Genomic DNA, 138,402 nt, shown 5'->3' on the forward strand with positions numbered 1-138,402 from the left:
TCGGGGCCTCCTGCCCAATGTAAAATTCCTGCCCTGGTCATGGAAGACACTTTAGTCTTGTCATGGGAGATGGTGAGGTGGGGGGCAAGTTCGTGGCTGCACATCCGTACAACCCTGTGAAGTAGCACGCTGCTAGAACCTTCTACCCTCTCTTTGTCTCCTTAATCCCAAGGATGTAATGCTCACACCTTCTTAGCTTGTATCCTTCTTTCCTGCAGATGCATCACAGCAGTAGGGAACAACTGGGAAGCAAGAGTGATGGAAAGTCTTCCTTGTCAAATTATGAGGATGATGAAGGTGAGGATGATGAGGGGAAGTTGAGGTCAAACCCACCCATGAATTCCTGCAACAAAATTCTGCTCTGTGTCCCTTTGTCACAACTCCTTCAAGTTCACCTCCTGCGTCACTTTTTCAGCCCCTCAGGGAATTCGATGGTGTTAGTGAGGATGTTGCACCGGCACAAGGGAATTAGAGTTGGCGGTGGATTTGCCACGTTTCCAGTGGAGGCAGAGGAGAAGGCTGCTCATGGCTTTGGCATTGTGGGACTCAGATCTCATGGATACTGATCTGAAGAATAGGATGCCTGAGCCACTTCACACCTACGCACAGGCTCTGAGGTCAGTTTCTATGGATATGCGGTAACGGACAAGTTTTCCTTTCGAGTCTACAGCTTTCATTTGCAGCAACATCAGGGAAGGCATCTCTTCATTGCAGACATGAACATAGTTTGTGTGGCATCTTTATTGGAATCCAACGTAGATCCTTGCCACAGAAGCAACTCAGAACCATTTGCTACCTCCACCTCTTCCATGAAAAGAGAGGTGGCAGTTGAGGGCAGAGTATACATATGCTTCTTACAGATTTCCTGACCCTGGTGGTTGGGATGCAGGCTGCTGTCTCTCAGAGCTTTCAGGATTTGGCAGATATCATTCGACCATCCATCCCATTAATCAGTGTAAACACAGATCCAGAGTACAATAGAATAGTGACAGCTCAAATAGGAGGACAGCAGCACATATGAAGTATCTGGCCATTGCCCGGATCGTGCCATGCTAGTGGCACATAGGAGGCAACACCGCGCTGCCTGAGTACAAGAATTGGAGATGTAGCCAGCTCATTCCCAACAATAAGCTGCCATAAGAGGAAGGCCACATCAGTTCTATAAGCTTTTTGAAGCAGAGGAGTAGCAAAGCAGCTGTCGTAATAATGGCTCCCAGATGTCATCAAGGAGACACACTAGAATTGGGAGAAAGAAAAGCACGTTTATTCACTCAGAGAAGCACTGTGTCAGGAAAATCTAGGTTGTCTTATGTTCAGTTTGTTTTATTAAAAGAGAGTGTGCTCTTGCTTTGCATTGTTATTCATGGATATTGGAGTTATATCGGAAATGGTGCAGTAATTTTGTGCTGATTTATTCAGGCATAGTAATGTGGAGTCTAAGAGGTCTGGTGTGTTGTTATCATCCTGAGATTGAAGAATGTGCCCTTTATTGGAAAGCAGGAAGGAGTGAAGGCAATAATGACAAAGGTACATTGTACAAGACAGAAGATTAGACTTCAGTAATCAATTGTGTTCTGATGCACTTGTAGCAGTCACTGAGGAGTTTTCTCAGTGACAACTTGTTGTTCTATTGCACGTACTTCCAAGGCAACCAGGGTCACCTCCTCTGGGATGTTCATGTGCAGGCTTTTTTGGATGGCAGAGCTGTTCAGGGAAAAGCAGGTTACAGCAATACAGGACACAAGAGCTGGAACGTACTGCAGAACACCTCCCGAGACTTTAGTGAAGCTAATGCCCATCTCCCCACTAACCTCCTCATAGGACCTATATTCTGCGATGAGGGCTGTGAGGGCGGGGTGCTGGAGAATAATATCAGGTGGGGTGCATCTTTTCTAAGTTCTGTCTCACTCTCCTTTCCTTTATACCATCTTGCTCCTTTTCCTCCATGATAATGTCATACAAAGATATGTTGACAGGAAATGGCTAGCCTGCTCCTAAGAAGCCCTCACTTAGGTAGGAGAGAGGGACGGTAGGTTCAGAATCTCTGTGCTCTTGCACTTTGATAGGTAGTCAGAAGAAAGCCCAAGGCTGAATGTAAAATAAATTTTAAAAATTGCTCAAAAGAGTTATGCCAGCTGAGAACATAAATGTAAGGAATTCAGGACTCCAGTGTTTCTGGCCTCATTATAATATATAATACTTAGGTGACTGAAGTCTCAGAAGACAAATCATGGGTATGGCAGAGAAGTTTAGAGATGGAATTCCAAAACTTAAGTCCTTGGTATCTGAAGACACGGATGCCAATGGTCGAGTGATTAAAATCAGGGATGTGCAAGTGACCAGAATTGGAGCAGCGTAGATATCTCGGAGGGTTGTTGGACTGGAGGAGTTTACAGAGATGGGTGGGAGGGGGCGTGAGGCCCTGGAGGAATTTGAAAATAAGGATCAATTTTAAAACTGAGGCGTTGTTTAACTGGGAACCAATGTAGGTCAGTGAGCACAGCAGTGATGGGTGAATGGAACCTGGTGCAAGTTAAGATATGGGCAGAAGAGTTTTAGACAAGCTTAAGTTTATGAAGGTTGGAAGGAGTGTGTCGGAATAGTCAAATCTAAAGGTAACAAAGGCATGAATGAGTGTATCAGCAGCAGATGAGCTCATGCAAGGGTGGAGTTGGGCAATGTTACAAAATTGGAAATAGGCGGTCTTAGTAATGGCATGGATATGTGTTCTGAAGCTCATCCAGGGGTCAAATGCAACACCAAGGCTATGAACAGTCTAGTTCAGTCTCTGCCAGGGAGAGGAATGGATTCAGTGGCTAGGGAATGGAGTTTATAGTGGAGACCGAAGACCGAAGGATCCAGGGTGAGCTAGCAAATTGGATACAAAATTGGCTTGGTGATAGGAGGCAAAGGGTGGTAGTGGAGGGTTGTTTTTCAGATTGGAGGCCGGTGACCAGTGGTGTGCCGCAGGGATTGGTGCTGGGCCCTCTGTTGTTTGTCATATATATTAATGACTTGGATGTGAATGTCGGGGGCATGATTAGTAAGTTTGCATATGACACCAAAATTGGTGGTATAGTTGACAGTGAAGAAAATTGTCTAAAGTTACAACAGGATATAGATCAACTGGGAAAGTGGGCAAGGAATTGGCAAATGGAATTTAACGCAAACAAGTGTGAAGTGATGCATTTTGGGAAGTTAAACCAGGGCAGGACATATACAGTGAATGGCAGGGCCCTGGGGAATGTTGTTGAGCAGAGAGACCTCGGAGTGTAAGTACATAATTCCCTGAAAGTGGCAACACAGGTACACAGGGTGGTGAAGAAGACGTATGGCATGCTTGCCTTCATCGGCCGAGGCATTGAGTACAAGAGTTGGGTCGTCATGTTACAGTTGTACATAACGTTGGTTTGGCCGCATTTGGAGTACTGTGTGCAGTTCTGGTCGCCACACTACAGGAAAGATGTGATTAAGGTAGAGAGGGTGCAGAAAAGATTCACAAGGATGTTGCCTGGTTTGGAGGGCTTGAGTTATAAAGAGAGATTGGATAGGCTGGATCTGTTTTCCCTGGAGCGAAGGAGGCTGAGAGGGGACATGATAGAGGTATATAAAATTATGAGAGGCATAGATAGGGTCGATAGCCAGAGTCTGTTTCCCACGGTAGGGGTGACTAAAACTAGAGGGCATAGGTTTAAGGTGAGAGGGAGGAGGTTTAAAGGGGATCAAAGGGGTAAATGTTTCACACAAAGAATAGTGGGTATCTGGAATGAGCTGCCTGAGGAGGTGGTGGAGGCAGGAACAGTAGCGACATTTAAGAGGCATCTGGACAGGTACTTGAATGAGCAAGGCATAGAGGGATATGGAATTAATGCAGGCAGGTGGGATTAGTATAGATAGGTGTTATGGTCGGCATGGACGCAGTGGGCCGAAGGGCCTGTTTCTATGCTGTACGACTCTATGACTCTATGACAATGAAAACACATGGAGGGGAATTTTATTCAAGCAGCAGAGGTCTCAACGTCCAGAAAAGGCAATGCTGAGATCCCCTCATCGCCTCTTCTCCGATCCAATCTCCAAATCTAGTGCCAATCAGGCACTTAAGTGGACAATGGTCTTCCACAGGATCAAGGACACCACCACTGGAAGCCCCACCCTTGGAGAGCTGCCAGCCAATCAGAGGCCGGCAGCTGCATCGCCACCTTGGAGGCCGTGGCTGCTGCTGGAGCAGCACTTTCTGGAGGCCGAGAAATGTCAGTGGACCCAGGCCACAAGTAGGTCAGATCGGAAGGAGTCATGCGGGGTGGGGGTCGCAGTGGAGAGGAGGAGGCAGCAAGGGCAGGGGGGGTGGCTCTCAGCAGCACCCACCCCCCCCCCCACCCCCACCCCCCGCCCCTTCCAAAGGCCGGTTCCTTCGTTCAGGCACTAAGTGCCTTTAAATGAGGGATCCCTCACTGGAGCCAACAAGCAGCCTGCATGGTTTTCCATGCCGTGCTTCCCATGTGGTGACAGGGCCGCCTGCCACATGGCTAATTGTGGCTGCAGTGGGAAGAGGCCCTTAATTGGCTGTTAATTGCCCAGTTAAGGGTCTCAATTGTGAACGGGGTACAAAGGCCATTCACAGGCCTTTCCGCCAGGACTAAATTTTGGCAGAGGCTGGAACGTCACCCCGCCACCATCTCACCCGATTTTATGCTCTCCCCCCCTCCAAACCCGCTGCAGGGAAGAACATAAAAGTCCCCACATGGTTTGAAGTAAATGACACAAACTCAGCATTTTCACAAAGGCAAAGTACAGACTGAAATAAGCTGAACATATTTGCACCACACAGGTAAGCTGGTACTTTAAAGTATTGTGTTACTTCATTTTGGATGAGGCAGAAATCTAGCAGGCAAATCCCATGTGGCCAATTACTGTCCCATCAGTCTACTCTCAATCTTCAACGAAGTGATGGAACGTGTCATTGACATTACTACTAAGCAATACTTACTCACCAATAACCTGCTCGTCAATGTTCGGTTTGGCTTCTTCCAGACTACTTGACTGACTATCTCATGACAACCTTGGTCCAAACAAAGACAAAATAGCTAAATTTCAGAGATGAGGTGAGACTGACTGCCCTTGACATCAGTGCAGCATTTGACCGGGTGTAGTACCAAGGGGCCCTAGTAAAATTTAAGTCAATGGAAATTAGGGGAAAACATTCCACTGGCTGGAGTCAAAACAAACACAGAGGAAGATGATGTTATGGTTATTGGAGGCCAATCATCTCAGTCTTCGGACATCAATGTAGGAATTCCTCAGGGTAGTATCCTAGGCCCAACTATCTTTCAGCTGGTTCATTAATGATCTTCACTCCATCATAAGGTCAGAAAAGGAGGTCTTCGCTGATGATTGCACAGTGTTCAATTCTATTCACAAACCCCCAAATAAAGATGCAGTCTGTGCATAGATGCAGCAAAACCTGGAATACATTCAGGCTTCAGCTGATAGGTGGCAAGTAACATTTGTGTCATACAAAGGTCAGGTAATGACTATCTCCAACAAGAGTCTAATCACCTTCCCTTAACCCTCAACAAGACTACCAGCGCTGAATCACCCACTATCTGCATCCTGGAGGTCACCATTAACCAGAACCTAACTGGACCATCCACCTGAATACTGTGGCTACAAGAGCAGGTCAGAGGCTGGGAAGTCTGCAGCAAATGATTCATCTCCTGACTCCTTAAATCCTTTTCACCATCTGCAAGGCACGAGTCAGGAGTGTGATGGAATACTTTCCACTTGCTTGGATGAGTGCAGCTCCAACACCATCCAGGACAAAGCAGCCCACTTGACTGGTACCCCATCCAGGCCTTAAACATTCACTCCCTCCACCACCAGTTGCCACAGCTGCAATATGTAGCAATTACATGATGCACTGCAGCAAATTGCCAAGGCTCCTTGGACAGCAATTTCCAAACCCACAACCTCTACTGCCCAGAAGGACAAGGGCAGCATGTGCATGGAAACACCATCACCTGCAAGTTTCCCTTCAAAACACACAACATCCTGACTTGAAAATATATTGCTGTTCATCATTGCTGGATCAAAATCCTGGAACTCCCTCACTAACAGCACTATCGGAGTACCCACGCCACATGGAATGCAGCAGTTCAACATGGCGGCTCATCGTCACCTTCTCGAGGGCAATTAGGGATGGGCAATAAATGCCAGCGACGGCCACATCCCATGAACGAATAATAATAAAGTCTTCAAGGGTCTTTCATAAGAACTAGGAGCAGGAGTAGGCAATTCAGCCCCTCGGAATAGAGGTTTTTAAAATGATGGTGTTTTAATCGAATGAACAGGGAGAAAGTATTTCTTCCGGTTGAGGAATTAATGAGGAGAGGGCATCAATTTAAGATTGTCATTAAAGATTGAGGGGAGAGGTTAGGAGAAATTTCTTTACAGAGGGCATTGTTGGAGCATGGACTGCTTTGCTAGAGGGATGTCAGAGCTGAGATCCTCTCACAACATCCCTGCAGAATCACTTTTCCAGGTGTCACTAGGTAGCAGTGATCAACAGCAAAGACTTGTTGGTTTATTTCCCACACCCTAGCCTAGGATGCTGAGGTCAATCATTGTGCCCTGATACCATAGAATCATAGAATTGTTACAGCACAGAAGGAGGCCACTCGGCCCATTGAGTCTGTGCCAGCTCTGTGCAAGAGCAACCCAGCAAGTCCCAGTCCCCCGCCCTTTCCCCGTAGCCTGGCAATTTTCTCTTCAGGTGCTTATCCAATTCCCTGTTGAAAGCCACAATTGAATCTGCCTCCACCACACTCTCAGGCAGTGCATTCCAGATCCTAACCACTCGCTGTGTAAAAAGTTTTTTCCTCATGTTACTGTTGGTCCTTTTGCCAATCACATTAAATTAGGTGTCCTTTCATCTCAACCCTTCTGTGACCGGGAACAATTTCTCTCTATCTGCTCTGTCTAAACCCTTCATGATTTTGAACACCTCTATCAAATCTATTTCCAATCTTCTCTAAGGAGAAAAAACCCAGCTTCTCCAGTCTATCCACGTAACTAAAGTCCTTCATCCCTGGAACCATTCTCGTCAATCTTTTCTGCACCCACTCTAAAGCTTTCACATCCTTCCTAAAGTGCGGTGCCCAGAATTGGACACAATACTCCAGTGAGGCCAGACCAGTGTTTTATAAAGGTTGGCCATAACTTCCATCCTTTTGTGCTCTCTGCCTCTATTTATAAAGCCCAGAACTGGAGAAGCTGTGGTCATTCTCCTTAGAGAAGATTGAGCGGAGAATTGATAGAGGTGCTCAAAATCATGAGGTCTCTAGACAGAGAGAAATTGTTCCCGTTGGTGCAAAAGTCAAGAACTAGAGGACACCAATATAAGGTGAATGGCAAAAGAACAACGGTGATTTGAGGAAAAGCTTTTTTACACAGCAAGTGGCTATGATCTGGATTACACTGCCTGAGAGTTTGTTGAGGCATATTCAATTGTGGCTTTCAAAAGAAAATTGGTTAAACAACTGAAGAGAAGAAAATTGCCGGGCTACAGGGAAAGGGTGGGGGAGTTGGACTCGCTGAGTTGCCCTTGCGGAAGCCAGCGCAGACAGGATGGGCTGAATGGCCTCCTTCTGTGCTGTAACCATTCTATGATTCCATGGTCGATGAGGTATGGAATATATCTGAAATAAAGACCTTTCAATAATGTATGTAAGAATAATCAAGCCCACTGATTTACAGTTTATGCAGAAAAATGAGCAGTTGCAGAATTCAATTCCTAAAATATTGTCCATGTAATAAAAAGTTCATTTACCTATTCTGTCAGTGAATCAGTGGCTCTGAAAGTATATTGTGCATTACATGGCCTGACACCGCTACTGTTAGGAAACAGTGGGCTGGATTATATAAACTCACTGCGGAGCCGCCACGATATGCAGTGTGGCGGTTCATTTAAATGGCCGGGGCCGATGACGTGGAGGGGGCCGGGCGGTCCATCCCCAGCAACGGCGTCAGGCGCCACTGTGCAGGCCCCAATGCCATTTTCAAAGGGCTTCGAGCCCTACAGTAGAATTTAAATTTTAAAGGAACGTTTTTTGAAAAAAGTCCTCCAACAACCATACATTTAATTCCTTGCCCTCCCCCACTTGTGTAGCTGAACTTCCCCCCCACCACAGGTTAATAAACTTTTACCTTCAACCCCTTCCCACCATCCCCTCCACCAATCAGATTAGTTTAAACCCCCCCCCCTCCCCCACTCACGCACTGAAATACTTATCTGCTGTCCCCTCCCCACCAGTGTCCTGCGAAGGCACGGGAGTGCCGGCCGCCATCAACAAGATAGCACCGGAATGGATGGCGGGAGCAATTAAATTTATATATTTAAATTTTGGTCCCGTTGCTGAGTGGTGGGTTGGGGCTGCCATAAGGCCTCGTCATCGCCGGCAATATGGGATTAGGCCTTCCCGGCATCGAGGCCCATGCGCTCCTCTGCCAGAGGCATTTTCCGTGGGGGGTGGGCTGTAAAATCCAGCCCAGTGTGTCTGCTGACTCACAGGAAGCAAAATCACAAAACTGCTTGTTTAATTTATGTATATTATATTTATGTACTTTGAACGAAACAAAGCAACTATTGAAAATGTAGCCAATATGCTTGTCCTTGAACACACTGCGCTAATGTGCAGTCCCAGTAGGCAAATTTTAAATTCATTAAAAAAAGTATATTTTAATTAGTGGAGTGTTAGAGGTGGATCCACAATATTAGTGTTTCTAGCAGTTGGAATACCAATTAAAGAATGCAGTTCTTCTAACTGAGTGTGTGCAATTACCAGAACACAGGTTCTGACTGTGATTGATATTTGAGATGCCTTCTCATCTGTCGGGTTCGCTCTTGACAGATGTACACGCTGAGCAGACCTTTTTTATGATAACTTATTTCTTTGTCCAGGAGCCAAACAGATTGATGTTTTTCTGTTCTCTAATGGCAGTATAAATGGTTGGGAGATTTTCTGACAAAATCAGTCTTTTTCACAACGCAGTTACAGTCCTTCCATGGAATCCTTTGTTCCGACGGATTGCTCTGGAAAAGGTCAATCAGAACAATAACTGTTGGTTTAAGAACATGAGATGAGACTGAGGCAAATTCTGTGTCATTCTTCCCACTCCCACCCCCAAAACCTTAACATATTATTTCACTTGTCGTGAAGGCAGTGATTCAATCTGGATTAAGGATTCCCAAGCAGTTACATCTCTCCAATAGTCTATCCAAGTAGTTTTCTTCTCTTATTTCCCCAGTTTTCTCTATGTTTAATTCCTCTTCTCTTGAAGGAGCTAACTCACAATGGGGTAAAGTTCCAGGACTGCCAGTAACTGTCTGGCACCTCATGTGTGAGGTTTACAGGGAGTGTTTGTAGGTCATTTAAAGTAACTCTTGGTAAGTGAAGCACTTTAGGACATTTCTGAGAGACATGATAAAGCACTGCACAAATGCAACTTTTAAATGTATTTAACTGTGGGGTTTTATGCATAATAATTGTTTATATCTGTTGTCTGTTGTGCTGGATGCATTTCCTTTGGTCCAGAATTTGTGGGATTTTTGATGGCGAACTGTCAGCGTTTGACAGCATTACTCCTCTGAAGCTGACTGCAGCTTCAGGAATTGATGTAAGTGCAGATTAACATGGGAATTCTGAAGTTGCGGTCTGTCATTCACAGCTGTGCCACAGGCTGCACTGCAGACTCCCCACCCCACCTGTCAGAGCCAGCAATCAGTGAAATCAATTGATCTGGCGAGAACTTGCCCTTTTCTACTCTAATAGCACTGTTAGAAACCCCATAAAAAGTTACGCCTTGTTCAATGAGGTGTACCAGGGTTTTTAATGGTGATCTGAGTAATAACTACTGATGAACAACCAATCTGGCCCTGAAAAAATAACTTTATATATGTGGAATGTCATTAAAAATCTCCACTATGATTAATTACTAGATTTTTTAAAGTATATTTAAAAAAACTAATTTTTTGAATGTTTGTGATATTTCAACCTCTACCTTAACCCCCTTTGTATGTCCCAATCTTTATTTTGCTCGCTGTAAAATTTTGAAAGAGTGATTTAATTATTAGTGTTTTTCATCTCCTGGATTGCTGTCTGTGGAAATCCTTTAATCTGACTGGCTGCTTGGACAACTTGATGACATCACTGCACCCAACCCTGGAAATCACCATTAAACTATGCTGCAGTCAGTTTCACGTCATGAAAGGTAAAGTTCTCGCGGCCGAGATTGCTAGATCTCTCTGCGAGGCTTTCTTCAAAGTCAGCGGTGAGTGCCCTTGCTTCACCACTGAAAGCAAAATCTGGCCCATTGGTTTTTTTTTGACGTCTCTGGTATTTTTACCTGTTCGGTTTTGTTTATGCTAATCAATGGGATTTTATAATATTGTTCACCATTGTTCCTGTGTTCTGTAGTATGTCTAATTTTACTTGGCACTGGTATTCATTGACACACATCAATGTAGCATGGGTCTGAGCTCATGCTATCCTAATTTGGCATTCCGACATGCATACTTTCTGGTAAATCAGCATGTGCTGTTGAACTTCTGGGGAATTCAAGTGGCATTCTTCATATATGAACATATACAATGTGTATTGGAAGGCTGTTCAACTATGGAGAGCACCACAGTCAAGATGAGACCAATCCTCAACTATAGATGTGCACTTTCTAATCTTGGGATTGGGGTGGGGGGGGCGGTGGTGGGGGTGGTGCGTTGGAGATGGTATTAATGGGTAATGATCAGGAGTGGTAATCTGCCCCTGGATAATAATTGTCCTTACTTAGCTTGGATACTTATAGAGGATTGACTACTGTCCCAACAGAAATCTGCGAACTCACTAAGACAGAAAATCAAATATTGCTGATGAACTGTCACAAGATATTATTGATCAATTCTATCAGCACAAACAACTTGCCCTTTCTTTGCCCAATGTATCAGTATCAGTGGTCTCTTCAGGTCCATGCTACACTTTGAGGTAAGAAGTGATATCAAATCTCAAGGTCAAATGAAATGGGAGACGTCTGTGACATACTAACTAAAGCGAAGAATATTTACAAAATCCCACTGACTGGCATAAAAAAACATTAACAGCGATGTCAAAAAAGATGAAGGAAATACATACAGCCCAACAGACCACAGATATGCATAACAGGCATGTTAAGATTAATACAGAGGAAGCACCATTATACTTGACTATAAATGTGAAAAATAAAAGATCGACAAAAGAAAATCACTGATGCAGATCAAAATAAATAAGAACAGTCAAATTAGTTCATTCTTTCATGCAAACATTGCAAGAGAGAAGAGATTAACTACTGTGCATGGAAACACTTAATATAAAGCTCCACCAACATAAATTATGGATGGTTATCAGCATACAACCATATTCAAAGAATCAGACACAATGAACCCCATTTACTGACAGCCAGCAGAAAGAGGTAACAGTGATACTAATATAAATCAAATCTATGCTACAATATTTCATCCTCAAAAAAGTTACAGTAATTTTTCATTGATTCTGAATCCATGCTGACAGCTGCTTATGGTTTACCTACTCTTGACCATTTTACCAAAACTGTTAAATATACTGGTCTATAATTGCCAAAATTATCACTTTAAAAAAAAATCTCTCCTTTAGCCTCGGGTAAAGTACCTACATTTATGTTCTTATGGAGCTCCACAATGATTAACTGCAATTTCAACTATTTCCTCTCTCATTAACTGAAGGATTCTAGGATGTGTGTCATCTGGTTCCGGAGTGCTGTTTGCATTTATCGTTTCTTCATTGTTGCGGGGTCAAAATCCTGGAGCTCCCTACCTAACACTGTGCGAGTACCTTCACCACATGGACTGCAGCGGTTCAAGAAGATGCTCACCATTATATTCTCAAAGGCAACTAAATATGGAAACACATTGGAGAATTTTTAAAAAAAATTAGTTTCCTAGCTTCAACAAAATATGCTTTACTGATATCTGCGTATGTTAGAGGTTCCTGAACAGGAACTTCTCTACATTTATGAAAGCTGATTGTGTTAAAAATATTTAACCCCTCTTCCAACCCTTGTGAAGGTGCTGTCCAATGACGAAAAACAATTCCATGGGCGCTGACTGACGTCTGGTGCCCTAGTGTCCAATTTTTCATAAGTGAACATAAACAATGAGTGCTGACAAATAATTCGATTGTGAAAGGCATCACAGCAGAGTCCAAGTCCATCCTGACCCAAAGTTCACACACAAGCACTTTACAGCTGATGCCACTAAATAGTAACCAGGAGTGGGCATGCTGCTGACCATTTCGCTCCCGAGGCAAGGCACACTGAGGCCAATTGATGAATGAGTCCTTATTCATTGTTTATCTCCTGTCCAGTGGATCAGTCAGCTTAACCAGAATCCAATTTTCAAAAATCATGTACTAATTGATCTCCCATGACATCACTCAGGGATTGTCTGGAGCACAGTTGTGACATTTAGCTGCTCAGGTGCAGCCATGTTTTAAAGGCCACTGCTGAGGTCGTCTCTGTAAGGAAGTGGTCTAAATGAGCGTATTTTAAAATTATGTATCTGCTGCTTGCTGATGCAAATCTTCAGCTCCAACGTTTGGGGAGAAGCAAGTTATCAACAACAACTTGCATTTATATAGCACCTTTAACATTGTAAAGCATCTCAAGATCATAAAAACCAACAGGTTTTTGTTCTCTGTCTTATACTTTTGACATTTTGGCGTGTGAAGGATGTGCACTAGGTGTAAGACTGCTACATATACAGATCAATTTCTTTCTTTTGGGCCTCCTTATCTCGAGAGACAATGGATACGCGCCTGGAGGTGGTCAGTGGTTTGTGAAGCAGCGCCTGGAGTGGCTATAAAGGCCAATTCTGGAGTGACAGGCTCTTCCACAGGTGCTGCAGAGAAATTTGTTTGTCGGGGCTGTTGCACAGTTGGCTCTCCCCTTGCGCCTCTGTCTTTTTTCCTGCCAACTACTAAGTCTCTTCGACTCACCACAATTTAGCCCTGTCTTTATGGCTGCCCGCCAGCTCTGGTGAATGCTGGCAACTGACTCCCACGACTTGTGATCAATGTCACACGATTTCATGTCGCGTTTGCAGACGTCTTTATAGCGGAGACATGGACGGCCGGTGGGTCTGATACCAGTGGCGAGCTCGCTGAACAATGTGTCTTTGGGGATCCTGCCATCTTCCATGCGGCTCACATGGCCAAGCCATCTCAAGCGCCGCTGACTCAGTAGTGTGTATAAGCTGGGGGTGTTGGCCGCTTCAAGGACTTCTGTGTTGGAGATATAGTCCTGCCACCTGATGCCAAGTATTCTCCGGAGGCAGCGAAGATGGAATGAATTGAGACGTCGCTCTTGGCTGGCATACGTTGTCCAGGCCTCGCTGCCGTAGAGCAAGGTACTGAGGACACAGGCCTGATACACTCGGACTTTTGTGTTCCGTGTCAGTGCGCCATTTTCCCACACTCTCTTGGCCAGTCTGGACATAGCAGTGGAAGCCTTACCCATGCGCTTGTTGATTTCTGCATCTAGAGACAGGTTACTGGTGATAGTTGAGCCTAGGTAGGTGAACTCTTGAACCACTTCCAGAGCGTGGTCGCCAATATTGATGGATGGAGCATTTCTGACATCCTGCCCCATGATGTTTGTTTTCTTGAGGCTGATGGTTAGGCCAAATTCATTGCAGGCAGCTGCAAACCTGTCGATGAGACTCTGCAGGCACTCTTCAGTGTGAGATGTTAAAGCAGCATCGTCAGCAAAGAGGAGTTCTCTGATGAGGACTTTCCGTACTTTGGACTTCGCTCTTAATTATAATCAATTATAACCCTGTATTTTATAGGTACTTTAGTATATTGTAAACTTCAGAAAAGCAAAGACTATTTTCTGGTCTTATTGTATTCTTTATTTGGATATATCTTCCTGTTGAAAGTGCTGAAGCGTAACAATGCATTAGCTGTTTCCTAAATCGACAGTGTTCAGGATTTAACCCATGGGCTAAATTCGGCCCACTGACTCCTTTCAGCTGTTCTGCAATTCCATTCTTCTTTGTGTATGCAATGCCGATTTTGAACCTAAGATGTTTGAACTTTTGGAGAGAAGTGACAAGTTAAGGTTTCAGCATAACGTTTCATCAGGAACTCCTGATGAAGTGTTATGACTGAAATATTAACTTGGCACTTTACTTCACAGATGTTGTGCCTGACTTGCTGAGTGTTTGCAGCATTTTCAGATTTCCAACATCCGCAGTTTTTTTCCCTGATTGGTAACATTTAGACTCATTACGAACAGCCTTTTACTACCAATCAGTCTTGCAGGCCTAGAGGGAAATAGGGAGCAGGGGTAAACTGGCTGGAGGACATGTAATGGTGGTGGTGGCAGTAGCAGACAGTAGTGAAAAAGCAGAAGTGGGGATCAAGTGGGGATCAAGTTACAGCCAAGACAGGGTGAGGTGGTGAACCAATCCTGGAAAGGAAGAGCAAAAAGTTGTGAGGTACAGATTATTTTCGGGTTTTAAAAGTGGGGTGGGGGTTGATTTTTAGAGTGTAAAGGGCTCATGTTTTTAGAGTCTGGGACACATTTTTTATATAATACACTCAGTAGTTGTGTTATGTAAATTCACGTCCCTGGTCCTGAAGGCTGAATATCTTGTCCTATATGATACATGTAGAGTTGTTTGTAACTGACATTACAAACACATTGCCAAGATATCCCACGTCAGTTGTGATATGTTTAAATAATGAAAATAACAGGAACCCAAAAACAGTACTTATATTAGCATCAGAAAACAAGTACAGTAGTTACAAAGTTTAATCATCTGAGAAAGGCAATAACACTGGCTTTCAGGAGTATGATTTTTCCGATATTCCTTTACAAATACCTTGGACGAAATTTTACTGGTCCCTAGGTGGCAGGAATGAAGGTGGGGTGGGGGAGGGGCGGGCAGTAAAATGCCGGGGGCCACATTGGGATGGCTCCCCAATGCAATCTTGCCGCCAGGGAAATTTCCCAGCGTTAGGATCGGCCGCAGCTCAGCTGCCTGCTGAATGCAGGTGAGCAGCCAATTTGAATAATTAATGGCACAAATAAGGCAGTTTTCCTGGGCCACTGACATTTTGCCAGTGGTGGAGTCGCCCCCTACACAGCCAGTTACATGAAGGCAGCCTCCCGGCAGCTTCCCAGGGGTACCATTGGAGCCGGTTGTTCCATGACACAGGGAAGGGGCCACCGGGAAAAAATTGTCCCCTTGGCCCCAACGCTGCTGCTGGAATGGTTGCCCTCCATTGTCCGGGCACTGCCTGCTTGGCCCACGTAAAAATTTATTTAATGCTCACCTTTCCGAGGGCACCTCAATATTATTGGGCAGTCTGCCTGCCGCCCTTAATTGGCCGGCTCCACCACCTGCCAGCTCTTAATTGCCTCCTCCTGACAATGTCGCAGGGCGTCCCACCTCCCACATGAGTGCGCCAGCAACCCGGAAACCACCCCAACAACAGGAACTCGAACACTTTGGCATAATATCGCTCCTTATATGTCTTACCCCAATAAACGATAAACACAGTGCTGCTTTTTATGAAGATTTTCAAATTTAGTTTGTGATGTAAAAACTTCCACATGTGAAACATTATTTAGTGGTTGCAGCATATGGCAGCATAGTGATTATGTTACTGGACTAGTAATCTAGAGGCCTAAACTAATGATCCCAAATGAATAAATCCAAATCAGAACAAATCCCACCACGGCAGCTGGGGAATTTTAATGCAGTTAATTAAATAAATTGAATTAAATTAAATTAAATAAATCTGGAATAAAAAGCTCACATCAGTAATCATGACCATGAAACTATTAGATTGTTGTAAAAACCCATCTGGTTCACTAATGTCCTTTGACGAAGGAAACCCATCATCCGTACTGGTCTGGCTTTGCAATGTGGTTGATACTTAATTGTTCTCTGAAATGACTGAGCAAGTCACTTAATTGTGTAGATGTGGGCAATAAATGCTGGCCTTGCCAGTGCAGCCCCCACCCCTGCCCCCGCACCCCCCCCCCCCCCCCACCACCGCCCTTCCCCCATATCCTGGGAATTAATTTAAAAAACGATTAAATACACGAGCTCTTTCTTTTGCATCAGGACAGAACATAATAAATTAGATTTCAAAATCGCTGAGCTGACAGGGTGATTCCTGTAGTACTGCTCCTTCTAGTGGCCATTGTCAATTCTACAGTCCAATATTTTGAGAAGGACCAAATTACAAGTTCACTGCTGAGTGAACAAGATTTAACAGATTTATGCTAATAATACATAGTGATTTCAAAAAGAAACTCTCTTGCAAATAGAATAACTAGGGAAATTATAATTGCATTTTCTAATGCCAAGACATGGCCACCACTCTAGAGTGAAACATTTCTTCTTTTGTGTTCTACCTTTCAGTTGTAGTGCTTTCTTTAGGATGCTGAGATGGAAACACTCTGGTTCAGCCTGACACTGTGGCCACAGAAGGAGGTGGAATCGATGGCGAGAAAACAAAGTTTAGAGTCACTTACAGCACAGGAGGAGGCCATTCAGCCTATCGAGTCTATGCAGGCTCTTCACAGGGCTATCCACTTGATCCCTGTAGCCCTGAAAGTTTATTTCCGTCAAGTGGCCATCCAGTTTCCTTTTGAAGTCATTGATTGTTTCTGCTTCCAGGACCCTTGTGGGCAGCGAGTTCCGGGTCATTATTACCCACTGTGTAAAAAAGTTCTTCCTCATATTCCCCCTGCATCTCTTGCCCAAATCCTTCAATCTGTGTCCACTGGTCCTTGTACCATCAGTTAAAGGGAACGTATTTCCTTGTCTAGCATCACCAGTTAGGCCAGCAGTTATTGCCCATCCCTAATTGCCCTTGAAAAGGTGGTGGTGAGCTGCCTTCTTGAACCACTGCAGTCCTTGGGGTGTAGATATACCAACAGTGCTGCTAGGGAGTTTTAGAATTTTGACCCAGCAACAGTGAAGGAATGGCAATACAGTTCCAAGTCAGGATTGTGCATGGCTTGGAGGGGAACTTGCAAGTGGTGCTGTTCCCGTGGATCTGCTGTCTTTGTCCTTCACGGGTTTGGAAGGTGCTGTTAAGGAGCCTTGGTGAATTGCTGCAGTGCATCTTATAGGTGGTACACACTGCTGCCACTGTGCATTGGTTGTAAAGGGAGTGAATGTTGGAAAGTGGTGGATGGGGTGCCAATCAAGTGGGCTGCTTTGTCTTGGATGGTGTCGAGCTTCTTGAATGTTGTTTGCATCCATCCAGGCAGGTAGAGAGTACTCCATCACACTCCTGACTTGTGCCTTGTAGATGGCGGACAGGCACTGGGGAGTCAGGAGGTGAGTCACTTGCCGCAGAATTCCCAGCCTCTGACCTGCTTTTGTAGCCACAGTATTTATGTGGCTGGTCCCGTTGTTTCTGGTCAATGATAACCCCCAGGATGTTGATAGGGGATTCAAACATCGTAATGCCATTGAACGTCAAGGGGAGATGGTTAGATTCTCTCTTGTTTGAGATGGTCATTGCCTGGCACTTGTGTGGTGCGAATGTTACTTGCCACTTATCAGCCAAAGCCTGGATGTTGTCCTGGTCTTGCTGTATATGGACACGGACTTCTTCAGTATCTGAGGAGTCACGCATGGTGAATGTTGTGCAATCATCAGCAAACATCCCCATTTCTGACCTTTTGAAGGGAAGGTCATTGATGAAGCAGCTGAAGATGGTTGGGCCTAGGACACTACCCTGAGGAACTCCTGCAGTGATGTCCTGGGACTGAGATGATTGACCTCCAAAAAGAGCAACCATCTTCCTTTGTGCTAGATATGACTCCAACCAGCGGAGAGTTTACTCCATTTCCCATTGACTCCAGTTTTGCTAGGGATCCTTGATGCCATACTCGGTCAAATGCTGCCTTGATGTCAGGGGCTGTCACTCTCACCACACATCTGGAGTTCAGCTCTTTTTTCCATGTTTGGACAAAGTCTGTAATGAGGTCATGAGCTGAGTGGCCCTGGCGGAACCCGAACTGAGTGCCAGTGAGCAGGTTATTTGAATAAGCTACCTATTGGTTTGAACGCTTCACATGCTTTCATCATTTCTGTACTCACAAAAATACAGAAGTTTGTCAGCTTCATAAAATTGAAATAACTATTAGAAAGAGAACATTTATTTATTTAGCACTTTTCATATCCTCAGAACATCCCAAAGAGCGTCACAACAAAGGATGCACTTTTAAAATGTCACTGACACAAAGTAACTGAAAAAGTTTCATCTAGTACAAAAAAGACTTGTGGATTATAATTTCAAACATGTAATGGGGATACACAAAAAATCTGAATTCACACTCCCCTTCAGGGGCCATCTGTGAATATAACTTGTTTATTTTTGTAAAAGAATGCCATTTGCTCAGATGAAGCATGAAAATTCAGATTTTTGAGCTAAGCATATCATAAAATGAAAGACCATTAAGTCGAGTTTTTTAAGGCCACAGCAGACTAATTTATTTTTAATTGCATTCACTTTCACTTAGCAGACCCTAAATATACAGTAACCCTTAGATGTTGCAATCCAGCTACTAAATACCCTGAAGGTGGACATCCCCCTCATCTTATTGGTGGAATTAAGTTTTAAAGGTTAATTCTGGATGCCATTCAGATTGCCAAAGCTTATTTTGTTGTTCACATTTTTCTCCCTGTTCACTTGGTAGCATAGGGTTCCATCGATGCCAACAGACTTCTGGTAAATCACAGGTGGCTATTCTTCATTAGTGTGTGGATCTTGCTAGGCTATTCAGCTGCGGACATCATCAGAGCTAAATCTGACCATATTTTTGCCCTATATTTAAACACATGCACTTTTACAAGTAAGTGCTTGATAGTGATCAGGATTAGGAACCTAAGATTTTTTCCTCTCCTTGGCTCACAAAAATTGAAGCCAATTATAAGATGCCCCAAGCTGCTGCTTCTGAGTTCAACTAACTGAAAACAAATCCAGAACTCAACCAGAGATACTTTAGCCTATGTAGTTTGGTGGCACATTGGGTCATATCTTTTTATCTATAGAACTCTTCAAATGGAGAAAGTCCAAAGTTCAGATCCTTCAAATACAGAATTATTTAGCTTTAGTTTTTCAAGCTGCATCTTCAATTTTGAAACATCAACCCACCCAAAGGATAATTTACAACTGGATATCAAAATCTAGAATGTGCCAGGGAGAAGCAACATTCCTGAATTCCCAACCTCAGCTACAATGAGACCAGACACATTCCTTTAGAGAGAGAAGGAAAAACATACAACTCAAAAGGCAGTGCTGTTACTGGTCCCTATACTGGCAGAGTCTTGGAACAGGTGACCTTTTCTTTTTGGTGCAGGTACCTGACATGACCTAAATGCAAGAAAAATGGTTATTAGGGGAGGGATGAAAGAATAGAGAATGCTTATTTGATGTGTATTTGTCAGTTAATACATTCTCATTGTCACTGTAATTAAATAAGCTTTGCTATCTCTGAATAACTACCCCAACTCGCTTTGTTGAATCCTACCAATTACTTCAATACAAATGTCTCCTGTGTTCTGAAGTTGTGGATCAGTATCTCCAGGTTAACAGATGGTTGCAGACCATAAAAATTTGAGTAAAACTGTTTCAGAACTTAAACAACTCATTCATTACCAGGCATAAGGAATTAATCCAAAATCTTACACAAGAGCTTTGAAATCACAAAAATGTTTTGGTACCTTTAAAGCAACTGGTGAGTTTCCTAGTCCTCTATTGTGCCTACACACGTGTATAGACAGAACTTGAAAACAAGACAGCTTTGCCCTCCAAAAACTACAATTCTATCAGCAATGAAGTGGCACTTGCCTATTCAATACTGATCAAAATCTGACTGATCCCATAAAATGGAAGTAACAGATCTCACAGTAAACAAAGTAGTTCACATTATGTATTTTGCCCATTCTGCACCATGTTACAGGATGACTTGAAGCAAAGGCCTACCATTAAGAGAATTACATTGCATGTGAAGATAATTTCTTTACAAAAAAAGTTAGCTGTGCTAACATCATTTGGTTATACAAACACAACAATTTAATTCCTGAGACATTCCTCAGTCTATACTCAGGATGCAAATAAAGCATCATATAATTAAAAAAAAATCAAAACACCTGTGGTGCACTAAAACAGAAATTATGGGGTCAATTTTAACTCGTGCCAAGTTTGAGATGGGCAGGAGGGAAACTCAGCACGAGGCTCAAGTCTCATTTGAGTACAGTAGCCCAGTCTCCAGCCCAAAATTGGTATGAGCGATGTCCAGGCTGGAGAAAAATCAGGTTGGGAGCCCAAAGACACTGGGACGCAAGGTAATGGTCCCTAGAATAAAATTAGAACAGTGGCGAAGGTAATAGCTCCTACCAGCGCTAGAAGAGAGAGGATGGGCCAGAGATGGGGAGGCCGAAGGACTCCTTGCCCAGCCCGAGGGAGCAATCCTGCTCCATATGGCCCACTATGACTGCAGAAAAGTTAAATTTTGCAAGTTACTGTGGCCTGTTCGGACCACTCTGTGACATGGTTTGGCTATTAGTATTGGCTCCATGCAGGCCTCTGGGACATGGAAATTAAAATGCTGTTGCAGTGCCAATGACTCAATTAGGCTGCGACTTTCCAATGTAAAATAGGCTCTTGCCTTCCCGGGGTAGAGGGCTCATCTGTGCCTGTTCTCTGGTAATTTAAGTTGGCTGGAGGCAGCAAGATCACCATTCCTGCCTGGGAGCATTAAAATTTATCCCTGTAAGTTGATGGGCTTTCTCAAGTTAGCATACTTGTTTGAAAAGACAAAATGTTAAATTACATTCAGATTTTAAAATAGCATTTGCAACAAAATGTTTTACACAGAGCAAGAACAGCCAAACTCAAACTGTAGTAAAACAGTTTTATTCCTCACTATTCCAGCTGCACTTGGCTACTGGTAATACAAATGTCACACCAAACAGTTGAAAAATAAGCTTTTAAAGAGACTGCGGACACTGTTGGTAATAATGCAGATAGCCAATCCTCTGAAAAACCTACAACTGTTAACACCATGCAGGGTTGAAGTCTGCAAGACTTCAAGCACATTGGTCAATTAACAGACCAGTCCTCTGACCTCATTCGATCAAATAAGTTAACAAGTTAAAAAAACTTTTCATGCAAAGTTCCTGATTTAAAAAGTGGCAGATTTTTGCCGGATGTTAATAATAGATATCTATAATTTCATTAGATATATTTAGACAGATTTTTTTTGTAATAAGTTTGATGTTGCTAAACATAAATCAGATCAGAACCGTTGTGACAGTATCATTCTTGTGGACCATTATATGTAATAGTTCAAAAACCATCAGCAAGTGGAGAATGCCCTGGAATGATGGCTTCCCAGGTCAATGAGTTCTCAGTCTCGACTGCATCGAATAGATGTTGCCTGATGGAGCCAGTCACTTCCCCATTGGAAGGTGGAGGGTGGGGGAAAGCCCATTGGATCGTAGTAGTTGATTCAGAGTAGTAGCAGCAGCAGGAGAGGCCACCTCCTCTTTGCCATGACTGCTCTGTAGCCTGGGGACATTTTTTAAAAACTCCACCATTAATTGGTTGTATACAATTTTTAAAAATTCATTTTAGATTTTTATTCTGTTGCATGTGGAGTAGATTCAGGCAAAAATTATGAAAATATTACTAAAGACGTGACCATTTTGACAGGTCCATAAGACAATCCCCCCAAAAAAACGGCAGCATTCAGGCTGAATAATTAAGGCTTTGGAGGACTTATAACAATCATCAATGCACACGAGAAACACTGAAAGAAATCAATCTGACAAAAATCCCTTTAATGGAAGTGCAAACTGGTATAGACATTCCTCATGATGTTCCTGTAGTGACAGTTCAGGAAAACTTCTGTATTTTTGATGTACATAGATTCGTTCATCTGGGCGATCTGCAGAGAACACTGATGCAATGGTCTATTTCACTGAAACCTACATATACCTCAGATAGTATACAGGCTTTATTTTTGTGAAGCAACAAGTGCCATATTTGTTATCTGCAGTCTTGGATGAAAAATTTACAGTGTAAACACAATAATTATATCTGCCATGTTACAGTGTTTAGTTTTAAATTATATTTTAAAATATATCAACTGCACCTGTGAGATAAACATGGCACCCAAAACACTCCCCCATTACAGTAATGTTGTGATAACGAGTTGGGATAACTATAGGCATTGACACTTGCATTGTGGCACTGGTTAGACTGCAAATAGCAGAGAAAGGGCTGCCAGGTGATGGACTGAAGAACCTGGTGGAGGCACAGCTCTGCTTCATCTCACAGGAACACATCAGTGACACAGCAGGTCTTTGCACCCATACTCGGACAAAGCCAAATGCCAACAGTTTGCATCATGCTACATAACTGTACTCGTCTGCTGAGGTCTGGCTACGCTCAATATATTGTTTGTCAATGAGGACTTCAATGCACTTCTTGATCATGCTGATACTAGGGTTGAATCTTGCTCTTGACTGGCTTATTACCTGTTAAGAAGTGAACAAGCATTAGGAAGTCTTCAATGCAGATAATCGTGAAATAAAATCCCCTCTGAAGAGGTAAATAAAACAGAAAATGCTGCCCATGAACAGAAAGTTGATCAACATCGGAACAAAAAAGATTTTTTGCACTGAAATGGTAATCTTCATTTCTCCATCAAATACTGTGTTTCTGCATCTTTTTATGTTTATCCTCATCTCAGATTTATATTTCCCTCTAAGTTTATTTCTGAAAGGACTTGCATTTTATCTAGTGCCTTTCCTTATCTTAGGACATGTCAAAGGGCTTCATAGCCAATCAAGTTTTTTTGAAATTTAGTTACTGTTGTAATGTTGAGGAACACAGCAGCCAATTTGCACAATGCAAGGTCCCACAAACAGCATTTTCTTTCTTACATTGCTAGCTCAGTGGTCTAGCCAGTTAACATCATCAACACAATGTGGCACAGAATGACAGGAAATTAGTGTGTGGCTGTAATTCCCGATCTATGTTAGGCCAATGGGAAAAAGCCAGAGCAAAGGCCCTATGCTTGCTTACTTGAAGATAATGAAAACTCAATGAGTCACCTGCAGCTGTATTGCACACCTCCTTGACACAGGTTAGAGTGGTATTAATAAGGGATAAGAGTAGGCTTGCTGCCTGGATGTCTGGCATGAAGAACCAAAAGGGCAGGGGGAGGAGGAGGGAAGGGAAATCAGGAACAAATTGTGCAACTAAACCATAATTAATTTTCCTTTCTCAAAAGAAAGAACTTGTGCACCAGTGATAAACACATGCTGAACCAAGTTATTATCTCTATGAAAATTATACTGGACTCTTAATGAAGTTTGTGACTTTAGATCTATCATGTAAAGGGCATCAGGAATCAAGAACAAGTCACTGGCAATTACCTTAAGAGAGGTACTATATTTTATTACTGCAGAACACAAACTGATGGCACAAAGTCCACCATTCATAATCATTTCACCCTTCAGAATAAATCCATAGAAGCTAATCAGAAACCACACACAATTGCTCTATGCTTACTTGATAGAATCATTAGAGCAGTAAAGTGTCCCTGCTGAAGATTTGTGTGTGTGGGCATGTCAATTTATATATACCCAAGACAAAGGATCTCAGTGCTGTGGAATGGAACACTTGTCCTATTTTCATCACCTCTGTTGGATTTAGGGCAGGTTAGATAAATATCTAAGTTCTTTTATTCAGCCTCACAACATGCTTTTAATCCAATTTCCTAAACTACCTCCGAGCTGTGTGCCTACTAGGAACTCAGCTGAGACTGTTTAAACTAATTTTACATAAACTTTTAAGAGCCAGTAGAGAAAGAGAGAACTTCCAGCCTATCAGCTTGGTATATATCAAATATCTTTAATTTGTTTCATTCTTAAATAAATCTTAAGCTTTTGCTAACTCTTTGGTCACCTAAAAAGAAAGTTAACTTTTACCTCTTGAATAAGTGCATTGTGTCGGAGCACTTTACGTGCTTTCATGATGCGGACTATAGCAGCCTGCAGATACATTTTCCTGTCCTCATCGACTGCACTTCTAGTTTGTTCCATCTCCTGAAAACAATGAAGCAAGGACTAGAAACCCAACATGACTGTTTCAACAGAGCTTTGTGAGCTACATTGTGCTTTAGCTATGTAAATTACTATATAAAAATGTTGCATACAGCTGTAGTTACTGAATAAAGAAACAGAAGAGTGCATTTCTTAAACTATCAAAAAGCTTAGAAACAGTTATTACAATAGAAATCAGAAACAGAAAAGCTAATAAAAGTTAGTTACCTTTATTTTATATTTTGTGAACAGAAGCTAATTGGAGATTGTTTATTTTTCTACGATCTGATAACTGTTCAGTGCCACAAAGTGCCTGTTTCCAGTCCAGAAAGCTGGCCAACAGTTCTGGGATTTTTCACGCTACTTTTAGGAGTTCTGTGGCTAATTACTAGAGAATGAGGAACAATTTTGTGTTCTCATCCATGAAATTATATATAGTAAGTTATGAGCATCTGATTTCTCTTGAGACTCCCAAGTCAACCATTTGTGTATTTTTTTTCAATCAGTACTTTTTAGATCTGACATAAACTCAATTTAAAAGATCAGAGCTACTCTAATTTTGATATAGTCACCTCAAATTGCAATAAATGGAAATGAGTACAAAATGTTTTTCCCTCCATTAATGATCCAATTTTGATGACACAGACAAATACAGAATTGGAGACCAGAAACTAAGCAGAGGTTTAGTTTTATTTGTCTGAAAACAAGCTATAGACAAGGCACTACAGGCACACACATACAAATGTGCTGGCGATTTGTAACAGCCTTAGCTAGAGGTGGAAATGATTAAGAATAAGAAGCTAAATCATCTGGACACAATTGGAATTTTTAGGAACCAGCAGCAGATGACTATAAAGCTAATACAGAGGGAGAAAATTGATTATGAAAGTAAATTGGCAAGAAAGATAAAAACAAACAGCAAGAGCTTCTACATGTATATAAAAAGAGAGTAGCTAAAGTGAGCGTGGGACACTTGGAGGATGCGACTGGAGAATTGATAACGGGGAACAGGGAAATGGCAGATAATTTAAACCAATACTTTGCATCGGTCTTTATGGTGGAGGACACTATAAACATCCCACAGATATCAGATAAGCAAGGATATAATGGGAGGAAAGATCTTGTAACATTCCCTATCACAAGGGACAAAGTATTTGACAAACTAATGGGAATAAATGCAGACAAGTCGCCAGGACCTGATGGCCTATATTCAAGGGTTTTAAAGGAAGTGGCTGCAGAGATAGTGGAGGCATTGGTCAAAATATTCCAGAACTCACTGGATTCCAGGAGGGTCCCAGCAGATTGGAAAACCACTAATGGGAAGCACCTGTCCAAGAAGGGAGGGAGAGAAAAAGCAGGAAACTATAGGCCAGTCAGCCTAACATCGGTCATTGGGAAAATGCTAGAGTACATTATTAAGGAAGAAATAGCAGGACATTTAGGAAAGCTTAATGCAATCAAACAGAGTCAACATGGTTTCGTGAAAGGGAAATCATGTTTGACAAATTTGATAGAGTTCTTTGAGGATATAACAAGCAGAGTTGATAAAGGGGATTTCCAGAAGGCATTTGATAGGTGCCACACAACAGATTATTGCACAAGATAGGAGCTCACAGTATCTGGGGTAATGTATTAGCATGGATTGAGGATTGGTTAACTCACAGAAGACAGAGCTGGGATTGATGGAACTTTTTCAGTGGGCAGGTAATATGAACTAAATGTAAAATTTTAAAGGGAATTCAGGAACAGTGAGACGTTGGGCATATGTACACAAATCTTTAAAGGTGGTAGGGCAAGTTGAGAAGGTTGCTTAAGCAAGCATATGGAATCCTTGGGTTTATGAAGAGGCAGAGTATAAAAGCAAAAAAGTTATGCTAAAACTTCAGAAATTACTGGTTGAGCCTCAATTGGAGTTGAATTCTGGGCACCTCTCTCTCCTCAGTTTTCTTACCAATGCCAACTGTTTTGATAGAGTAAATAGGGAAAAAATGTTTCCATTGACAGAGGATCAATAACCATTGGACACAGAATTAAGGTGTCATGCTGGGCCCCCACGCCAAGAATGAGGCATATTAATTTCGCCACATGAACACTGATTTGAAAACAGTTGCTGAAGTGAAGAAAGGACTTGTTTAAAAAATGGACCAGGCCCTTGGCTGGAAAAACATTTTTTGCATACCAACAGCCAGTGCTTAGAAGGACAAAGGGGCTATTTCCTGCTCCAATTTAACCCACAATGGACTTTGAGCACCAGGTATTGTGTGTAAGAAGAGACATTCCAGGGGCGGCTAAGACCAGAGAATCCACAAACAGACATGGTCAGACCAGCTAGTCACATGACTAACCTGCTTGGCAACCTGGGTTTTCCTGAATTGTGCAAACAGTTTGAACTCAGAGGGCTGAATTTTATTGGGGCGCCACCATTCGTGGCAGTGCCCTTTGAACTCGGCAGCACGGCTGCATTTGCCGGCCGCCACTGAGCCCCCTGTCCATCCAGGCATTGGAGGCACTCTTTCAGCTCAATGGTGGCTCATGTAGCTCAGTGGCTGGTGTTGTATCTCTCCTCTGCAGCAGTGGTGGAGTCTCTCACTGGTGTCGGGAGCCATTTCTGCAAAGGATAGCCCTTTTCTCCAAGAAGCCACCCCTCCATCTGAGACAGTTCAGTGAACAGCGGTGGCAGATGGGAGTGGCGCAAGATCCAGGTATCATGGCAGCTGCCCGAGAAGCGGTCACACATTCGCTGCAAGCATCTGCGGTGTTCACATACCAGCTTCACCTAGATTGAGAGGGCTCCTTTAATGGTGACGTCTGCAGGTGGTAGCCTGGCAGTAGGCCTGATGACCATGTGAGTGCAGTCTATGAACATTACAACCTGGCAATGGTGTCAGAACCAACGGCGCTCTGGGCCTGGCTGTGAGAGTCTGTCCTGAAGCGGACATCCTCACTGACCCTCTGGTGCAGGGCATTGGTGAACTCCCTGATGCAACGGTGCACTGCTGACTGTGTGACCCCACAAAGTGGGCCCCTGCAGAGGCATCAGGCTTGAGAACCGCTGCCACTATGAGGAACAAAGGCATGGGATGTCTACTGAAGCCCATGGGCTGCAGGTCATCCTTCAGCAGGGCACAGAGACATGTCATCACCCTCTCTATATGCGTGATCTCCTCTGACATTGGTGCTCTGACATCCGATGACATGTCATGTGGGGCCTGTAGATGCACGGCAACTATAATGACGGGGTCCCCTTGGGGGCTGCTGCTCACGACCGGGGGCCTCTATGTGGATCGCATCTACCTGTTGGTATTGCCTCTGGTGCACACGGATCTTCGCGTGCAGAGGATCACACAATAGCCATACCTATTCCCATGTGATAAATACAGTTGAACCCTGCATGTATTTGAAGGTTCCTAACAGGGCATGGGTTGGTGATGATGGGTACATCGGCTGCTTTCCTGGATCAACTATGTGGCATGCCATGGCATTGCCCATCTTGGCCAACACTCAGTGGCACAGCATGACCACATCAAGATCCTACCAGCTGAATCGATTGCCCCCACCATCCACAAAACCTTAATGCTCCTGCCCTTTCTCGCACCCTCCTCACACACAGGGTGCCTACTGTGCCACTGCCCCCTCACAAACACAGAGCGTACACAGTTAACGGAAGGATGGTACATGGTACCTCCCTTCATGCCAGCACAGCTTTCCCTCCAGTAATCCCAGAACCTCTCCCTTTCAGAATTCAGAGTGCGACCCCTGTGTATCCCTCCCCACTTTAGGAATGCAGAGTTTGACCTCTATGTATCCCCCAGCCCTCCTCCCTTTAGGAATGCAGAGTTAGACCCCTGTGTATCATCCCCCTCCCTTTAGGAATGCAGAGTTAGACCCCTGTGTATCCCCCCCTCCCTTTAAGAATGCAGAGTGAGACCCCTGCATATCCCCTTTTCCTCCCTTTAAGAATACAGAGACCCCTGCATATCTCCCCCTCCCTCCTCCCTTCCAGAATGTAGAGTTAGACCCCTGTGTATCCCCCCTCCGTAACAACCGTAACAAAAACCCTCTTCAAAGATTGCCTCAAACTTTTCCACTTTATTTTTCTTCTGCTCTTTTCTGATTCTATCTGCATGTGTGTATCGCGTATGCATGCTAGCGTGGGCGCGTTGTGTATCCGCAGGCGTTAGCCAAATTAGAGCTTAAGTTTAAATGAAGTTCAACCGTTCCTCTTTAAACCTAAGAAAACCTGTTTGTGCTGATTTCTTTGCCTAATAATTAGAAAGCAGTGAACAAGGATCCACTAAGGGGGAGCTAAAAACATGCTGTGTTTAAAATAAAACCCTGTTAGGGTAAGACCAGGTGAAAGCTGAGAGGGAACCCTAGACACCTTTCTCACTTGGTCGTAACAAAGTTGATGGGCAAAAGAACCACAGGCAACAATCTTTTTTAAACACAGCTAATACAATGCCTGGAAGGGTGGTAGAAGCAGATTCAATTGTAACTTTGAAAAAGGAATTGGATAAATACTTCAATGGAAAAAAAAATTACAGGCTACAGGGGTAACTGGATAGCTCTATCAAAAGTCAGCACAGGCAGGAGGGGCTGAATTGCCTCCTGCACTGCATCATTCTATGATATAACATTTAAGATTGACCGGAGACAGAGCAAGAGAGAGAGGAGCACGGCGGGAGCAGAGGTTTTAAAAGCATGCCAAAAGCCCAGAGTTGGAGACTGGAGTCAGACAGAGGGAGAGAGAGAGGAGCACTGTGGGAGCGGAGGTTTAAAAAGCATGCCAAAAGCCCAGAGTTGGAGACTGGAGTCAGACAGAGGGAGAGAGAGAGAGAGAAGCAGGGAAAAATCGAAAAGTGACATCAGAGTGACGTCACAATCAACAGAGAGAGCAAGGAAGAAGCTACATGTTTGGTGAATATCTGGTAAGTGATTAAGGTCCATCCTAATCCTAACGTTTAAAATAGTAAAGGAACTAGTGGTAAGCTTAATAAAATGTATTAACAAAAAGGAAAATAAAAAATTGAATAAAATAATGAAGCAGTTAATTAAAACACATCAAAAATGGCAGGACAGGTGATGTGTCACAGTTGCAGCATGTGGGAGCTCCTGGATGCTAGTGTGATCCAGGGCAAACTCGAAGAGGTTTGGCTCAGAGTCATTGAACTGGAGTCCGAGCTGCAGACTCTGCGACACATCAGGGAGGCAGAAAGTTACCTGGACATTTTGTACCAGGAGGCGGTCACATACCTTAGGATAGGATCTTCTGATTTGGTCAGTGGTCAGGATCAGGAGAGTGTGGCTGCAGCTGAGGCAGGTAAGGGGACCCAGAGGGCAGCAGTGCAGGAGCCTCAGCCTGTGCGATTATCCAACAGGTTTGAGGTTCTTGAGCTTGTTTGGATGAGAGTGGGGGCCGCAGGGTGGATGAGCAACCTGACCATGGCACCATGGTACAGGAAGCCATTCAAGTGGAGGGAGAAAAAAATGAATGTAGTGGTAGTAGGGGACAGTATAGTTAGGGGGATTGACACTGTTCTCTGCAGCAAAGAGCAAGAGTCCAGACGGCTGTGTTGCCTGCCAGGGTTCGGGACTGCTCAGGGCTGGAGTGGAACTTACAGTGGGAGGGAGAGGAACTTACAGTGGGAGGGAGAGGATCCAGTTGTCGTGGTTCATGCAGGTACCAACGACATAGGCAGGACAAGGAAAGAGGTTCTGCATAGTCAGTATGAGGAACTAGGCGCCAAATTAAGAAGCAGAATCTCAAAGACAATAACCTCTGGATTATTACCGGAGCCACATGCAAATTGGCATAGGGCAAATAAGATTAGAGAAATTAATGCGCGACTCAAAGACTGGTCTGGTAGAAATGGGTTCCGGTTTGTGGGGCACTGGCACCACTATTGGGGAAAGTGGTGGCTGTACCTTTGGGACAGTCTACACCTGAACAATGCTGGGGCCGGTGTTCTAGTGAGCCGCATAACAAGGGAAGTAGAGAGAGGATTTTAAACTGAATAGTGGGGGCAAGGGATCAAATTTGGGAAGATATGGTAAATCAAGGAGTAGAGACAGGCAAGGAGAGAAAAGTATTAATATGGGAAATGATAAACAGACTGTGACAAGAAGGGACAGAGCATACAATTCTAAGAGTAAATCAACAGATAAGGCTAGAGGTTACAAAAATAATAAAAAAGACACAACTAAAGGCTCTGTATCTGAATGCACATGGCATTCGAAACAAAATAGATGAACTGAGAGCGCAAATAAAAATAAATAAGTACAATCTGATAGCCAATACAGAGACATGGCTGCAGGACGACATAGATTGGGACCTGAATATTGAAGGATACCTGGCATTTAGGAAGGACAGGAAGCTAGGAAAAGGTGGATGGGTAGCTCTGTTAATTAATGATGGTATTAGCGCAATAGAGAGGGATGACCTAAGTTCAAGTAGAAGCAGTTTGGATAGAGATGAGAAATCATAAAGGCAAGAAGTCCCTTGTGGGAGTGGTGTACAAGCCACCTAACTTTAACCATACTGTAGGACCGAGTATAAAGAAAGAAATAATGGGAGCTTGTCAGAAAGGTACAGCGATAATTATGGGGGATTTTAACCTATAGACTGGAAAAATCAGATGGGCAGAGGTAGCCTAGATGAGGATCACACAGAATGTTTTCGGGATAATTTCTTGGAACAATATACAAGAACACAAGTAGTAGGAGGAGGAGTAGGCCATTCAATAAGATCATAGCTGATCTGTCCCAGGCCTCAACTCCTCTTTTGGGCCTGCTACGCAGAATCCTTGACTCCTCGAGATTTCAAAAATCTATCTACCGCCTCCTTAAATACAATTAGTGACCTGGCATCCACAACGCTCTGAGGTAGAGAATTCCAGAGATTCATCACCCTCTGAGAGAAGAAATTCCTTCGCATCTCAGTTTTAAATGTGTGCCCCCTTATTCTACAACTATGTGCCCTAGTTCGAGATTCCCCCACCAGTGGAAACATATTCTCAACATCTACCCCATCAAGCCCCCTTAGAATCTTATATGTTTCAATAAGATCACCTCTCGTTCTTCTAAAGACCAATGAATAGAGGTCTAACCTGTTTAGCCGTTCTTGATAAGACAACCTCTTCATCCCAGGAATCAGCCTTGTGAACCTTTTCTGAACTGCCTCCAATGCTAGTATATCCTTCCTTAAATACGGGGACCAAAACTGTACGCAGTACTCCAGCTGTGGCCTCACCAACACCCTGTACAGTTGTAATAAGACTTCCCTATTTTTAAACTCTAACCCCTTAGCAATAAAGGCCAAAATTCCATTTGCCTTCCTAATTACCTGCTGCACCTGCATGCCAACTTTTTGTGTTTCCTGTACAAGAACACCCAGATCCCTCTGTACTGCAGTATTTTGTAGTCTTTCTCCATCTAAATAATAATGTATTTTTATTCTTCCTACCAAAGTGGATTACCTCACACTTTCCAATATTGAACACCATCTGCCAAGTTCTAACCCACTCACTTAACCTATCTTGGCCACACTTAGAATATTGCGTGCAATTCTGGTCGCCACACTACCAGAAGGACGTGGAGGCTTTGGAGAGGGTACAGAGGAGGTTTACCAGGATGTTGCCTGGTCTGGAGGGCATTAGCTATGAGGAGAGGTTGGAAAAACTCGGATTGTTTTCACTGGAACGACAGAGGTGGAGGGGCGACATGATAGAGGTTTACAAAGTTATGAGTGGCATGGACAGAGTGGATAGTCAGAAGCTTTTTCCCAGGGTGGAAGAGTCAGTTACTAGGGGACATAGGTTTAAGGTGTGAGGGGCAAAGTTTAGAGGGGATGTGCGAGGCAAATTTTTTACACAGAGGGTGGTGAGTGCCTGGAACTTGCTGCCAGGGGAGGTGGTGGAAGCAGATACGATAGCGACGTTTAAGAGACATCTTGACAAATATATGAATAGGAAGGGAATAGAGGGATATGGGCCCCGGAAGTGCAGAAGGTGTTAGTTTCGGCAGGCATGAAGATCGGCGCAGGCTTGGAGGGCCGAATGGCCTGTTCCTGTGCTGTACTGTTCTTTGTTCTTATATCCCTTTGCAGATTCTTTGTGTCCTCATCACAATATGCCTTGCCACCTATTTTTGTATCGTCAGCAAATTTGGATACTCTACATTCTGTCCCTTCCTCTAAGTCATTAATATAGATAGCAAATAATTGAGGCTCTAGGAGCGATCCTTGCGGCACCCCACTAGTTGCGGCTTTCCAAACTGAAAAAGACCCATTGATCCTGTCTCTCTGCCTTCTGTGTGTTAGCCAATCCTCAATCCATGCCAACACATTAATCTGCAAAGGGATATAGATAGGTTAAGTGAGTGGGTTAGAACTTGGCAAATGGTGTTCAATGTTGGAAAGTGTGAGGTAATCCACTTTGGTAGGAAGAATAAATAGACAATACCCTGCGTTTCTATTTTATGTAATAACCTTTTATGTGGCACCTTATCGAAAGCCTTCTGGAAATCCAAATACACTGCATCTACTGGTTCCCCTTTATCCACCCTGTTTCTCATATCCTCAAAGAACTCTGACAAATTTGTCAAACATGATTTCCCTTTCATAACGGGCGGCACAGTGGCGCAGTGGTTAGCACCGCAGCCTCACTGCTCCAGCGACCCAGGTTCAATTCTGGGTACTGCCTGTGTGGAGTTTGCAAGTTCTCCCTGTGTCTGCATGGGTTTTCTCCGGGTGCTCCGGTTTCCTCCCACAAGCCAAAAGACTTGCAGGTTGGTAGGTAAATGTAGGGACAGGTGGGGATGTGGTAGGAATATGGGATTAGTGTAGGATTAGTATAAATGGGTGGTTGATGGTCGGCATAGACTCGGTGGGCCGAAGGGCCTGTTTCAGTGCTGTATCTCTAAAAAAAAATAAAACCATGTTGACTCTGTTTGATTACATTATGTTTTTCCAAATGTCCAGCTATTTCTTCCTTAATAATGGACTCTAGCATTTTCCCAATGACAGATGTTAAGCTAACTGGTCTATAGCTTCCTGCTTTCTGTCTCCGTCCATTCTTGAATAGGGGCGTCACATTAGCAGTTTTCCAATCTGCTGGTATGCTACCGGAATCCAGCAAGTTTTGGTATATTATGACCAATGTCTCTACTATCTCTGCAGCCACTTCTTTTAAAACCCTTGGATGCAGGTCATCAGGTCCTGGCGACTTGTCTGTCTTTAGTCCCATCAGTTTGTCTAGCACCTTTTCCCTTGTGATAGAGATTGTTACAAGATTCTCCCTCCCAGTAACACCTTGCTCATTTATTATTGTTGGGATGTGGATAGTGTCCTCCACCGTGAAAACCGATGCAAAATATTGGTTTAAATTATCTGCCATTTCTCTGTTATTAATTCCCCAGTCTCATCCTCTAGGGGTCCCACACTAATTTTAGCTGCTCTCTTCCTTTTTATATACCCATAGAAGCTCTTACTGTTTTTTTAATATTTCTTGCCAATTTACTCTCATAATCAATTTTCACCCTCTTTATTAGTTTTTTATTCATTTGCTGCTGGTTTCTAAAAAATTCCCAAACCTCTGACCTACCACTAGCTTTCGCCACTTTGTACGCCTTTGCTTTTGATTTGATACTCCCCTTAACTTCCTTTCTTATCCACGAGTGGTTCATCATTTTCTTTGAGTCCTTCCTTCTGACCAGAATAAATGTTTAGAGTGTTATGAAATATCTGCTTAAAAGTCTGCCACTGCTCATCTACTGACTTCCCCTGTAGTCTATTTTCCCAGCCCGCTTTAGACAATTCTTTCTTCATACCTCTCTAATTGCCCTTGTTTAAGTTGAAGACACTGCTTTGAGACCTGAGTTGCTCACCCTCAAACTGAATTTGAAATTCTACCATGTTATGATCACTACCCCCTAGAGGATGCAAAACTACGAGATCTCTTCTTAATCCTACCTCATTACACATTACCAAGTCTAAAATAGCCTGCTCCAGGGTAGGTTCTGCAACGTATTGTTCTAAGAAACCATCCCTGATGCACTCTACAAATTCGTCTTCCATGCGACCCTTGCCAATTTGATTTGTTTCAGTCTATATGCAGATTAAAATCACCCATGATAATTGTAGTGCCCTTCTTACATGCCTCCATTATTTCCTGATTAATATTTTGTCCTACAGAGGCGCAACTCCTCGGGGGCCTATCGACCACTCCCACCTGTGATTTCTTCCCCTTGCTATTCCTTATTTCCACCCAAACTGATTCTACATCATGATCTATTACACCTATATCATTACTCACAACTGCATTGATCCCGTCCTTTAATAACAAAGCTACCCCATCTCCTTTTCCTTTCTGCCCATTCTTCCGGAATGTCGAATATCCTTCAACATTGAGATTCCAGTCCTGGTCATCCTGCAAGCACGTCTCTGTGATTGCTATCAAATCCTTTAATTTGTTTCTAGTTGCGCTGTCAGCTCATCGATCTTGCTACAAATGCTACATGCATTCAGATAAACAGCCTTAAGCTTGGACATATTACCATTTTTACCTACTCTGGTTCTAACAACTTTTTAAACTTCCCTTCAATTGAACCCTCCCCACCCCCCCACAAAATATGTTCTGGAGCCAAACAGAGAGCAGGCTATATTAGACCTGGTATTGTGCAATGAGATAGGATTAATTAATGACCTCATAGTTAAGGCGCCCCTAGGTAGCAGCGATCAGAATATGATTGAATTTTACATCAGTCTGAGGGAGAGAAGAGTGGGTCCAAGACTAGTATTTTAAACTTAAATAAGGGCAATTATGAGGGCATGAAAGCAGAGCTAGCTAAAGTGAACTGGCAAATCAGGTTAAGGGATAGGTCAATAGAGATGCAGTGACAGACATTTAAGGGGATTTTTCAGAATACACAGAATAGATACATTTCAACAAGAAAGAAAAATTCCAAGGGTGGGACCTTTCTGTGGTTAACTAAAATAGTTAAAGATAGTATCAAATTTAAAGAAAAAGTATATAATTGCGCAAAGATGGAAGGCAGGTCAGAAGATTGGACAGAATATAAAAAACAGCAAAGAATGACTTAAAAGATTGATAAAGAAGGTAAAATTAGAGTACGAGAGAAAGCTAGCTAGAAATACAAAGGCAGATAGTAAGAGTTTCCATAGATACTTAAAAAAGAAAAGTTAACAAAGTGAGCGTTGGTCCTGTAAAAGTGAGTCTGGGGAATTAATAATGGATAATAAGGAGTTGGCAGATGAACTGAACAGATATTTTGCATCGGTCTTCACTATTGAGGTTACAAGTAACATCCCAGTATTAGCTGTAAGTCAGGAAATGGAAGGGAGGGAGAAACTCAAGAAAATTACAATCACCAGGGAAGTGGTACTGAACAAATTGTTGGAGTTACGGGCTGACAAGTCCGCGGGTCTTGATGGACTTCATCCTAGGGTGTTAAAAGAAGTGGTTAGTGAGATAGTTGATGGGTTAGTTTTAATTTTCCAAAATTCCCTAGATTTGGGGAAGGTTCCGTTGGATTGGAAAATAGAGAATGTAACTTTTTTATTCAAAAAGGGAGGGAGACAGAAAGCAGGAAACTACAGGCCAGTTAGCTTAACATCTGTCATAGTAAAAATGTTAGAAGCTATTATTATAGCAGGGCATGTAAAAAAGTTCAAGGTAATCAGGCAGAGTCAACATGGTGAAAGGGAAATCATGGTTAACCAATTTATTGGAGTTCTTTGAGAGAGTTAACATGTGCTGTGGATAAAGGGAAACGACATTTGATAAGGTGCCACATCAGAAGTTATTGCAGAAAATAAAAGCTCATGGTGTAGGGGGTAACACATTGGCATGGATAGAAAATTGGTTAGCTAACAGGAAGCAGAGAATAGACATAAATGGGTCATTTTCTGGTTGGCATGATGTAACGGGTGGTGTGCCACAGGGATCTGTGCTGGGGCCTCAGCCTTTTACAATTTATATGAAGGGACCGAAGGTATGGTCGCTAAATTTGCTGATGACACAAAGATAGATATGAAAGTAACTTGCGAAGAGGACATAAGGAGGCTACAAAGGAATATAGATCGGTTAAGTGAGTGGGCAAAGACCTGGCAAATGGAATATAATGTGTGAAATTGTCCACTTTGGCAGGAAGAATAAAAAAAAGCATATTATCTAAATGGTGAGAGATTGCAGAGCTCTGAGATGCAGAGGGATCCGGGTGTCCTAGTGCATGAATTGCAAAAGGTTAGCACATAATTAGGAAAGCTAATAGAATGTTATCGTTTATCGTGAGGGGAACTGAATACAAAAGTAGGGAGGTTATGTTTCAGCTATACAGGGCATTGGTGAGACCACATCTGGAGTAGTGTGTACTGGTCTCCTTATTTAAGGAAGGATGTAAATGTGTTGGAGGGAGTAGAGAGAAGATTTACGAGACTAATACCTGGAATGAGCGGGCTGTCTTACAAGGAAAGATTGGACAGGCTAGGCTTGTATCTGCTGGAATTTAGAAGAGGAAGCGGCAACTTGATTGAAACATATAAAATCCTGAGGGGTCTTGACAGGGTAGACGTGGAAAGGATGTTTCCCCTTGTGGAAGAATCTAGAACTAGAGGTCACTGTTTGAAAATAAGGGGTCGCCCATTTAAGACAGAGATGAGGAAAAAAATTTTCTCTCAGAGGGTCGTGAGTCTTTGGAATTCTTTTCCTCAAAAGGCAGTGGAAGCAGAGTCCTTGAATATTTTTAAGGTAGAGGTAGATAGATTCTTGATAAGCAAGGGGGTGGAAGGTTATCGCGGGTAGGTGGAAAAGTGGAATAATCAGTTCAGCCATGAATTAATCAATAGCGGAGCAGGCAGAAGGGCCGAATGGCCTGCTCCTGCTCTTAATTCGTATGTTCGACTGAACAGAATTGAAATGGAAATGTAATACTTTACTTTTTGATGAGTCCTTTCAACCAGAAAATACCTAGTTTTATAAACTGATCATTCAAGAAAATAAACCCATTACCTGTGGCGTATCTTTCTGCATGGAGGTTGTAATTTTAAATTTTGTTCTTTTACTGCTGAAACCCATATTTAAAGAGAAAACTGAATCCAAGTCAACATCTTCCTGCAGAGAAGAAAAAACACACAATCGTGACTTTCTAAAGCGACAGGCAAACTGAATGGAAACTATTTTTCTCTTGATTTTCATCTATTTAAGGTATTTTACTGTGGCTGAGATGCTTGAAAATCTACCTTTCCCCTGTTTTCTTACCTGAACAACTGAGTTACTATGAAATAATCTGTTGATCTGGTGGCTTATTTCAAATAAGTTTTCTAAACTTTACATTCAGAATTTTTAAATGTTACTTGATTTCCCTTCCTCTTCTCATGCAGGCTGCCACAGGTGCCAACACTCCTCTCATAAGAGTACTGTTTTTCTATGTGAGGCTAGATAGCAAATGTTAGCAAGCTATTTGACCATGAAGGAATCAAAACCACGCACATGCACTTTTGCAGCAGAGGTCAAGGGATGTTAGGGATGGAAACCTTGGACCCCTCACTCCACCAGACTCCCTAGCCGAGGGAAACTGAGGACACTTGAAGCACTAATAGCGAAACTCAGTTGCAAGCAGCTAACTCAGTATAACCCCCATATCGAACTTGAGACCTTCCTGACTGTGTTTGTATTTATGAGTCACTGGGAGAAGCTAAAATGTTACTTTTAGTTTTACAACCATAACACTCCTTCCCATTATTGAACTTTCTCCAAATTGTTCCAGGAAGTGAACAATTATGCTAACAGATAAAATATTTTATTCATTTCCAAGTTGACCTTTGGTTATTGCTGTCAGGCTTCATATGTTGCACACGCTAAGTATTTCCAGCACTTTGAATGCATCAGAGGAATTAATTATACATTAATTCTTCCAAATCAGTATTAAACAGGAAAGAGCAATAAACTATATCAAATTACTTTAAAGTGTTATCTACATTTCATCAACATACTTGCCTTGTTTGAATCGTGGTTGATCATTTTTACATCAAGTAAGGATTTGATGGTTTTGGTAAGTTCTTTTTCATTCATCTGTGTGCTGTCTTGGAGTTCCTTGTAACTGACTATTTCACTGTTGTTAAATGCTAGCAGCACTGCCATTTGGTATGTAGTAACCATAGCTACATAAGGCTTCGATAAATAGTTCATTTTTACTTCACCTTTTCCCCCATAAAATAAAAGAGGAAAAGCACATGAAATGTAGAAACACTATTCCAAAAGTTTTCACATTCTGAGAAACAGATGCAATAAAATACATTTCAATGCCATCTGATTATTCAAATTAAAAACACAAAACTGTGATGCTATCACTCAAATTGAACTAAATGGTACGAGTAGAATTCAACAGAAATATATTAATACAAGATTAACTGAACTATTGATATACAAGAAGATACAGGCTTGATATTTGCTTTTAAAGATTGCAACATGAGCACAAAAAAGGGAGGCCACTTGACCTATCTATCTGATCCATCCGTAGAAATCACTGGTTCTCCCTGCATATCATTTAATTGCCTCTTGAATTATACCAGAGTTTATGTAGAACTTAGAAATAAGAAAGGGGCGATCACTTTGATGGGATTATACTTCAGGCCCCCCAATAGTCAGAGGGAAGTGGCAGAGCATATATGTAGGAAAATCACAGATAGGTGTAGGAATTATAGGGTTGTAATAGTAGGTGATTTTAACTTCCCTAATATTGACTGGGACTGCCTTAGTGCTAAGGGATCAGATGGGGAAGAATTTGTTAAGTGTGTCCAGGATAGTTTTCTGAAGCAGTATGTGGATGGCCCTACTAGAGAAGGGGCTACACTCTATCTCCTCTTAGGAAATGAGGATGGGCAGGTGGTTGATGTGTCAGTGGGGGAGCACTTTGGGACCAGTGACCATAACTCTATTAGCTTCAAGATAGTTATGGAAAAGGATAGGACTGGTCCTCAGGTTGAAGTCCTAAATTGGGGGAAGGCTAATTTCGATGGCATCAGACAGGAACTCTCAAAAGTTGAATGGGAGAGGCTGTTTACAGGTAAAGGGACGTCTGGCAAGTGGGAGGCTTTTAAAAGTGAGATAGGAAGAGCTCAGGGCCGACATGTTCCTGTTAGATGGAATGGCAAGGCTGGCAAGTTTAGGGAACCTTGGTTGATGAGGGATATTGAGGGTCTGGTCAGGACAAAGGAGGCACATGTCAGGTATAGGCAGCTGGGATCGAGCGAGTCCCTCGAGGAGTATAGGGGATGTAGGACTACTTAAGAAGGAAATTAGGAGGGTGAAAAGGGGCCATGAGATTTCCCTGGCAGATAGATTAGATTAGAGATACAGCACTGAAACAGGCCCACCGAGTCTGTGCCGAACATCAACCACCCATTTATACCAATCCTACACTAATCCCATATTCCTACCAAACATCCCCACCTGTCCCTATATTTCCCTACCACCTACCTATACTAGTGACAATTTATAATGGCTAATTTACCTATCAACCTGCAAGTCTTTTGGCTTGTGGGAGGAAACCGGAGCACCCGGAGAAAACCCACGCAGACACAGGGAGAACTTGCAAACTCCACACAGGCAGTACCCGGAATCGAACCCGGGTCCCTGGAGCTGTGAGGCTGCGGTGCTAACCACTGCGCCACTGTGCCGCCCATAAAAGAAGACACCAATGCAAACACAGAGAGTAGAACAAGCACGTCCAGGGGCGCTAAGTGAAACGCTCAATAAGGGCCGACGTCCCTGGGTGGGCTCGAACCACCAACCTTTCGGTTAACAGCCCAACGCGCTAGCCAATTGCGCCACAGAGACGACCCTTAATGCGCTTCAAAACCTCCAACACCGCCTCCTTTGTAATGTTGATATGCTCCAGGATATCGCTGTTCCCTCCCTTGAACTCACTAGCTTCCATGACCTTCTCCACGATAAGATAAAGGAGGATCCTAAAAGATTCTATAAGTATATTAAGAGTAAAAGGGTAGCTCGGGAGAGAGTAGGTCCCCTTAAGGATCAGTGTGGTAATCTATGTCTGGAGCCACGGGAAATGGGCAAGGTCTTAAATGAATACTTCTCGTCTGTATTTACCGTGGAGAAGGTCATGGAAGCTAGTGAGTTCAAGGGAGGGAACAGCGATATCCTGGAGCATATCAACATTACAAAGGAGGCAGTGTTGGAGGTTTTGAAGCGCATTAAGGTGGATAAATCCCCAGAGCCTGACCAGGTGTATCCTAGGATGCTATGGGAAGCAAGGGAAGAGATTGGGCAGCACAGTGGTTAGCACCGCAGCCTCACAGCTGCAGTGACCTGGGTTCGATTCTGGGTACTGCCTGCGCGAAGTTTGCTAGTTCTACCTGTGACTGCGTGGGTTTTCACCGGTTTCCTCCCACAGCCAAAGACTTGCAGGTTGATAGGTAAATTGGCCATTATAAATTGCCCGTACTATAGGTAGGTGGTAGGGGAATTGAGGGAAGGTGGGGATGTGAGAGGGTAATGGGATTAATGTAGGATTAGTATAAATGGGTGATTGATGGTCGGCACAGACTCAGTGGGCCAAAGGGACTGTTTCAGTGCTGCATCTATAAATAAAAATAAATTGCTGGGGCCCTGGCAGAGATTTCTGTATCATCGTTAGCCACGGGTGAGGTACCGGAAGACTGGAGGATAGCTAATGTTGTGCCTTTATTTAAGAAGGGCAGCAGGGATAAGCCAGGGAACTACAGGCCGGTGAACATTACATCAGTGGTGGGAAAGTTATTGGAAGGGATTCTGAGAGACAGGATTTATATGCATTTGGAAAGGCATGGTCTGATTAGTGATAGTCAGCATGGCTTTGTGCGTGGGAAATCACGTCTCACGAATTTGATTGAGTTTTTCGAGGAGGTGACCAAGAGGATTGACGAGGGCAGGGCGATGGACGTTGTCTACATGGACTTTAGCAAGGCCTTTGATAAGGTCCCGCATGGTAGGCTGGTCCAGAAGGTTCAAACACATGGGATCCAGGGTGAGCTAGCCAATTGGATACAAAATTGGCTTGGTGACAGGAGACAGAGAGTGGTAGTGGAGAGTTGTTTTTCAGATTGGAGGCCGGTGACCAGTGGTGTGCCGCAGGGATCGGTGCTGGGCCCTCTGTTGTTTGTCATATATATTTATGACTTGGATGTGAATGTAAGGGGCATGATTAATAAGTTTGCAGATGACACCAAAATTGGTGGTATAGTGGACAGTGAAGAAGGTTGTCCAAGGTTACAACAGGATATAGATCAACTGGGAAAGTGGGCTAGGGATTGGCAAATGGAATTTAACGCAGACAAGTGCGAAGTGATGCATTTTGGGAAGTTAAACCAGGGCAGGACATATACAGTGAATGGCAGGGCCCTGGGGAGTGTTGTTGAGCAGAGACACCTTGGGGTGCAAGTACATAGTTCCCTGAAAGTGGCAACACAGGTACACAGAGTGGTGAAGAAGGCGTATGGCATGCTTGCCTTCATCGGCCGAGGCACTGAGTACAAGAGTTGGGACGTCATGTACAGTTGTACATAACGTTGGTTTGGCCGCATTTGGAGTACTGTGTGCAGTTCTGGTCGCCGCACTACAGGAAAGATGTGATTAAGCTGGAGAGGGTGCAGAAAAGATTCACAAGGATGTAGCCTGGTTTGGAGGGCTTGAGTTATAAAGAGAGATTGGATAGGCTGGGTCTGTTTTCACTGGAGCGAAGGAGGCTGAAACGGCACATGAGAGAGGTATATAAGATTATAAGAGGCATAGATAGGGTAGATAGCCAGAGTCTGTTTCCCATGGTAGGGGTGACTAAAACTAGAGGGCATAGATTTAAGGTGAGAGGGAGGAGGTTTAAAGGGGATCAAAGGGGTAAATTTTTCACACAAAGAATAGTGGGTATCTGGAATGAGCTGCCTGAGGAGGTGGTGGAGGGAGGAACAGTAGCGACATTTCAGAGGCATCTGGACAGGTACTTGAATGAGCAAGGCATAGAGGGATATGGAATTAATGCAGGCAGGTGGGATTAGTATAGATAGGCATTATGGTCGGCATGGACACGGTGGGCCGAAGGGCCTGTTTCTATGCTGTATGGCTCTATGTCTCCACTATTCTACCCAGAAGACCATTCCAGGCATTAATTACTTTCTGTGCAAAGACATATTTGCTGAGACAAGGCCTGAACGCGACTTTTATCAGTTTTGCAAAGTAGTTAAATCTAAACCGTTCCTCTTTTGAGATTGGATACCTGTCCACTTGTTGTACAGAGATTGTTGGACAAAACATTTGGGTTTAATTTTTCTACAGCCAGAGTACTTCAATAAGATTGTCCCTGAGGCTCTCTTTACTCCAGTGTACACATCCCAGTATCCAATCCAAGTTTAATCATTCTCCTCTGCCCCTTTTCAATGCCAGGATGTGTACACTGCAGCACGGTGACCAGAACTGTACACAATAATCCAGCTGGGGCACTCATGGGCACTGCCTCGGACTTGTGGTCTATTCTAATAATTATTGGAAATTTAGAGAATTAAGTATCGACAGAAAAATGTGTTGTATAGCATTATAAATTGCCAACACGCCATTATTTCTGCAACATGCCTAAGGAAAAGGCAGGAACTGGGTGACTTAATCTGGACATTTTCATGCACAGTTGAGACAGTGACCAGGAATACCCTTCTGTTGACCAGGAATACCTTCCCAGTACAATATGAAAACTAAGTTAACTCTGACAATTAATAATCAAGAAAATGCAGGAAATACTCAGCAGATCTGTGGAGAGAAACAAAGTTAACACTTCAAGTTGATGACCTGTCAATGAAACTTTGTTTCTCTCTCCACAGATGCTGCCAGAACTGTTGACTACTTCTAGCATTTTCTGTTTTTATTTCAGATTTCCAGCATCCACAGTATTTTGCTTTTGGATTGACAATTAAAAACCCAGATGAGCATAAGGACAAAATGAACCACTGATTGGGTTTTCCATTAATGAGAAAACAGTCAGATATGCAGGAAAAAGTGAAAATTACATTTCAAAAGTTACCACTTTGTGGGAAATAAAGCCTTCCCAAGATTCCCCACTGTTGTGCATATACACCTTTAAATTTTTCTCTGCCAGTGTCTCAAATGTCCTACTGTAATTGATGAGTAACTTTTAATCGTACAGTAATAGTTAAAAGAGACACAAATGTACTCACTTCACAAAACTGCCCAAGTTTGCTTTTAGTTCTGAATTATGCAAATATATTATGATAGACAAACACATGACTGGAAACTACAAAGCAGAGATCCATAGATATCCATAAATATTTCCTTTTTGATGCGGGTAGAAGAGAGAGAGAGGTTTATGGATATTCTGATCTAGTGTTCTTACCTGTACATAGATAGTGCAGCCAGGTAAGTTTCCTACCACTGAAGTGCTGGTTGTAAAACAGTTCAAACTGCAAAGGGGAGAATTCAACACATTAGACAATACTGCAAAACTTTTCCTCTGATTATATTTTTAGGAAATTCTGTACCAGTGTTGATGGAGACTTGGAGAGGACTACATAACTTCAGCAACAAATCCGAAGCGAAAGAGAGTTTTTAAGAAAGGGTGGAATGCCCATGCTTATTGACTTGTAAGCAATTTCTGCAACATTAAGTACCTGCACGTCAAAAGTTTGCTCCAGTAACCTGGTGATTCATATTTTTTTTTAGATGGAGTTTAAACTTAAGGAGAAGCCTGAGTCCAGGCAATATCAGTGTCACAGTATGGTCATTACAGAAATCATGATAATGCCAAGCAGATTTATGACAATTTTAACACATAAGATATCTCAAACATTTAATGTTTAACTGGGTATAAAAAGAGGATTAAAACCACCTTCAACAATCCCAGCCCCCAAAAGTCCTGAATTATTAAGCATACATATACATTGAGGGGTGAGGAGGTCAGAGCATGGAAGTCAATAAAATTATTCAAGTAAATACTATGTATAATATGCATATACTGTAGTGCTCTTTATGTCCAATAGCCACTGCCAGCATCAGATCCATACTGCTACAAAGTATGAAAATACTGTAAAACTCCTACAATATTTTACTCTTATCTTCTGTCTTTCATCTTCCCCTTTTGCTACAATTACCTCTGTCTTTTCGTTTCGCATTTATTTCCAAAACCAAATAGTTTCTTCTCTGGTCGCCAGTAATTACGGGATGTGCAATCTTAAATCGCTTAGAAAGTGATGCATTTTGGAAGGAAGAATGAGGAGAGGAAATATAAACTAAATGGTTTATTTTTAAAGGGAGAACAGGAACAGAGATCTGGAAGTTCATACAGTTATGACCAAGGCGAGAGGAGTGCAATGTTAATTCAGTCCCACTTCTCTAAAGGTCACAGCATATCAATAAATTTTCCCACTTACTGAAACAGCCAATTAGATACTCTATTTATCCCCAGAATAAAGCACACCAAGAAGAAAATTAACTCTTTATTATAAAACCAAGTCTTAACCAATAATGAGGTAAATCTATATATGAATTGAGATATTAAAGCTCCCTATTTTCTCCTAGCCCACACACACAGACATCCAAAAACGGGTTAACCAGAAAAAAAAGAGATTTTGGTTTACAGCTGTTTCATAGGAATAAAAAAAAATTAGACTGCCATGATCTGGAAGGAAGTTCTTTTGTTCGACAAGGTGTCCCAAAGTCAAATATTTGGATGCTACTCGAAGTCTTTCCAGGTGAGGTTGATGAACAGTCTGCGTTTTGTAGGCGTTCAAGAATTTCAACTGTAGAAGGCTTCACATAGGTCTTCCATCAGGGGTGCAGCAACAGTTGTCAGTTCTCACATTTGATGCAAAAGTCCTTTTAAAGATGCACAATTTCTGCAAATTCAGGGTTTCTTCAAAAATGCAGGAGGCAACAGTACCACTTCATACAAGCTTTTGCTTTACAAAGAGGTAATACTTCTCTGGTTCTTCTGATCTCCAGGCAGGTCAAAATCAAATTCCAATTGCCTGCTTTAGTCTTAACTTTTAAACAGTTCAAACTGTTAAACAGGGGGTGGCACAGTGGTTAGCACAGCAGCCTCACAGCTCCAGTGACCCGGGTTCGGTTCTGGGTACTGCCTGTGCAGAGTTTGCAAGTTCTCCCCGTGACCACGTGGGTTTCCTCCGGTTTCCTCCCACATGCCAAAGACTTGCGGGTTGATAGGTAAAATTGGCCATTGTAAAAAAAAAATTGCCCCTAGTGTTGGTAGGAGAATTGAGGGAAGGTGGGGATGTGAGAGGGATATGGGATTAATGTAGGATTAGTATAAATAGGTGGTTGATGGTCGACACGGACTCGGTGGGCCAAAGGGCCTGTTTCGGTGCTGTATCTCTCTATGACTCGATGAAATGAAACCAAAAACTTCCAGAAGCAAGTCACATGCCAAGTCATAAATTTTCACTTGCCACACAAAGGATAGCTCTGAGGTTAAACGCCCTGCTGGTTTCCTTGAGGTTACCTGGTTTCCAGTATTTGTTTACTGGTTAAAACCAGGAACCTCTCGTTGACCCTGCCTTCCTTCCAAAAGCATCCATAAATTTCAGCTATCTCTGGATGTCTCAATGTCCACTGAAATCCTTTTCAGTTTTTAAAAATATAGAATCTCAAGTTTTAATACGAAAAATGGAAATCCTCGTAACAATATACAAAAATCATTCCAGGTGGTAGGACAAGTTGATAAGGCTGTTACAAAAGCATAAAGGATCCTTACTTTATAGAGGCATAGAATACAAAACAGAGCAAATTATGTTGAACCTTTTAAATCACTGGTTAGGCCTAGGCTGGAGTACTGTGTCCAATGCTGGGCAGCACACTTTAGGAAGGATGTCAAGGCCTTGGAGAGGGTGCAGAGGAGATTTACGAGAATGGCATGGGGGTTGAGGGACTTCATTTGTGTGGAGAGACTGGAGAAGCCAGGTTTTCTCCTTGGAGCAGAGAAGGTCAAAGGGAAGTTTAATAGAGCTAGTCAACATTATGGAATGTTCTGATGAAGTAAAGAAGAAACTGTTTCCACCGTCTGGAGGGGCAGTAACAAGATGAAGCAGATTAAAACAACTGGCAAAAACATCAGAGTGGAGATGAGAAGAAATTATTTTATGCAGCGAGTTATGATGATCTGGAATTCACTGCCTGAAAGGGTGGCAGAAACAGATAGTAACTTTCAAAAGAAATTTGGATATATACTTGAAAAGGAAACATCTGTAGAGCTATGGGGAAAGTGTAAGGGAGTGAACTAATTGGATAGCTCTTTCAAAGAGCTTGCATAGACACAATGGGTTGAGAGGCTCTCTTCTATGCTGTAGGATTCTATGACTCCAAATGCCCTAAGACACTTCATACGAGGGGGCTGGGGATTTTTAAAAAATTAATTCATGGGATGTGGGCATCGCTGGCCAGGACAGCATTTATTGCCCATCCCTAATTGCCCTTGAGAAGGTGGTGTTGAGCTGCCTTCTTGAACCACTATTGACAACTGAGTGGCTTGCTAGGCCATTTAAGACTCAACCACATTGCTGTGGCCAGACCAGGTAAGGACAGCAGATTTCCTTCCCTAAAGGACATTAGTGAACCAGATGGTTTTTTATGACAATCGACAATGATTTCATGGACATCATTAGACTGGCATTTAATTCCAGATTTATTAATTTAATTCAAATTCCACCTTCTGCCATGGTGAGATTTGAACCCAAGTGTCTAGTGACAATACCACTGCGCCACCGCCTCCCACGAGGAATTCAAAGTGTAAGGGAGCTGACTGAATTGTATTGTATTGAGGAGATTTTTGAAGGTGGGGTGAGATGTGGCAAAGCAGAGAGGTTTAGCAAGAAACCTGCAGTGTGTGGAGTCCTGATAGTTGAAGGTCCTGCCATTGATGATGCACAGTAGGCTGAATTTTCAAGACTGCAGTGTGTAAGCTAAGATATAGCACTGGTCATAAGTTGTGCTGAAGCTATGGAAGATTTTGAAATCATATCTGTTATCCTATATTCCAGACTCCTCCATGATCATGCATGGGTATGTCCTGTTCTATTGGCAGGACAGTCCCATCAGAGTTGGAGGTACACTAATGTACAGTGGCTTTGGGAAGCCTCAACAGCAACTGCAGACCCCATTAAGTCTCAAGTTTATCACCTATCACTCTCTGACATAGCTGGCCATTTCTTCCGCTGTCAGGCTGGGTTTGCATCAGATGAAAAGGGAGAGGGAGTAACAAACTTAATGCCATCTTCACCAAACTGCCTTCTGCAGAAAAGATAACTGTGATAGAAGTGACCACCACACAATTCTTTCAACACAAAGCCTCATCTATACAACAAGAACATCCTCCATTGTGTAATGGCATGAATGTTGTGCTAAGTGGTGCACACCAACAGACTAAGGACACATCTGGAAGCCCAAAATGGATATCTATGAAGTGCTCTGGTCCATGAACAGTGGCAGAATTGCATACCATTATAATATGTCATCTCAGCCTGACATATCCCGCACTCTTCCACCACCATCAACACATGAGACCAAATTTAGCCAAATGGGGATATAAGATGGGCATGCTGGAAGCAGCACAGGCATTTCTTAAAATGAGGCTACCTATATGCTGAACACCAAAAGCAGCAGGCTATAGTTAGTACATCAACAGAACAATGCTCCCAACCAAATGATATCCAGTCAACAGTGGTGCGGAACGCTCAGGGAATTAACATGTATGAACATCCCCATCTTCAACCATGGTGGAGCCAAGCACGAACACAGAAGACAAGGCTAAAATCTTAGCACTTTTGGCTTAAGATGCCTGCTAAGTGAGCAATTCTACTTGACCTCTTCCTGAGACTTGCACAAGAAGTGAATGCCAAAGGAGAGGTAAGAATAGCTACCCTCGACATCAAGGCTGCATGGTGTCAAGGAGTCCTAGAAAAACTGTGGTCAATGCGAAAGCCATCCAGCGACTGAAGTCATTCTGTATGCAAATAAAAATTGTTGCAGTTGTCAGAGGACAAGAACTGCAGCCTGACAACATTGCTGCAGAAGCATCTGCTGACCAACCAGCTTCAGCTGTTTTAATCAGTGACTTCTCCTTCGGCATAAAGATAGGAATGAGGCAGTTCACTTATAATTCCAGTGTTTTGCTCCATTCATAGTAACTCCAATAATAAAGCAGCCCATGCCAGCCTACAGCAGTACTTGGGACAATATCCAGACATGGGCTGACTAATGGCACTATGTAAGTGCCAGGTAATGACAAGCTCCAACCAGAAGCCAACCCATTGCTGACTGTCCCACCATGAGTATCTTGGGGTCACCGGCAACTTAACTGAATAAGCCATATGAACACTATGGCTACAGAAGCAAAGCAGAGGCTAGGCACTCTGAAATGATTGACTCATCTCCTGACCACTTCCCAAAGATTGCATAATCTACAAGGCTCAAGTCAGAAGTGCGATGAGATACTCACCACTTGCCTAGATGACTGCAGCAGTAAAATTGAAGCAACTTGATACCATCCAGGACAGAGCTGTTTGTTTCATCAGCGCCACTGGCATTGGACTCAATATGCATCCCCTCCACCGCTGACACACCATAACTGCAGCATGTGCAATGTCCAGGATGCTCTGCAGCAATTGACCAAATTTACTTTCACAGCATCCCCTCACATGTGACCTATTTAGAACAGGGGCCTTAATGGGGCAAGCCAACCTTGCAGCAAGATATCACAGACTTAAAATTACATGAGCAATCGCACAGGAGAGTCACTAGTATCTGTAAGATGTAAAATTTGCGCCAATTTAATTCCATCCTTAAATTTCAAAGGAAGCACCACCTACTAACCTACCATCTGTACGCTCTTTTCCAGTTCTTGTGGGATGGCAAATGTAGATGAAGATGCTTGAGTCAGAGGCCACGCACCAGCCTAAAATAATTAAAATCATAAAATAAGGGTTCTACATCAAAAACAGCAAGTGAATGCCAAATTTTAGGGTTAATTTTCACAATATTTTTAACTTTTTAAATAAAAAGGTGCTTAAAATCTCATCTATTTTGGGTCAAAATTGAATGAAGGAGCTGTATTGAGTTTACCACATAGATAGGGATCAAGAAGGCCATCCTGATCATCATAAGTCACCCAACCCAAAAGACATGACAGCTCCCATCACAGTACTCAATTATTCAAACGACTCTACTATCCAACCTAGAAGTTTATTTGTGTGTGAATAATAACTTTGTGACACCAGTCCTAAATGTGCTTGTCAACATTTGAAACTTTGCCCCTTGTTCTGCAAAGGTTAATTTTACTTAATTTTTAGTTTTTTAATATATCATTTACTATCCTATATACCTCAGATATCCTCTCAAGTGCCATTTTTCAAGGCTGAAAAACCTAAGCTTTTCCAGGCTTTTCTCATAACTTAGTCCTCTTGGCACTACATCATAACCCTGTGGCTCTTTGGACTACCTTCAGTACATATAACAGAAGGTTTTTATAATATACATTTCCTGAATCAGAGGCCTGCTACCTTTACAATTGTGTGTATAGCAGTAAACTAATTAGCCATAATAAATAAAAACAAAACTTATTTATAGAGCATCTTGAGGTGTAATATCTCAAAATAGCTCAGTCACATGGCCAAACAACAATATGGATGAGGAAGGCTAAACAATTGATTTTCAGATGCAATGCATCTATTTGAAGAAGGTTTATTTTCTAAAGAAAGTGAAATGCAACCAGTATCAATTAATATTAGTGAAGTCAAGATAGGCAATAAGTTAAGAATGCAAAATCACCAGGATCACCCATGACATCTCTCATATCATTATGAAATGATGAATAATACAACAGTTCATTCAATTCATTCAGTCGTCATTCTCTGGTCCTACAGAAAGAGCGGCAATTTTTTTGCTTTTTGTTTATCTTTTACAAAGTATATTATCTGCTAATTATTGACCACACATCTTCTCCAGCCAAGAAACAAATCTAGCTGCTAGTCAATTCCAGTAGCAGAGTAGAGATTTCCATACCACCAATTAGGTAATCAGGATTTGATGTCCCTTTGGGTACCACCCACATGTCATGCTGAAGTCTGTTTGGTCACACAGGGATTCATGTGTATGAATGTACAAATCACAGAGATAAAAAGTCAAGGGCATTATTGCAAGTCTTGGAACAAGTTTGTAAAAAGATGAAAGTGGTTCATTTCAAATTAAATCACTTACTTGCTAGCTCCAGAAGTAAATGCAGTCATACACAACTAAACTGTGCAGACCAGGAAACTTCATAACATAACACTATTTGTACTGAGGCATCAAACTAAAACCAATAATCCTAAAACTACCACTTTACATGCATTTATTAAAGTACCGACCAGGTTACCAAATTAACTTTTCTTTATTCATTTTGAATTACAAACTGCAGTTAACAGAACAGATTTTTCAAAATGCTTTCAAAAGATTGTATGCCATGCCACAAAAATCTTCACCTCAATGGTGCAACTGCAGTAATACCTAATTACTGCACATCTGTCCTCTCCCAAGTTTCTAGTTCCCGCATTGTGAAAACTTCTTGAAACATGCCACGGGAAACCATGTCTCAGATAAACATATGTGGGGATACATTTGAGAGTGTTGCATATGCTTTCTCTATTGAAGAAACATGACCAGCACGGGCTTTACCAGGGGCTGTAGTTTAATCAGAAAATAATAAAGTGAGGGGCTAGAGTGCTTGGTTAGATTTAACCTGTGATCCAACCTACCTGAAGCACATAGATCTGAAAACTGATTCCAAGATCTATTACAGTGTCCTGTTGTCTTAAAAAAGTGGCTGTAAATTTGTTGTTTAGGTCAGCACTGACATTCATATCAGTGTACATCCTGTGAAGCTTGCTGGTGAACTCATATCCACAGGCTTGCTGCAGAGAAACAGTAACTACCTTTATTATAGCACAGAAAAATAGTGTTTTTACCTCAAAGCAGTATGCATTCACAACCAGAATATTTTTCTAAGACTTTTGTGAAGACATTTAAATTCACCTCGATTATTGAAATAATTTAAACATTCAAGATATTACTATATTTAACAATTTTCTTTCACTGGCAATACCTTAAAATAACTAGTTATGTCACTTTTTTGTGAAAGATATCAAACTCTGCAGATAATTTTTTCTGAAGATTAGTGAATTCTTTTTAATAATATCTAAGCTATGAAAACAATTACAAGAAATATTGTACATAAATCTTAACGCAAATTTAGTGCCAACACAAAATACCATAAATACCCAACTTGTTAAATAGACTAAAAGGTATGGTGATATATAAACAGTGGGAAACATTTAAAGAAACAATTCAAAACGTATAACGAAAGTACATTCTCCATTAAAAAACAAAAACGCAGCAAAAAAAATTATCCATCTGCGGCTTACTAAGGAAGTTAAGGGTAGTATTAGATTAGAAGAGGCTTATAATGTTGCAAAGAATAGTAGCAAGCCTGAGGAGTGTTTTAGAAACCAGGAAAGGTTGACAAAACCAAAAAGTTGACAAAAGGGGAAAAAATAGAGAGTAAACCAGCTATGAATATTAAAACCAATTGTAAGAGCTTTTACAAGTATATAAAAATGAGGAGAGTAGCTGAGGTAAACGTTGGTCCCTTAGAGGCAGGGACAGGAGAAATTATCATGGGAAATGAGGAAATGGCAGAGACAGTGAACAAATATTCTGAGTCTCTCTTCACAGCAGCAGACACAAGTTATATACCAGCGATAGAGGGCAACCTAAGGGCTAATATAAGAGTGAGGAAATTAAAGTACTTGATATCAGCAGAGAAAAAGTACTGGAGAAAGTTACTAAAAATCTGACAAATCCCCAGGACCTAATGGCCTACATCCTAGGGTTCTAAGTGATAGCTGTTGAGATAGTGGAGGAGCTGGTTATGATTTTCCAAAATTCCCTTCATTCTAGAATGGTCCCAATGGATTGGAAGTTAGCAAATGTAACACCACTATTCAAGAAAGGAGGGAAAGAGAAGACAGGGAACTACAGGCCAGCTGGCTGACATAAGTCATCAGGAAAGAGCTGCAATCTATTATTAAGGAAGTCTTAACCATGCACTTAGAAAAGCAAATTATGATCAAGTCAACATGGTTTTACGAAAGGGAAATCTTGTTTGACACATTTATCAGAGTTTTTTGAGGATTAATTAGTGGGGTCGATAAAGGGGTACCAGTAGATTTAGTATTCTTGGATTTCCAAAAGGCATTCGCTAAAGTGCCATACAAAAGGTTAATACGCAAGATAAAGGCTCCATACTAGCATGGATGGAGGATTGGTTAACGGACAGGAAGCAAAGGGTAGGGATAAACGGGGCATTTTCAAGTTAGCGGGCTGTAACTAGTGAAGTGCCGCAATGATCAGTGCTGGGGCCGCAGTTATTTACAATCTATGTTAATCATGACAATACTAAGCTTGGTGTGAATTCAGTGAGGTGGACACAGAGGCTGCAAAGAGATATAAACAAATTAAGTGAATGGGCAACAAGGTTGCAGATGGAGTATAATGTGGGGAAGTGTGAGGTTATTCACTTTGGTCATAAGAATAGAAAAGCAGAATTTCTTTTAAAAAGCGTGACACTTGATGTTGATGTTCAGAGGGACTTGGGTGTATTTGTACACGGAACACTGAAAGTTAGCATGCACGTATAGCAAGCAATTAGGAAGGAAAATGGCATGTTGGCCTTTACTGCAAGAGGATTGGCATACAAGAATAAAGAGGTCTTGCTACAGTTGTACAAGACTTTGGTGAGACCAAACCTGGAGCACTGTGCACAGTTTTGGTCTCCATATTTAAGGAATGATACACTTGCATTGGAGGTGGTACTGTGAAGGTTCACTAGATTGGTCCCTGATGAGAGGATTGTCCTATGCTGAAAAGCTGAGTAAACTGGGTCTATATGCTCTGTAGTTTTTAAGAATGAGAGATGATCGCATTGAAACATACAAGATTCTGAAGAGGCTTGACAGAGTGGACACTGAGAGGTTGTTCCCTTGGTTGGGGAATCTAGAACACAGGGGCACCGTCTCAGATTAAGGGGCTGATCACTTAGGACTGAGATGAGGAGAAATTTCTTCACTCAAAGGGTTGTGGATCTTTGGAATTCTCTATCCCAGATGATTGTGCATGCTCCAGCGTTCAATATATTGAAGGCTGAGATAGACAGACTTTTGGTCTCAGGGAATCAAGGGATATGGGGAACGGGTGGGAAAGCCTAGCTGAGGCAGAAGATCAGCCATGATCGTATTGAATGGTGGGGCAGGCTCCACGGGGCATATCGTCCATTCCTGCTCCTGTTTCTTATGTTATCTTAATAGTTTTCTAACAATGTCTGGATTTTTTCAGAATGTCCATTGAGATGCTTAAAGGATATGCTATTCTGAATCATATTCAATTTCATTTTTTTCCCACATTTACTGATTTAAGCTAGTTGTAAATGTCGGTCCGTGCTCTAATTTTTCTGTTAGCCAATTGTTTTTGTTGTATTGTGCCCCAGAATGAATTTCAATGTTAGGACAACAATAATCTTGCTAACATTTAAGGGATTTTCTTTTAAAAGGTGAATTTGTAACTTATTTTTTAAAAATGCAATTTTTAGGGCCTATGGTTAAATTAGTCATATTGTGCAAGAATTCATAATTTGATAAACATGTCAACTCTGCATATGGTAATAGTTATACTTCAGAACTTAATCAAATTCACAGGTTTATCTCACCACTTGGAGAAAGTTATATTTCATTTTAAAAAGTACTGAAGTTTTAGGTTACTAAGTACCTAATTACATGCTTTGTGTGGTTACAGAACTGGGTTTGAAAAGGAGTGAACAATGAAGAGTTGCAACAGCCCATAAAATAGTTTTACAAAATTTAATGAGATATACTTTTATTTATTCTTCAAGACAAGTTACAAACCTTGAGTTTATTGATCATAGCTTCTTCAGAATCCATAGACATAGAAAGACCGTGTATCAACCGCTTCGCTAGCATTCTAGCATAGAACTAAGATTGGAGAAAAAGTAAATAGAAAACGTGGATTCAGAGAAACACCTGAACACAAATGTGAGAAACTGCAAGCCAGGAATTACATTCAATTGCTTTGGACAGCTCATTGTGATCTCATTTAGTGCAGGGAGCACACGACTTCACGGTGAACGACTACTGTTTAATCATTCACATATTAAAGCAAGAGTTTCTGCATATAATTACAATAACTTATCTGTAATCAAAGACGTGCAAGCGAAAGGAATGTCAAATGTTTCAAAATGCTGCCTAGTTCTTCCATAATCAAAGAGAAACTGCTATTTACCTTCTGAAAGACATCCTTATCATCAATATACTTGAAGACTGTGATGAAGCTGGTCAGTTTGTCCTCAACTTCATTTTCAGTCATTCCTTTTGCTGACTTCTTCAATAGATTGTCACAGTACTTAGCTAGCTGTAAGGAAAATTATAATCAGAAACATATTTTTCCAACAGAGATAAAATAATAATCTCTGATTCACAATTTTAAAAAGTATTACATTCTCTGCATTAACTTGCTTCCATCCATACTATTTAGATTTTTGACACAAAGTTCGAGGAAAGAATAATGGTTCATTTTCCATTTCTATGGGTGATGTCAGCCCACTGGTAACTCATCCAAGTGCATATTCATATGTGAGACCAAAGAGTGACTATCAAAAGCATATTTGACAGTGGAAAGAGACGCAACATCACAGTTATCCTCACCATATCCTCATCTCTAAAATAAACAGTAATCAGAAAATGTCTCTAGAAAGTGGTCATGGCAGGAAACCTGTCTAATTATCCTGCCCCCTATGCTGTCTTGACTGAGACAGTATATAAAATGCACTGAGATATCTAGATAGAGTAGATAGGAAGGACCCATTTTCCTTAGCAGAAAGGTCAATAACCGGAAGGCATAGATTTAAAGCAGTTTGTAGAAGGGTTAGAGAAGCTAAGGAGAAACTTTTTCACCTGGAGGGTGGTGGCGGTCTGGAACTCAATGCCTGAAAGGGTGGTCCAGGCAGAAACCCTCATCACATTTAAAAAGTACTTGGATATGCTGTCATGTTGTAACCTATAAGGATATGGATCAAGAGCTGGAAGGTGGGATTAGACTGGTTGCTTTTTCGCCCGGCACAGACACGATGGGCTGAATTGCCTCCTTCTGTGCCATACATTTCTATGATTCTATGAGATTAGCTCACTAAGGATTCAGCATAGTGTCTTCCTTGTATCTATGGCAGTAAAATTGTCCTTTTAAACCATGAGAGCATTGGGGACGCCCAAGGCAAATTCAGGTGTAATTGAAGTTGATCTTGATCTTGGGGCCTGCGGTAAACATGATGTTGTAGCCTACTTTGAGAGAAATGAAAATAGAAAATGATGGGGTTCGAAGAAATAACCCCAGCTGAATTGTTAACCGATCTGCTTTCTCCACAAATGCTGTCTGACATGTTGAGTGTTTCCAGTACTTCCTGTTTTTGTTTCTGATTTCCAGCACCTACAGTGTTTTGCTTTTTGTTTATTTTGACAAGTGTGTGTGCTAGTTAAGTCAGCATTCCTAAATTTGTCAAGACTGGTCCAGAACGTTAGTTCAAGTCCTTCCAGAATTTCAGTGTCAGAAGAGGGCAGAAACACTTTAGTCAGTTATATTTGTCATACTTACCAACTCTGGAGCCTTGCAGGAAGATTTTGGCTCTCTGTAGTTTACTACTGATGTTAGGGCCTACAAGAAAAGAAAGAAATCTCTCAAACAGTATTTTGTTGACAACACTGGAATTCTTCCAATCTTTTTATTTTCAATCGGTTTACAACCACATTGAGTAAGTTTTCAGAAGGAACACTTAGAAGGGGATAAGTGTGCGCTCTACCAAATGCAGGGTGAAGAAAATCAAATGTCTTTGGGGAAAAATGGCACAAAGGGGATGACAGCCTTCTCTTTCATCTTCAAAATGACACTGCTAGATGGTGCACTGGGTTAAGCACCCTGCTCTTTCACCTCAGAGGCCAGAAACCAAATCCAGTTCATTCTAACAGGGAAAAAGTCTACTGCCACACTGCCGTTTGGAAGAGTGCTGCACGGACTTAGTTTGGGCAGTCTTGACATAGTTCCTGGTGGGTGCAAGCTCACAACACAAACTGCTATTAATATGATGCTAAGTGACACAGAATGTGCCATCTTACTCTGAGGCCATAAGTATAATAGTGAAAAAGATTCACACTGGTGCAGTAGTAAGTGCTCTTTGGAGGTTTGGATTGAAAGCGCATGACATTGCAAAATTGAGTAGAGAGAACTTGCCCTTCAATGGATTGCACATGTTGTAAACCCTACTGAAAACAAAGAAATTCACAAAGCTGAACAATTGGATCACTGGTGTACAACGTACAGCTAGTGGGCTGGCTGTGATCTAACAAATACTCGAGTAGTGTATCAGACACAGCCACAAATTGCCCCAATGGCTTGAACAGCCTTGAAAAGTACAGCTGATGAATGCTGCAGCAGCAGTGAGGTTCAAAGTTAGAACTGGTGCGAAGGGGAGCAAACCAGAAGTGCAGCATTTTGGTCTTCTAATGTCATATGCCAGAAACTCAAGCATGACTCCCCTAGCAGAATGTTCCCAATTTCCCAACACACGGCTCTATCTTGCAGGAATCTTACAGGATAGATTGGTCCTTATCTTGAAATACTTCTCAGGTTGAACTGGTACACAAGGGGCATGGACACGATATTTTCTAATAGAGAACAGAGCTAGCAGCATTGATTTTTGTACCTCTCAACAGCTCGTTCCTTTATTTCTTCCTCCCTACTTGTGTCATGGATCATTTACCTGGCCAAGGTGAACAAATGTCCAGCTCCCTGGATTCTACCAATAACAATCCATATCCACCTTCTAATTGGTATACAAAAAAACATGAGATTTTGTGCTACATGTTCTTCTCCTTGCAAGGCAGACAGTAACTAGCCTCCACTCAGTACACCTTTCAGGTCTAACCAAAATTAAGTTATGCTGTTGGGTAAATGGTGGGTTCAACTACATTATATGAGGGAGGTGGTGGCGTAGTGGACTAGTAATCCAAAGCCTAGGCTAATACTTTGGGGACATGGGTTCAAATCCCACCATGGCAGATGGTGAAATTTTAATTCAATTAATAAATCTAGTCTAATGATGACCATGAAACCATTGTCGATTGTTGTAAAAATCCATCTGGTTCACTAATGTCCTTTAGAGAAGGAAATCTGCTACATATGACTCCACACCCACAGCAATGTGGTTGACTCTTAAAATGCCCTTTGAAATGGCCTAACAAGCCACTCAGTTCAAGGGCAATTAGGGGGATGGGCAATAAATGCTGGCCTGGCCAGAGACGCCCACATCCCACAAACAAATAAAAAATATTACTTGAACATAAGTATAATAATGCATTATACCTTGGCAGCAAGGAGGAGGAAAAGGGAACTGAAGATTCAGGATTCAAGTGATTACTTAGCAACAAAAGTTTGTCATCTGTAATTCAGATCATCTGTGAGTTAATCAAAAAAAAAAGCATTCTGGAATTCTACCACCAGAGGGCACTATCACTATCTCCTCTGCCATTTCCGCCACCTCCAGCGTGATGCCACTACCAGTCGCATCTTCCCCTCCCTTCCCCTGTCATCATTCCGAAGGGATCGTTCCCTCCGTGACACCCTGGTCCACTCCTCCATTACCCCCACCACCTCGTCCCCGTCCCAGGGCACCTTCCCCTGCAATCGCAGGAGGTGTAATACCTGCCCATTTACCTCCTCTCTCCTCACTATCCCAGGCCCCAAACACTCCTTTCAGGTGAAGCAGCGATTTACTTGTACTTCTTTCAATGTAGTATACTGTATTCGCTGCTCACAGTGTGGTCTCCTCTACATTGGGGAGACCAAGCGCAGACTGGGTGACCGCTTTGCGGAACATCTCCGCTCAGTCCGCAAGCAGGACCCTGAGCTTCCGGTTGCTTGCCATTTCAACACTCCCCCCTGCTCTCATGCTCACATCTCTGTCCTGGGATTGCTGCAGTGTTCCAGTGAACATCAACGCAAGCTCGAGGAACAGCATCTCATCTACCAATTAGGCACACTACAGCCTGCCGGACTGAACATTGAGTTCAATAATTTCAGAGCATGACAGCCACCCATTTTACTTTCATTTTTAGTTATTTTTTCTTCCTTTTTTTTTACATTCTTTTTTACATTTTTTACAATCTTTTTTTGCATTTATTTCATTTCATCTTAGTTTGTTCAGTTTGCTTACCCACTGTTTTTTCCAGGTTTTTTTTCAGGTTTGCACTTGCTGCTGTTCAATATTCAGTGTATTTACACCTAATCTGTACTAATGCTTTGTCTTTCAACACACCATTAACATATTGTTTGCCTTTGCTCCGTGACCTTTTGGTCAGCTATGTGGCCTGGTCCAATCTGCACCTTCTCCTTTGTTATCTCTTGCCCCACCCCCATCTCACTTGCTTATAATCTGTGACTTTTCTAATATTTGTCAGTTCCGAAGAAGGGTCACTGACCCGAAACGTTAACTCTGCTTCTCTTTCCACAGATGCTGCCAGACCTGCTGAGTGATTCCAGCATTTCTTGTTTTTGTGGCACTATCATACTTATCAGTATCTGAATTTACCAGGTTGTAAGTTTTACACTTAAAAGAAAAATGTTTTAAAAACTTGTTGTTTCCTGCTTTATTTTGTATACAATTTCAGGATGGCCTTTTCCTTTTATGTTGAAAGACGAAGGTGAGAGTGACAGCAACTCTAAGCACCTCATCTCCATCTGGAACTTTGTACAGCGTAAAAACAGTATCAACAGATGTACTGGCTAATTTGGCTTAAGAATGGATTCTAATCCAGTTCCCCAGGCCACCCTGGGTCATCTTTTTAAAAATCAATGAGATATTTAAAAAAATTTATCTAAGTTTTATGAGAGGTTGTGTGCATTCCCCACCAGGAGTATAATAGCACTCATGTATCGGATCTAGTAATGCTCACAAGAAGCAGAGACACAAGCCTTAAAAAAACTTCGATTTATTTAAAGTAACTTACCTTATCAAGTGCACTCATAAAATGTTGATCACCATTAAGGACTGAACTGATGAGTTGAAGAAATTTACTGTGAACTTCAAGAACAGATTCCACAAACTGTGTCGGCATCTGAATAAAAATACAAAAAACAAATCCAGGGAGAAAAGCTCAAAACTCAATCTGAACTGGGAAGTTAGCTGTCTGAAGATCAGTTTGAAATTAATGTTAGAATGGGACAATCTGGTTCAGGGAAATCAATGCTAATTTTATCAATGGCTGACTGGGTAAATACATTCGTCATGTTCCATTTAGCAACACAGACCAATAGAATTCCAGATTCCATCTCTTGTTTTCTTTTACAGTTGGTGGGGATGAGAGGAGTGAGAAAGAAAATTAGTCAGGGTCCTCATTCATAATTCTTATTCATTGATCTGGTGAAAAGAATGAAGGCATGGACATCAGGTCATGATGTGCTGAGGCTCTGCTGGGATGATTCTCATGATCAACAGGCTGCAAACACTCACCATTGGGGCCCACAGATGAAAAAACATTCACCCAATGTATATGAAGCTCTGACATCCAAAAGAAACTGTACTTCAGCATGACTCATTCACTCCAGAGCAAGCAAGGGAAAACTTTAATAAAGTACTATAAAAGTAACCTGAACAGTGCATTTACAATCAATATTGCAGACCTGCAGTGTACTTTGTATTAAGTTTAGATTAGTTGAACTCCGGTGGCATTGCTTCCAGGCAAAACATTAAAAAGTCTTTCTTATGCTTCTACTTATCTTTCACGTTCTAATTCTTTCTATATTTCTATTTGCCTTTCACTGGCCCCTGTTCTCTCCTTTTCTGTATGGTTCCCTCACAATTTCATTCATCATTTCTGTGTATATTTGTCTTTGATTCTTGCTTAGGCCTTCTCGCTCCTACTTTCCCTCAGAAATATAGGCAGTTGCTCCTTTTAAATAAATCTACAAAATCTTGCTGAGATCCTACTAGAATAGCGAGGACAGAAGTTCTGAACACTAGTGCAACAAGGAATTTTAGCAAATATGCACAAGTTACTTTACCTGGTCACATACTTGGAAGTTTTCCCAATCCTTCCAAGAAGCTACAAATGAAGCCATTAGTAATTTGTTCAATTTTGTTTTGCCTTTATATAGGAAAAAAGGTCCAGAGATATTCAGAACGATAAACTGGCTGAACTGCCATCTCCCCTGTCACCTCTCAGGATGATTGTGCTTCATATTTTATCATAAAAATATTTCAACTATTCCAGACCACTAAGTGTCACCACATTTCTTCTCAGTTTGTTAATCCATAATTTTATCACATAATTTTATGTGATATGCTGCTGTGGTGTCATTAAACAGTCAGAGAGGTAACTCCTGACAAACCATTATAATAATCTCTGGATTACTACCTGAGCCACGAGCAATTTAGCACAGGGTCAATAACATCAGAGAGTTGAATGCGTGGCTCAAAGACTGGTGTAGAAGAAATGGGTTTCAATTCATGGGGCACTGGCATCAGAACTGGGGAAAGAGGGATCTGTTCCATTGGGACAGGCTTCCCTTGAACCATGCTGGGACCAGTGTTCAGGTGAATTGAATAACTAGGGCTGTAAATAGGGCTTAAAACTTAATAGGAGGGTTGGGGGTGGGGGGGGGGGGGGGTGGAGGATTTAAATGAGGGGAGATTTAGAAAGGACAAGGCAGTAGTGCAGGGTAGTGATATGGGTAACAGCAACCAAAGCGTGACAGGAATGGACAGAGTGTCCAAACATAAGAGTCAGCAAATATACTCAAGAGTTGGGAAAAATGGTAAAAAGACAAAATTAAAGGCTATTTATCTGAATGCATGCAGCATTCTCAACAGGATAGATGAACTGGTAGCTCAAATAGACATAAATGGCCCTTCTGATAAAGGGTCACTGACCTGAAACCTTAATTCTGCTTCTCTCTCCACAGATGCTGCCACACCTGCTGAGTATTTCCGGTATTTCTTGTTTTTATTTCAGATTTCCAGCATCTGCAATATTTTGCTTTTATTATAGAAATAAATGGGTATGATCTGATAGCCATTTTCGAGACGTGTTTGCAAGGTAACCAAGGCTAGGAATTGAATATTATAGTGTACTTGAAATTTCAGAAGGATAGGCAGCAAGGAAAAGAACTTGGGGTATCTCTGTTAATAAAGGATGAGATCAGTGCAGTACTGAGAAATGATCTTAGCTTGGAAGATCAAGGTGTAAAATCAGTTTGGGTGGCGATAAGAAATAGCAAGGGAATGAAATCACTGGTGGGTGCAGTCTATAGGTTCCCTAACAGTAGCTGCACTGTAGGACAGAGTCTAAATCAAGAAATAAAGGGGGTTTGTAAGAAAAGTAATGCAATAATCTTGGGCAATATTAATCTTCATACAGATCGGACAAATCAAACTGGCAAAGGTAGCCTTGAGGACAAGCTCAGTATATTCAGGACAGTTCCTTAAAAGAATACATTGTGGAACAAACCAAGGAAGAGGCTATTTTAGACTTGGTAATGTGTAATGAAACAGGATTGATTAATGCTCTCTGAGTAAAGGATCCTCTAGGGAAGAGTGATCATAACATGATAGAAGTTCACATTTAGTTTGAGGGTGAGAAATCTGGGTCTGAAATTAGTGTCTTAAACTTAAATAAAGGCAATTCCAAAGCTATGAAGAAAGAGTTGGCTAAAGTGGACTGGGAAAATAGATTAAAAGGCAAGATGGTAGGTCAGCAGTGGCAGACATTTAAGGAGCTATTTCATAATTCTCAACAAAGATTTATTCCATTGAGAAAGTAAGATTCTATGAGAAGGATGAACCATCCATGCCCAACTAAGAAAGTCAAAGATGGTTTCAAATTGAAAGGAAAGGGATACAACGTTGTAAAGATTAGTGGTAGGCTAGAAGATTGGGAAAATTTTAGAAACCAGCAAAGAATGACTAAAAGAAAGGAGGGAGATCTTAGAATATGACAGCAAACAAGAAACATAAAAACAGACAGTAAGAGCTTCTACAAGTATCTAAAAAGGGAGAGAGTCCATTAGAGGATGAGTCTGGGGAATTTATAATGGGAAACAAGGAAATGGAAGAGAATTTGAACAAATATTTTATCTCTGTCTTCATGGTAGATGACACTAAAAGCATCCCAAGAATAGAAGAAAATCAGGGGCAAAAGGGAAGGAGGAACTTAAAACAATTATCACTAGAGAAAAAGTACTAGGTGAACTAATGGGACTAAAGATTGATAAGTCTCCTGAGCCTGATGGCCTGCATTCTAGGGTCTTAAAATAAGTGGCTGCAGAGATAGTGGATGCATTGGTTGTAAACTTCCAGAATTCCCTCGATTCTGGAAAGGTCCCAGCAGATTGGAAAACTGCAAATGTAATGTCCCTATTCAAGGAAGGAGGGAGACAGAAAGGAAACTATACGCCAGTTAGTCTAACAACTGTCATTGGGAAAATGTTGGAATCCATTATTAAGGAAGTAGTAGCAGGACATTGAGAAAATCCTAATACTATCAATCTGAGTCAACATAGTTTTATGAAAGGGAAATCATGTTTGACAAATTGATTAGCGTTCTTTGAGGACATAACAAGCAAGGCGGGCAAGGGGAACCAGTAGATGTAGTGTATTTGGATTTCCAAAAGGCATTTGATAAGGTGCACATAAAAGGTTACTGCACAAGACAAGAGCTCATGGTATTGGGGTTAATATATTTTCATGGACAGAGGTTTGGCTAACGAATAGAAAACAGAGTTGGGAAAATGAGTCATTTTCAGGTCTATCAACTGAGCCATGGCTGACACCTAAAAAAAACCTTCTTCCGGTCTATGACCAGTGGGACCACTTCGGCCACTTGTTCTTGGTCGAGTGGACAAAGAACTTGAGCAAGTGTTTGCACAATTGATTCATACAAATAGGTTTTGAATAGATACTCCCATCTAGGGTACCATCCTGTAAGTAACAGTACAGGAAGGGTCCCTGCAAGATGATGAGATTGGTGCACCTCAGCTGGCAGCTGTTTGGTGAATGGCTCAGAGCTGCTTTTTGGCCAGTTCCAGACCCTACTGTAGTTTATCCAAGCTATTGCTGGAAAGACTAAGGCTGCGATGAAGTTTTCATTCCCATACATATACACAGTGAAAACAAATTAAACACATCCTGATTATTTCCTTAATGTTACCAATCATCATCTAAATCTCTAAAAGAACTTACAAACAAGAATAGGAAAAGATTAATAGTCCAATGAGTACATCCCTACTCGGAATGGGACAACTTTCAGATAGCATAGAGTGCACACTTCTGAAAAAGTAAAAAGTTCCAAACTCATTGAGCATGTCCTGATACCTAAGGTACCATATTAACTGAGTGCTCCCCTCACTCTGCATGTTTTTCTGGGTCTTGATATTCCTCACCATGTGAGGTCATCAAGATTAGATACAGTATTCTAGATGTGGCCTGATCAAGGCTTCATACAGGTAAATCGTAATATTTCTTGCTTTATTTTTAATTGTCTGAGCAATAAGTCTCAATAACTGTATTCTCTTTTACAACAGCTTTGCAACTATGTTCACAGACCTTTAATGAATCATGCATTATAAGCCTCATGTCCTTCTCACACTCAATAGCTTTGAGCTTGCAATGCTATACATTGCACATAGGTTTGATACCTCTACCCAAGGACATCATGCTGCACTTGTCTATATTGAAAGATATTACATCTATTACATCTCCTATCCTCCTGCAATCTATTTTTTAAGCTGAAATCCTTACATCCACACATATCTTCCTGCCATCTGCAAACATGTAAATTGTTTCCTCAACGCCCTCATCCAGATCATTGGTAAAGATGGCGAAGATCAACTGTCCAACACAAAGCAGTCAGCTGGGGCTCCCCCCATTTAGCAGTGCTATCTTTAATAACTATATTGTCTATGCAAAAACCTTTTTATGCAGCGAATGGTTAGGATCTGGAATGCACTGCCTGAGATTGTGGTGGAGGCAGATTCAATCAAAGCCATCAAAAGAGAACTGGACAATTATTTGAAGAGAACTTGTAGGGATACGGGGAAAAGGTAGGATACGGGGAAAAGGCAGGGGAGTGAGACTAGGTGAGCTGCTCTTACAGAGCGCAGGCTTGGACACAATGGGCCGAATGGCCTCCTTCTGTGCTCTAACCATTCTATGATTCTAACAAGTTCCTTATCCAATAAAGTATCTTCCCACCAATCTCACCACACTCAATCTTATTTATCTGTGTTTTAAGTGGCATTTTATCTAAGGATTTTTGAGAGTTTAGATATACATTATCAATTGAGCTTCCACCATCCACCAGCTATGTAACTTGTTCAAAAAAATCCATCAAGTTGGCGGGACAGACGCTCCTTTTCCAGAGGCCGTACTAAAAATTCTTTATGATCCCATCTCTTCCAAGGTGAGTGCATAGAACATTTATAATAATCACTTCTAGCAGCCTGCTTATAACTTGTAATAAAAACAGAAAATGCTGGAAATACTCAGCAGGTCGGCAGCATCTGTGGAGCGAGAAACGTTTCAGGTCTGTGATCTTTTACCAGACTGGGTTCTGACCTGCGTATTTCCAGCATTTCTGTTTTTATTTCAGATTTCCAGCATCTGCAGTACTTTTCCCTATAACTTATATTTATCGAGCACCTTCCATACCCTCAGGACAACTAAAGTGCTTCACTCCCAACAAGTTATTCTTGAAAGATAGTCACTGCAGTTGCGGGTTTTTTTTTTAGGTAAACACAATAATTCAGTCGAGGCCAAAACAACGTTTTATAAAGGTTCACCATAACCGCCTTGCCTTTGAACTCTATGCTTCTGTTTATAAAGCCCAGGATCCCATAGGCCTTATTAACCGCTTTCTCAACCTGCCCTGCCACCTTCAATGATTTATGCAGATGATTTGCGCATAAACCCCATCACTATCCTCCTCACAGTTCACAATACTTCCAAATTTTGTGTCATCTGCAAATTTTGAAATTGTGTCCAGCACACCCAAGTCTAGGTCATTAATATAGATCAAGAAAAGCAATGGTACTAATAATTAGTGAAGGGAAACTTTCATACAAAACAAGTAATTCTATCCAAAGGAAAGAAACAAAATTTCACCTGTGACCTGGCCAATATTTATCCCTCAATGAACATCACAAAAAAAGAGATTATCTGGTCATTGCTCTTTGTCGAAGTTTTCTGTGCGCAAATTGACTGCCACATTTCCTACAACAGTGACAACACTTTAAAAGTACTTCATTGGATGCAAAGTGTTTTGTGATGACCTGTGGTCATGAAAGGTGCTATATAAATGCAAATCCTTTTCTTTCTGTGACCACAGAAATCATGTGCAAAAGCTGTGTTTATGTCATAGCACCTTTTGCTGATTACTACTTCTCAAGACTGAAAACTGTACATTACTTACAATGATCAAGAATGTCTCTAAACAGCTAACAGATAGCCTACAACATATTATCAATCTTCACAATTAACAGCAAGGAAATCTTTGAGTACTCACATTTTCCTGAGAAAGATTACTGATGGATCTAAGGCCCTCATCATGAATATGATTCTGAAGCTCCTGAATCATGTGAGGTAAACCATTTGAGACAGCACGAAGCAAAGTATATATATTGGCCATGTCTGCTAGAGGGTGAAAAGGACATAGAGAGAAAAGGGGAAATTGCACATCTTTATTGGCATATACTTGTTCTGCAACCTTACAATAATCTGCTGTAAACAGAATTTGTGCGTTTAAAAGTGTATGTTGCCATAATGATTGTTTTACTGGTAATCCAGAGTTTAGGACTAATAATCCAAAGAATGAGAGTTCAAAATCCCCCTAAGGCAGTTTGAGAATTCGAATTCAGTTTTAAAAATCTAGAATTAAAAAGCGTACCAGTAAAAATACAAAATGACCATGAAACTGTCAGATCATCATAAAAATCCAATTGTTCATTAGTGTCCTTTAAGGAAGGAAATCTGCCAACCTTACCCAGTTTGGCTTATGTGGTTGACTGCCCTCTGTAGTGATCTAGCAAGCCACTTCATTGCCTTGAGAATGTGGTTATGCAATCAGAGATGGATAATAAATGTCAGCCTTGCCAATGATGCCACATCTCGAGAATGAAAAAAAAGCTTCTATGGATTTTGTACACATTTTCTGTAACAAGTGTATTCATCACAAATAAGATGAACAGAAAAAAATAATTTCTAAAACTTACCTGAATCCAACACAAATTATGGTTCAAAACATTCATCAGTGCATGGAGGAATTCTGATCCTGATAAATACCCAAACATAATGCGAGATGAACAGATTTAGTAACAGAAATCAGAATATCAATGGCAGGTCAATGCTGATTTTCAGGCCAGATCTGGCTCATAGGATAGAGTTCCAAGGGCACTGATAACCTCCAGTACCTCATCAAGAGGCCACTCTTCATGTGTAATCTTAAGAGAATTAGTGTTGACAAGCCCATTTTACTGTCGGGACATCACTGATGAACCAAACCCACAAATTCAGATTGCTCAAATATTCTCAACCATGATACTCAATGTACGGTTTTCCCAATCATTTTGCAAGACCATTCTCCGTACACACAACTTTCAACAAGATTATAATGGCATTATAAAGTTGCAGCTTCTTTAAGAGAGTAAAAGGTTAGTATGCAGGTACAGCACACAATTAGGAAAGCTAACAGAATGTTATTGTTTTATCGTGAGGGGAATTGAATACAAAAGTAGGGAGTTTATGCTGCAGCTATACAGGGCATTGGTGAGACCACATCTGGAGTACTGAGTACAATACTTGTCTCCTTATTTAAGGAAAGATGCAAATGTGTTGGAAGCAGTTCAAAGAAGGTTTACTGGACTGATACCTGGAATGGGCAGGAATGATTGGACAGGCTAAGCTTGTATCCGCTGGCATTTAGAAAAGTAAGAGGCGAATTGATTGAAATATATAAGATCCTGAGGGGTCTTGACAGGGTGGATGTGGAAAGGATGTTTCCTCTTTTGGGAGAATCTAGAACCAGGGGTCACTGTTTAAAAATAAGGGGTCGCCCATTTAAGACAGAGATGAGGAGAAATTCTTCCAGAGGGTTGAGACTTTGGAACTCTCTTCCTCAAAAGGCAATGGAAGCAGAGTCTTTGAATATGTTGAAGGCAGAGGTAGATAGATTCTTGATAAGCAAGGGGTGAAAGGTTAGCGGGGGTAGCTGATAATGTGGAGAAATCAGCTCAGCCATGAACTTATTGAATGGCGGAGCAGGCTCGAGAGGTCGAGTGGCCTACTCCTGCTCCTAATTCATACGTTCGTATTTTTAAATTGTGATGTAACTGGCCCAGTCATTTGCACATAAACCTGGAACAAATATGATGTTTCATCAGTTCAAAGAGATGTTGTTTAACAACAACTAGCCAGTTATCAAAGTAGCTGACAACCTGAGCATATTCAGAGCTGCACATGTTCATTGATTCATATTACTAGATAATTGAACCCAGTGGTTCTTGTACACACTGCTTATCTAAAGAGTTTGTCAACCGAGAAGCATAAAGCATTTTAAAAAGATTAAATATTAACTTTTATTAATTTATATTTTTCACAACAAATTCATTTACAATGACTTTTAATGTAGTAAAATGTCCTGAGGGGCATCGCAGGAGCATTATCAAACAAAATTTGACACCAAGCCATATAAGGAAATATTAGGACAGGTGACCAAAGGTTTGGTTACTGACGTAGGTTTTAAGGAGTGTCTTAAAGGAAGATCGAGAAGTGGAGATGCTTTGTGGAGGGAATTTTTCCAATAACTACTCTCCACGTGAGCTGTGCTATTATAGCTCCTTTATAGAATAAACAATTTGCATTTACTTATCACGGTATCTCATCACTCATTAAGTGCAACAGTGTTGGACTGGTGGCCTAGTGGGTTTTGTTATTGTTTCATGGGATGTGGCAAGGCCAGCATTTGATGCCCATCCCTAATTGCCCTTCAGAGGGTGGTGCTAAGCTGACTCTCGAACTGCTGCAGTCCATCTGGCATGGGTACACCCACAGTACTGTTAGGAAGAGAATTCCAGGTTTTTGACTCAGCGACTGTGAAGGAACAACGATATTGTTCCAGTCAGGATTGTGTGTGAGGAACTTGCAGGTGGTGGTGTTCCCATGCATTGCTGCTCTTGTTCTTCTAGGTGATGGAGGTTGCGGGTTTGGAAGGTGCTGTTGAAGGAGGCTTGATGAGTTGCTGTAGTGCATCTTGTAGATGGTACACACTGCTGCCACAGCGCGTCGGCGGTGGAAGGAGTGAATGTTTAAGATGGTGGATGGGGTACCAATCAAGTGGGTTGCATTGTCCTGGATGATGTCGAGTTTCTTGAGAGGTGTTGGAGTTTCACTCATCCAGGCAAGTTGAGTGTATTCCGTCACACTCCTGTCTTGTGCCTTGTAGATGGTGGACGGTGTTTGTAGAGTCAGGAGGTGAGTTACTCGCCACAGAATTACCTACGAACATGCAAATTAGGAGCAGCAGTAGGCCACTAGACCCCTTGAGCTTGCTCTGCCATTCAATAAGTTCATGGCTGAACTGATTACTCCACATTCCCACCTATCCAATAACCTTTCATCCCCTTGCTTATTAAGAATATATCTATCTTTGCCTTAAAAATATTCAAAGACTCTGCTTCCACCACCTTTTCAGGAAGAGAATTCCAAAGACTCACGACCCTCTGTGAGAAATAATTTCTCCTCATCTTTGTCTTAAATGGGCGATCCCTTATTTTTAAATACTGACCCCTAATTCTAAACTCACCCACAAGGGGAAACATCTTTTACACATCCACCCCTCAGGATCTTTTTATGGCTGGTCCAGTTAAGTTTCTGGTCAATGGCAACCCCAGGATGTTGCTGGTGGGGGAATTCAGCGATGATAATGCCATTGAATGTCAAGGGGAGATGGTTAGATTCCTTCTTGTTGGAGATGGTCATTGCCTGGCACTTGTGTGGCGTGAATGTTACTTGCCACTAATCACCCCAAACTTGAATGTTGTCCAGGTTTTGCTGCCTGTGGACGTGGATAATTTCACTATCTGAGGAATCACAAATGGTGCTGAACATTGTGAAATCATCAGCAAACATTCCTCCACCTTATGATGGAGGAAAGGTCATTGATGAAGCAGCTGAGGAAGTCCTGCAGCTATCTCCTGGGGCTGAGATGTTTGGCCTCCAACAACCACAACAATCTTCCTTCATGGTAGGTATGACTCCAACTAGTGGAGAGCTTTTCCCGATTCTTACAGACTTCAATTTTGTTAGTGCTCCTTGATGCCACACTTGGTCAAATGCTGATGTCAAGGGCAGTCACTCTCACCTCACCTCTTGAATTAAGCTCTTTTGTCCATGTTTGGACCAAGGCTGAGATAGGGTCAGGAGCTGAGTGGCCCTGGCAAAACCAAAACTGAGCGCTGGTGAGCAGGTTATTGCTGTCTAAGTGCCGCTTGATAGCACTGTCGATAACACCTTCCATCACTTTGCTGCTGATTGAGAGTTGACTGATGGGGCAGTAATTGGCTGGATTGGATTTGTCCTGTTTTTTTGAGATCAGGACATACCTGGGCAATTTTCCACATTGTCATGTAAATGCCAGTACTGCAGCTTGGCTAGGGCGCTGCTAGTTCTGGAGCACATGGCTTCAGTACTACTGCCAGTATGTTTTCAGGGCCCATAGCCTTTGCAGCATCCAGAGCCTTCATCTGTTTCGTGCTATCACGTGGAGTGAATGGAATTAGTTGAAGACTGGCATCTATGATGCTGGGGGCCTCAGGAGAAGGTAAAGACAGATCATTCACTCAGCACTTCTGGTTAAAGATGGTTGCAAATGCTTCAGCCTTGTCTTTTGCACTGACGTACTAGACTAGGGGATGTTTGTGGAGCCTCCTCCTCTGGGTTAGTTGTTTAACTGTCCACCACCATACATGACTGAATGTGGCAGGACTAGTGGACTAGTAATCCTGAGGCCTGGACTATTGCTCTGGAGACACAAGTTCAAATCCTATCATGGCAGCTGGGGAATTTAAATTTAATTAAATAAATCTGGAAATAAAAAAAAGTCTCATTAATAAAAAACAGAAAATGATGGAAATACTCAGCAGGTCTGGCACATCTGTGGAGAGAAACAGCGTTAACATTTCAGGTCGATGACCTTTCAGTAATGTTGACCATGAAATGACCAGAATGTTGTAAAAACCCATCTGGTTCACCAATGTCCTTTAGAAGGAAATCTTTCATCCTTAGTTGGTCTGGCCTACATGTGGCTCCAGACTCTCAACAATATGGTTGACTCTTAACTGCCCACTGAAATGGCATAGCAAGCCACTCAGTTGTATCAAACTGCTATGAAAAAGTTGAAGAATAAAACCAGACGGGCCACTTGGCATCAACCTAGACACCAGATATGACAAAGGCACACCCTGACCAGTCGACCCTTCAAAGTCCTCCTCATTAACATACAGCGATTTGAGCCAACATTGTCTCACAGACTAGTCCACTATTGCACACCATGGTGGCAGTGTGTACCATCTACAAGATGCACTGCAGCAATGCGCCAAAGCTCCTTCAACAGCACTTTCTCAAGTCACGACCTCTTTGGCCGAGAAGACCAAGGTTAGCAGGCACATAGGAACACCACCACTTTTCCCCTCCAAGTCACACCATCCTGAGTTGGAAATATGTCACCGTTTCTTCACTGTCACTGGGTCAAAATCGTGGAACTGCCTCCCTAACAGTACTGTGGGAGTACTTTCACCACATGGACTGCGACGTTTCAAGAAGCCAGCTCACCACCACCTTCTCAAGGGCAATTGGGGATGGGCAATAAAAGCTGGCCTTGCCAGCGAACCCTACATCCCATTAACAAATAAAAATGATAGCCATTTTTCACACACATGATTCCCATAAACAGCAAAGAGTGCAAAGATCATACAATTGGCTCCCAGTTTCCCAATATCACAAATTTAAAAATCACATCCATATGATTAAATCTCATCCCTCATGGCCTTGTCCATTCTTAGTTCAGTAACATCCTCCTATCACTCCTTTGACTCCAGCTTTTAGGCATTACTCATTCCCTCTTAACCCCGCCACTAGTGGCTATGCCTTCAGGCAGCTAAGTTCCATACTCTCAAATTCCTTCCCTAAAGGAGCAATACAAAAAGAATTGATGCCAACAGAAAATGATAAATAAAGATGATTGGATGGCTTTGGTTAGAAGTCTCAGAGAAACAGTAGTCTTTTGCTGTTGTCTGCACACAGGTGCCCATGTTACAACAAGCAGCAACTTGCATTTCAATAAAGAAAGGCATGGCTGAAAAACAAAGCTGGGAGCTGGAGCAAGTTACAGAGATGGGGTTCAGGTCAGGAATTCTAAATTCAGTGCAACAAGCCAGTGGACTTTGCTAAAGGCAGGGGTAATAGATGAGTGAAAACTGCTGCAGGACTGGATGAGGGCAGTAGAATTTTGAAGAGTTGATGTTTGTGTTTATGGAGCTTGGGAACTCCACAAAGAACACACAAAACAAAAATCGAGCATTGAGGTAACTTCAGCATAGATAAGTATTCCAGCAACATTGAGGGTGAGATAAGGCAGAGACAGGCATTGCAATAAAGATGAAACTAAGTGGTTTTGGTGATGGAATGAATGTACAGATTGAAGCTTAGTGTCAAATAAGACTCCAAGTGTGCATAGTTCTGCTTGGGCAAACAGCCGGGGATAGCAATAATACAGGACAAAACTATGAGTTTTTGGTGTCAACAGAATAAAATAGATCCTGTTTTCCCAATGCTTAGCTGGAGAAAGTTCTGGCTCATCTACAACTTGATATTAGATTTTTTTTTTCATTTGTTCAAGGAATATGAGCATCACTGGCAAGGCCAGCATTTATTGGTTATCCCTAATAGACAGACAGACAGAGATAGTTGTAGAATTGAGGGTGGTGATGGGAAGGTAAAGTTTGATGTAGTCAATATACAGATGTAATCTAACTCTATGCCTGAGGATGATGTCTTGGGAGAATAGTGTGCAAATAAGAGAGAAGAAAAGAATGCAACTTGGGATATTCCAGATATCACTGTTTGGGGTGTGACAAGAAACCATTGCTGGAGACACACTGGGATATCTAACAGTGAAACCAAGTGAAAACAGTTCTTTGGCGATGGGTGACGGAGGAGAGCTGATAAAGCAGAATGAAGCAGCTGACTGTATCTAATATGGAGGGATAATGCATCACCAATACTATCATAGAGGACATGCTTAACGACTGAGTAGGGTAGAAATGGATATAAAGAAGTAATTTTGGGGAATGTGAAGCAAGAGCTGTGAGGCAACAATTTGTTCAGGTGTCTTGGACTGGAAAGTGGGATCAGATTTCAGGTTGTAGTCAGACAATTTCCTCTCCTTTCCAATTTTATACAGACCAATGACAAATGATTTGGTAGACAAGTTTTATACATAATGAACTAGAAACTGACCATATTTCTCACCTTCTCTCCTTTCTTGTTTAATGATATTCTGGCATTCCCCATGAAGAAACTGCAGGTGGTCTGCTACCATTCGTTGCTGGCATTCATGAATCACTTTGGCATATGAGCTCGGATGCAAGTATTTCCGGCATCGAACTTCTTCATCTTTTAATCTTGCTAAAACCTATAGTAACAGGAGTGCACTGAACATTCTAATCTTTGAATTGAAGATCCAAACGACTATCATTGAAAACTGGTTAAAATAAACACAACTCTACCACATACCTTTTCCATATACTGCGAGCAGTTTGACTCTTGAAGTAAATTTGAAGCTTCTTGATTGTAATATTCTCCCGTTTCCTTTAGAAACGAACCTTCAAAGAGATCCTGATAAAACTGAAGTTGGAAGGACAATTGCTAAGTAAACAAAAATGGCTACAAACTTTAAAAGAACAAGAGTTAAGTGTTTAAAAATGTGAAGCCGAATGCAGCCACTGATCCTAACTTAAATTTTAAAATTTGTTACACATCTATTGATTCTGTTTTAAATCAGATACAGGTAATACTACTGAAGGACAGAGAAACAGGAAGCTAAAATTAAAACATGTAAGCAACCATAAAATGCCCAAGTTTAAACTCTCTATAAAATCAGTGAATACCTAGATATGTTGCACATTTCTACAAGTTAAATAGCTGATTATGTTTGTGTCATAGCGACTGATTCAAAAGGAGGAAATTTGCTCATTACATCAGCACATGACCATATTTTAATCCATGGTGTATCACGGATGCGCTATTTCATGGAGCATTGGAGAGCTGCCGCTTCTTCAAGTGGTAAGAGGTCTCGACATGATGCGATAAAGTTGCAGCAAAAATTGATCTGGTCGTGCTCATCATTCTTCAGAATTCTAGGTCTCAATTGGTCCACAAAAACACTAGCCTTTAGACTTCTGTTTGGCTTTCAGCACAGAAATATGAACAGAAAGCTTGGAAAGAAATGTAAGTGGTGTTTAAATTGTAAAGTTAGCAGAGAACAAAGTATATTTGAAGAAAATAGAAGTGAAGCTAAAATAAAACCAGGAGAATGTAGAAAAAAAGAGAATCCAGTTTGAGCAGTATGTTACGTGTTTTTAGGTTATGTTTTAAGTGTATATTTTAGTCACATGATTAATGTTACATATAACAGCTATTCCTGATGACCGAGTAGCTTTGTGCATATTACATAGGAATCCTCCCAGCATAACGCGCTATTCCATTCTCCCTCATGTGCTTCCCCTTAAATACATCGATACTATTTGCCTAATCACACCATGTGGTAGTGAGCTCCACATTCCAACCAACCTCACAGTGAAGAGGTTTCTTCTGAATTCTCTATTTGATTGCTTGGTGATTATTTTATGGTAAAAGGTTTAAAGAGCAGTAAAAGGAAAATCATAAAATAAAAAGGGTGCTGGAAATACTCAGCAGGTCTGAAAACACATGTGGAGAGAAAGACAGAGTTAACAGGCTGAATTCTATTCCCCCATTGCCGCAAGTGGTGGCTGGTGAAAGAAATGGCTCGCTCGCATGCAGGGGCTGCATGCCGCCATGATCTAGCATGCCGCGGCTCATTTGCATACACAGGGCGATCCGGCCCCACCCCGATCACCTGGCGGGGGCGGCTTCTGTGACGCCAGCAACGGGTGTCAACTGCCTCTGCGCAGGCGCTGGCGCCACTTTTAAAGGGCTGCCAGACCTGCACAGAGAGCACAAAGTTCAACCCCAGAACCTTGCCCCCTACCCTCGCACGACACTGTACATGAATGTGACCTGCCCCCTCACAGAAAATAAATGATAGCCCTGTTCACCACCCCCCACACTGTCTGCAAAACACTTAAATTGAATAGTTGACCTCTCCTCCCACCAACCGCACAAAGTGCAGACAGAGGTCACCTCTTCCCCCACTCCCCCCCCCCCCCCACACTAGCAATGCAGAGTTGACCCCATACTCCCCACCCCAAATACACTAAAAATGAATAGATCCCCTTCCACACCTCGGTGGCATCAGCTTTCCCTTGACAGGAAAGTGAAGGCGCGTGAGTGCCAGCCGTCGCATGGAAGATCGCGGACAGCTGCTAAGATCGTAGGGAATTGTATGTTAATTTATTCATACAAATTAGGGGCAGCAGTAGGCCACTCGGCCCCTCGAGCCTGCTCCGCCATTCAAGAAGATCGTGGCTGATCTGATTGTAACCTCTACTCCACATTCCCACCTACCCGATAACCTTTCACCCCCTTGCTCATCAAGAATCTATCCACCTCCACCTTAAAAATATTCAAAGACTCTGCTTCCACCACCTTTTGAGGAAGAGAGTTCCAAAGACTCATGACCCTCTGTGAGAAAATATTTCTCCTCATCTCTGTCTTAAATGGGCAACCCCATATTTTTAAATGGTGACCCCTAGTTCTAGATTCTCCCACAAGGGGAAACATCCTTTCCACATTCACCCCGTCAAGACCCCTCAGGACCTTATATGCTTCAATCAAGTCACCGCTTACTCTTCTAAACTTCAGCGGATACAAACTGAGCCTATCCAACCTTTCCTCATAAACAACCCACCCATTCCAGGTATTAGTCTAGTAAACCTTCTCTGAACTGCTTCCAACGCATTTACATTCTTCCTTCAATAAGACGACCAATACGGTACACAGCACTCCAAATGCGGTTTCACCAATACCCTGTTTAACTGTAGCATGATCTCCCTACTTTTGTATTCAATTCCCCTCGCAGCTTTCCTAATTACTTGCTGTACCTGCATATTAACCTTTTGTGACTCATGCACGAGGACACCAAGATTCCTCTGCATCTCAGAGCTCTGCAATTTCTCACCAATTAGATAATATGCTTCTTTTTTATTCTTCCTGTCAATACAGACAATTTCACAATTCCCCAACCTATACTCAATTTGCCAGCTCTTTGCCCACTCACTTAACCTAGCTATATGTCCTCTTCACAACTTACTTTCCTACCTATCTTTGCGTCATCAGCAAATTTAGCAACCATACCTTCGGTCCCTTCATCTAAGTCATTTATGTAAATTGTAAAAAGTTGAGGCCCCAGCATTAATCCCTGTGGCACACCACTAGTTACATCTTGCCAACCAGAAAACGGCCCAGACTCACTTTCTATAAGACCAACTCTCACTTTATTAACTCTTCTTTTTAAAAATATCTATAGAAACTCTTACTATCTGTTTTTATATTTCTATGTTTTTATATTTCAAGCCAGCTTTCTCTCATACTCTAATTTTTCCCTCATTAATCTTTTAGTCTTTCTTGGCTGTTTTTTTATATTCTATCCAATTTTCTGACCTGCCACCCATCTTTGCACAATTATATGCTTTTTCTTTAAGTTTGATACTATCTTTAACTTTTTTAGTTAACCACGGATGGTGGTCCTCCCCTTGGAATTTTTCTTTCTCGTTGGAATGTATCTATTCTGTGTATTCTGAAATATCCCCTTAAATGTTCTATGAACTCATCCAGGCTACCTTTGCCCATCTGATCTTTCCAATCTACATGCAGATTAAAATCCTCCGTGATTACGGCTGTACCTTTCTGACAAGCTCTCGTTATTTCTGCCTTCATACCCCATCCTACCGTGCGGTTACTGTTAGGGGGCCTCTACAGCACTCCCACAAGTGACTTCTTGCCTCATCTCAACCCAAATTGCTTCACCATCTTGGTTTCCTGAATTTAGGTCATCCCTCTCTATTGTGCTAATACCAACATTAATTCAGAGCCACCCCTCCACCTTTCCCCAGCTTTCTGTTCTTCCAAAATGTCATGTACCCTTCAATATTCAGGTCCCAATCTATGTCACCCTGCAACCATGTCGCTGTAATGGCTGTCAGATCGTACTTATTTATTTCTATTTGCGCTCTCAGTTCATCTGTTTTGTTTCAAATGCTACGTGCATTCAGATACAGAGCCTTTCGTTTTGTCCTTTTATTATTTTTGTAACCTCTAGCCTTGTATGCTGATTTACTCTTAGATTTGGACTCTCTGTCCCTTCCTGTTACGGTCTGTTTATCAGTTCCCATATTAATATCTTCCTCACTTGCCTTGTCTCTACTAGTTGATTTACCACCTCTTCCCAAATTTGATCCCTTTCCCTCACTATTTAGTTAAAACCCTCTCTTCTTCCCTAGTTATGCAGCTTGCCAGAACACTAGCCCCAGCACGGTTCAGGTGTAGACCGTCCCAATGGTACAGCCAATTTGCATGTGGCTCAGGTAATAACCCAGAGATTATTACCTTTGAGGTTCTGTTTTTTTAATTTAGAACCTAGCACTCACATTCCTTCAGTAGAATCTCTTTCCTAGATTTACCTATGTCATTGGTACCTACATGGACCACCAACCACTGGATCCTCCCCTTTCGACTGCAAGTTCCTCTCCAACCCAGAGCAGATATTCTGAACCCTGGCACTGGGCAGGCAACACAGCCATCTGGACTCATGCTCTCTGTTGCAGAGAACTGTGTCTATCCCGCTAACTATGCTATCCCCCACTACCATGACATTCCTAGTTACTACCCCCACTTGAATGGCTTCCTGTACCACAGTGCCATGCTCAGTTTGTACATCCATCTTGCAGCCCCCACTTCCATCCATACAGGTTGAGAGAACCGTGATCCTGTTAGACAATTGTAAAGGCTGAGGCTCCTCTGCTTCTACGTTCTGGGTCCCCATACCTGCCTCACTCGAAGTCACTTCCTCCTGTCCCTGACCAGGGACCGAAATAGTCAACCCTATTCTAAGGGTCTGATCCACTCCTGGTACAAAGTGTCCAGGTAACTTTCCCTCTCCCTGATGTGTCACAGTGTCTGCAGCTCGGCCTCCAGCTCACTAACTCAGAGCCCAAGTTCCTCAAGATGCAGACACCTACAGCAGACGTGGTTGCCACGGATCACACAGGTGCCCATGAGCTCCCACATAGAGACCAGAGAGAGAGAGAGAAAACACAGCGGGTGCAGAGCTTTAAAAAGCACGGCAAAAGGAACAGAGTCGGAGACCAGAGAGAGAGAGAAAACACTATGGGAGCAGGGCTTTAAAAAGCGTGCCAAAAGGAACACAGTCCAAGACCAAAGGGGGAAGGAGAGAGGGAGAGAGAGAGAGGGAGAGAGAGAGAGAGAGAGAGAGAGAAAGAAAGCGGGAACAGAGCTTTAAAAAGCGCACCAAAAGGAACAGAGTCGGAGACCAGAGAGAGAGAGAAAACACAGCAGCAGAGCTTTAAAAAGCGCGCCAAAACGAACAGAATCAGAGACGAGAGAGAGAAAAAAACAGAAGTGGCAGTGGCGAGATCGGGAACAATGGATCTGCGTGACCAACAAAAATCGAAGTGTAACTTCACAGGAGAGCTGTCAAGTGATTGATGGGTATTTAGTTTAGTTTAGAGATACAGCACTGAAACAGGCCCTTCGGCCCACCGAGTCTGTGCCGACCATCAACCACCCATTTATACTAATCCCATATCCCTACCACATCCCCACCTGTCTCTATATTTGCCTACCACCTACCTATACTAGGGGCAATTTATAATGGCCAATTAACCTACCAACCTGCAAGTCTTTGGCATGTGGGAGGAAACCGGAGCACCCGGAGAAAACCCACGCAGACACAGGGAGAACTTGCAAACTCCACACAGGCAGTACCCAGAATTGAACCCGGGTCGCTGGAGCTGTGAGGCTGCAGTGCTAACCACTGCGCCACTGTGCCGCCCTGTTTCTTCCATATCTCTTTTTTGTTTTGGCCAAGTGATTTCAATCAGGAGACGTCGTTACAGGTTAAGAGTACACTTGAATAATTCATTTTTTTAAAAATACTGAGATCCAAATTAATTAATTAAATAGAACAGAGATGGCTGGGCAAGCGATGTGTCGCAGCTGTAGTATGTGGGAGCTGGTGGACGCCGGTGCGATCTATGGTGACCACATCTGCAGCAAGTGTTGGCTGCTCGAGGAACTTCAGCTCAGAGTTGATGAGCTGGAGTCCGAGCTGCGGACACTGTGACAAATCAGGGAGGGGGAAGAGTTACCTGGAGGCTGCGTTTCAGGAGACAGTCACACCCCTTCGATTAATTACATCAAATTTGGACTGTGGTCAGGGACAGGAGGTTGTGACTGCGAGTGAGGCAGGCTTGGGGATCCAGAATTTAGCTTTGGAGGAGCCTCAGTCAGTTCCCTTATCTAATAGGTACGAGGTTCTTGCTCCCAGTGTGGACGAGGGCACAGACTGCAGGGAGGATGAGCGAACTGACCACAGCACTGTGGTTAACAGTGCCATTCAAGTGGGGGGAGAAAAGAGAAATGTAATAGTAATAGGGAATAGCATAGTTAGGGGAATAGATACTGTTCTCTGCAGCAAAGATAGAGAGTCCCGAAGGCTGTGTTGCCTATCTGGTGTCAAGGTTAAGGAAATCTCTTCTGGGCTGGAGAGGAACTTGGAGTGGGAGGGGAAAGATCCAGCTGTCATGGTCCACAGAGGTAGGACTAGGAAAGAGGTTCTGCTGAGGGACCGTGAGCAGCTCTGGGCTAAATTAAAAAGCAGAACCACAAAGGTAATAACCTCCAGATTACTACCTGAGCCACGTGCAAATTGGAGTAGGGTAAATAAGATTAGGGAGGTAAATACGTGGCTCAAAGATAGGTGTGGGAGAAAAGGGTTCCAATTCATGGGACACTGGCACCAGTACTGGGGAAAGAGAGAGCTGTTCCGTTGGGATTGGCTTCATTTGAACCATGCTGGGATCAGTATCCTGGCGAATTGTATAACTAGGGTTGTAGATAAGGCTTTAAACTAAATAATCAGGGGGGTGAGGGGAGGGTTCAATTGAAGGGAAGTTTATAAAGTCAAAAAGTAACGAGAGAGCAGAGGTGCAGGGTAGTTAAGGGGCATACATTAATCAGAGTGTGACAGAAAGGGACAGAGAATACAAGCATAAGAGTACAGCAGAAATTAGAACCAGAGTAGAACCATTGACTGGGATTCGCTTAGTGTTAGAGGTCCAGATGGAGCAAAATTTGTAAGGAGCATCCAGGAAGGTTTTCTAGAGCAGTATGTAAATAGTCCAACTCGGGAAGGGGCCATACTGGACCTGGTGTTGGGGAATGAGCCCGGCCAGGTTGTTGAAGTTTCAGTAGGGGACTACTTTGGGAATAGTGATCACAATTCCGTAAGCTTTAAAATACTCATGGACAAAGACGAGAGTGGTCCTAAAGGAAGAGTGCTAAATTGGGGGAAGGCCAACTATACCAAAATTCGGCAGGAGCTGGGAAATGTAGATTGGGAGCAGCTGTTTGAAGGTAAATCCACATGTGATATGTGGGAGGCTTTTAAAGAGAGGTTGATTAGCGTTCAGGAGAGACATGTTCCTGTGAAAATGAGGGATAGAAATGGCAAGATTAGGGAACCATGGATGCCAGGTGAAATTGTGAGACTAGCTAAGAGGAAAAAGGAAGCATACATAAGGTGTAGGCGGCTGATGAAAGACGAAGCTTTGAATGTAGGACCAATCTGAAACGAGGAATTAAGAGGGCTAAAAGGGGTCATGAAATATCTTTAGCAAACAGGGTTAAGGAAAATCCCAAAGCCTTTTATTCATATATAAGGAGAAAGAGGGTAACTAGAGAAAGGATTGGCCCACTAAAGGACAAAGGAGGAATGTTATGCTTGGACTCAGAGAAAATGGGTGAGATTCTAAACGAGTACTTTGCATCGGTATTCACCGAGGATAGGGACATGACGGATGTTGAGGTTAGGAACAGATGTTTGATTACTCTAGGTCAAGTCGGCATAAGGAGGGAGGAAGTGTTGGGTATTCTAAAGGGCATTAAGGTAGACAAGTCCCCAGGTCCGGATGGGATCTATCCCAGGTTACTGAGGGAAGCGAGAGAGGAAATAGCTGGGGCCTTAACAGATATCTTTGCAGCATCCTTAAACACGGGTGAGGTCCCGGAGGACTGGAGAATTGCTAATGTTGTCCCCTTGTTTAAGAAGGGTAGCAGGGATAATCCAGGTAATTATAGACCGGTGAGCCTGACGTCAGTGGTAGGGAAGCTGCTGGAGAAGATACTGAGGGATAGGATCTATTCCCATTTGGAAGAAAATGGGCTCATCAGTGATAGGCAACATGGTTTTGTGCAGGGAAGGTCATGTCTTACCAACTTAATAGAATTCTTTGAGGAAGTGACAAAGTTGATTGATGAGGGAAGGGCTGTCGATGTCATATACATGGACTTCAGTAAGGCGTTTGATAAGGTTCCCCATGGCAGGCTGATGGAGAAAGTGAAGGCGCTTGGGGTCCAAGGTGTACTAGCTAGATGGATAAAGAACTGGCTGGGCAACAGGAGACAGAGAGTAGCAGTAGAGGGGAGTTTCTCAAAATGGAGACGTGTGACCAGTGGTGTTCCACAGGGATCCGTGCTGGGACCACTGTTGTTTGTGATATACATTAATGATTTGGAGGAAAGTATAGGTGGACTGATTAGCAAGTTTGCAGACGACACTAAGATTGGTGGAGTAGCAGATAGTGAAGGGGACTGTCAGAGAATACAGCAGAATATAGATAGATTAGAGAGTTGGGCAGAGAAATGGCAGATGGAGTTCAATCAGGGCAAATGCGAGGTGATGCATTTTGGAAGATCCAATTCAAAAGTGAACTATACAGTAAATGGAAAAGTCCTGGGGAAAATTCATGTCCAGAGAGATTTGGGTGTTCAGGTCCACTGTTCCCTGAAGGTAGCAACGCAGGTAAATAGAGTGGTCAAGAAGGCATACGGCATGCTTTCCTTCATCGGACGGGGCATTGAGTACAAGAGTTGGCAGGTCATGTTACAGTTGTATAGGACTTTGGTTCGGCCACATTTGGAATACTGCGTACAGTTCTGGTCGCCACATTATCAAAAGGATGTGGATGCTTTGGAGAGGGTGCAGAGGAGGTTCACCAGGATGTTGCCTGGTATGGAGGGCGCTAGCTATGAAGAGAGGTTGAGTAGATTAGGATTATTTTCATTAGAAAGACGGAGGTTGAGGGGGGACCTGATTGAGGTGTACAAAATCATGAGAGGTATAGACAGGGTGGACAGCAAGAGGCTTTTTCCCCAGAGTGGGGGTTTCAATTACTAGAGGACACGAGTTCAAAGTGAAAGGGGAAATGTTTCGGGGGGATATGCGTGGAAAGTTCTTTACGCAGAGGGTGGTGGGCACCTGGAACGCGTTGCCAGCGGAGGTGGTAGACGCGGGCACGATGGAGTCTTTTAAGATGTATCTAGACAGATACATGAATGGGCAGGAAGAAAAGAGATACAGAACCTTAGAAAATAGGCGACATGTTTAGAGAGAGGATCTGGATCGGCGCAGGCTTGGAGGGCCGAAGGGCCTGTTCCTGTGCTGTAATTATCTTTGTTCTTTAGGTAAAAATGGTAAAAAGTCAAAGCTTAAGGCTCTTTATCTGAATGCACGAAGCATTTGTAACAAGACAGATGAGCTGATGGCACAAATAGAAATAAATGAATATGATTTGATAGCTATCAGAGACGTGGTTGCAGGATGACCAGGACTGGAAATTCAGTGTTCAAGGACATTCAGTGTTCTGGAAGAACAGGCAGAAAGGAAAAGGAGGTGGGCTGGCTTTGTTATTAAAGGAAGGGATCAATGCAGTTGTGAGTAATGATATAGGTGTAATAGATCATGATGTAGAATCAGTTTGAGTGGAAATAAGGAAGAGCAAGGGTAAGAAATCACGGGTGGGAGTGGTCTATAGGCCCCCGAGGAGTTGCGCCTCTGTAGGACAAAATATTAATCAGGAAATAATGGAGGCGTGTAAGAAGGGCACTGCAATTATCATGGGTGATTTTAATCTGCACATAGACTGGACAAATCAAATTGGCAAGGGTAACATGGAAGACAAATTTGTAGAGTGCATCAGGGATTGTTTCTTAGCACAATACGTTGCAGAACCGACCCGGGAACAGGCTATTTTAGATTTGGTAATGCGTAATGTGGCAGGATAAGGGATCTCGTAGTTAAGGATACTCTGGGGGAAGCGATCATAACATGGTCGAATTTCAAATTCAGTTTGAGGGTGAGCAACTCGGGTCTCAAACCAGTGTCTTCAACTTAAACAAGGGCAATTACAGAGGTATGAAGAAAGAGTTGTCTAAAGCGGGCTGGGAAAATAGACTAAAGGCAAAGTCAGTAGATGAGCAGTGGCAGACATTTAAGCAGATATTTCATAACACTCAGCAAACATTTATTCTGGTCAGAAGGAAGGCCTCAATGAGAAAGATGAACCACCTGTGGAGAACAAAGGAAGTTAAGCAGAGTATCAAATCAAAAACAAAGGTATACAAAGTGGTGAAAGCTAGTAGTAGGCCAGAGGATTGGGAATTTTTTTTAGAAACCAGCAGCGGTGACTAAAAAACTAATAAAGTGGGAGAAAATTGATTATGAGAGTAAGTTGGCAAGAAATATAAAAACAAACAGCAAGAGCTTCTATGGGTATATAAAAAGGAAGAGAGTAGTTAAAGTAAGTGTGGGACTCTTAGAGGATGAGACTGGGGAATTAATAACAGGGGACAGGGAAATGGCAGATAATTTAAGCTAATATTTTGCATCGGTCTTCACTGTGGAAGACACTAAACATCCCAACAATAATAGATGAGCAAGGTGTAAATGGGAGGGAGGAACTTGTAACAATCTCTATCACAAGGGAAAAAGTGCTGGACAAACTGATGGGACTAAAGACAGACAAGTCACCAGGACCTGATGGCCTGCACCCAAGGGTTTTAAAAGAAGTGGCTGCAGTGATAGTGGAGGCATTGGCATAATATACCAAAGCTCACTGGATTCCAGTAGGGTAACAGTGGATTGGAAAAGTGCTAAGGTGACGCCCCTATTCAAGAAAGGAGGGAGACAGAAAGCAGGAAACTAAAGACCAGTTAGCGTAACATCTGTCATTGGGAAAATGCTGGAGTCCATTATTAAGGAAGAAATAGCAGGACATTTAGAAAACCATAATGCAATCAAACAGAGTCAACATCATTTAATGGAAGGGAAATCATATTTGACAAATTTGTTAGAATTCTTTGAGGATATAACAAGCAGAGTGGATAAAGGGGAACTGGTAGATGCAGTGTATTTGGATTTTCAGAAGGCGTTCGATAAGGCGCCACATAAAAGGTTAGTACACAAAATAACAGCTCAGGGTATTGGGGGTAATGCGTTGGCATGGATTGTGAATTGGTTAACACACATAAGGCAGAGAGCTGTGATTAATGGGTCTTTTTCAGGTTGGAAAGCCGTAGCTGATGGGGTGCCACAAGGATCAGTCCTAGGGCCTCAACCATTTACTATCTGTATTAATGACTTGGAGGAAGGGACAGAGTGTAGAGTATCCACATTTGCTGACGATACAAAAATAGGTGGGAAGGCATGTTGTGATGAGGACACACAGAATGTGCAAAGGGATATAGATAGGTTATGTGAGAGGGCAAAAACCTGGCAGATGGAGTTCAATGTGGGGAAGTGTGAGGTCATCCACTTTGGTAGGAAAAATAAGAAGGCAGATTATTATTTAGATGGAGAAAGACTACGAAATATTGCAGTACAGAGGGATCTGGGTGTTCTTGTACATGAAACACAAAAAGTTATCATGCAGGTGCAGCAGGTAATTGGGAAGGCAAATGGAATTTTGGCCTTTATTGCTAAGGGGTTAGAGTTTAAAAATAGGGAAGTCTTGTTACAACTGTACAGGGTGTTGGTGAGGCCACAGCTGGAGTACTGCGTACATTGTGGGCCCCGTATTTAAGGAAGGATATACAAGCATTGGAGGCCGTTCAGAAAAGGTTCACCAGGCTGATTCCTGGGATGAAGAGGCTGGCTTATCAAGAACGGCTGAACAGGTTAGGCCTTTATTCATTGGAGTTTAGAAGAACGAGAGGTGATCTTATTGAAACATATAAGATTCTAAGGGGGCTTGATAGGGTAGATGTTGAGAATATGTTTCCACTGGTGGGGGAATCTCGAATTGGGGGACATAGTTACAGAATAAGGGGTCACACATTTAAAACAGAGAGAATTTCTTCTCTCAGAGGGTGGTGAATCTCTGGAATTGTCTACCTCAGAGAGTTGTGGAGGCTAGGTCACTAAATGTATTTAAGGAGGTGGTAGATAGATTTTTGAAATCTCAGGGAGTTGAAGGTTATGTGGAGCAGGCCCGAAAGAGGAGTTGAGGCCAGGGACAGATCAGCCATAATCTCCCTGAATGGCAGGGCAGGCTTGAGGGGCTGAATGGCCTACTCCTGCTCCTATTTCTAATGTTCACATACTGCAACTGTCCTATCATCCTTATTGTGTTTAAATAACTAATTCTTTACTTAATTAATGTATTAGTTATTGGCTGTCCTCGCCAGCACTTACGTCAATTTAACCGTGGTAATACAATAAACCTTACCGCTTAAAAATCAAACAGAACTGTAGATTTATGTCCCTTCGGCTTGTGTGCCTTAACTAATCATAAAGTACTGCTGAAAACGACATGTTGTCGAAGCTTTTCGTCTTGCACTCGAGGACAATTCGCAAGAATACCAATGTAAGGGGAAGCAACAACTTTATACTGTTTGAGAAGAGAGTGCTGATTGGTTGGCAAGTGGACTTTGATTGGTAGAGGCGTTGCCATGGAGAATACACCAGTTTATGTTGACTGCCAGTCAACTGCCAACCTTTGTTTGAAATTTAAACCAGGCAGCTTGACCCTGATTGGTCAAGGCATTGCCCTGAGGAATAAACCAGCGAATGGCAGTCACTTATTTTGTTTCGTTGAAACAAGCGCAATGTGTGTACATGTTCTTTCTGTCTGCAAAGAACAGGGCCCTGCTAAACAAAAAAGTGACAGTCATTCGCTGGTTCATTCCTCAGGGCAATGCCTTGACCAATGAGAGTCATGCTGCCTGGTTTAAATTTCAAACAAAGCTTGACAGTTAACTGTCAGTCAACATAAACTGGTGCATTCTCCATGGCAACACCTCAAACAATCAGAGTCCACTTGCCAACCAAACAGCACTCTCTTCTCATCCAGTATAGATTTTTATTTTTATTTATTTATTTAGAGATACAGCACTGAAACAGGCCCTTCGGCCCACCGAGTCTGTGCCGACCAACAACCACCCATTTATACCAACCCTACAGTAATCCCATATTCCCTAACACCTACCTACACTAGGGGCAATTTACAACGGCCAATTTACCTATCACCTGCAAGTCTTTGGCTGTGGGAGGAAACCGGAGCACCCGGCGAAAATCCACGCGGTCACAGGGAGAATTTGCAAACTCTGCACAGGGAGTACCCAGAATCAAACCCGGGTCCCTGGAGCTGTGAGGTTGCGGTGCTAACCACTGCACCACGCCCCTATTTGTTGCTTTCCCTTACATTGGTATTCTTGCGCATTGTCCTGATGAGTGCAACATGAAAAGCTTTGACAAAATGTCTCTGTTTTCAGCAATACTCAAGTTCTGTACTACCAAATGACTAATAAAGGTAGTTGCACAAATTTTAATTTAAAATTTTTTATTTCTAATTTCTAGCTATTAACACATGCACCCTAACAGCAGTGTACTAACCTAGCAGGAAGATCAGGCCCGGCAAAACCGGCATCAGGCTCCATGGTGGGCTGCTGCTGGTACAATCTTCCACCCCCACCACTGAACCCGATATCGGTAGCTCAACAAAATCCCAGCCAACGTTTCAGGTCTGTGACCTGTCATCAGAAATCTGATGAAAGGTCACAGACCGAAATGTTAACTCTGTTTCTTTCTCCACAAATGCTGCCAAATCTGCTAAGTATTTCCAGCAATTTGTTTTTATTTCAGATTTCCAGCATCTGCAGTATTTTGCTTTTATTAAAGGAAAATCATATCTTGTCTTTAAGAATTCAGCTGAACAGGAAAAAGGAGAAGATGTATAAAACGGAATATAATTTAAATGTAAATGCATTAACATAGTTGTTTCAGATTCATGATGCATGAACTGAAAACTTGAAATGGGTGGCTTGGAAATTTGACAGATATCAGGCTGTTCCTATCATCTACCCCAATGATTCTCCCACCAAGACCAATACTTTCAATGTCTCAAAGTGCTGTGAACTATCTCACTGTCAATGCAACCTTTCAGTTTCAGTAGCCACGTAAAAATCATACTTAACAGGTTGTATGGCTTTTGTAATGTATGTCGAGTTGCCATCAAATATCACTCACAGTTTCCTCCCCTTCGCTAAACTCTCTCCACCCTCCACTTACCCAAAAGAGAAAAACATAGTCCTTGTTATCAACATATAATTTGCAGAACTTTCTTACCTTAAGGGGGAACTTTTTCTTGTACTGTTCAACATGAACAAAGGAGTTGATAACCCCATGGATTACTTTTTGATTTGGGTTCTCTCCACAGCGATCGCTACATTATAAAGGAATGAAAGAAACCTTGTGGAAAAATGTATCAAGTTGCTTTTAAAATTCATTTAATTTCAATCTGCGTATTTCATTCTGAGAAACTGTTTGCTAAAAGCAAACCTGTCTTTCGCCTTTAAAGGTTAAAGCAAACCCAGAAAAATACTATGACCATGAAGTAGCTATCCAATATTAACTTGGTATCACTCGCATCTATGAGTCAGAAAGTTGTGTGCACAAGCACCACTCCAGCACTCACTGGCACTCATAGAGCTCCCTTAAGAGAGCTGCATCCTTTTGGACGAAACATTAAGCCCAGAATTAATGTGCAACTTCAGCAAGACATTAAAGTTACCTTGTACTATTCAACCAGTAGCAGTTTTCCTGACATTTCTTCCTCAACCAGCACCACCAAATGAACAAGTCATTCACCTCACTGTTATGCATAAAATGTTTTGCTGCCTTTGCTTCCCTAAAAGTCACTGCACTTCAAAGTAATTACTGTATGTGAAGTGCTTCAAGATGTTTCAAAATGAAATGATAGGATGCTACATAAATGTAAATATTTCTATTTACCTTTGATAAATTATTTCAAGAAGTGTTTTCCCAAATCTTTCTACTTACAGGATGTCTCCACAGAGCTTGTTCATTTCAAGCATGAGTGAAGTAAATGTTCCCCTATAACATTTTTCCAGTAGTGTTTGCATGATCTTTCAGTTTCTAGATGAATCACAGGCTGTCTTTTTTTCATCTGCAGCTGATATTGGTTTCATTTTACGTTATTCTCACTCATTGTCCTGCATTTCTCAAGTTGTGAATGGGTGTCAATAGACTGAGGAGTTTAGTTATCCATTAAGAGCTAACCCTAGGTATTAATAATGTTTCTGCCTTCTTCTTTGACCAAATCATTCCTCCAAGATATCCTGGACAACAAGGATAATCCAGATTCCTCTAGTGAATGATAAACATCCACCTCTAACTGCATACACTCACAATGTGTGGACATAATGACTTTTTTCCCCTATCTCTTTAAGGTCAAGACGATCTACATGGTTGATTCAACATTGCCGCCAAGCCTTTCTTCATCCCAGCCATGGCCCAGAGCACTCTTATCTTCTCCATTCAGTTGTTACCAGCCTAGTCTTCTCTCTGAGAGCCACTATTATACTCTTAACCCTTGGCTACACAACTACCTTTCCTTCAAAATAATCACTGACATCACAAATGCTTCCCTTTAAATAGCTAACTATTGCATGTTCCTCCACTACCTCTTCATGTATATCTTAATGGCACTCATCTCATAATTCCATCCCTACTTGCCCCAACACAGACAGTGCACCTCCTATATTGGCTGTTCCTCTTGCCTCAGCACAGTAGCAATAAGAGTTCTATCCTTGCTGCCCTTCGCAGCATTATATACACACATGGGGATCAAACTACTCATGTATGCATCAACACGTTTCATCTCTCTTGACTCCACGACTAGCATTGTGCTGTCGGATTGCATGTCATGGTGTTGATCAGACCTCCCAACTCCACCTCCCTTTCAGCTGCTCATTTAGGCTAAATTTGGTTACAAACCTGAAATGTTAACACTGTTTCCTTTTCCACAGGTGTTGCCAGACCTGCTGTGTATTTCTAGCATTTTCTGTTATTATTTCTGACAGTGCATAATCTTTGTGGCCTGAGTTTCAAACTCAGTGTTCTAGCCATCAACAATACCACTTACTTCCTGAAGCCCTCATTCATACCGTTGCTATTTCCAAACCAGACATGTCAAGCCCTCTTCTTTCCAGCATAGAGTCGAAAGAATTCGAAATGCCACTATCTACAGCTTGTCTTGCACTAAGTCCTGATCATCCATCACCGTGTATGCTCACAGAACTCCAATGGATTCCCAACCACCAAAAGAATTAACTCAAAATGTTCATCATTCTGTGCATATTCCTTTCACAGAAATGCCCGACTCAAATTCTGCAACCCCCTGTAACTCTACCTCCTAACCTACTAACACTGGCCTCAAGACCAAATTACTATGGATGCTGGAAATCTTAACTAAAACAGGAAAATTCTAAAATGCTGGAAATACTGAGCAGGTCTGGCAACATTGGTAGAGAGAGAAACACATGTAACATTTCAGATCGGTGACCCTTCATCAGAACTGAGGGTATTTAGAGATGTAACAGTTCAGATCATAATGCTTTTTTTGGGTGCCAACTGTTGGTGGTGATTCTGCCTTCCCATTTTCATCACCACTGGACACATCTTTTGTTCCTTCACTTGTCCCATCACTATCTCTTTTTGCCTTCACCATCATCACTTCTGTCATTTAACCTCTCATGCCTTCAATCCTCTCATTGACTTCCCCGTTTATTCTTCCCTCCCCTCCCCCATTTCACTGCCTGGCTTAAAAACTGTTAAACCTCTAAGTACTCTCAGTTCTGACGAGAGTACGCAACGTACGCAAACTGGTTGCCAAATTTCCCTACAACAGTGACAAATTTTTTTTGTTATAAAAGTACTTCATTGGCTGTGAAGCATTTTGGGACATCCTGAGGCTGTGAAAAGTGTTATATAAATGCAAGTCAGTTAACTTGCCTTCGTTCAAATCTTAAGAGCACTTCCTTCTATGCCAGTGTGAAATACTATACTACCCACACCAGATTGTTAGATTTTGTACTCACTAATATCAGACTACAGGCAATTTTACCTCTGAGCACGCAGCACTAAAAAGGAGACTGGCACAGTTCCAACTATTCCCTGTAATATACATACAGCCAATAGAAAGAGGCAACTTTTGTCCCACTAGTTTGGCTGCATTCTAGCTTTCTGAGCTGAGACTTCCATTCTTCCACTTTCACTTTCAGCTATGAAGTCCACACATTGCAGAATAGATTATTAAAAAATTATGGCACCATGCTACAAAAGTTTGAAAATCATAGAATTTGAGCTTGAAAATAAAAAGATAAAAATGGAACTTATGTTACAGAAGAACCATTCATGTTAATAACTCACTTGCATTTTTGAGCAAGTAAAAAAGTTTAATATAAGTAGAAACTCACTTTTTTATTTCACGGAGAAGCATTCGGATGAGGATGGTTTGTAATGGTTCAATCATCAGTTTCTTCCACATGTCAAGAGCTAGCTAGAAATATATAATTATTGACTGGGACAAAGCTGAAGTATACCAAATGTCTAAGTATAAAGCCAAGCAGAGAGGGAGAGAAAGGAGAGGGGGAGAGAGCGAGAGGTAGGAACTACAATATTTAAGATACAAAATCAACATGCTAAAATACTCAAACTAATCCTTAAAAAAATCCAATTTCATTCGTTGAGTTCCAAGCACCTCCTCAACTTACTTCTGAAAATGCTGTTCTCTTTTGCATAGAAATTCTAATAGTTTTATCTAGAAGTCATAAAAATATTCCACATAGAAAAAAATAGTTCACATTGGGTAACTGTCAAAGGACATAAACTTCCTCTGGCCTGAAAACAGCAAAGCACTGATGACAGAAGAATGTAAAAGCTGCAGCCAGACAGCGGCTATTTATAGAATATAGAACGTTTTTCGGGAGAGAAAGAGAGAAGCTGAAACAATGACCATTTCATTTTTTAAGGACAGATGGGTAAAACATTTCAAACAGAGGAACATTCAAGACTATGGAATTCATTCTGGATTGCTCTAAAAAAAAGCACTGGCACAATGGGCTGAAGGACCTCTTTTGTACCAGAAACTTATTGGTTCTAAGGTGACTCATATGCATTTCTTCAGATTTGAGAGTTTGAAAAAGGTGCCATTGGGATAAGTGACTTTCACTTTGAACGATACTCTATTAGCCACCCATTATATAAAGATGAATGCACCTGTAGTTTGAAAACTGTAAGGAAATTATGTAATCAAGAATTAAAACCCTGTTTTGCACTGAAAAGAATATCCATTAGCTTGCCAACTGCATAATGTCAGCTAATGTTCCAGCACAAATTGCAAAAATACCTACTGATCAGACTAGTGCTATGATTCTAAATATTTTCAAGTTTTTTTTCTGGCAGAGCTTACCTCTCCTATCTCCATCAGTGGCTCAATAATATCCACTCCACCATACCCATACTGAAGGTCAGCTTCTGTCAATTTGTTCTTCTTGATGAACTGTGTGTTGAGATATCTGCGAGAATGGCAGATTTTAAAAACATCAAGCACTTCTGTGGGCATTCATACGCATATTTATTTTAAAAAGTGCAAGATGAATAATGTAGATATGATCATGAAAACACTATCAGCTGGGTCAAATCTTGCACTCAGTACGATTACAGTTCTAAACCTGTAACGAACTATGTCAGTGATCTCAGAGATACAAGCCAAGGAACTCTTGGCCTTCACCTCAATCTGGCGACCATGTTAATAAAAAGAATTACGATGCAGTAGCATTGTACAATGGTGCTGTGCTGTGCACTGGAGCATCATTATGCAGCACCACAAGGAGGATACAGGTTTTATCTATTATTTGGCTCAGTTCCTGATTGGAGTACGAATACACAGGGAAACATCCCATCAGTTAAGCCAAAGGAGTAGTAGCAGTTTTAAATTGGCCAACAACTAGGAGAAAAGATTTGTTGCCTGTACAAATTCTCTACTCCCCTCAGCTTCTACAACTATGCAATTGAAGATCATAACACTTGCTTTGCTGTGCAATTACATTATTAATCCTCCTCCTTTAAAACCCTCCTTAAAAGCCACCTCTTAGAATAAGCTATTGGTCACACCTCCTGATTTCTTTCTTGGCTTAGCATCCATTTTCCTCATTCCTATCTGAAAAGCATATTTAGATGTTTTCTACATTAAATGCAAGTTCTTGCTGAATGGTGTAGGAAGTAGTCTCCATCTTTATATTTCAGGTTTGAACTTGGTACGTTTCAGGGTGTCTATGGATAGGACCTGTCCTTTAGCATAGCCTGGGCCTCATTTGTCAGAGACTGCACACCTGGCTATTTCTTTCAGTAACAGTCCCGTTTACATGGTCAAGATGTGCCAAACATATACAATGACTAGCTTGCTTGCTTGCATTAACTAACAACTGTAAGTTAGCATTGCTACAAACATTGGTTGATAAATCTTACACATTGTCACAGAGCAATAAAAAGCTTCCTGTTGCTTGTTTAACTAGAATCATTCTGAATACTGACAATCAGACCTATTTAGGGTCAAGTGCTGCTGTCAATGAGTCAGTCTCATAGGTCAATCATTAAAAATACTTTTGAATACTGCAGTCCTGTCTGGCCGGTAATAGATGGCTGAGTCTGCCACAGAAGGACACTTGAATTCCCCAAATGCCAAGCTTGTCATTTGAATCAAACTCGAGTTAGATAACTGAAAGACAAGCTTTGAGCCCTTGTTAGTATCCCCAACTCTGTAACTTGCTACAACCCTCCAAGATCGCTGCCTCCTCCAATTCTCTTGCTCATCCCTAATTTTCATCACAGAAACTTACAAACAGAAGGCGGCCATTCAGCTCATCATGCCTGTGCTGGCTCGTTAAAAGAGCAGCTGTGTTTAGTCCGCACCCCCCCTTTTTGGCCATAACCATGCAAGTTCATTATACTCAAGTATCTGTCTCATTCTCTTTTAAAGTTACATACAGAATCAGTTTCCACCATCTTTTCAGGTACAGCATTCTCGACCCCTCCAAGCCGCACACCATCCTGATTTAAATATATTCCCGTTCCTTCATCGTTGCTGAGTCAAATTGCTGGAACTCCTGACCTAACACACCTACACCTAGTACCTTCATCATGCAGACTGAAGCGGTTCAAGATAGCTCACCGCCACCAACTTCTCAAGATCAATTAGGAATGAGCAATAAATACTGGCCTGTCAGCAATGCCCACATCCTGCAAATGACTAAAAAGTGAAAAAAATTCCCGTATACCTTCTATATCTATTGCTAATGATTCTAAATCTATGATCACTGCTTATTGACCCACTCGCCAGAGGGATAAGGTTTGCTCTATCAAATGTATTGAAACCTCTCATCTTAAAAACCTCTCAAGCTTCTCTGTTCCTTGAAAAACAGTGCTAATTTTTCCTACCTCTCCTCACAACTGAAGTCCCTCACCCCTGTTAACACTCTGGTAAACCTTCTCTATACCCTTCCTAAGGCCTCTATATTTTTCCTGAAGGGCTGTGCTCAGGATTGTCTACAATCTCTAGTTTCTTTCCCAGCTCCCCGTAGCTCATCTCATTCATAAGAACCACTGCTTACTCCCTTAACCCATTTTCACTAAATTGCTGAACACATTGCTTAGGTCCACTCTTACCCATCCAATTGAAGTCAGATCATCATCTTCCCCACCTGTCCTCTGTTACCTCTGGAATCCCCCAAGAATCTGTTCTAGTCCCTTCCTCACCTATATGCTATCCCTCTGTGACATCGTCCACAATCATGGGTCAATTTCCAAATGCATGCATATCACATCCAGTTCTCCCGCTCTTGAACCATCCACTGCCTCTGTTACTAGACTGCTTACTCACATCCAGTCCTGGATGATCCATAATTTCCTCCAGCTAAGGATTGGAAAGATCGAAGCCATCGTCTTTAGTCCCCATCACAAATTCTGTTTCTTTTCAACTGTCTCAGGCTAAATCACAATGTCCACAACCTTGTCATCTCATTGGGCCCCGAGCTGAGCTTGAGAGTCACTTTCCTCTCCATCACAAAGACCACGTACTTCCACCTCTGTAACACTGCTGCCTCCATCAGTCTGCTGCTGAAACCTTTATCCTTGTCTTAGTTACCTCCAGTCTAGATTTTCCAGATAGTTGCCTGGCCAACCTCACGTTCCCAACCGTAAACCTCAGCTTATCCAAAATGCAGCTACCTTATGTCTTATCCTGTACCAAGTCCCATGCATACATCACCTCCTTGCTAACCTGCACTGGTTCTCAATTCCGCAACTGCTCCAATTTAAAATTGTCATCCTTATGTTTAAAATTCGCCCAGAACTCTCCATTCCTTGACTCTAGTGCACCAGTGGCAGCTATATCTTCAATTGCCTAAGTCCCATGCTCTGGAATTCTCTCTCCAAACCCTTCCTCTCTCCACCCTCCCCTCCTTTAAGACCCTCCTTAAAACCCACCTCTGACTAAGCTTTTGGTCATTCCTCCTACTATCTCATTTAGCTTGGTATTCATTTTTTTGATGACACCTCTAGGAAATGTTTTGTGATGTTTTTCTCTGTTAAATGTGCTATGTAAATGAAAGTTATTGTTATGGGCACCAATGATGATCTAGGAGTAAGCTATGCATCTGTCCTATCAACTGTAGCAACAGGTCAAACAGATGAAAAAGATAAAAATGAAAAGAAGGTAGAAACATACCAAAGGTCTCCTTAAAAATGAAGGACAACTTTACAGGACTGCACTTTATCCTATGTATCAAACTATAGTATTTTAGAGTTCTAGGAGCTGTAAGGATTGCATTTAATCTACTTTTAATAGACAAGTATAAAATCAGTTATGATATTCTTTTTCTAAAGGATGCATATGATGCCTATATGTTTCATATAGGATTACTGTACTGTATTTGCAATTTCCAGCAATTTGGACATCAGTTTTGATTTGGTTGCATGGAGACACACCCAGGCTCCTTAGACAGCATTATGCAAACCTGCGACCTCTACCACTTAGAAGGACAAGGGCAGCAGATGCATGGAAACACCCCCACTTGCAAGTTCCCCTCCAAGCCACACACCATCCTGACTTGGAACTATATCGCCGTTCCTTCACTGTTGCTGGGTCAAAATCCTGGAACTCCCTTCCTAACAGTGTGGGTGTACCTACCCCACAAGTGGTTCAAGAAGGTGGCTCACCACCACCTTTCAAGGGCAATTAGGGATGGGCAATAAATGCTGGCCTAGCCAGCGAGGCCCACATCCCAGGAATGAATAAAAAGATAGAGGCATTAGGTACTTCATAGCAGATGACAGTTGTCATAGAACGTATTTTATTCTGTGGTAGATTGCCTTAAACCAATTAAAGCACATGGATATCATTTTAGTTAGGTTTTGTGCAATCAATTTCACTGCTTCTCCTCCGCATTCACTGACAATACGGCAAGTAATTAATTTAGCACCAAGGATCCGACAGGATTGTCTGAATTAGCGACTGCAAAGTACACAACAGAAGTTGACTTTCCCTGTGGCGTCCACTTGTGAACCCCTCCAGCAAGCTGTTTAATCACATTCAGAATGCTCTGAATCACAACTGTAGCATGATTATTCACCCAAATGTCCATATCTTTAATACAGTAAAAAGATAACTTAGATTACATGCAGAAAAGGGCTGGGAGCAAAAAATGTCAGGTTAAGAATTTTTTAAAAATTCATTCACGGGATGTAGGCCTCATTGGCCAGGCCAGCATTTATTGCCCATCTCTAATTGTCCTTGAGAAGGTGGTGGTGAGCTGCCTTCTTGAACCACTGCAGTCCATGTGAGGTAGGTATACCCACAGTGCTGTTAGGAAGGGAGTTCCAGGATTCTGACCCAGCAACAGCGAAGGAACGGCGATATAGTTCCAGGTCAGGATGGTCTATGACTTGGAGGGGAACGTGCAAGTGCTGGTGTTCCCATGCATTTGCTGCCCTTGTCCTTCTAGTTGGTAGAGGTCATTGGTTTGGAAGTTGTTGTCTATGGAGCCTTGGTGCGTTGCTGCAGTGCATCTTGTAGATGGTAGACACTGCTGCCACTGTGCGTCAGTGGTGGAGGGAGTGAATGTTTGTGGATGGGGTGCCAATCAAATGGACTGCTTTGCCTTGATGGTGTCGAGCTTCTTGAGTGTTGTTGGAGCTACACCCATCCAGGCAAGTGGAGAGTATTCCATCAGACTCCTGACTTGTGCCTTGTAGATGGTGGACAGGCTTTGGGGAGTCAGGAGGTGAGTTACTCGCCACAGGATTCCTAGCCTCTGACCTGCTCTTGTAGCCATGGTATTTATATGGCTATTCCAGTTCAGTTTCTGGTCAATGATTACCCCTAGGATGTTAATAGTGGGGGATACAGCGATGGTAATGCCATTGAATGTCAAGGGGAGATGGTTAGATTCTCTCTTGTTGGAGACGGTCATTGCCTGGCACTTGTGTGGTGCTGAACATTGTGCAATCATCAGCGAACATCCCCAACTGTGACCTTACGATTGAAGGAAGGACATTGATGAAGCAGCTGAAGATGGTTGGGCCTAGGACACTACCCTGAGGAACTCCTGCAGTGATGTCCTGGAGCTCAGATGATTGTCCTCCAACAACCACAACCATCCTCCTTTGCGCTCGGTATGACTCCAACCAGCAGAGAGTTTTGCCTGATTCCCACTGACTTCAGTTTTGCTAGGGCTCCTTGATGCCATACTCAGTCAAATGCTGCCTTGATGTCAAGGGCAGTCATTCTCACCTCACCTCTGGAGTTCAGCTCTTTTGTCCATATTTGAACCAAGGCTGTAATGAGGGCAAGAGCTGAGTGGCCCTGGCGGAACCCAAACTGAGCAGGTTATTGCTAAGCAAGTACCACTTGATAGCACTGTTGATGACATCTTCTATCACTTTGCTGATGATTGAGTGTAGACTGATGGGGCGGTAATTGGCCGGGTTGGACTTATCCTGCATTTTGTGTACAGGTCATACCTGGGCAATTTTCCACATTGCTGGATAGATGCCAGTGTTGTAGCTGCACTGGAATAGCTTGGCCAGGGTCGCGGCAAGTTCTGGAGCACAGGTCTTCAGTACTATTGCCGGAATGTTGTCAAGGCCCATAGCCTTTGCAGCGTCCAGTGCCTTCAGTCATTTCTTGATATCACACGGAGTGAATCGAATTGGCTGAAGTCTGGCATCTGTGATGCTGGGGACAAAAAGGAGATGGCCGAGATGGATCATCAACTCGCAAAGGTTAAAGGGACAGTGACAGTTGTTACAATCGAGGCGGGAAGAGTGCACTGTTTATTCTAGTCCCACTTCTCCACAGGCCACAACATATATTTAAATTTTCCCACTTACCGAAGCAGTCAATTGTATACTATATTTTTCCCCAGAATAAAGCACACCAACCAGGTTTCTTTAATGAACAAAATTTATCAGATTATAAACCAAGTCTTAACCAATAATGAAGTAAAACATAAGCACAAATTGAAATGTTGAAGCCCCTTATTTATTTTAGCCTTCAAAGACACACATACATACATACACAACTAGTTAAGCAGGAAAAAAATAAAAGGGATTTTTGTTTTTGTCTATTTATTTGTAAAAGCTGTAATTAAAAATAACTTAGGCTGAAAAGAAGGTATGGAAAGACGTCCTTTGTGTTGGTTAGACGTCCCAAATGCATATAGGCAGCCATAACGAGGATCTTCCCATAACAGTTCCTTCCAGGCGATGCTGAAGATCAGTTTGGGTAGGCTTTCCAAGAGATTCAGCAACAGGAGGTTTCAGTTAGGTCTTACAGCAGAAATGTAGCAGTGAGGAAGAAATAGGAAACACAATTGATGCAGGATTTCTGCTCAAGGGAAAAAGCTGAGCTGGCTGGTTCTTTTTCTGTTGCAGGCAACCAACTGGCTTTTTATCAGTTCAAATTGAAACCAAAAAACTTTCCATTCGTCAAGTCCTCCTGATGTCTATAAATCTTAGCCTGTCACTCCTTCATAAACATCTCTCCAAGTCAAAAATGACCCCTGCTGTGTTTTTATTTTGAAAACAGGTGCCTTCCAGTAACTGTTTACAGTTCAAACTCAGTCCCAAACCTTCTAGTGACCCTCCTTTTTTAAAAAAAAATCCAAAGTTCCAGCATCTATGGAATCCTTTTCAGTTTTAAACACAAATTCTCTAAATTTAACAAAAAAATGGAAACACTTGTAACACAGTTACGAAACTGACTAAGGGACAAAAAGAGGGCAGTAGTTGTGAACATTTGTTTTTCCAGCCTGGAGAGAAGCTTACAGTGGTGTTCCACATTATGAGGACTACTGCTCTTTGATATATTATAATGAACTGGACCTGGGTATACAAGGCATAGTTTCAAAGTTTGCAGATGACACAAAACTCAAATATAGGAGGATAGTAACAGACTTCAGGAGGACATATACAGACGAGTGAGAACAGTAGACACATAATAGATGAAATATAATGCAGAAAAGTGTGAAGTAAAGCATTTTGGAAGGAAGAATGAGAAGAAGCAGTATAAACCAAATGATGTAATCTTCAAGGAGGTGCAAGAACAGAGTCGAGGGCCGGAATTTTACCATTGACGGCGGCTCAGAGTTTGTTGAGGTGGAAATGGGTGAAGAACTCGCTCCCGCTCCACAGCTTGTTGCCGCCGGTATCACGCAGAGGGGGGGGGGGGGCAGCCAATTAGCGGCCCTGCGGCGTACTTCAGACTGAAAAGGGCTTAAGCGGGTGGGAGGCTGAGCGTCAGCGGGGGGGGGGGCGTTGGCAGGGCAAGAGCCAGAAGAGTCTGCTGAAAGCTATTTAAAAAGGCGTTCAGCAACCTCAGTGGCTCAAAGACTTAACTGAAGAAGGAGGACGTTAATCGGAGACACTGAATGTATGCGAGGGAAAAATAACTAAGGCTGAAAGGACCGTAGGAGTTCTGTAAGTGCTCACCAAGCCAACACTTCAGAAAAATCAGAACCCCACCAGAAACAAATTGCAGGAATGGAAGGGAGAAGTAGCCGCATGGTGCCCCACTTCTGAGGAATCTGAGGTCCTCCTCCAGGCGGCTGAGGCTAGACGGGAGCTCCTCTTCCCATCCGACGGAAGAGGCCCTCCCATGTTACAAAGAAGGCGTATTTGGAGGTAGCAGAGGAGGTCAGCAGCCATGGCGTTGTGAAGAGGACATGGATCCAGTGTCACAAGCAATCAATGACTTTAAGCGCTCTGCCTGGGTAAGGGGCATCCAAATTTATCTCATCTTTTATGTGAAACGGGAAGGTCAACTAATGCTGAGGCCGCAAGGTGCAAGCCATCCATGTCCAACGCTTGGCTGCAGCCATGCCTTGGGCTACATAATGGACACATCTGTGACGCTCAGTGGTCCAGGTGTGTTCCATCCGTGCACTTCACTGGCATTGGTTTGAGATGCAGCACTCAGCCAAAGGGGTGAGTGCATGATCATCCATGTGATATGTCTTAACTAAGTCCTTTGTGTATACACAGGAGAAGAGGGCACATAATGCCCGAGAGGGGTTCCAGACCAGTGGTGGCATGGCCAACCTGGCATATCTGAGCAGACCGGAGGAGAATTCATTAATGCTGGCAGGGGAGGACAGAGGACGCTCTACAGCTGATGGCGAGGCCTATGCACCTGGCCAAGAGAGAGTTCCCCAGTAGGTGGTTGAGGGGCTGCGGGGAGGGGGTGGCTGTGTGATGCGGCGATTGTCTCAAGCACTGAAGGGTGCTCCCAAACGTGAAATCACACAGATGTATCCACAATGCAGTCTATAACATGTCCTCCAGTAGGAGTGCTGATCACTACTGATCATTCTGATTTCCCCCGCAGGTGAAACACAGGAGCGGCAAGGAAACGTGTCTGTGAGGAGGAGACCTCAGAGGGTGCAGCATCACATCCTCGCACCGCACCAAGCGCCAGCTCAGAGACAGTCACCTCGGTTGGGATGCCTGTCTCCTCGGAATCGTGGTCACAACCTGGTGTCAGCACCAGACAACTGCTGGGCCAGCTGCCAGAGGCAGTACCAGCCGATGCCGCTGAGAGACTGGCAGCTGTAACGGAGGGGTCGATTCTGGATGCAATGCCTAACCTCACAGCAAGAGTGGACTCCTTGGACCAGAGCATTAGAGAACGGAATCTGATGCACAGACGATAGTTTGAGGCTGCTCATCCCTCTAATGTTAGCACTGAGGACCAATCAAGCCTCAGGAGGGCACAGGGGCGGCAGCAGATTTCAGATGGGAGGTCCTCTCATGGCGCTCCTGATGCATCCTGCAGCTCCTTGTCCCCTCTGCCAGTGACATCAGCACCGCATATGCCCAGGGAGTCAGAGGGTGTTTCTGAGACTTCTCATAGTCACCTTGAGATGCCGAAGCCCACATGGCCTTGGGCAGGCAGAAGATGCCCGCCAAAGTCATCTGGAGCAATGCGGCAGCCTGATCACCCACCTGCCTCTGGTCTGGCTGGCGGCGAAGGGTCGTCCACACACGTGAGCACTCTCAAACCTTTCAAAATAAAATCACAGTAACAGCACTCTGGGGTCACTGGTGCAATATGTAAATTTTTATTTCATTTATCAACGCACTATAAGTAATTAAACCTTTCACATGGCATTTTTACATGTCAAACGTCATTGCTGCTGTTGTAGGCGATATGATTGCACTACATGAGAAGGGTAAATTGAGATGTGACACATTTGGACTGGGTGGTGTTTCATGGAACGGTGTCCTGGTTCAGATCAGCTTTCCCCCTGAAGGCGAATGTCTCTGCCCTTCCAGCTCGTTATTGACTCCTCTCTGACTGCCATGTTGGTTTACAGTTGATGGGGCTCTGTGCAGGAGAAAGGCCTGAACATTAGAGCCTCCCGGGTCTCCCTTGCACTCAACTCCACCTGACCTTCAGTTCCATCTCCCCGCTGCTCAGGTGGCTGTGGCCCCCCTTCCTCATCACCATTCTCATCTGAGGAAACCTTGCGCTGACCTTCACCATCCTCCAGGGAATCTCCCCTCTCCATCGCCAGGTTATGTAAGGCGCAGCTAACGACAATAATTCTGGAGACCCTCGATGGCGAGTACTGCAGGGCTCCACCTGAGCAATCGAGACACCTAAATCTCATTTTGAGAAGGCCTATCGTCTGTTCTATTGTCACTCTAGTGGCCGCCTGGCTCATATTGTAACATTCCTCTCCATCATTGTTTCGGTTTCTTACTGGTGTCATCAGCCATGTCTTCAGCCGATAACCCCTGTCGTCAAGTATCCATTCTTACAGGTGGGCTGAATAATGCTGGCACCTGGGAGTTCCGGAGAATGAAAGCATCGTGGCTGCTCCCAGGGTTATGTGCACACACCTGCATGATTCCCTTATGATGGTCACAGCTTAACATTCATTGAGTGGAACCCCTTGCGATTAATAAAGCCCCCCGATGAACCTACAGGTGCTCTAATGGCCACATGCATACAGTTTGTTACATCCAGACCATTGGGAACCCAGCAATGGTGCTGAAGTCTCTGGCTCTTTCGGCCTGACTGGCGGTGTCCATCTTGAAGTTGAAAAAATAGTTGGCATGCCTGAAAATGGCATCAGTCACAACCTTTATGCAGTGATGCGCTGATGCTTTGGAGACTCTGCACGTGTCTGCCGATGAAGTCTGTAACGAGCCTGATGCATAGAAATTCAGCGCTATTGTTACCTTCAGTGCGACCGGCATTGGATGGCCACCCACGCAGTTTGAAGAAACCTCCGCTGCCAGCATCTCACACAGAGATGTGACAGTCTCCCTTGACAGGCACAGTCTTCTTCGGCGCTGGCGTTCTGACAGTTGCAGGAAACTCAAACACGGCAGTAGACCCTGCCTGCTGGGTAAGCTCATCTCCTGACAGGTGGCTGCACCCAAGCCACTCTGTCACCTTCTCTCCCTCCTCTATTACGAGGCCACACTGGGCCAGCAGGTTGCATGTTCCCCTAGCCAGTTGCCCTCCTGTCCCTCCTTAGGGCATAGTCCTCCTCATTAGATGAGCTGCCTCCAGAGTGCACAATTCCCATTGATGCTGTGTTCCACTGTTGCTATTACTGCAGGTCATATCAGCCTGTTGTGAGGAAAGGTACACACAACCCCTTCCCTCTCAACCAAGAAATAATACTGCTGAGGCCCGATCAGGAGTAACACCCAGATGAACCCTGATGAACAATCTGAAAGTACCACAAACTGTAAAGTCTCACAAACTTTCAAGTCACATAAAGAAATAACATTGAACAACCAGACAACAGAACAGTACCTCCAACTCCCTCAACGATTCACTGCCTGCCGCTTTTAAACCTGCCGGGTTCCCGAGATGCCCGACTCGTTTTACAGCAGTAAAATCCGACAGCCACCGTAAAATGGCTGTCAACTGGTATTTTAAATATCTCAATTGCCCTTTGATTGATTGTAAGCGGACAGCGAGCTGCGCCTCAATCTCACCCGCCATCCAACTATCGTAAAATGAGGTTCGTGCGTCATGATGTCGGGAATTCGACCCGGGGTCATCGACCGGCATTTTATGTCTCGGATGCCTCGTAAGCCACCCGGTAAAATTCCGGCCCAGGGGTGTATGTGCACAAATCTTTGAAGGTGGCAGGGCAAGATGAGAAGGCTATTAATAAAGCATATCGGATCCTTGGCTTTATTAAGATAGAGACAGAGTACAAAAGCAAGGAGGTTCTGCTAAACCTACATAAAACATTGCTTGGGCCTCAGCTGGAGTTGTGTGTTCAATTCTGGCACTTTAGTTGTGTGGAGAGACTGGAGAACCTAGGGTTGTTCTCCTTAGTGCAGAGAAGGCCAAGGGAAGATTTGAAAGAGATGAAAGAAATGTTCAAATTCATGAAGGTTCTGATAAGGCAACTAAGAAACTGTTTCCAATGACAGAAGGGTTGGTAACCAGGTGACACAGATTTAAGGTGAAGCAAAAGAATCAGAGGCGAAATGAGAAAAATATTCGTTTACACAGGGAGTTGTTGTGATCTGGAATGCACTGCCTGATAGGCTAGTGGAAGCAGATTCAAAAGCAACTTTCAAAAGGAAATTAGATAAATATTTGAAGAGGAAAAATTTACAGGGCTATAGGGAAAGTGCAAGGGAGTAATTGATTGCTCCACCAAAGAGCCAGCACAGGCATGATGGGTCAAACAGTCTCCTTCTGAGCTGTATCATTCTATGATTCTATACTGTACTGCTGCAGTACTTTGTAATCAGTAGATGAATAGTGTCATGTACCGATACTTCATCACACATAGACAACTGAACAGCTGCAGTTGTATTTTTAAAATGAGGTAGTAAATTCAAATCCTACAGGAATATCTGGATTCAAAGCTGGTATGCAGAACTCACATGCTGACCAGTGTAAGACTGTTTAAGGGCTGTTCAAACTACATAAATCACACCAGATTGTTTTCCACATTATCTGTTTCTCAACTGCTCACAATTTTTAAAAGATTTAAAAATAAACTACATTTAGAACCACACAGGCAACATTTGCACCAATAAGCACAAGCAATAACTGTCATCAATAAGTTCCAACTGCCTCCCTTTAATGGCACCACCATCACCAAGTCTCCTACCATCAATATCCAGGCGTAACCACTGGCCAAAACCTTAATTGGACCAGCCATATCAACATGTCTACAAGAGCAGGGGAGATGTTGACACATGACAGTGAGTGGATCACCTCCTGATCCTTCCAAGCCTCTCTCGTACCCAACATTCATGCAATCTTTTTCTCGGGTGCGCAGGCAACTTCTTTAAGTGTGCGGCCCCTATAAAATGTTTTGCGCAGCCACACATAGGCGATAATTTAAAGGGGCAGACTTGTGTGCAGCCTGCACGGGGACTTTTGGGTTGCTGCGCGGCCACGCAGCTTAGAGGAAACATTGCTAATAGCTACAAGGTTTATGTCAGATGCATGATAGAATACTCACCACTGGCTTAGCTGGGTGCCGTCACAACACACAAGAAACTTGACACCATCCAGGACAGAGCTAGGTATCCGCCCATCACAAATGGCACACTGTGGCTGCAGTACATACAATAGCCAGCAATTTGCTTATCATACTTGGACAGCACTAACAAGCCCTATAACCTCTATCACTGAGAAAGACGAGATCAGAAAGATCAGAAGAACACCAACACCTCCAAGTCTCACACCATCCTGAATTGGACATTTGACAGAACTCTTCCTTCATTGTCATTGGACCAAAATAATGGAATTTCCTACCTAAAACAATTGTGAGTGCACCATCACCAGAAGCACTGCAGCAAATCAAGAAGACACCTCAAGGCAACTAGAGATAGGCAAGAACAAAGAACAGTACAGCACAGGAACAGGCCATTCGGCCCTCCAAGCCTGCGCCGAACTTGATGCCTTCCTAAACTAACACCTTCTGCTCTTCTGGGGCCCATATCTCTCTATTCCCTTCCTATTCATATATTTGTCAAGATGTCTCTTAAACGTCGCTATCGTATCTGCTTCCACCACCTCTCCTGGCAGCAAGTTCCAGGCACTCACCACCCTCTGTGTAAAAAACTTGCCTCGCACATCCCCTCTAAACTTTGCCCCTCGCACCTTAAACCTATGTCCCCTAGTAACTGACTCTTCCACCCTGGGAAAAAGCTTCTGACTATCCACTCTGTCCATGCCACTCATAACTTTGTAAACCTCTATCATGTCGCCCCTCCACCTCCGTCGTTCCAGTGAAAACAATCCGAGTTTTTCCAACCTCTCCTCATAGCTAATGCCCTCCAGACCAGGCAACATCCTGGTAAACCTCCTCTGTACCCTCTCCAAAGCCTCCACGTCCTTCTGGTAGTGTGGCGACCAGAATTGCACGCAATATTCTAAGTGTGGCCTAACTAAGGTTCTGTACAGCTGCAACATGACTTGCTAATTTTTATACTCTATGCCCCGACCGATGAAGGCAAGCATGCCATATGCCTTCTTGACTATCTTATCCACCTGCGTTGCCACTTTCAGTGACTGCAGCTTTGCCAGTGGCATCCACAACCAGAACACAAATGCACATAACAGGGGAAATCTTTCCCCATCGTGATCAAAAGATTTCGACTAATTACATATGACAATCTGAAACATTCACATAGAATATGTTTTAGTTTTCAACTTACGAGTGCAGATATATTAAAAAAAACTGCACAATGAATCACAATGATGCGAGGAAATTCAATATTGGTCAATAATTTGTTTAAATTTAAAACATTTGATGAGCAGATTGTTTCTAAAACAACAAAGCACTTCCATCCTGACAGATTAAGGAAAGAAGTTTTAAAGGTAACTTCATCAAGCTAGAAATCAGAAGTAAATGAAAAATTAACTATCTGTACACAGCTGCTGCTCAGTTAATGTAGATCTCCATTGTGTTAACTAAGAACACAAAAGTAAAAGTTTTATTATCAATTGAGCATTGCACACCCTTGTCTACTTCAATAAATGCCTTGGAAGAAACAAATTTAGTACTTTGTATTTTTTTTAAAAAGTACTTACCTGTATAAGCAGTCCATGTAATCTGCACCCTTACTGTACTCTTCCCAATATTTATGGTACATGGTCAAAATCTTTTCTTCAGAATCCAGAACTTTCTGTAAATAAAAGTAGATCAAGAACATATCATTTTACAGGACAAAAATATTTCTAAAATCAAGGGAGCTGGATGATTTAAATGAACCTAAGTGGCAGAAGTCAATATTCCAGTCCGAGGCAACTTAAATTAGAATCTAAAATCTGCATGGAGGTTTTATTTGGAGATTAATGTGTTCAGAAATTGCACACCACACTAAGAAATATACTGACATTTTTAAGTAAAGTGTTTTAAAGCTGTACAAAATTACTTCTGGCAGGTTCATATCTTTAATTAGCTTTGTGGGACATTTCTTCTCCAAAATAGTATTTGGAACCTGGAAACTTAATGTTTTCTATAAATTGGTTCTCACAGGGGAAAAATGAAAAGTAGCTGCGTTTCACAACAGTAAATATTTCCAGTATTCTCCGATCTGAAATTAGCATGGCATAGTTTCTGGTTTGGCAACACAAAATTCTACTTGCTTTTATGCATCAATGAAGAACACAGAAAAATATGTTTGCATGATTCAGATTTATATTTTACAGCAGTCCAATGTTCAAAAATACTAAGCTTGCTTACAGCATTAATTCTTCAACAAGCTACACAAAACATGGTGGAACACTGCTTTCCCCAATCGCAGAAAGGTTCCGATCTTGACCATTTCACCTAGAGAAGATGATGCTTCTCTGTAAAGGACTGGAGCAAAGGCAATGAGTATCTTCCATTCGAATACCAGGACAGAAATCAATACTGGTAGATTATTCTCCTCCGCAGCCCAGGATGCTGACGGTAAGTGAACCATATCAACTGCTGCACTGGCTTACATCGGCTAATTCAGAATAGAGAAGAGATTGAACTGGAGACTATCTGGTCTATGGCTTTTTAAGTATAAAACTGGGAAAACAATCCTTTTGGGCCTCCTTATCTCGAGAGACAATGGATATGCGCCTGGAGGTGGTCAGTGGTTTGTGAAGCAGCGCCTGGAGTGGCTATAAAGGCTAATTCAGAATAGAGAAGAGATTGAACTGGAGACTATCTGGTCTATGGCTTTTTAAGTATAAAACTGGGAAAACAATAATGTTAGCAATTGATGATAAGTTAGTTCATCTTTTTACTACAGTTTTTAAAAGGTGGTCCTATTAGCAAAAACTCTTCGTTTGGAAAGGGAATTGGTTTTGCAGGAAAAGTACAGACACATATGATTGAATATTTTGATTGTAATCCTATTAGGCCTGTAAAAACTATCGGTGTAACACAATCAGGTTGAATAACAGACTGCAATTTTAGATTTCTTAATATTTTCTTTTGATTACCTTCAAGGGTCTTTAACAAAATTAGGTTATCTGTGGTTATTCACCTCCTTGGGAAAATTAAATTGCAGAGCGTTCACATTCCTTTCCTACTCTGCACTTCATGTACTGAATGCATCTAAATGTCTGCAATAAATTTGATTAAAATGAAGATATACCTTGTACAAATGTTGGACGTGATTCTCCAGAAAAATTTTTGTTTCCGTGTAGAGTCGTTCTCCCAGAGGTTCTGGGTAGGCAACACACAAAGCATAAATGTCTCTGAATGGAAAATTAAGGGCCTTTATTGCAATCAGTGAGGGAAAATAGCAAAACAGTTTTAATAGAACACAAAATCGAATACTTACTTTCGATGAATAAACCATTGAGTCACAGCATCTAACTAAATTTCTACTGAACTATTGTATGATGCAGACTACCACACCCACAAATTGAACCCTCTCCAAGACAAAAAGAACCTATCTACAAAAGATGCATCAAGAAACATGTATGATTGTTTTAAAAAAGTAGTCTATATTTAAGTCAATAGAGCTTTTTCATAACTTATTCAGCAATTGTGTTTTTTTACCGCTATTATGGTTTAACTGACATACATCAGTTATTTGCACGGATAATCGTCCTTCTTAGTGTGTACAATATTTTCAGATTACATGAAAATTTATGAGCTTTGTTAATTAAATCCCTGCCACAAGTGCTTGGGGTTTTCATTATTTTCAATTAAACAGATCACTACCTGATATGTTCACGACTTTGACCAAGACACTATTATTTTTTGCAACTTGCCGGTATGAAGTTCATAACATTGTGCTAATTATAAGGCCAGGCTTTACAGTGTTTTATCTTAGAACATTCATTTAAATAGTCTTTCATATTTCTCTAGTTTTATTTTGTTTGCCATTATCACAAATAATGCCGGGCTTTCAAATGTTGTTTCATCGCCAGAAGGGAGTGTACACATTCCGCTTACCAGTTCAGCAGTGAAAGGATTTTCCTGCTTCTAAATATCTACCACTTTTCTATCATACATTTCCTGAAAAATACAAGCATACAAATTAGGAGCAGAAGGTGGCCATTCGGCCCCTCGAGCCTGCTCCACCGTTCAATAAGATCATGGCTGAGCTGTGACCTAACTCCATACACTTGCCTTTTTCCCATATCCCTTAAAACCTTTGGCTAACATAAACTTATCAATCTCAGTTTTAAAATTAACATATGATCTAGAATCAATTGCCGCTTGCAGAAGAGAGTTCCAAACTTCTACCACATTTGACGTGAAGGAACGTTTTCTAATTTCACTTCTGAAAGATGGCTCTAATTTTTAGACTATGCCCCCAGTGCTAGACTCCCTAACTTGGGGAAATGGTTTCTCCCAATCTACCCGACCTTCATATAGTGAAAATTTCAATGAAATCAACCCTTAACCTTCTAGGTTTCAGGGAATACAATCCTAGTTTATTTAATCTCTCCACGTAACTTAACCCTTGGAGTCCAAGTATCATTCTAGTAAATCTATGCTGCACTCCCTCCAAGGCCAATATATCCTTCCTAAGGTGTGGTGGCCAGAACTACTTGTAGTAGTCCATGCGTGGTCTAACAAGGGCTTTGTATAGCTTAGCGCTGTCCAACCTTTTCGCATGGGGTGCCACATTACAATTTTTATCTGACATGGGGGGGGGGGCTTTTGAGACAATTTGGGAAAGATAAAGGCATTAGATTAGAGATACAGCACTGAAACAGGCCCTTCGGCCCACCGAGTCTGTGCCGAACATCAACCACCCATTTATACTAATCCTACACTAATCCCATATTCCTACCAAACATCCCCACCTGTCCCTATATTTCCCTACCACCTACCTATACTAGTGACAATTTATAATGGCATTAAAATTGATCTTACTATTAATCAAAACAACAAAAGTGCATTTTTGTAAAGAAGCTTTAAATGAGAAGACTAATTTATTGACTTGCTTTCTGGTCACTATATTGGACACTGATTTAGTGAGATACCTGGCATTTTTTTTTAGCCTGCACAAGTATCAATGTTTGCCTGCACACTTGTTTTAGCAATGTGGAGTATCCTAGATAGATACAATTCTGTCAAGTATGATCTTGATCACTCTCTCTCTCCATATCCCCCTCTCACTCGCTGTCCCCCTTCCCCACCTCTCTCTCTCTCTCCCCCTTTCATCTGACAGATGCAGAGAGCGGGAACACTCAGAAGATGGTTGATCAGTTTTTCTAAAATCTCAAGTCAGTTTCACAGCTGAAGATCCTGACACCAGGAACTGCAGTTTCTGAACTTCAAACAGATTCAGGGGTTGTCCGGCTAGTTTTTAAAAAACCCCGAATCTATCTGAAGTTCAGAAACTGCTGTTCCCGATGTCATGATCTGTCAGCTGTGAAACTGACTTGCGATATTTTTTAAAGCCTGTCTGACAATGTGGAATTTCTCATCTCCAGTCACAGAGCCCTGGCCACGGTGAGGAACGGCCCCAAGTACAGTTTACATCCGCCGGCCGGATCAAAACTTTGGTGGACCATATATTGGAAAACTCTGGTATAGCTGAAGATGAATTCTACCCCCTTGTATTCTATTACTCAAAATATAAAAGCCAGAATTCCATGAGGCTTTTTGATTATTTTGTGGACTCGTTCATGATATTTTCATGATCTGTGTACCTGGACCCAAAGTCTCTTTGGACTTCCATTGCTTCAAGCTTCTCACCATTTAGAAAGTACCCTGTTCAATTCTTTAAGCTGTTAGTGAATAATAGAGGTCCCAACAGAAATCTTTGCAGGATACCACTAGTCACATCCTGCCCATTATCCCTAATCTCTGTCTCCTTCCACTCAGCTAATTTCCTAAGAAGATTAATAATTTGCCGTCAAATCCATGAACTTCAACTTTAGCTAAAGATCTCCTTTGAGGAACTTCATCAAATGCCTTCTGGAATTCCTTATAAATAACACCTATAGACATTCTCCTGCTCACTACTTCAGTTACCTCTTCAAAAAATTAAATCAGATTTGTCAGGTATGATCTACCCATTACTAATCTACGCTGGCTCTCTCTGATGAGCTGAAAAATTTCAAGGTGTTCAGTCAACCTATCCTTAATTACAGACGTGAACTATTTCCCAACAATAGAATCTAGGCTAACTCGTCTATAATTCCCTGGTTCCCCTCTCTGACTTTTCTTGAATAGCAGAATAACTGGGAATTTTAAATGAGGAAGTTAAAAGTTATAAACTCAAATTTAGGTCCAATTTCCCCATCACCATTCAGTATGATATTTTCAAAGGTGGTCTGCCACAGAACAAAATCACCATTAGAAATACATTTTTAATGTTTTATGAAAGCTAAATGATAAATAACTTTTAAATGCAGTCCATCAGTTAAATTTCAGAAATAGGTTTTTGAGGTGCTTGACTTGTTTTGTTTCAGTTTTGGATATGGTATGATTGAGATCATTTGAAAACATAAGAGAGAAGACATCAAAATTTGCTCATAAACACAAACTGATGACTTATTTGTAGACTATGGAGCAGCAATGGTATTAAATAGACACAAAGTAAAACAGTATTAATTTTAAAAAACCCACGTAAACCAATGACCAATTAGCAATACAATCAAGTAGTTAAAAAGAATTCCATAGCAGCGAATACACATAACGAGAACATTGATTTCATCAGCAAAGCAATAAAAAACAAAAATTGTTGCCAAACAGAACATTATCTATAAAACTACTGGGAGCCACTGCAGTTAATGGTATTTCCATTTTGGTAACATCCGACCACTTTCTGATGACCAGCAACCATTTTATCACTGGATCATTTCAAAACACTGAAATTAAATCTAAAACCACAATCCTTTCATTTGACTATTAAGGATACGAGAAGCGGTCGTTCCACGTGGATCTCTCGACGTAATCCAGCATAACCACCGCTCGGATTGTTGTCAGGAGCTTGTTCCATGTTTCATCAAAATCCACCACACGTGGTTTCAGGGACATTGTATGACTTCAATTGCAAGACAAGACACAATAGAGCAGTTAGCTTTCAAAAATGTATTGTTGAACTACATCAAAAATGTTGTGAAGGGAATGGGGAGGGACGGAGCGGGGGGGAAGAGAGGCGGGGAAGGGGGGGCGGAAGAGACATGGGGGGGGGGGGAAGAGACATGGGGGGGGGAAGGAGACATGGGGGGGGGAAGGAGACATGGGGGGGGGGAAGGAGACATGGGGGGGGGGAAGGAGACATGGGGGGGGGAAGGAGACATGGGGGGGGGAAGGAGACATGGGGGGGGGAAGGAGACATGGGGGGGGAAGGAGACATGGGGGGGGGGAGAGACGAGACATGGGGGGGGGGAGAGACGAGACATGGGGGGGGGGAGAGACGAGACATGGGGGGGGGGAGAGACGAGACATGGGGGGGGGGAGAGACGAGACATGGGGGGGGGGGGAGACGAGACATGGGGGGGGGAGACGAGACATGGGGGGGGGGGAGACGAGACATGGGGGGGGGGGGAGACGAGACATGGGGGGGGGGGGAGACGAGACATGGGGGGGGGAGACGAGACATGGGGGGGGGGGGAGACGAGACATGGGGGGGAGGGGAGACGAGACATGGGGGGGAGGGGAGACGAGACATGGGGGGGGGGAAGACGAGACATGGGGGGGGGGGGAAGACGAGACATGGGGGGGGGGGGGAAGACGAGACATGGGGGGGGGGAGACGAGACATGGGGGGGGGAGACGAGACATGGGGGGGGGAGACGAGACATGGGGGGGGGAGACGAGACATGGGGGGGGAGACGAGACATGGGGGGGGGGAGAGACATGGGGGGGGGGAGAGACATGGGGGGGGGAAGAGACATGGCAGGGGGGGGGAGACATGGCAGGGGGGGGGAGACATGGCAGGGGGGGGGAGACATGGCAGGGGGGGGGAGACATGGCAGGGGGGGGGAGACATGGCAGGGGGGGGGGAGACATGGCAGGGGGGGGAGACATGGCAGGGGGGGGGAGACATGGCAGGGGGGGGGAGACATGGCAGGGGGGGGGGAGACATGGCAGGGGGGGGGGAGACATGGCAGGGGGGGGGGAGACATGGCGGGGGGGGGGAGACATGGCGGGGGGGGGGGAGACATGGCAGGGGGGGGGGAGACATGGCAGGGGGGGGGAGACATGGCAGGGGGGGGGGAGACATGGCAGGGGGGGGGGAGACATGGCAGGGGGGGGGGAGACATGGCAGGGGGGGGGGAGACATGGCGGGGGGGGGGAGACATGGCGGGGGGGGGGAGACATGGCGGGGGGGGGGGAGACATGGCGGGGGGGGGGGAGACATGGCGGGGGGGGGGAGACATGGCGGGGGGGGGGGGAGACATGGCGGGGGGGGGGAGACATGGCGGGGGGGGGGGAGACATGGCGGGGGGGGGGGAGACATGGCGGGGGGGGGGAGACATGGCGGGGGGGGGGAGACATGGCAGGGGGGGGGGAGACATGGCAGGGGGGGGGGGAGACATGGCAGGGGGGGGAGACATGGCAGGGGGGGGAGACATGGCAGGGGGGGGGAGACATGGCAGGGGGGGGGAGACATGGCAGGGGGGGGGAGACATGGCAGGGGGGGGGAGACATGGCAGGGGGGGGGAGACATGGCAGGGGGGGGAGACATGGCAGGGGGGGGGAGACATGGCAGGGGGGGGGAGACATGGCAGGGGGGGGGAGACATGGCAGGGGGGGGGAGACATGGCAGGGGGGGGGAGAGACATGGCAGGGGGGGGGGAGAGACATGGCGGGGGGGGGGGAGAGACATGGCGGGGGGGGGAGAGACATGGCGGGGGGGGGGAGAGACATGGCGGGGGGGGGGGGAGAGACATGGCGGGGGGGGGGGAGAGACATGGCGGGGGGGGTGGGAGAGACATGGCGGGGGGGGGGGGGGGGTGGGAGAGACATGGCAGGGGGGGGGGGGGGTGGGAGAGACATGGCGGGGGGCGGCCAGCAAGACAGGGCACTGGTGAGGGGGGTGCTGGGAGGGGAAAACGAAGGGGTTTGGGCAGGTTAGTCGCGGGGTGAGACCAGGCTATCAGCGTTAGAGGCAAGGGTGCATTGAGGAAGAGTAGGGGTGGGGAGATGCTGAGCCAACAGGAGTGATGAGAAATGCAAAGGGAATTCGAATTGGAGAAAGGAGTCACGTGGAGGGAGTGTAAGTCGAGGGGTTGAGGGATATATTATTTGAGCTGCAGTCTTAGGCTGACCTCCCTCAGGCCGGTTTCCTCTGACAGCAGGAGCCACGGCTGCGATCCCGGCCTCTGACTGCCTAAGTGAGTGTCCCCCAGCTGCCCTCACAGAGCGGCCGAGGACACAGGCCCGGAGCCTGCTCCAACACCCAGAGCCACCAGCCGGTTCTGCGGCCTCTGCGCGGAGATTCAGCCCTCAGATCGAAGCCGCGGAGTCACCGTTAAACGCGCGCCGGTCGCCACCAGGCCGCAACCCCCAAACGGCCGCAGCCAGCGGACACCCGGCGCCGGTTGACAGACTGACAGAGGCCGGTGGTGCAGCAGGAGCCCCGGCCCCAACAGCAGACATCGCCCGATCCCCAGCTTCGGTCCTTACCGTCCAACCCGGCCTCCACTTAATCGCTTGCGCTGAATCCCCGGCGGCCGCTCCACTGCCGCTACCGGTCCGCCCGCTCTCACTGGCCTGGGCGCCGAGCCGAGCCGAAGCGAGCGGCGTGTGTACGGCGGCTGTGGCACTCAAACTGCGAGAGAGAGCGACCCCTGCCCGCCTCTGGATCCGGATCACTCACACTGACTCCAGATCAGCATCTCACTGACTCATTCACACTAACTACAGATCAGCAACTCACTCATTCACACTGACTCCAGATCAGCTTCTCACTGACTCCAGATCAGCTTCTCACTGACTCCAGATCAGCATCTCACTGACTCATTCACACTAACTACAGATCAGCAACTCACTCACTCACACAGATTCCAGATCAGCAACTCACTCATTCACATTGACTCCAGATCAGCTTCTCACTGACTCATTCACACTGACTACAGATCAGCAACTCACTCACTCACACACTGACACAGATTCCAGATCAGCAACTCACTCACTTATTCACACTGACTACAAATCAGCAACTACTCACTTATTCACACTGACGACAGATCAGCAACGACTCACTCACTCAAACTGACTCCAGATCAGCAACTTCAGACTGACGGTACCCACCATCATTTTGTGTGGGACTACCACCATGCTAAATGGAATAGATTTTGAACAGGTTTAGCTGATAAGTGGCAAGTAACATTTGCGCCACATAAGTGCCAGGCAATGATCATCTCAAACAAGAGAATCTAACCACCTCTCCTTGACGTTCAATGGCATTACGATCGCCGAATTCTTAACTTTCAACATCTTAGGGGTTACCATTGACCAGAAACTGAACTACACCAGCCACATAAATGCTGTGGCTACAAGAGCAGGTCAGAGATTGGGAATTCTGCAGCAAATAACTCACCTCCTGTCTCTGCAGTGCCTGTCCGCCATCTACAAGGCACAAGTCAGGAGTGTAATGGAATACTGTCCACTTGCCTGGTGGGTGCAGCTCCAACAGCACTCGAGAAGCTCGACATCATCCAGGACAAAGCAGCCCGCTTGATTGGCACTGCATTCACCACCTTCAACATTCATTCCCTCCACCACTGACGCACAGTGGCAGCAGTGTGTACCATCTACAAGATGCACTGCCACAATTCACCAAGACTCCTTTGGCAGCACCTTCCAAACGCATGACCTCTACCTCCGAGAAGGACATGGACAGCAGATGCATGGGAACACCACCACCTGCAAGTTCCCCTCCAAGCCACACACCATCCTGACTTGGAACTATATTGCCATTCCTTCACTGTTGCTGGATCAAAATCCTGGAACTTCCTCCCCTACAGCACTGTGGATGTACCTACACCATATGGACTGCAGCGGTTCAAGGTGGCAGCTCACCACCACCTTCTGAAGTGCGATTAGGAATGGGCAATAAATGCTGGCCTTGCCAGTGATGCCCATATCCCCCGAATGTATTTTAAAAAACTCACTCACACTGACTCTCAATCAGCAACTCACTCACTGACACTGACTGGGGCTGAATTTTCAAAACGGGGTCAGGAACCCGATGCCTGGACACATCTCAACTGTGTCACTAATGCGATGCGATTGTCAGATGTAAATGCCTTACTGGGGCAGAAGTCAAGCTCAGTGCCCAATTAGCGGCACTGAGAATTTGCAGGAGGCGGGAGCTGCCTGCAGAGCATGAGTGGCAGGGCAGGCATTAGCCATGATGGGGCCTGCCACTACCTTGCCGATGAGAGCAGGCAGCTCCATGGAGCACCCGTGGAATAAGAAGATGAGGCAGCACTTCCAAAATAAAATAAAGTCCTGCACTGGGCCCGGCACAAATTTCCCATAAGTCCAAAATATTTCATCTCCCACCAAAAATGTTTGCCGCCTGCCCGCTGCAAGCCCGACAGCTGTGCACTCTTGTGCACCAGTCTGGTCGGGCTCACTGGAATCCTCATTGAAAATTGCCATACCCCCGGTCCCTGAACAAGCTCCTACATGAGCTTAATGGGCTGTTAATTGGAGGTGAGTGTCTCCTCGTTCCCGCCACATCACATTGAACATTGCGGACTGTCCTGGAGGCGCGAATTCTGAAGATGACCTCTGGGACTGTGATTCTTGAATCGGGTTCAAACCAGCTCATGATGCCGCAGCCCTCTGAAAATCTGGCCCTATATCACTCACACTGATTCACTATCAGCCACTCACATTGACTTCAGATCAGGCAATTGGTCCCTTACTCACATCACTCTAGGGCATTTACACTCTCAGAGCACTCATTAATTCCTTTACTCACTGACTCAAGATCGCTTACATTGATCCCAGATCAATTACTTGCTCCCTCACTCACATCAGCTCTTAGATCACTTAATTCATTAATTCCCTCACTCACACTGATTTTGGATCACTTACATTGTTTCCAGATCACTCACTCACATTAACCAGACAACTCACAATAGCTCCAAATCCAGCTGATTTAAATAAAAGCAAAATACTGCGGATGCTGGAAATCTGAAATAAAAACAAGAAATGCTGGAACCACTCAGCAGGTCTGGCAGCATCTGTGGAAAGAGAAGCAGAGTTAACGTTAACCTGAAACGTTAACTCTGCTTCTCTTTCCAAAGATGCTGCCAGACCTGCTGGGTGGTTCCAGGTGATTTAAATACTCACTCACACACATTCTGAATCTCGCTGCACAGCAACCATATTAGCCCCAGCATCAGATTACCGAGTCAGACTGACTCACCTCCAGATCACTTACTGAGTCTAATTTCAGCTCTAGATCATAAATGAGACCACAATGACCTCAACTTCAGACTCACTCATGCTCATGTCAGATTGTTGACCCTGACTGCGGCTCCAAATCTTTTGCACTAACTCCAACTCCAGTTCACTAATTCACATCCTCTACAGTGGCTTATTTTTGATGACTTAATAGAACTATAGAAGTAAATACCAAGGCCATTCTACCTCGAGATCCAAGTCATACGCACACACTTTAGATCGGTCACTAAAATCACCCCCAAAACGTTCATGTGTGCAGCTCCAGATCATTTCGCACACACTGAGTGCCAGTCCAGATCCAGAGAACCCAAGTAGTACACTGGATTTTAGCTGTGTATATTTATTCTCCCTAACAGAACATGGAAACAAAAGTAGACTATTCAACCCCTTGAGCCTGTTCCACCTTGAAAGAGAAGATGAGAAGTTTCTGGCAGATGATATTGAGTTTCAGTTCACTCTCTGGGTTCAAAATGCATTTTCAAAGGACTTTGTAGCAAAGGCTGAGGTTGCCATGTAACTAGAAGAGAATCTGCGCTGAGCTGGTGACTCTGTTTTCAGGCACAGTTTTAAAGTCATGCCTTTTGTTCAATTCTGGCTCTCAATTCAAAAAGAGTTCTTATTTATTTATTCACAGGAAGTGGGCATCGCTGGCAAGGCCAGCATTTATTGCACATTCCTAACTGCCGTTGAGAAGGTGGTGATAAGCCACCTTCTTGAACCGCTGCAGCCTGTCATAGCAATTTTTAGCGCAACTGAGTGGCTTGCTCGGCCTTTTCAAAGGGCAGTTAAGAGTCAACCACATTGCTGTGGGTCTGGAGTCACATATAGTCCAGACTGGGTAAGAAAGAAGGTTTTCATTCCTAAAGGATATTAATTCACCAGTTGTGTTTTTACGACAATCCAATAGTTTCATGCAAAGCATTACTGATACTGGTTTTTAATCAGGATTAACTTAATTAACCAAATTTAAATTCCCCCAACTGCCGTGCTGAAATTTGAACTCACATCTTTGGATTATTAGGCCAGGCTTCTGAATTACTAGTCCACTAACATAACCACAATGCTGTTCCAAACAGCTGTTACCATATCTCTGTGAATCGGGATTTTCCTTATTTATGCTGAAAATAAGTATAGAAGCCACTTGAATAGTGAGGCTGATTGTTAAAAGTCTGCAAAGTCAGAGCAAGATCCCACAAATCGTGTGCTGGCAAACTGGCCCATCCAAGTCACTGAGATAAGGATGAGTCATCAAAAGTTATTTTATGTTGAAATTTATTCAGGTGCATAGCACTGCGACTGTGCAATTTATATTGATTTCTGTCTTAAGCAATATGTTAGTTGAAGATAACATTAATAATTTAAACTATCTAAAAGTCTCAGGTTAAACTCTCACTTTCATCAGTGACAAGTGCCACTTTACGGCTCTACACCGTGCACACAATATACAGTAAACCTAACACACTATAATGAAGAAGACATATTTTGATGGGATTTAGCTCAGAACTAAATATCGCAAAAGAGATTTTTTTTACTTTACATGGAATTTACAGCACAGAATCAGGCCATTCGGCCCAACTGGTCTATACCGCTGTTTATGCTCCGCACAATCCTCCTCCCACCTTACTTCATCTCATGCTATCAACATATCATTTTATTCCTTTCTGTCTCAAGTATTTATCTAGCTTTCCTTTAAATACATCTATGTTATTTGCCTCAATCACTCCATGTGGCACTGAATTCCACATTCTTACCAGTCTCTGAAAAAAGAAGTTTCTCCTGGATTCCTCAATGGATTTATTATCTTTATGATCATCTTTAACAAATAATTTGAACACATGAATTTAAATACAGTCACAGATCAAATAAATTGATTTAATGATTTTGCACTTATCTTAAGAACTCTACTTCAGAATGAGCACAACAGGAACTTATTTTTGATGTTGAAATGGCAAGGCCTATTTTTACTACATATACATGTAAGTCTCGTCACATGAATCCAGAATTCAGAGATGAATCTCTGCAGCTTTTAAGGTCGACCTGGCTGAAAATCATGTGAGAGCCATAAATCATGTTCATGCAAGGTGACCAAAGGCCCAGGTGTACTATTTTTCGGTTTAAGTGGCTGCGGCATGAAAACTTGAGTAAATCCAGGATGTTTGCAAATGACTTGACTGAGAGGAGGGCAGAACTGCAATGAACAACTTTTTAAGGTATCGGGAAGGGTTTGTGGCCGTGTGTTGCAAAAGTACCCAGGACATGCTGGGCAAATATGTTAGCATTTATGCAATATTGTATGCTGATCTTGAAGAATTATGAAAAGTTAATGTGCATTTCTCCCATTTCAGAAGAGATTTGTTGCTTTGCCACTGGAAGTGCAGTGGAATGCGACCTCAGCTTTCAACTCATCAGGACGTTGACACCATTGCAAACCATGTTATTTCCATCATCGGAACTGACAACCGGCACCTGTAGAGAGGGGAACACTGAGGCATGGGAAGGGCAGAAAAGAAAAAGGGGCCATAATTTTTTTTGAATACTTCTATTGACACGAATGACTTTCATTTGAAAGATAATCAATGCCCTCTGTGCTCGACTGCTTTGATTGCTGGTAATCTTGAGGCTTTCCTAAGGACCAGTAGAGGACCCACACCAGTTTTAAAGAGGCCCAAGTGCTGCTGTGCCAATTGATGTACTGGACAGAATTTCAGCAATAGCTTAAGAACATCTACAGACATATGCAAGAAGTCTCTCCCCAAGTAAGGGGGAGCAGGTGGAAGACTCACCTAACTGTTTCACTTTGAAATTTGGGACAGAATGGAAATTGGAGAGAAACTGGAAAGTTCCAAGATCCAACCCAATTACTAACCCCCCTCTCAAGAGTAATTCATCCAAGCGAGTTGGCGATGACGGATTGGAAAATGTTACTTAAAGGGATGATAGTGGATAGACAATGGCAAACATTTAAAGAGCGCATGGATGAACTGCAACAATTGTTTATCCCTGTCTGGCACAAAAGTAAAATGGGAAAGGTAGCCAAACCATGGTTCACAAGGGAAATTAGAGACAGCATTAGATCCAAAGAAGAGGCATATAAATTTGCCAGAAAAAACAACAGACCTGAGGATTGGGAGCAGTTTAGAATTCAGCAAAGGAGGACCAGGGGATTGATTAAGAAGGGGAAAATAGAGTACGAGAGTAAGCTTGCAGGGAACATTAAAAAACTGACTGTAAAAGTTTCTATAGGTATATGAAGAGAATAAGATTGGTGAAGACAAATGTAGGTCCCTCACAGTCAGAAACAGGGGAATTTATCATGGGGAACAAAGAAATGGCTGACCAACTAAATGCATACTTTGGTTCTGTCTTCACAAAGGAGGACACAAATATCATACCAGAAATGTTGGAGAACACAGGACTTAGTGAGAGAGAGGAACTGAAGGAAATCAGTAGTAGTAGAGAAATGGTGTTGGGGAAATTGATGGGATTGAAGGCTGATAAATCTCCAGGACCTGATGGTATGCATGCCAGAGTACTGAAGGAAGTGACCCTAGAAATAGTGGATGCATTGGTGGTCATCTTCCTAGATTCTATAGACTCTGAAACAGTTCCTAAAGATTGGAGGGTAGCTAATGTAACCCCACTACTTAAAAAGGGAGATAGAGAGAAAGCAGGGAATTATAGACCAGTCAGCCTGACATCAGTAGTGGGAAAAATTCTACAGTCCATTATCAAAGATTTTATAGCAGAGCACTTAGAGAACAGTGGTAGAATCGGGCAGAGTCAGCATGGATTTACAAAAGGGAAATCATGCTTGACAAATCTACTAGAATTCTTTGAAGATGTAACTAGTAGAGTTGATGAGGGGGAGCCAGTGGATGTGGTTTATTTGGACTTTCAGAAGGCTTTCAACAAAGTCCCACATAAGAGATTAGCGTGTAAAATTAAAGCGCATGGGATTGGGGGGTTGTGTATTGCGATGGATAGAAAATTGGTTGACAGACAGGAAACAAAGAGTAGGGATAAATGGATCTTTTTCTGAATGGCAGGCAGTGACTAGTGGGGTACCGCAGGGATCGGTGATAGGACCCCAGTTATTCACAATATATATTAATGATTTAGATGAGGGAACTAAATGTAATATCTCCAAATTTGCAGATGACACAAAACTTGGTGGGAGGGTGAGTTGTGAGGAGGATGCAGAGAGGCTTCAGGGTGATTTGGACAAGTTGAGTGAGTGGGCTAATGCATGGCAGATGCAGTATAATGTGGATAAATGTGAGGTTATCCACTTTTGTAGCAAAAACAGGAAGGCAGATTATTATCTGAACGGCTATAAACTGAGAGAGGGGAATATGCAGCGAGACCTGGGTGTTCTCGTACACCAGTCGCTGAAGGTAAGCATGCAGGTCCAACAGGCGGTAAAAAAGGTATGTTGGCCTTCATAGCAAGCGGATTCGAGGACAGGAGCAGGGATGTCCTGCTGCAATTATACAGGGCCTTGGTGAGGCCACACCTGGAATATTGTGTGCAGTTTTGGTCTCCTTATCTGAGGAAGGATGTTCTTGCTATAGAGGGAGTGCAGCAAAGGTTTATCAGACTGATTCCTGGATGGTGGGACTGACGTATGAGGAGAGATTGAGTCAGTTAGGATTATATTCGCTGGAGTTCAGAAGAGTGAGGGGGAATCTCATAGAAACCTATAAAATTCTGACAGGACTTGACAGGGTAGATGCAGGAAGGATGTTCCCGATGGTGGGGGAGTCCAGAACCAGGGGTCATAGTCTAAGGATATGGGGTAAACCTTTCAGGACTGAGATGAGGAGAAATTTCTTCACCCAGAGAGTGGTGAGCCTGTGAAATTCGCTACCACAGAAAGCAGTTGAGGCCAAAACATTGTATGTTTTCAAGAAGGAGTTAGATATAGCTCTTGGGTCTAAAGGGATCAAAGGGTATGGGGCGAAAGCCGGAACAGGTTACTGAGTTGGATGATCAGCCATGATCATAATGAATGGCGGAACAGGCTCGAAGGGCCGAATGGCCTACTCCTGCTCCTATTTTCTATGTTTCTATGTAAGATGCATCTTTTCCTATCCTAGGAAATTTTGCTCCTATAAGTTTCGAGCTTAATGTTTGGTTGTAAAGCCAAGACTATCAGAATGACATTCATACAGGATTTTGCGAGCTAACTCGACCTGTCCTTAAAGAGGAAGTTTCATTTAAAAATCAAATAGTTAAAACAAAATGAAATACAATTTTGTTTTGTTATAAAGCATTTTAAATAATTTTATTTCAGCAATGAATACCAATAACATAATTAGATATACTGGAATAGAAGGATTACTGAGCCCAAAAATGTCAGGGAGCTGAAATGTTATGTACAGTTAGGAACATAAGAAATTGTACCTTGAGATAACTGTATTTGATCATTGTATCAAATTTGTTTCCTCCACAGACAATGTACAATTAACTTTATTAATTTTTATACTACTACCCTCTACTTTTTAGGTCTTGGTCAAAGATGTTTGCTGATGACACAAAGCTAGGTGGGAGTGTAAGCTGTGACGAGGATACAAAGAGGCCAGAAAGAGATATAGACGGGTTAAGTGAGTTGGCAACAAGGGCAGATGGAATATAATGTGGGGAAGTGTGAAGTTATTCACTTTGGTCATAAGAATAGAAAAGCTGAATATTTTTAAAAAGGCATGAAACTTGTAAGTATTGATGTTTAAAGAGACTTGGGTGTGCTTGTACAAGGAATGTAGAAAGTTAGCATGCAGGTACACCAAGCAATTAGGAAGGCAAATGGCGTGTTGGCCTTTGGAGTTGGGAATTGGAGTACAAAATAAAGCAGTCTTTCTACAATTGTACAGGGTTTTGGTGAGACCACACTTGGAATACTGGGGGGTGGGGGTTCCAATTGGAGATGGGATCCCCCTCACCATTTCGTCCCGGCGCTGGGAGCCCTGGTGGCGCCACTAAATTCAGCCCACTGTGTGCAGTTTTGATCTCCATATTTAAGGGAGGATATCGTTGCCTTGGAGGCAGTACAGCAAAGGTTTGCTCGATTGGTCCCTGGAATGAGAGGGTTGTCCTATGATGAAAGGATGAGTAAATTGGGTCCATATTCCCTGGAGTTTAGAAGAATGAGAGGTGATCTCATTGAAACTTAGAAGATTTTGAAGGGGCTTGACAGGGTAGACACTGAGAGATTGTTTCTGCTGCTTGGGGAATCTAAAACACGGGGGCACAATCTAAGGATAAAGGGTCGATCATTTGGGATTGAGATGAGTAGAAATTATTTCACTCAAAGGGTTGTGAATCTTTGAAATTCTCTACCCCAGAGAGTTGTGGATGCTCCATTGCTGAATGCATTTAAGGCTGGGATAGTCAGACTTTTGGTCTCTCAGGGAATCAAGGGATATGGTGAGTGGGCATGAAAGTGGCGTTGAAGCCTCAGATCAGTCATGAGTGTATTGAATGGTGGAGCGGGTTTGATTAGCCAAATGGTCTACTCCCGCTCCTATTTCTTATGTTCTTGTGTCTCTGGCACTTTTGCCTATCACCTGTTACAACTGTTAAGAGGTGGGAGGAGTGCACTGTCTTTTCTAGTTCCACTTCTCCACAGGTCACAACATATATTTAAATGCTTACCCAGTTACCAATACGGTCAATCATAAACTCTGCTCTTTATCCCCGAATAAAATACACCAACCAGATTTCTTTAATAAACAACAAAATTATCAGTTTATTATAAAACAAGACTTATCCAGTAACGAAGCAAAGCATTGAAATATGAAAGTTCCCTTTTTACCTTAGCCCCTCAGACACACACACACACACACACACATCGGTTAACCAAAAAAAGAGATTTTCTCTGCAGAGCTCTTTAGAAAAAAACAAAAAAAGAATACTTTGACTAAATACTTATCAATTCATGAAGAAAACGGATGAGATATGTTGTGTCCCAAAATGTCATACAGCCTGGCATCCGAGTACATGTAGACGGGTCACTGGGATCTTTTCTGAGCAGTTCTTTTCAGGCGGCATTGAGAATTAATCTGGCAAGCTTTCCTGGAGCGCCTCAGGAGAAAGATGGCATTTCACAGAGACAAAAGGAAGGAGGCAAGCTGGGTGTTTCTCTCTTGGCAGGTTGATCTCCAACTGCTTTCAAACACAGTCCAAACCCCAAATGAACCAAAACAGTATCTCAGAAGCAAAACTAAACAGCATCAGAACCTTCTGACCCTCATAAATCATGACATGTCACTTCTCTGTAAACATCTCCCCCAAGTCACCAAGGTTTCTGTTGTTTATTGCGCTTAAGGCATGTGACTTCCAGGAAAGGTTAGAACCATAGAAACCATAGAAAAATTACAGCACAGAAGGAGGCCATTCAGCCCATTATGTCTGTGCTGGCACATCTCTGCTGTGACCTGTTGTTTTCAAACAAGACCTCAAGCGTCCTTCCGACAACTTTTAAAAAGAAACTAAGTCCGACATCTATGGAATTACTTCATGTCTCCAATGAATCCATCTCCACAATTCTAACACACAAATCCTCAAAAAGTAGAAGCACCTTCATAACACACCTTAAATCCATGTCTCTTGGTTACCGACCCGTCTGCCACCAGAAATGGTTTTCTGCTGTTTATTCTACAACAACCCTTTATGATTTTGAGCATATAGGAACAGGTGGGGATGTGGTAGGAATATGGGATTAGTGTAGGATTAGTATAAATGGGTGGTTGATGGTCGGCACAGACTCGGTGGGCCGAAGGGCCTGTTTCAGTGCTGTATCTCTAAACTAAACTAAACTAAACTAAACTAAATCTCCCCTTAAATGTTTCTGCTCTAAAGAGTACAATCACAGCTTATCTCGGCTCTCTACAGACTGAAGTTCTGCATCCTACATAAAATGTGGTAGACAACTGAAAAGAGAGACTGGAAGTGCTAAAAGGGAATAGGATAAAATAGCAAGGACTTTTAAAAGCATACTGAGAGGTAAAAGAATAGTTAAGGACAGGATAGAACTGCTTCTCTTCACTATTAACAGTTTTCTTAGACTACTCTTCAATGACTCTCCATCCTTACCTTTAATAACAAGTACACAGAACTCATGGACTTCTTTGTCACTAAGATTGAGACCATCTGCCTCTGCTGCTTCCCTCCCTTTCCCTAGCCTATCAAGCCAAACTTCACCAAGGTTTTCTCCACCTTAGCCCTGAACATGCACATTTCTCCAGTTTCTCCCCTATCTCCCTTCATGAGCCCTCTGAGCTCATCTTGGCATGAGATTCACCTCAGCTCTTTCAACTCTATTCCTATCAAACAGCTGACTATGCAACTTATCTATCTGGTCCCCATGCTGGCTGAGATTGTTAATGGTTTGCTATCCTTAGGTACTGTCCCCCTGCCTTTCAAATTTGCCATCATTCCAGAACTCCTCAAAATACCCTTGCAAACTACTGCTCCATATTCAACCAATCTTTCCTCTCCTTGGATGTGGTGTTTTCACCAAATCCAGGTCCATGTTTCCCACAACTCCATGTTTGAATCTGTCCAATCAGGTTCCCATCTCTGGCGCAGCACTGGAACAGTCCTTATCAAACTTACTATCAAATGACAACCCATGTGACTGTGTCATTGGTGCACTATACCTCTTCATCCTTCTCAACCCAACTCCAGCCTTTGACAAGGTTGATGGGCTGGTAGCATGTTACCGGACTACTAATCTAGAGGACAAGCCTAATGCTCCAGAGACCCCACAGCAGCTGGGGGGAATTTAAATTCAATTAATTAATAAATCTGGAATTAAAATGCTAGTCTCATTAATAATGATCATGAAACTACCAGATTGTTGTAAAAACCCACTAACGTCCTTCAGGGGAGGAAATCTGCCATCATTACCTGGTCTGGCCTACATGTGACTCCAGACCCACAGCAATGTGGTCGACTCAAAATTGCCCTCTGAAATGGCCTAGCAAGCCATTCTGTTGTACCAAACCGCTACAGAAAAAAGCACTGTCGGCGTACCAACCCCACCTGGACTGCTGCAGTTCAGGAAGGCAGCTCACCACCACCTTCTCAAGGGCAATTAGGGATGGGCAATAAATGCTAGCCTTGCCAGTGATGCTCACATCCCAAGAATGAACAAAAAAACCACACTATCCTCCAACAACGCCTCTCTTCCGTTATCAAGTTGAGTGGGACAACTCTCGCCTGGGTCCATTCTTATCTATGCAATCAGAGAATCTCCTTCAATGGCTTCTTTTCCTGCTCCTGTACTGTTACCCTCCTAGGTCCTCTCCTATCTCTGATCTCCATGATACCTCTCAGCGACTTTATTCAAAAACACATGTATGCTGAAGACAACTTGCTCTACAAACCAAGCAAGACCTCAATATTATAAGTCACGAGAATAAAAAATTGAACCAACAGTTAGAAGACTCACATGGTGTTCCAAGGGAAGCCCTTCAGCAGCCCCATCGGGGGACAGACCACCGACGGTGCCATCTGAAAATCAAGAAGTTAGAGAGTAAATTGGGGAAACAGCAGGACTTGTGTCTGCTGTCACCCTAGGTGATCCAGAGTATGCTGATTCCTCAGAGGTAGATTGGGATTCCTTCGAGGAGGAAGCCTCCAAGTACCACTCGGGTGAAGACCTACGGGGTCCGGGACCTTCCCCCTAACCCCCCGATCTTCCTGTTAATGTGGTGGTGGAAACTCGTGTTTTAAGTCAGGCAGTACAGCAGACTGGAACTCACTCCAGATCCCAGTCCCTAAGCCCCAATGATTTACAAGCCTGCGTCCACGAGTTGGGCGCTATTAAAATTGGGACTTGTCTGGTTAAATTCAGAAATCACCTGCAGACTTCGAGAAATTATCACCCTGGACTTGAAGAAGCTGATGTTAAATGAGTAATCCTGTCCGCAATTGATCAAGGCATCCAACAAGGTCTACCTTTTGCTGCATTTAATTTTCAGACCACTTTAAATGACCTTCTGGGGCACATTCAAACTCAGTTGGGGATAGATAACATAGATCTGGGTGCTAAACTGCAGCAGACAAAACAGGGTCCCCATGAACCCCCTACCGCATTTGGTCAACTTTTATGCACTGTATGGCTGGCCCAATCCCAATGATTTGGATGGGAAGGATGAGGCCCCATTTAAGAAACAATTTCTGAACAACTTATAGCCTACCCTACGAGCCGCACTAGGTCACAGTGTTGACCATGTTACTCAATGGGTTCAGTTGCTCCAGCGCGCAGAAAGCGCTTGGACATTTGCCAAAAGCCAAACCACCACATAGGATAACCCTGTTTGAACTGTAAAAGGACCCAAAATTACCCCATCAGCTCATCCACTTAAAAGCATGGGCCATGTCACAATTGTGGTCGAACAGGGCATATGGCTAGGGACTGTAGAGCCCCAAAACGACAGCAACCTCTGGGGGCCCGAGGCCAGTGGTCTAATGCTGGGTTGCCAGGATCATGGACTGACCCTCCTCCCTATTCACCCCGGAGACCAAATGCCCTTGAAGCTAAGATGGACTTAGCAAATAATTTGGAAAAGATGGCTGCTGGAACAGCTAGAAACCTGGATAAATTGTCCACAATAATCATTTCCACCCAACAGGGTGGCAGCCCAGTGGCACAAACTTCTTGCCACTCACCCCAAGAGCAGGAAAATAACCTGCTCTGGCGGGATCAGGCCCCTCATTTATGGTCTGAAGTGGGGTTCAGATGAGAAGCGAACAGATGTCCAGTGGTTCCTGTGTTGCTGCCTGGCGGCCAACAGCAAATTATGCTTGTGGACAATGGAGCCTCCTTGACCAGCCAGGCTGCAACAAAGAAGTATGGGAGTAACTGGAACTCAAGCTTTGGCGTATTTGAGATCAGCTATTCACCTCTCGGTTGAACAAACTATCATATCAGTCAAAGACCTTTGTTTATGTGCATGAGGGATGAATGCAGAATTTTGGAAGTGATGTTTTAAACCAAATGGGAGCTATTCTTGATTATAATCAGAGTTGTATTTGGTTTGGGACAGGAGGAAGTGAATTGATCAAAGTATCAGACACTCGTTTAGTATTTGCTATTAAAAGGGCTTGCCTGTTTGCGCTCCCTACACTCTCTGACCAGCAGGTAGTGTCAATCATTGAGCAGCATGCCCCTGTGTTTGCTAGATCCAAACATGCCTGTGGACACTTAGAGGGCAAGGAACACATTAATGGCCTTCCCCACCACCCCTGTAAGCAATATCCTAGTCCCAAGGATAGTTTTGCTTGTGTACGAGAAATTGTTCACTCCCTCTTGAGCAGGGTGTCTTATGCATGGGTACTTTTACGACCAATTCCCCAATTTGGCCTGCATGAAAAATTGACAGCTCATGGACACTAACTGTTGATTACAGAGCCTTAAACAAAGTGAGTCCAAGGTAAGTTCCCATGATCAGCAAGGCACCAACAATCTTATCCAGTCTCCCTCCCAGGGCACAATTCTATTCTACTTTGGACATTGCTTATGGGTTTTGGAGCATCTCCGTTGCTGAAGAGGATCAGTAAAAGTTTGCATTCACTTTTGAAGGTCAAGGGTACATGTGGACGTGCCTTCCACAAGGCTTCCACAACACTCCATCAATTTTTCATGCACAAATGGTCCAGATTCTGGAAGAATTTTCTAAACCTGAGTGTCACATACATTATGTTGACGACCTTTTATTAGCCACAGAGGCTTTAGATGAACACTTAGTCTCTTGGACAAACTCCTTACCCTGCTAGAGAAGGCTGGTCTCAAAGACAATCTGAAGAAGGCTCAACTGGTAAGAAAGGAAGTTACCTGCCTGGGTCTCAATGTCTCACCTATGAGTTTCAGCCCTGACCAACATAAGGTAGAGTTTATTCAATGACACCCCCTACTTGTTTCAAAAACCTCCCTATGGTCACTACTTGGGCTGGTGGGCTATCTAAGAAATTTTATACTGAGTTTGCTGAACTTACTAAACCACTGTATGATCTATTGAAGGAGGACAATGCCAACAGAAGCTCAAACAATCTGTCATGCAGGCAACATGCCTGCTAGCCCCTGATTCAACCCAGCCCTTTCACAAAGAGGTAGGAGCAACAGACCAAAGCCTTACAGCAGAACTCAGCCAAGAAAGAGGTGGAAGGCTCCAACCTATTGCCTATCCATCTCGCATCCTTTGTATGTTCATTGGTGTCATCTTCTTTCCAGAAGGTTGACTGTCATGGACTTCCATCTCTGTCTTTCCTGTGCTGTCCTTATATTTTGCATAGGTCAACTGCATCCAGTCCATTATATCTGTCATCCATTTTCTTCTCTGCGTCCCTCTCCTACGTTCCATCGATCTTTCCTTCCAATAATTGTCTCTACCTTCTGCTCTAATGATGTGACTGGAGTATTGTAACTTTCTCTCTTTGACGTTATGAACTAATTTCCTCTTTTCTCCAGCCATTTCCAGCACTTCCTCATTAGTCTTTCTGTCTTTGTAAGAAATGCAGCACATCCTCCGATATATCCACATCTCGAATGCAATCAGCTTGTCAATAGTCTCTTTATTTGTTATCCATGTATCCGAGGCTGTGGGCTGGCCCGCTCGCCAGGGTCGTGACCCCTGCCGGACGCCTCCCCCCTTCCCCCTACACCACCTTGCCCCCAGCACCCCCTTCCCAGCTCACCCCCCGCAGCCCCTTTCCCCCTCGTACCCCCTTCCCCCCACCCCTCCCCTCTGCACCTCCCTTCCCAGCTCCCCCTCGCACCACCTTCCCCCCCCATCTCCTCCCCCCGGCATCCACCGCACCCATTTCCCCCCGTACCTCGTCCCCCCTTCCCTCTCCCTCCATGAAATCACACAGCTTACTTGTTAGGGTCCCTGCTCAGGGATAGGAGCTAACAACCCCACTGCCTTGTGGGCATCTCGGGAGAGGCTAAGGCTAAGGCAGTAAACCTTAACAGAAAATCCGGAGCAGAACCCCGAAGGCGGTCATGTGTCACCATTGGCATGTTTCCGGCAGTTCCTGCAGCCATACCGGTGCCAAGCGTCGTGCTCTGCACTCCTTTGGACCCCACCAGGAAGGCTGAGAGGGGGGTTTTGATGCTTGGGCAACTCACAACCTCCATACATCTGCCCAGAAATGTACCATGGAGAGGTTACTCCATAGTCGCCTCACAGCGACCAAAACAACACGGAAGGCAGCAGTTACGGGTTATAAGCCCAGCTCAATTGGCGTAGAGATTGGGAGCCACGGGTTGCCTTTGTCGGTGGGAGAGGTTATCGCATCTCACTGGACAGCTACCGTCCCCCTCAAACTGGGCAGCCCCCGGTCAGTAAGGTTCTGTCCCTCCGCAGTCCACCTGCTTGAATGGGTGCTTGGAGCTCAGGGTCATTGCCCGACAAGTTGACTGCAACACCGCACCAAACAGCACGACCAAAAAAGCAAAGAAGGTACCAGCCCTTCGTTTTGAAAGCTGGAACGTCAGAACTATGTGTCCTGGCCTGTCGGAAGACCTTACACAAATCAACGATTCTCAGAAGACTGCCATCATTGACAACGAGCTCAGTAGACTCAATGTAGACATTGCAGCACTTCAGGAGACACGCCTCCCTGCGAGCGGATCGCTAAGAGAGCAAGACGACACCTTCTACTGTCAGGGTAGGGATCCTGAAGACAGCATGGAATAGGCTTCGACATCAGAAACCCTTTGCTCAGCATGATAGAGCCACTTTCAAATTGCTCAGAACGCATACTGTCCATCTGACTGCTCACCGCCTCTGGTCCAGTACACCTACTCAGCACCTATGTTCCAACACTCTGCTCCGCACTTGAAGTTAAAGATCAGTTCTACGAGGAACTCCATAATATCATTAGTAGCATTCCTAATAATTCCTGCTGGGGGACTTTAATGCCAGGATTGGTGCTGACCATGACTCATGGCCCTCCCGCCTTGGGCGCTATGGCATTGGAAGGATGAATGAGAATGGACAGAGACTGCTGGAGTTGTGTACCTATCATAACATCTGCATCACCAACTCGTTCTTTCATAGGTTTCATGGAGGCACCCAAGATCATGTCGTTGGCACCAGCTAGACCTCATCGTCACAAGGCAAGCCTCTTTAAACAGTGTTCGAATCACATGCAGCTTCCACAGTGCGGACTGCAACACCAACCACTCCCTGGTGTGCAGCAAGGTTACACTCAAACCAAAGAAGCTGCATCACTCCAAGCAGAAGGGCCGCCCGCACATCAACACGATCAGAATTTCTTATCCACAGCTGTTACATAAGTTTCTAAATTCACTTGGAAAAGCCCTTCAAAACACTCCTACAAGGGATGCAGTGATCAAGTGGGTCCACATCAGAGATGCCATCTATGACTCAGCAATGACCACCTATGGAAAACGTGAGAAGCAGAATGCAGACTGGTTTCAATCTCACTTTGAAGAGCCGGAACCTGTTATAACTGCTAAGCGCATTGCACTGCTGAACTACAAGAAAGCCCCCAGCGAGTTAATATCCGTAGCACTTAAAGCAGCCAGAAGCATTGCACGAAGAACAGCCAGGCGCTGCGCAAATGACTACTGGCAACACCTATGCAGTCGTATTCAGCTGACCTCCGACACCGGAAACATCAGAGGAATATGTGATGGCATTAAGAGAGCTTTTGGGCCAATCATCAGGAAGATCGCCCCCCTCAAGTCTAAATCAGGGGACACGATCACTGACAAACACAAGCAAATGGACCGCTGGGTGGAGCACTACCTAAAACTGTACTTCAGGGAAAATTTTGTCACTTAGACTGCCCTGAATGCAGCCCACTCTCTGCCAGTCACGGATGAGCTGGATGAACAGCCAACAAAATTGGAACTCAGTGATGCCATTGATTCTCTAGCCAGTGGAAAAACCCATGGGAAGGACGGCATTACCCCTGAAATAATCAAGAGTGCCAAGCCTGCTATACTCTCAGCACTCCATGAGCTGCTTTGCCTACGCTGGGATGAGGGAGCAGTACCACAGGACATGCATGATGCTAATATCATCACCCTCTATAAGAACAAGGGTGACCGTGGTGACTGCAACAACTACCGTGGAATCTCCCTGCTCAGCATAGTGGGGAAAGTCTTCGCTCGAGTCGTTTTAAACAGGCTCCAGAAGCTGGCTGAGCGTGTCTACCCTGAGGCACAGTGTGGTTTTCAAGCAGAGCGATCCACCATTGACATGCTGTTCTCCCTTCGCCAGGTACAGGAGAAATGCCGCGAACAACAGATGCCCCTCTATGTTGCTTTCATAGATCTCACCAAAGCCTTTGACCTCATCAGCAGACGTGGTCTCTTCAGACTACTAGCAAAGATCGAATGTCCAACAAAGCTACTAAGTATCATCAACTCATTCCATGACAATATGAAAGGCACAATTCAGCATTGCGGCGCCTCATCAGACCCGTTTCCTATCCTGAGTGGCGTGAAACAGGGCTGTGTTCTCGCACCCACACTGTTTGGGATCTTCTTCTCACTGCTGCTCACATGCATTCAAGTCTTCAGAAGAAGGAATTTTCCTCCATACAAGATCAGATGGCAGGTCAACCTCGCCTGTCTAAGAGCGAAGACCAAAGTATGGAAGGTCATCACCAGGGCACTTCTCTTTGCTGGCGATGCTGCATTAACATCCCACACTGAAGAGTGTCTGCAGAGACTCAACGACAGGAATGGGCTGCCTGCAATGAATTTGGCCTAACCATCAGCCTCAAGAAAACGAACATCATGGGACAGGACATCAGAAATGCTCCATCCATCAATATCGGCGACCACGCTCTGGAAGTGGTTCAAGAGTTCACCTACCTAGGCTCAGCTATCATCAGTAACCTGTCTCCCGATGCAGAAATCAATGATCGCATGGGAAAGGCGTCCACTGCTATGTCCAGACTGGCCAAGAGAGTGTGGGAAAATGGCGCACTGACACGGAACACAAAAGTCCGAGTGTATCAAGCCTGTGTCCTCAGTCCCTTGCTCTACGGCAGTGAGGCCTGGACAATGTATGTCAGCCAAGAGCGACGTCTCAATTCATTCCATCTTCGCTGCCTCCCGAGAATCCTTGGCATTAGGTGGCAGGACCGTATCTCCAATGCAGAAGTCCTCGAGGCGGCCAACATCCTCAGCATATACACCCTACTGAGCCAACGGCGCTTGAGATGGCTTGGCCATGTGAGCCGCATGGAAGATGGCAGGATCCCCAAGGACACATTGTACAGCGAGCTCGTCACTGGTATCAGACCCACCGGCCGTCCATGTCTCCGCTTTAAAGACCTCTGCAAACACGACATGAAGTCCTGTGACATTGATCACAATTCGTGGGAGTCAGTTGCCAGCGATTGTCAGAGCTGGCGGACAGCCATAAAAGCGGGGCTAAAGTGTGGCGAGTAGAAGAGACTTAGCAGTTGGCAGGAAAAAAGACAGAAGTGCAAGGGGAGAGCCAACTGTGTAACAGCCCCGACAACCAATTTTATCTGCAGAGCCTGTGGAAGAGTCTGTCACTCTAGAATTGGCCTTTATAGCCACTCCAGGCGCTGCTCCACAAACCACTGACCACCTTCAGACGCTTACCCAATGTCTCTCGCGACAAGGATGCCAAAGAAGAAGTAGATGTATCCGAGGCATATAATATAGATGACAAAATGTAACAGCTCAGCATTCTTTTCCTAAGATGCAGGGTCAGTTTCTTTGATGTTAACAACTCCTTCATTCTGACAAAATTGGTCTTGGCTATTTCAATTCTCCTTTGAATCTCAATTCAATCTCACATCCCCCTGGGAGCCGGAAATACTGATTCTACCTGTGAGTGCCATCTGCTGGCCACATTTTGGGCTGTGAAACTTATATTACTGGACATCAGAAGGTAATCTTGCATTCTCCACACACCTTTTACTCAAACCTGGCAATACTCTTGTCTCTTCACAGTGTATTAGTAAATGGACTCTTGAACTCTTACAAAGTCACTTGGATATCACCTCAAGACGAACCACCCTGTTGCCACAAATGCTCGCCCACCAGGGTCACCCACACTAGTGCCCGTTACCAGTACTGGATCACGACGACCACCCAATGCTGCAGACTCCTAAACTAGACGCCCAGAGCGCTACGCCGATGGGTCATCATATCATGTGGATGGATCCCCTCACACTGGATGTGCTGTTGTCTTACCAGATCAGACCCTTCAGTTCAAGGTCTCAACCCACTCGTCACAACATGCCGAGCTCATTGCCGTCGTGATAGCTGCCAAAATTACTGCCTCTACCCCCACAAGTATCTGGCCGGATAATAGTTAGGTGTGCAATGCGGCCCTTGCTCTCCCCCGTATCACAAAAACTCGTACTGCTTTTCAGATGGTAAAGCCCTCCTGCATGCAGGTCTAATCCACATGCTGTGGAACACCCTGCAAAACCATAGTTTCTTTTGTCACATTGGTAAGGTTAATGCCTTCAGGAAAGTCTCCTCACCCCACACCCGAGGCAACAACCTTGCAGACCGGGTGGCAAAGGAAGCTGCCTTGACTGGGGAGTCTGTACCCGACTGGGTAACCTCATCTTGCCTTCCTGTCACTATGTTGGTTACTGCCCTGCTCAATATAGCCGACCTCCAGAAATCACACCCACCCTACTCCCAGGACATTGAGTGGCGCCTACAGGGAAAGCCCTTACCAGCCTCCTCAGCCTGGGCCTCACAGATCAGCTTACATGATCAGGGCTCTACTGCCCTCCTGATGGTTAAAAGCACCCAGGGTGAGTGGGTTGTTTGCATTCCCCCCTCCCTTTGTGATGAGATGATGTCCCTCTTCCATTCTCATCCCACTGGTGGACACTGTTCCACTCAGACTACCTTAGCCAAACTCTCACAGGTTGGATGGTGGCCCAACATGATCTTGCATTATCAGATGCTTGCCATGCCTTCAGATGAAACCCCCTCCTCATACCAATTGCGCCTTTTTACATCTGCAACCGACCCCTGAGGGTCCTTGGACATACATTCAGATTGGCTTCATTGGGCCTTTAACCAAATCACCAGGTAACTACTCTTACATGCCAGTAATCGTTGATCAGTTCAATAAATGGATTGAAGCTTTTCCATGTTGCAATAATACAGCTCTGACTGCTGTCAAAACCCTTTAGAGTGAGGTGTTCTGTAGGTGGCGACTGCCCCTACAGTCCACAGGATAGTGATCAGGGATCGCATTTTATGGGTGAAATTTTTTCCTCCTTACAAAAATTATTAGACATGAAACATAAATTGCACATTTCTCATCATCCACAATCATCAGGGGTTGTGGAAAGGGGTAACAGAACACTGAAAACAATGCCATCTAAACTTTGTGCAGAGCACCCAACTCAATGGGTTAACATGCTTCTGCTTTACCTAATGGCTATTACATCAACTCCACATAGGACCACTCGAATTTCACCATACCAGGCAATGTAGACAGATGAGGATTCCAGGGCACCTGGCTTTGACAGGCAATACTCTGCTAACCCTACAACCATGCAATCAAAAGTGGTTGGACAATTTGGTAGATTACATGGTGAGATTAATCAGACTGTGGCTAGGAATTCAGGGGTGTCGAAGAAACAATTTAAGAAGCATTTTGACAAAAGGGTCCAACCTTTCGAATATCAGCTTGGTGACAAGGTAATGATTCAAATTTATAGTCCAAAGGAACATTCCTTTGAACCAAAATAGAAAGGTACATTTAGCATTGTTGACAAATTAAATCTGGCTGTTTATTTGATCTGCATTTCCCTAGCTAAACTTAAATGGTACCACATTAATTAGATGAAAACTGTGAGAGAATAAACACCATACTCGTTTACAGAGCAACACGGTTGAATTCTGAGATGTGGAAATACCTGGTTTCAACTATTCTTGAGCTTGGGACTGGAGCCTCACCAATCTTCCACGACAGCATGTTGGTGGTAATCCAGTCATAAATCCAGTAGCAGGAGAATTAGACAGGAGACCATGAAAGGGTATTCCCTCCTTAAGAGATAATGTATGAAGGATCAATGCCTTTCAGCATTTCACCCTCACGGTGCTGACAGTAGGAAGTAAGGGGTTAACCTCTGCCATGTTTTATCTGCTGTATGACTCTATGTATGTTATGGCCTGATACAAACTCACATGAAATGCTATGTTTTAAAGTAGAATGGTTTTAAGTGATGTTGTGATTATGCTCAGAAATAGTTATGCTTTGTATATGTTTCAATGTATTCGTTGTGGACTTTGTGTTTAGAATCGTGTTATTAAATGTGAAAGGTATACTTGTATACTGTAGTGGGGAGATGGTGGGAGACTATGTTTGCTGTTACAACAATAGCAGAAATAGATTTGCTGGGAGATTGGATGTCTTGATAACTGTCCATTCTGCATTTAAGACAGACTCAGCCACAATGGGATGTGAGAGGGTAATGGGGTTAATGTAGGATTAGTATAAATGGGTGGTTGACGGTTGGCACAGACTCGGTGGGCCGAAGGGCCTGTTTCAGTGCTGTATCTCTAAATAAATAAATAAAATAAAAATAAGGGATAGATTTGTAGGCCCCAAAAGGATGATAATACAAATAAAGATATTCGGTCACCATTCAAGACTGGAATGTTGATGGGGACAGCATACATTCCCCATTGTGTGACAATGACTTGGGTCATCAAGCTGTCTGCAGAGACAATGTACAGAGGGTAGGGTCATATCTTCTGTAATCTGACTATTATAAACTAATCAAGAAGAGACAATGTATAGAAGGTGAGGTCATACCTGACCAATCAAAGGGGTTAAGGTGGATTGTAACCTCATATGGAAGGAAGGAAACCTCAGATGGAACCATAAATGGCAGGTGCTGGGACAACTCGGGGCGCACCGACCTGTCGACACTACCTTCACCAACCTACACTGAATAGAACACCCTACAGTCCACCCAACACCTCAAGAAAGAAGATGGAAAGCAAGGACCGAGGACAACTGCACTCTGCTGTATAACTACTGCCATTGGTTAAGAATTGCTTGTATATTCCTCTTTTACTTAATAAACACTCTATCTTGATTAAGAAACCAGAGGCTGTACCTTCTGGGTCAAAAGCTAGTCAACATCCCACCTAAACACACAAAAATCATACAATACCTCTCGACCTATAATTTGTGACACTGCCTGTTGACATCCAATGTTAATGAGCAGAAATTTCCTCCAATTAAATATTGGGAAGATGGAAGCCATTTGTTTTTGGCCAGTGCCACAAATTCTGTTCTCTAGCCACCAATTCCATTTCCCCTCCCTTCTCAATGATGAGGTGGAACCAGACTGTTCGCAACTTTGCCGTCCTACTTGGCCCTGAGCTGAGCCTCCCAACCCCATATCCTCTCCATCATCCAAGACTGCCTACTTCCACCTCCATAATATTGCCCACCTCTACACCTGTCTGGCTGATCTGCTGTCGAAGCCCGAAGCCATGCTTTCGTTACCTCCAGATTCAATGCTCTCCTGAGGACCTCCCATCTCCCACCCTCCATAAACTTGAGCTTATCCAAAACTCTCCTGCCTGTATCCCAATTCACATTTTGATTTCTTTGCCATTGGCGACTATGCCTTAAGCTGCCTAGGCCACAAGCTATGAATTCCCTCCCTAATCCTCTCGGCCTCTCTACCGCTCCTCTTCTAAGATTCTCCTTAAAACCTACTTCTTTGACAAAGCATTTGATCACCTGTTCTAATGCCTCTTAAGTGGCTCAGTATCAAATTTTGCCTTATAATAGTCCTGTGAAGTGCCTTGGGGGGATGTTTTACTTTGTTAAAGGAGCTATACGTATGCAAGCTGTTGTTGCTTAAGGATGACGATGGGAATCAAATTGCCAAGGATAAAGGTATGGAAAAGATATCAAATAAATGTTTCACAACATATAAATAAAAGCAAAATACTGCAAATGCTGGAAATCTGAAATAAAAACAGAACCATAGAACCACAGAAAAGTTACAGCACAGAAAGAGGCCATTCAGCCCATCGTGTCTGCTCCGGCTGAAAAAACTAGCTGCCCAATCTAATCCCACCTTCAGCATCTGGCCTGTAACCTTGCAGGTTACAGCACTTCAGGTGCAGCTCCAGATACCTTTCAAATGAGTTGAGGGTTCCTGCCTCCACCACCGATCCGGGCGGTAAATTCCAGAGACCTACCACCCACTGGGTGAAAAAGTTTTTCCTCATGTTCCCTCTAATCCTTCTACCAATCACCTTAAATCTGTGCCCACTGGTAATTGACCTCTCTGCTAGGGGAAACATGTTGGTCGGCACAGACTCGGTGGGCCGAAGGGCCTGTTTCAGTGCTGTATCTCTCTATGACTCTAGCGAGGCCCCTCATAATTTTGTACACCTCAATTAAATCGCCCCTCAGCCTCCTCTGCTCCAAGGAAAACTACCCTAGCCTATCCAATCTTACCTTGTAACTTCAATTTTCAAGCCCTGGTAACATTCTTGTAAATCTCCTCTGTACTCTTTCCAGAGCAATTATGTCCTTCCTGTAATGTGGTGACCAGAGCTGTACGCAATACTCCAGCTGTGGCCTTACCAGGGTTTTACACAGTTCCATCATTACATCCCTGCTTTTTTTTTTATTCATTCATGGGATGTGGGTGTTACTGGCTATGCCAGCATTTATTGCCCATCCCTAACTGGCCTTGAGAAGGTGGTGGTGAGCTGCCTTCTTGAACCGCTGCAGTCCATGTGAGGTAGGTACACCTTCAGTGCTGTTAGGAAGGGAGTTCCAGGATTTTGACCCAGAGACAAGGAACGGCGATATAGTTCCAAGTCAGGATGGTGTGTGACTTGGACGGGAACTTGCAGGTGCTGATGTTCCTATGCATCTGCTGCTCTTGTCCTTCAAGTGGTAGAGGTCGCGGGTTTGGAAGGTGCTG

At 43.3% G+C, this 138,402-nt stretch overlaps 1 protein-coding gene and 1 non-coding gene across 5 annotated transcripts; both read right to left on the reverse strand.

The window, feature by feature from the left end:
• Positions 1–20,012: 20,012 nt before the first annotated feature.
• On the reverse strand, positions 20,013–113,936 carry cul2 (cullin 2). 4 transcript variants are annotated; one of them, XM_068014753.1, is made up of 21 exons: positions 113,647–113,936; positions 110,931–111,056; positions 107,196–107,298; positions 105,652–105,746; positions 91,477–91,582; positions 90,482–90,564; positions 87,330–87,426; positions 73,223–73,333; positions 72,959–73,121; positions 65,940–66,064; positions 59,391–59,498; positions 55,984–56,043; positions 54,619–54,747; positions 54,225–54,311; positions 51,024–51,179; positions 49,109–49,186; positions 43,619–43,685; positions 38,221–38,423; positions 37,234–37,335; positions 24,095–24,211; positions 20,013–22,636 (listed from the first exon to the last, which is right to left on the reverse strand). In XM_068014753.1, exons 2-21 carry the CDS (start codon positions 111,047–111,049, stop codon positions 22,505–22,507), a joined length of 2,241 nt encoding a protein of 746 aa, XP_067870854.1. In that variant the 5' UTR covers positions 111,050–111,056; positions 113,647–113,936; the 3' UTR covers positions 20,013–22,504. The 4 variants fall into 4 exon arrangements, with proteins under 4 accessions (XP_067870854.1, XP_067870836.1, XP_067870834.1 ...); XM_068014735.1 differs by having other exon boundaries at positions 72,947–73,121; XM_068014733.1 differs by having other exon boundaries at positions 65,940–66,067; positions 72,947–73,121.
• Positions 39,989–40,062, reverse strand: trnan-guu (transfer RNA asparagine (anticodon GUU)). The gene has a single exon. It is a non-coding gene; the product is annotated as a tRNA-Asn (tRNA).
• Positions 113,937–138,402: the final 24,466 nt, after the last annotated feature.

The sequence above is a fragment of the Heterodontus francisci genome, chromosome 2, assembly GCF_036365525.1.
Source record: "Heterodontus francisci isolate sHetFra1 chromosome 2, sHetFra1.hap1, whole genome shotgun sequence".
NCBI lineage: Eukaryota > Metazoa > Chordata > Chondrichthyes > Heterodontiformes > Heterodontidae > Heterodontus > Heterodontus francisci.

What these genes read in the sequence shown, in the direction of transcription:
- cul2 (XM_068014733.1), bottom strand. Translation starts at nt 111,049, where the DNA reads ATGTCCCTGAAACCACGTGTGGTGGATTTTGATGAAACATGGAACAAG. An exon ending in GCTCGCAGTATATGGAAAAG is followed by an intron (nt 73,122 to 73,222) that starts GTATGTGGTAGA and finishes CTGTTACTATAG; the next exon opens with GTTTTAGCAAGATTAAAAGA. An exon ending in TTATGAGTGCACTTGATAAG is followed by an intron (nt 56,044 to 59,390) that starts GTAAGTTACTTT and finishes CTTTTCTTGTAG; the next exon opens with GCCCTAACATCAGTAGTAAA.